This window comes from Centroberyx affinis, unplaced genomic scaffold, assembly GCF_046629955.1.
Source record: "Centroberyx affinis isolate AG114_WGS23_722 - 3 ecotype Tasmania unplaced genomic scaffold, CSIRO-AGI_Caff_v1 ptg002965l_1, whole genome shotgun sequence".
NCBI classification, from domain to species: domain Eukaryota; kingdom Metazoa; phylum Chordata; class Actinopteri; order Beryciformes; family Berycidae; genus Centroberyx; species Centroberyx affinis.
The window spans coordinates 269,320-391,331 of NW_027281077.1; the positions used below are offsets into that span (position 1 = coordinate 269,320).

At 42.1% G+C, this 122,012-nt stretch overlaps 6 protein-coding genes across 8 annotated transcripts; 4 read left to right on the forward strand and 2 right to left on the reverse strand.

Moving 5' to 3' along the window:
• Positions 1 to 27,798: 27,798 nt before the first annotated feature.
• On the reverse strand, positions 27,799 to 40,360 carry LOC139658795 (tyrosine-protein kinase FRK-like). Its single transcript, XM_071536964.1, has 8 exons — positions 39,716 to 40,360; positions 36,809 to 36,930; positions 34,510 to 34,673; positions 33,700 to 33,868; positions 33,066 to 33,224; positions 31,191 to 31,372; positions 30,068 to 30,233; positions 27,799 to 29,367 (listed from the first exon to the last, which is right to left on the reverse strand). The coding sequence occupies exons 1-8, from the start codon at positions 40,093 to 40,095 to the stop codon at positions 29,159 to 29,161; spliced, it is 1,551 nt and encodes a 516-aa protein (XP_071393065.1). The 5' UTR covers positions 40,096 to 40,360; the 3' UTR covers positions 27,799 to 29,158.
• Positions 40,361 to 41,382: 1,022 nt separating this feature from the next.
• On the forward strand, positions 41,383 to 87,950 carry LOC139658796 (5'-nucleotidase domain-containing protein 1-like). The gene is made up of 12 exons (XM_071536965.1): positions 41,383 to 41,739; positions 42,564 to 42,655; positions 43,163 to 43,234; positions 43,380 to 43,489; positions 43,680 to 43,759; positions 43,857 to 43,938; positions 70,582 to 70,756; positions 73,147 to 73,244; positions 78,060 to 78,181; positions 83,577 to 83,750; positions 85,927 to 86,095; positions 87,674 to 87,950. The coding sequence occupies exons 1-12, from the start codon at positions 41,647 to 41,649 to the stop codon at positions 87,784 to 87,786; spliced, it is 1,380 nt and encodes a 459-aa protein (XP_071393066.1). The 5' UTR covers positions 41,383 to 41,646; the 3' UTR covers positions 87,787 to 87,950.
• LOC139658794 (collagen alpha-1(X) chain-like) lies at positions 44,061 to 51,167 on the reverse strand. The gene is made up of 3 exons (XM_071536963.1): positions 51,011 to 51,167; positions 50,199 to 50,331; positions 44,061 to 46,554 (listed from the first exon to the last, which is right to left on the reverse strand). The coding sequence occupies exons 2-3, from the start codon at positions 50,314 to 50,316 to the stop codon at positions 44,699 to 44,701; spliced, it is 1,974 nt and encodes a 657-aa protein (XP_071393064.1). The 5' UTR covers positions 50,317 to 50,331; positions 51,011 to 51,167; the 3' UTR covers positions 44,061 to 44,698.
• A 3,046-nt stretch (positions 87,951 to 90,996) lies between the features above and the next one.
• Positions 90,997 to 108,334, forward strand: LOC139658793 (dermatan-sulfate epimerase-like). Its single transcript, XM_071536962.1, has 6 exons — positions 90,997 to 91,149; positions 93,054 to 93,516; positions 97,199 to 97,452; positions 103,097 to 103,336; positions 104,805 to 105,012; positions 105,491 to 108,334. Exons 2-6 carry the CDS (start codon positions 93,098 to 93,100, stop codon positions 107,235 to 107,237), a joined length of 2,868 nt encoding a protein of 955 aa, XP_071393063.1. The 5' UTR covers positions 90,997 to 91,149; positions 93,054 to 93,097; the 3' UTR covers positions 107,238 to 108,334.
• Positions 108,335 to 109,827: 1,493 nt separating this feature from the next.
• On the forward strand, positions 109,828 to 113,889 carry LOC139658800 (NADH dehydrogenase [ubiquinone] 1 alpha subcomplex assembly factor 4-like). Of its 3 annotated transcripts, none has more exons than XM_071536968.1 (3): positions 109,828 to 109,978; positions 110,127 to 110,224; positions 112,392 to 113,889. In XM_071536968.1, exons 1-3 carry the CDS (start codon positions 109,828 to 109,830, stop codon positions 112,689 to 112,691), a joined length of 549 nt encoding a protein of 182 aa, XP_071393069.1. In that variant the 3' UTR covers positions 112,692 to 113,889. The 3 variants fall into 3 exon arrangements, with proteins under 3 accessions (XP_071393069.1, XP_071393071.1, XP_071393070.1); XM_071536970.1 differs by having other exon boundaries at positions 112,401 to 113,889; XM_071536969.1 differs by having other exon boundaries at positions 110,130 to 110,224.
• Positions 113,890 to 118,997: 5,108 nt separating this feature from the next.
• LOC139658801 (probable G-protein coupled receptor 63) lies at positions 118,998 to 121,202 on the forward strand. Its single transcript, XM_071536971.1, has one exon. It carries the CDS (start codon positions 118,998 to 119,000, stop codon positions 120,228 to 120,230), a length of 1,233 nt encoding a protein of 410 aa, XP_071393072.1. The 3' UTR covers positions 120,231 to 121,202.
• Positions 121,203 to 122,012: the final 810 nt, after the last annotated feature.

Sequence of the window (122,012 nt, forward strand, 5' to 3'; positions counted from 1 at the left end):
AAGTAAAGTACAAGTACCTCAAAATTGTACTTAAGCACAGTACTTGAGAAATGTACTTAGTTACTTTCCACCACTGGTTCTGTAAATTGCTGAGATGGCTACAAGTTAATACTTTCAGTTTCATTTCAGTGGGATTACAGAAAAAAGGCGATCTAATAATGCCTATCATCAATGCTCGGTAGCAACAGCAGGTACAAAAGCTTTGTGTGTGTTGATGACGTTTGCGCCTGTCAGGAAGACAGATTTTATCACACAGGAGAACAAAGTACACAGACATTTAAATGCATGAAAAAGAAGTTAGCTCTTATAAAAAAGAGAAAAAAAAACAATTGGCAGTTGAAAGCTCCCCACAGTCAATGCATCAGCTCTCTTGCCTTCATAGAATACTTATGGTGGTAATCTTCCTGGCAATCCAAGAGGAACGCTGCAGATGATGGAATAATGCATTATGTTTGGGAGAGGGAGAGAGGAATGGACAGGTCTGCATACATTGACAAGCAGAATGTATGGAGAGGCACCTTAAGGGAGAGCGAGAGCAGAATACAGATGGAGACGAGGTTGTTTATACAGAAGCGCCCGATCGGTTCACCCCCCCCCCCCCCTCCCTCTCACATGGTACTACTACCAAGCCCCATAATTTCCCTGGAAATCAAGGCCGGGCTCAAGGAAATTGATCACATCACTGTTGTTTGCTCATTAGACAGAGGGGGAATTCAGTACAATGTTAACAACCACATCACCTTGCTCCTCTGTTTTTTTAAGACGTGTTTATGCAGCAGACATTTATTTTGGGGGCCGAGTCGGGGGAAGGATGATCCATCACGGGCTGCAGTTAATAAAATTACAGCTCACACCGGCTCGTACATCCCCTTGATTCATCACCTGCTGCCAGCGGGTTCCTGCCACACCCTATCAGTCATGGCTACTGAAAACCTCCAGCCTGAGAGAGCCAGACTTTGGGGAAATCAAAGGAAAAACCAGTAATGGGATTTTGATTAGCAAACGCTTTGCAGCGGCAACGCTTCCCCGCGGTCCGCGTGTGACAGTTCTAAATGAGCGCCCATCTCCCGCCTGGGGCAGCGGCCCGGAGTCGAGCGAGTGACCGGGGAGGCTGAGCTTGGCCGGCTTTCAGCGCCACGGGAGGATTATGGGAAGGCGGGTGAGGAGCGGCGGGCAGACGGAGGCAGCTGCTGCAGCCTGGGGGTGACCTACAGGAGGGAATAGCACATCTGTAATGGCTGACAGGCCAATAAGGGCCCGACGTACCATTATCATCAACAGCGGGAGGACGCATCACTGCAGGACGTCCGCACCGAAATCACACTCAGAGCAAACTGAGTTTCATCTGCCTTAACCAGCAGGGCGACTGCCTTACAGCTGCCGATTGTTTAGCCTATTGGTTTTCTCAGCGTACAAAGCCTCCTTTACGGCAATGTTAAATATACTGCGAACATTATCATAACTAGGCTATTTCATTTGTCAGTGAAATCAACAACAAAGTGCAGCAATTAGCACGAAAATATAGCACCATAAAATTGCTACTCAGTTTTTCCCCTAGACAGTGATGTCTCATGATTTATAGAACAGTTAGATAATAACAGCCAAGGACAAGGGAGTTTTAAAGTACTATAATGGCAACAGCACCATTTGTTATTGGCAATAACGACAGTAATTGTCTCGTATGAAAATGAGACATCTGAATCCGGAGTAAACAACAGAATGATGGAGAGTGGGAGGAGAATTCAGCTCCAGTGAACATAATGATCACCGGTCTGAGATGGGGCACAGCTATCTTATCTCTCTACCTTTAAATATCTGCCTGATGTCTTTTCAGTCCCTTTTTTTTTTTAGCTTAAGAGAACTGATATACCCGTGTCATATTGCATTTCCTTTATTGTGCCTTTATCCAGAAGCCGCTGGACCCTCACAGACATAAAGAAACCTTATTGCGTGCCAAAATCTATGGCCGGATGTTATAAAAAAACACTATTCAAATATTCCATTACCGCAGGGCTGCAATTTATACCGGTATTCTGTGTCAAACTTCATGAATGTCAATAATAAGGAAGAAAGAGAACAAACAGAGAATTTAATATGTGGGATCAAAATTTACCTGACACCAGTATATCTAAGTCTGTTTTTTTATGTTTGCTTTAAAGAAATCATTGCTTGGAACAAACACTCTATAGTGGGATTTTTTTCTGACCAAAATGAAATTGTTTAATTTGGCCATCTAAATATGGGGTATATTTGCATATGTTCTTGAAGGGTTGGACTTGTTGATGGGAAATGAGTCTTTTGAAACTTTTGTAATTGTAACCCATGGCGACCTATAACTCAAAGTATAGGAACATTTCATAAGAAACATTTTACAGCCTGCTGTCTTTTACCATCAATAGTTCAGTCAATCAACCAATCAAAGTTCAGAGAGAGAGAAAAAAATCCAATAAGAAAATCCAATAAATTGCTATGTTAATAAAGTTGGGGCTAGATTGTTTTCAACAGAAGGAAAACAAAATGACTATTATTCATTTGTACACATTATGTTAATTTCAGCTGTGGGAAGACATTGTGATAGCACCGCAACTAAGGCAAATAAATCAGGTCAAACAGCAACAGTTTTTACTGTATCAGCCCCTGGTAAAACCTCCTTCAGTACCGTTGAGCTGGCAGACCCCAGAAAGCGCCAGTATCATCATCTTGAGATATTAGAGAAGAGAGACTATGTTAAAAAACGAGGTGAATGCAGTGGGGAGGAGAAGCAGACGGCCAGGCAGCTCCATTTACAGCCTCATTACTGGGAGTGAGTCTCTGTTGCACTCTCAGGGACGGCTGCAAATGGCACCCAGCCTCTCAACACTCACTGCGCACTGAAGCACGGCCGAGTGCTGAACCGCCAGCGCCGGGACGCGTTGACGTGGAGGAATGATGATGCTTTGTTCTCTCCGCGTGTGAAGTTCTGTTGCCACACAAAATGGAGAAAGAGGGAGGCTCAGTTTATGAGAGCTAAAGGGGTTTTACAAACCCCTGCAGAGCCTTGCCAGGTTGGTTCCTGTACTGCTCCTGATCAGTAACAGTATTCTCCTGCTGAAAGAGAAGAGGAGGCGGGAGGAAGGGGGGGGGGACAGCCACCACAAATCAATATCAGAAAAGCAGATGAATAGATTTCCAATTCAAACACTCCCACTGTAGCTCTGCTAATGACCCGGAGGGCTGTAATTCAAGGTGTCGGACATGGGAATGCACTCTCAGAGGTAGGAGCCGTGATCAAATCATAGCCCAGATGTCCTCCTGTCTCTCTCCCCTCACAATCTTTAGGAGACACTTTAAAGAGCCATTAATCTCAGTCTTGATGACTGTCACTTACTGCAATGACTTCCTTTGTTTTAAAGGCACTGTGGTCTTTTTATTTGCATAAGATTGCATCCGATGAAAGCAGATTGGAGTTTTAAAATACAGAGGCAGAAATAATGTCATTGGATGAGTTAAACCTCAATGTACAGAGCTAATGAACTACAGTTTTGCTCGATAAGTAACATTAGACTGAAGCCCATGAGAAGGCAAGGGACAAGAGAGAAGAAAGCTAATATGAAGCCTAGCACTCTTTTCTAAAATGCAATCTAGCCTAGACCTTCCAGGTTCAAACTAGCCATAATATCCTACAGCTATCTAGGTAAGCTAGTTAGCTAGCCTGACCTTCCAAGATCATGAATGCCATTGTCATGAATTTTTGACCACAGTTTCTTATTTGCAAGTTTGCGAGTTTGCTAGTTAGCTAACTTGCACTCTGAAAAACTGTGGTTCTTTGGCTCCGCCCATTGAGGTTTAACTCAACCAATGAGATTATTTCTGCCTCCAGAGCAGCTCTGCGTCCGAGAAATGTTTGTATAACTAAAACTCCTAAATGTGCCCAATAAAAATGTTACTAAAGGCTGGAATATTTCTATAATAGGTAGAGATTCTCTAGTGCAGGTGACTGTGGGTCAGTTGTGCTGCTGAATAAATAACCCCAAACACTAACCCTGCATCATTTCTTATATTGCAGTTGTAATGCAACAATTGGTATATGTGAATCATCTGCAGTGTTGTTAGAATATGGCTATTGTGATAGAGTGAACTATATTTTGCCTTGACCTGTTTTCTTTTCTAGATGAAGCAACCCATTGTTTGGAGTTCCCCAGTGAAGTAATGTGGATGTTGTTGTCACTGGCTCCCTGCACACCGTGACAACAGTGAAAATAGAGTCGGTTGATTCTCCACCTTGCTAAGCCTCCTATTCAACCTCAGAGAATGAGAAAAGATGTTGAGGAAAAAAAACGGTGTTGCAGCCAGATTCTCTCGTCTCTCAGAGAGGCTCCACTCGACCGAGATTCCCCCAAAATACCTTCTCGACCTCTTTCCCGCCCTCGCTCCTTCCCATCTTTTCCTCTGCCTACTTTTTCGCCATCTGTCTGCTTTGCTCCTGGCCAGCGTTCTCCACTTGACTCCTCCACCTGTTTATCAATCCTCTGCTCTCCAGATCCTGGGCTGCTGAGAGCGAGTAGCTCAAGGTGTTTACGAACCGGGAAGCTGATCTATCTGTAACACAGTGAACCCTAGAGTCTGTAGTGTCTGCACAGCCCATAGTTTATTAATGCAGACGCAGCAAACTAGAAGAATGGAGCTTTATCGTTGTAGCAGAGCTTTGCTGTTGTTGTTTTGTTGTTATTCTTCTTGACTTTTTAATAATTTGTACTTCAAAGATGTTTGAGTTTTTCTGCCAGGTTTTGATTTGCTTGATGTTAAGTAGTTGAGTTATCAGGCTTATTCCCTCACCCTGGGACTTGGGAAATGCTTACAGGAAAAACACATGCACTCACTCACGTCTTTTTGTTGTATTACAAGGTAAAAACTTGCAGAGGTCAAAAAGGCTTGCAGAAACCTCTTTTCTTTTACATGGGTTTGATTCATTGCACAATAGACAAGGACACAGTTGGGTGCAAATTAGTATTCATTCTAAACAGCTAATGTGAGAAATGTGAAAAATATCTGACGGGCTGAAGTGGTATTTGTAATAAAAAATATTTATCCTGCAGGGATATTGTATTGTAACAGAGGGAAATTTAATTTGCCTGGAATGAAATTCAATCCAAAGCCCATTCGAGGCATTTAATCTTGTCATTGTGAAATCCAGCTATATAAAATCAATTAAAGCAACGAAACAGGAATGTCAGCTGTTGCAGGTTCCAGCTTTATTATAACGATACACGTTTAGGATATGTGGATGAAGAATCACTGTTCGTTCCATCTAACGCCTCACATGAAGTAATGCAGTCTATGCGCAAGTTTTGTGTGTACCTTCAATTTGTATTCATTCAAATAGCTCATGATCCTTCAGTGTAATACTTTCCCCCCGAAACTTTCATCATGAGAGAACAAATATTTGTAACCAGCAGAGGGGGCGGTGTGGTGAGGTGATTTACTGATGTCAGGGTGCAGAGACGACACTGAATGTAATCAGAAGACAGGGGGGAATTTATCTTCTGTCTTCTATTGTTACCGTCTCCGCATGAATTGGACAAACCAGACAATCCAGACACACTCCATTTTCCACTTTTCCACTTAAAAACCGCAGGGATTTTCCAGGACCCACACGCTAGAATTCTCTGTTAATGTAACACTAAACATCGCAATCATAATCCATAAACATAAGCCGCTGACCATAAGCGACGGGTTAGTACGCCACACCACTGGAAAGCAAAGGTTTACTGTTGATTTAACACACCTGTACATCCTGTGGCATTTATTATTTATGCAGAGCACAATCATTGCTTGCCAAGAAGCAATCTCTTGAGTATTATTAAATTGGCCCCAGGTAGCATGGCATATTTATTTCCTCGCGGGGTGTGAAGGCTGTCACAGGTAGGGGCTGTTTAGGTTATGATTTAGAGGCATTCCCAGCCACTTGTCACTGACAGCGCTGCGTTGTGTGGCGTTCACTTTGACTGTCTGAAAAGCACCGGCCACTAAAGGACAAACACAATGAACCAAAGCGTTTGGCAGAGAAAACAGTCGGACTTCCCGGTCCATTTGCCGGGGATGGACACCGGCGCTAAAGCAACCTTGACCTTTTCTGTGACATACTCTAATTTGGCCTGAAAGGTAATTGGACAGATGATGGATGTCTTGCTCTTTTATTATGTTGATTCATCCACTGGATCTTAAACTGTCTGTCAAGGTATCTTTTTATAACGCTCCATCATGGGCACTTTGAATGGTAACGATCGTCTTAAATGGCTTTAATCGATGCCTGGAGGAAATAAATTATTGTGAGAGAAGCTATTGAGGTCATATTGTTGGAGACGTTTCTCTGCACTTGCACCTGTGATCAGCATCAAACGAAATTTGGCCTGTCACTGAAACGTGCCCCCATGGATCTCTAAGTCTACTCTCGCAGGAGCTCAAGTTAGTTTACACCATCAAAACAACACCTGAAAATAAAAATGTTTGAATCAGGTCTTTCATTTGGTAACAGCACATCTTTAGGTGCAACTCTTTGGCCCCAACTCCGACCACAGTAATCCTGCGTACAGCTAAAAGCGCCCTGCATTCAATTTCCCATACAGTGATGGGCTCAGCAGCCTAGAGTGGTGATACAACCCCAGAAACTCAATAACAGATGACGGTGTCCAGTTTCCAGTAGTGTGGAAAATGAAGGCTGCCCATGGAAGTGAGAAAAATCCGCTGGCTGTTCCCCTGAGCGTGGGGCGAGTCGGGCCGGGAGGACGCTGCCCGCCGGCGCCTGATAGCCACCGCCGCATTAGCATAGCGACAGGTTCCACAGCGGCTCCGCCTCTCTGTCTCCCCGCTCTGTCTATCTGTCGGTTTGGTTTTTTTTCTGTCTGTCTCTGCCCCCGCCTGCCCTCTGGGAGAGAAGGTGGACGCCTCGCCAAGGTTGGACGGGAGGAGATGGAGCCGGCGGACGTGACCCCTCTACTCTCCCGGGGCGCGACGTTTCTCAACACTGGGGAGGCATCGCAGGAATTTTGAAAGGGAAAATGTCGCCGAGACGCATCGCCCTGCCAGCTGCTATGATGGAGAGTGGGAGCCATGTCTGGGCTAGCAGGCCCTGTTGCCCTCTTTGTGTAAATGAGCTGAATTTATTTCTCTCTGTGACTGACTTACATGTCATGTGGAAGATGGACAGGCATGTGACCCCCCCGGTGCATAAACTCTCCGAAGAGGAAGGAAGGGCAATGTCAGCAAAGAGGAGGGAGAGCAATGTCAAGGGCAACAGCTCTCCTTCATCTTGTCTAGCAGAGTTCAGACACATTATTCAAATTTTTATCCATGATATGCCCGGTAAGACCGAACTGCCCTTCTTGCATGGCGGGCTCAAAGACTTCAAAGAGGATAAATAGGTGGCAGTGTAAGTGTAAGTACAGTGAAACCCATTTACAACTATAGCCACACCGATGAACTCATATGGCTCTCCCTCCCTGACGTTTAACTCATCCGCACATACAGACCAAATGGACTTGGCAGATAGAAGGAATTAATTGTGCATGGAGAATCCCCATCATGGTGCAAGCATGGCCGGTTATGTTCCTTTTTGTCGGCATGGAGTACATGGGCAAAAAAAAAACTAGAATGAGACTGCTTTGTCACGTCTGGGCTGTTTCATAATCAGGCGACAATGAAGCGGACGGGGACAGTTCTCTGTTCTCCGTAGCGGTGGATACGCTCTCCACCCATCTGCCACTTCCAGTTGTCATGTAACACTGCAGTACCTCCCATTAGGTTCCCATGTGTCCATCAAACCAAAATTTGAAGGCAGGGAACCTTGCTTACACCCCCCCAGATGCCTAATTACAGGGGTTTCCATTAACATATGGCACTGTCAGGATTAATTTTTCCCACCTCCACTCTCCACATGCATTAAATTATCGTGTTTTCGCCTGCTCGCAACGGCCATGTTTCATCTTTAACACTGTTTCTGCCCGTGTTCGTGACACAGAGGAGGAGGAGAAGCACCTGTCCTCTCAGCTAGGTCTCTGAGGTCAGATATGGAGGCTGGATGGTCGGTCAGTCATCCAGTAGCTGACACTTACAAGATCTAGCTGCACTCTGGAAGAATGAAAGAACTATTACACAGTCCCTACCTCCTTACTTTAGGAAGAGACTAGTACCTGCAGAGATTATATTAGATTGTATATAAAAAAATGTTGTTGTTCTTTTCAATACATGAGTTCAAAAATACATTTGTAAGGCACTGTGAAATTGAACGCAAGGGCTTGAAAATGAATGTGATAATTATTGAATTTTGCTTTTAAATGAATACTTTACCCAAAAATGAAAATTCAGTCATTATCTACTCACCCCCATACCGATGGAAAGTCGGGTGAAGTTTCCTAGTCCACAACAGTCCTGGAGCTTCACAACAAAACAGCGTTTCAGCATTCTCCTAAACAACCGAAGTTGCTGGGGACTTGTTTTAAAAACTTTAAAAAAAAACAACCGAAAAAAAATATAAAATGGCTCCATACAGCTCGTCCGGCCTAATCCAAGTCTCCGGAAGCCCCTAGATCCCAAGTTGACTTGAAAAGACGTCATTTACACCCTCTTTTTTAGCCGAAATCTTCACTATAGCCGCTGAGCTCAAAGCCGCATTCATGTTAGCACGCACCCCGTCTGAAGTGGGTGCACAAGCTCAAAGGTGTGTACATGCGCCGCTAGACGAGATCAACAAGAACTTGCGATTTCTGCATACCTCCATGTTTACACTGCTACCCAGAAGCTAGAGTCACACACAACAGATAGAGCTCTGCTCACACACAGTGACTCGCTTACCGTTTACTTTTCAAACCTTCAAACAAAGAAGAAAATGTCCGATGACTTCGATATAGAAGAGGAACATAATTTCTTTGCTGAGCCTTATTTGTTTGAGCCAGAATATACAGACAAGGAACTCAGACAGATGGACGAAGCAGCCAGAACAGCAGCTCAACCAGACCCACAGCCAGCAGCGGACTACAGAGAGAGAGCATTGGGAACCTGGTGGTGTAGTTGTAGGAAATGTAAACCAATGCCAACAGAAGAAGAGAGCCTTTGCTGCATTCAATGGGATTTGTTCATGCCACCGATAGAGGATCTTGATATCTCATGGACTAGGTATTTTGCTACATTGCACCATACGTTTTTATATTATTATATAGTCTGGAACTGGTTCAATATGGTAAATGGACTGCATTTATATAGCGCTTTTCTAGTCTACCGACCACTCAAAGCGCTTTACAACAATTCACACACACATTCATACACCGATGGCGGCAAGCTACCACGCAGGGTGCTGGCGCAACCACCGGGAGAAATTTGGGGTTCAGTATCTTGCCCAAGGACACTTCGACATGCGGACAGGAGGCCCGCTCTACCTCCTGAGCCACAGCCGCCCTCTATACTAGTGAACCCTCTATACTAGTGTACTTCGAGCTTGTGCACCCACTTCAGACGGGGTGCGCGCTAACGTGAACGCGGCTTTGAGCTCAGCGTCTACAGTGAAGATTTCGGCTAAAAAAAGGGTGTAAATGACGTCTTTTCAAGTCAACTTGGGATCTCGGGGCTTCCGGAGACTTGGATTACGCCGGACGAACTGTATGGAGCCATTTTATGTTTTTTTTTGGTTGTTTTTTTTACGTTTTAAAATGAGTCCCCAGCAACTTCGGTTGTTTAGGAGAATGCTGCAACGCTGTTTTGCTGTGAAGCTCCAGGACTGTTTGGACTAAGAAACTTTCATTTTTGGGTGAACTATTATTTAAATTATATTTTCAAATTCATTTTTTTCTATTCAGATTGAGCTTTCAATGTGCTCTAAATGGTGCAGACCACCATATTAACATCTATTCCATGTCAAAATGGTTGCCTGCATGGCATTATGTTCAGTATACAGGTCTTCTATTCATTCAGCTGAAATATGCTGGAAACTCTACTCTCAAAAATGTTGTTAAAGACAATGAATGGAATAAAAGTTCTGCTGTAAATTCACATATTCGAACAGCTTCATTCAAAAAGGATATCCACCATTTTGAAAATAAATGTTATTGGATAACAATTGACCTTTGTTCACAAAATGGAAACCTTTTTGGGGATGTAATCGTACTTACTCTAGAACTATTGAGTAATACATTTCAGGCAAAAATCTGATTTCAAAACAGATATAAGCCTGTTGTAATGTGTTTTGGGATGAAACCCTCCATTTATTGAAGGACTTTATCTCAATTTGCACTTGGAAGACTTTTTAGTCCTTACAGAACCTGGGAAACTTTGGTACAGTAAGATTCTCGCTTCAGGAGACAAAATAGAATAGAGCAATATCACTTTGATCTATCATTTAATGCCATCGGGGCTCTGCTTTTGATCAGGCTGTTGTCCTCAGCTTGGTTAGAAATACGCTCCACTATTCCTGTCAAGAGTATTGAGCGTTGCAACAAGTGTTGTTATAATCCTGAGTGAGTAAGAGAGCGTGTGGGGAAAAGAGAAAGAGAGAGAGATAAGTTTGAATAAAATAACAAAGGGAGAGAGAGAAAGAAAGAAAGAAAGAAAGAAAGAAAGAAAGAAAGAAAGAAAGAAAATGTAGGCGACCTCAGATAACTTGGGGCCCAGCGATGATCGACATGCCAGTTGTGTTTTTTGTGTTCAAATGATAAATTGAATGGGATATTTCCCTTTCTGCACTGTCAATTTTCTCTTATACTATCTTACAAAAATGTTTTAATTAACACCACTGTGAGTAACTCACTCTGCCAGCAATTTTTGAGCATATGAAAAATCCCCCTGGCATTTGCATTAGATTATGAAGAAGTGAAGTCAGCAGGCCTTATCGACCCTATAGGACTGTGCCAAATGGACCATCAGTAGCAGTGACTCTCGGAGACTCGAGCCTGCTCATTGTCCGCACAAGCTTCCTGCTAAAAAATAATGCACACCTCAGCTGGCCGACTAATGAGAGAGCACTTTGACTAGCATGGCCAGCGGAGATGAGCAGAGCAGGGCCTGGGACAGCAGGAGCGGCTAGCTGAAGGCTTCATATTAGCCTCTCTAGCCAAAGGCGGTTGTCTCGCTATTGTGATCCTGCAGCTAAGTGTCTGTGTGGGGCAAATCCCAGGCGGTGCCTCTGCCTCCTGTTGCTGCACAAGGATGCAATATAGTCCGGCTTCTCTCCCTCTCTCTCTCTCTCTCTCTCTTTCTCGCTCTCTCATTCTTTCTATATTTCTCTCAATTGAATTCAGTATGGTGTATTGGCATGAATATTGCATAAACAACACTTCCAAAGCGCCTAAATATTCTCATTTGGATCTCGTTCTCGCTCACTGTTTCCGTCTCCCTCTCTCTCTCTCTCCCTCTCTCCCTGTCCCCTCTCTCTCTCTCTCTCTCTCTCTCTCTCTGTCTCACTCCCCCTCTGTCTCTCTCTCTCTCCCTCTCCCTCTCTCTCTCTCTCTCTGAGATGCCAGCCCCCCCCCAGGCTAGTGGCACTAACTGCAGGGCGGCTGGTGCCACTTGGGCAATCTCATTCCTCAGGCAATCAACACTTGACCAGATGGACGTGAGGAGTGGCACTCTGCTCCATCACTACAGATTGGATTCATAATGCTCCATGGCAAAGGGTTGAATTAAGGAAAGCATTGCCACCCTGACGTGACATTTCACTTGATTACTGCATTCATTGTATCCAGCATATCATACAGTTCCTCTACACTTTTCTGGATGTGATTTTTTGTTTTCCATGAGAAATACAATTCCGTGACAACATCTTGTGCTGTTTGTGACCATTAGTCTTACTGCCATAAAAAAAAGACAAAGGTGGAAAGAGGTTAGCTTGCCGGCACTTTCTTTGTAATTCACCGCTGTGAAATTATTGAGTAAATAAGAATACCTTGCAGGCAATCTGCATTCCACTCTTCGAGTAATGAATCATACCCTGAAAGACTGTCTTTTTTTTATTGTCAATAGCCTTTGAGATATGACTATGGGGTGTGAGAATGTTATTTATTCCTGTGGTATTGTCAGTGTTTCTCCCCTCCACCGATCTCCGGCTGAATGGGGCTTGTAAGAAAAGCTTTTTCAGGCAGAACAAAGCAGGGCATTAATCATTCAGAAACGGCTCGCGCTGTCCTCGGGGATCCACCGGGGCTCAATGCAAAATCTGTTAAAAGAAATAGTTTTGGAGACTCTGCCAAAGGTCAAGTAGATGGATTAAGTGATAAAAGTCTGATGAGATAGAAGTCAACCACACAAAGCAATATACCTGGGGTGGAAGCCTTGTCTCCTCGCGACCTTTTCTGAATCCCTCAAGAGGACTGGCACCCAAATGAGCGCAATCCGGTGTGACCTCACCAAGTATCCTGCGACTCCTGGCTTATCGGTGGCAAACTAGATAATCTCTTCGGTCAGTTGATAAGACTTTTGATTCGGCGAGTGTGTTCGAGAGTGTCTAGGAATAACAATCTTCCTCGCGGCCTCCTTCGTCCCACTTCTCTGAAGGATGGCACAGGGCTGCAGGTAGGGTGGAGGAACATTGTGCTCTGAAGATCTCGGGGTGCCTCTTAGCGCCGCGATGAAGGGCCCTTAAAACGCTCCCTCCATCAAGAGCACTCAACGCAGACTCATGGAGTCACCAATTAGAGCAAATCTTTACGTGATGGAACCTTTTTTGGTGTAAGTGGTTTGCGCTACTCCAAAATATGGCACAAAATGTTCACCGCGTTCTCAGGGGTCGAGACAAAATGTCATCCTTTTGTTCGCGCTGAGGAGACAGCACCATTAGCCCGCCAAAGACTCCGAATTTAGGAGAGTTTAGGAGTGTGAGTAACCGCGTGAGGAGAAAGAAGTATGTAAAGTCACAAAAGACATTGACCCTTTCAACAATATTGTGTCAAACCAGTTGATATGGAAAACAAGGCTGCATCTTTTTTGGTCGTGATCCTCAGAGGGATAGGCAAATTCTCTTTCAGCTTATTATCATTCAAGTGTGTCATTGATGACAGTGGATTATCTATTCATCACCTTAAAGGTAAAAGCAACCCTTAAACACCTTAATACTGTTCAAAAAACAGCTATTGCCATTTCTGGGCCAATTTTGGTGTTTGGTTGTGTATTTTTCTTATTCTATAACTGGCCATAACTGGGATAACTGATCAAATGTAGATGATATGATGTCATGTTGAGATATTTCCGTGGAGTTTGATTGCATACATTTCGAAAAACATTAATAGTAAACATCAGGTTTTGTTGTTTTGCACCGAGAAAGGGAGAAATGGATGGAGAAATCCATCGCAGAAGGGGTAGAGAGACCAATTTCTCCACCGACAGTAGTCTCAATAGACCAGAATGCAATGCAGCCACAAGACATGTTGCGTTTTGACTAAGGGACGCATGACTCACCTTTTCCCGATTGGAAAAACTCTCACTCTGCCATCTCTCCACCTACATGCGTAACCCACAGGAAAAAAAGTAAATGACAACACTTCATCACAGTATAATACCTGGAATGCAATGAACATCATAAATTGATGATTTCCAACAATGTAAGATTATCCAAGGATGGATTTTTTTTTTTTTTTTACAGTAATGGGCACCAAGAATGGATCTAAATGTCATTACTGTATCTACAATTAGTTTTGAAGAGGATGGGAGAAGCAACTGGGGCTCGCAGTTACACAGGTAATCTCCATATAGCAAGATGGCTGACTGGTTTTATGATGTCCAAAGGGTTTTTGAGGTTGAATAATCTACAATCTGGGGTTAGACTGGGTATTTTATGCCATAACCATCTGCAATAGAAGCACAAAGATCCTAGAGAGTTCATACACAGTATAGTATAAGGATATATAGCATCGATGTGATTCAGGTCTCGTTTATAAAAGTTCCACAACCCCTGTGAATTTTACTTTTTCTGGTCCTTCTGTCTCCATCTCTGACTATAACAGCATAACAGTGATTTGAATTCTGCACAACACTCCCGGACTCATTTCAGTGTGTGTGGGTGTGCGCGTGTCTGTGTGTGTGTGTGTGTGTGTGTGTGTCTGTGTCTGTGTCTGTGTGTGTGTGTGTGTGTGTGTGTGTGTGTGTGTGTGTGTATGTGTGTGCGTGGGCGCAGACGTGTGCGCGTTCTCTCCCTCAGCGTCTCCGGTTCCCCGACTCTTGTCTGCTAATGAATACTGGTGGAATGAGGAACTCTAATGGAATTACACTTTAATGATGTTTGCTGTTTTTACGACGGTAATTAATTAGATCAGCGCAGTCTCCTTCTCCCCAAAATCTTCCCACACGGAAAGCGTAAGCACCGAACAGCGGCGTCCACGGCCCCCCTGCACATCATAAACAGCGGTAATGGCGTACTCCCTGAACAAGCCTCTCACCCTAAATGAAGGCAAAGCAGAGCGTTTCACTGCAGACCCAACATGGTTTTACCACTTAGACTCCCACTCCTTCAGCCCTGATCAGGGATTCTCCACTGCAACAGTATGGATGTTCATAGACCAATTACCTGATGTCTATATATGCATATTAATTTGAATGTCTATTAACCGCTCCAGTACTTGAGATCTAGCCTGCTTAGTGCCTCCAAAAGCTCCTCTTGAGTATGAGGACGGCACACAAATCTGAATTCAAATGAGCTCGTGCTTATAGCTTTGTGCAACTGCAAAAACCTCATATATCCTCCGCCTCCCACATAAACACACATGCAAATGTGCTAAGTTTTGGGACTGCCCCCACCCACTGAAAATGTTTTATGAAATATGAAAAAATTGCATGCATATGAATGGGAAAAGCAGCCAGTTGTCTTCCAATCCCTGGGATGCTTGTTTCCGATTCCTGTTTACTTACAGTGAAGAGACAGAGAAAAAAAAAAGAGAGAAAGAGAGAGAGAGGAAGAGAGAGACAGACAAACAGAAAGAGAAAGAGAGAGACAGAGAAAGACAGAGAGAGAGAGAGAGATGGCATGGCATGGCAAGGAGATGACATGCAACACGGTTCATGAGTCGAAGTTGAACATCCACCAATGGTACAACAGGCCTACATGCTATTGGTTCAGCACCTTAGTACATAGTATCAGCCTGGATAAGGCTAAAGGAGATATGAGAATGGACTTACAATAGCCTCGCTGTCATATGGGAGGCATCAACTCTTTTCACTTAGACTCCTGTTTTTATCTGTATTAGCCTTTGTCCTCTTTCACTGCACTTTCAAAAAATGCTTTCTAGATAAATTTGACTCGACTTGATTTGATTGGTAGGCTGATCAGATATCACAGAATAAATGTGATAAAAGGATTTGAAGTCTGCCTTGAGAGCTTTATCTGCATTATTTGATATAGTGGCTTTCTTGGCACCGAAACAGATACCAACTGCAGCCGTCCATACAGCGTGAATATATATGCATATTGATTCACGGTCTCCTGTTTTCAATTTGCATTTACAATGCAGCCGTCAAGTAGATGGTCACCCCGGAAAGTGAAATATCTGGCCCTTGTTCACGCAATTGACATTGCAAGCGCTGCGCCAAGGGAAGTGGAAACAAACATTGCAAATGAGTCAGTCACATGGCAAAAACGACCTTGCTTTATGACTTAAGTGCTTCCCGCCTTCTCCTGTCTGATCTGCCAATTCGATCTATCAATCTAATGATGTGGCAAAGGGCCAGGCCAATCAAGCTCAATTACTTTTGCTCTCATTTGTGACTGACAATGAAGCGGCATCATCCCAGCTACCGCTAGTTTAGGAGTGGACAAGCTCGAGTGTCAGGATGTCAGACAACTGGAGATACAACAGTTGGGAAGATAAACATTTTCATTTTCTGCATTTAGCCGACACCTTTATCCAGAGCAACTCACTGAGCCTACTGCAGCCCTTCCTGAGCAAACAGGCAGGGGTTCAGTGTCTTGGCCAAGGACAAATCAACAGGACATATGGGTGTTGATGGACACACACTTGTGACCTCTGACCTTTCAGTTATGGACTGGTCTCTCTAACCACTACGCCACTCTGCTGCCCCAAAAGTAGTTTCATGCTACAGAAATAAACAATCTTTAAAGAGGCAATAAGTATGATTGTTACTGCCTCATAGCACAAATAACAATATTATACAGTATCTGCGGGGGGTTGATTTGGCTGTTGATCATTACCAAAGACTCAATGATTACAGCTGATTTGGAAAAAACACTTCAGAATTTCAAGACCATGCCAGTTCCTCTTGATTACTTTACTGTAACAAAATGAATTATGGCACACTCCCGAAAACCTAGATCCATCCAATGCTGTATCACGGGTTCCCCTCTATCATATCATTTCCCCATATAAATAATTGATGTTTCTTGAGGACTGCTGCCACTTGTCCACTTTCCAAATTATAAGCCATGAGGTAAGGGCTGCTGTCTAATAAAGCTGAAGCGCCTGACAGAATACCAGGGGCCAGATTCACAAAACCTTCTTAAGAAAAAAAATCTTCTCAAGTGCCACTTTTTCTTTAACTTTAGTCTTAAGAAAAGAAAATAGGAAAAAATGCTATTCTCAAATACAGTTCTTATATATTTTCTTAACTTTCTTCTTGTGTGTCTTCCTAAGAAAAAACTTATGAATAAATGGTATTCTTGAAATGAAAGTTCTTAAATTTGTTCTTGATTTTTTTCTTAACTTTAAGACAGCCCTTCACCTGTCTTAAAATTCCTACAGTGAAAAGGTAAGCCTCTAATATCATATATTTAAACAAATTTTAGACAAGTAGGTTATAGTTCAAAGTCTTCATAGGTTCATTTATTGTAAAGCTTTATTTGGTGTAGGGCCAGGTGTCTCATGTTTATTGAAAATAAGATAGCAAATTTTACAGTTAACAACAGCAACCAATGTTTAAATCTTTTCATATACTTCATCAGTTGTAGTTGACCTAAATAGGTTTTTACCCAATTGTTTTGTCAATGGAAGCACTTTGGGTTGCCTCCTAGCCTTCTCTCCTAGCCTCCTAGCCTTGTCTCCCAGCCTCAATGGCAGTAAGCCTAAAGTGTATTAACCATAATTAATTCAGGCCCTATTTTGAGAAGTAGGAAAATGAAAGATATATCGTAAGAAATGAGACTGTTACTAAGAAAATATTGAGGAATTGCACTTAAGAGCCTTCTTAAGAACTCCCTAAATTTTCCTCTTATGTAATTTCTTAAGATCTATCTTAAGAACACACTGGTGAATCCGGCCCCAGGTTTTCTTCTTCTATGGATTCAGTTCCATGGTGTTATTCCGTCTTTGATAACTCTTTCGGAAGACGTTTCTATATTGTGCACATTGTGAATACATTGTTTTCTTGCTTTTATTTGCAACCAAGGTTTCTGATAGATTTTCTTTTATATACAGCCACCAAAGGGCTAATCTGACTGACTGGTCACCTTGATTATTTAATGCTCTCACTCTTTATGCAACACCTAACGCTCCCTCTGATATCTTTATTCTTATACTTTCATCCTCTTCTTCCCCTTTCTCTTTAATCATCCCCTCTCTTTTGTTCTTCTTCCGTTGTCCCTGGACGATGGCCTCATTAGTTTCTGGTGACCCTCCTAATTTGTGTTTGGCTGCTGCAGAGAGCACCCTAAGGCCCCCATCAGCTGGCCAGATCATTAGGGGGAGGCTCCTGCCTTCCTGCCTGCACACATCAAAACATCTCCGCCTCTGTCCTTGAGGAAGGCAAGACAAAGGGAGCATAAGGTTCGATAAATATTGCATTGCACTGTAGGCCTACCTTGAAACAGAGACACACTGAGTTCAGATCTCCAGTGGGGAATAACAGATCTCAGTACTTTGTAAATTGCACTTCAGAAACTGGGAACGTGAATGATTTTGGTCTAATTTGTTGAGCTGTAAAATGTTTGGCTGTATATTATGTAGGCTTCTAGTGTACTGCAATATTCAGCTTTAAAATTTAAATCCGCAAGATTCTTGTTTTCTTTCTGATTAGCACTTTCTTTCTTCTTCTAAACAAATCACTGTTGTAAATGTAAAACGCATCTGTGCGCCAGAGGATTTTTTCCCAGGAAAGACCTATAGGCTACCTGACATGGTGTGTAGAACAGCAGATGTAATAAATGTAGATGTTTTCATTAACTGGCTATAGGTTAAATCAGTGGTTCTCAAAGTGGGGTCCGGGGGGACAAAATCTTATCAAATGGGGGTCCATGGTCTAATTTGTGTCAGTTTAAGGGTCCTTGTTTGAGAACCAGTGGGTTAAATCACCATTGTGTTATATTAATCAGCAATAGACAGAAACAAAACGTAAATTTCTTTATTTGAAAATGTCATGGATCAGTCACAGACACAGAGATGTTTTGTTTTGTAGCTGGGCGATGTCTTCATTACAGTTTTGTCATGCCTCTGCCTCCCCGCCCTGCCCTGGCTGAACATCGGCCACATTTCTGGAGGGGGTCAGAAATGATTTCATGCTTCTTTTGGCTAAGCCCCTGTTCCATCAATTATTTGAAATACATCAAGCTAAGCCTCTTCCAATAGGCAAAAAAAAAAGAAAAAAAAAAAGAGAAACCCTGTTGAAATGTTTAAGCGGTTGTAACAAAAATAAATGAACTTCATTAAAAATGGAAATCTTGCAGAGGATTAGTAAGGGAGGGCTGGTTGACGCCTGTGGGACTTCTCTATGAAAACGCTGCTCAGGATCAACACACAAAATGGTGTCAATGCTGTTAATTGCCCCCAAGTCCCTGTCCCACAGCGTGGCTCTCAGTCGCCTCTCAGCTCCGTCCCACTAATCTGCACACAGTGTTAATCAATGCCACTGTGATTTGCGATTTCTATAACAAGGCAAACTCCATAACTATGTTTGCAAAGAGGATTTAACATTCCCTCCGTTGCTTAATTCACTGGGTGGAGGTCTGGCGATGCATATTTACTTTAGCTTTAGAGTAGCAGTTCTTAAATCTTGTCAGCAATGGACCTAAATTAAGTGAATCAAGTGTTGTTTTGGGACCAAGGTGAATGAAAATATACTCTTGTCAAGTTGGGACCCAGGAGAAACAGACCTGTAGCCCACTTTAGGTCCCATAATTTGAGATTTCCCTCAGAAAATATCTATCTATCTATCTATCTATCTATCTATCTATCTATCTATCTATCTATCTATCCCTTTTTTTCTCTGTCACATAAGCTCTCATACACACACACACACACACACACAAACAGAATTTAATCTAACAATTCCTTTCAAGGCGGTGTAATTTATCAATCGATGTAGGGGATTTCCAATGAACTCTGTTTTGCACACAGCCTCTCCGGGGCCGTAACATTTTCCCAGCATTCTCCCGGTCGTTTCGAAAAATAACTGCCCCGGCACCACGAGTTTCGGGCTCTCATCATGTGCTCCTGCTAAGTAATGCGGGCCAAAGGAGAACAGATGTGCGTGTCACCACATTATCAGGCTGGAGAAAAGGCATGACGAGGCCACTTGTCTGAAAGGAAACCGCTGCAATTTTCAGAAAGTCAAATGATTCATCTGAGCCGGGCGAGCCATTTGTCTGTGTCAGAGTTTATGCGATGCTCCCAAACACTTTGCCTAGCCCCCCAACTTTCCTGTCTCCCATCCTTGAAAGCCAAATCAATCAAGCTTCCCCATGCAGGAAAGTGCCGAAATAAAGAGACAATGAAGTGGAATGAGGAAAAGCAGGATTGATAGCATTAAGAGGATTTAGGACAGGTTGTGAGGAATTTTTCCGGGCTGCAGTTTTGGGGTGGAGTGCACACTCCAGTCCACAATGCTGAATAGGAGGTATGCAGATAAATGAAGTCAAAGCAATGTAATGTATATTCAGGCCCTGGGAAGCAGTAGCTACCGCTGATCTGATGGATGATTGCCTATCTTCATTTCTAAGAGCTAGAGAGACAAAGGTCCACTGCATAATGTAATCGATCATTTAGTTCTCTGCTTCCAGGACGAGGCAGGATCTCAGAGGTGAAGCAAAAAGCCCTGACAAACACAGAATAGAGATTGCTGAATGATTTTTTTTATTTTTTATATATATATATATATATAATCGTGAAGATTACTTGAACTGTCTTGTCCAATCTATTCATATGTGGACGGAGACATACAAGATGGGTTGTTGTCATAAACAGGCTTTCATCTTGGCATATATCTTACTCAGAAGGAACAAGGCTGCAATATTTGATTTGATTTCATCTTTGATCAGGACCTCCACTGGTATCCCTGCATGATACAAAAAAAAAAAATCCACTGCTTATGACAAACAGAGTGTGTTGGTTTATTAAAATTTACAATAGCAGATGATCTGAAAAAATAAAAAAAAAATAAAAAATAACAGGTCTTTTTTAAAGCGGCTGGGCAGGCATCCACTCCCGCCTCTGACAATGTCATGTTCTGCTCATTCAAGCAAAGGAAAAATGAGAGGACATCCAAGTTGAAGGGCACTCTCCTTTTATTCAAAGTGAGAAAGGCCTGTAGCAGATTAGAAAATCCGAGTGCTTTCTTGGCCAGCTTTGCCAATGGTCATGGCAGTCCTTGAACACCATTTGATAGACTTGGACATCTGGGCCAATGTCAGAGAGTACTTGGCAAGGCGGATATTTTATTGTCCAGAGGTGAAAAGGGACATTTCTGGCTGTTGTTCAGGCATTTAATTTCTAGGAGAAACACAAGCATCTGTTGTCAAGTTCATTTTTCAAATTGGTAGAAGCTGATTAGCACTTTATAGAGTTCTAGTGCAGTTAAACCTCTCAGGGATGCTCTGTCGGAGTTTGAGATTCTGCCCAAGAGGTTCTTCAGTGTTTTGTTTCATCAGTCTGATCAATTGCTTTGATGCCTATCGGGAAGGAGTGGGAAATTGGACTTTGAAGTACTAGGGAGCGGGTAAGAAACAGAATTATTTCACATCCATGTCTGAACTTTGGAAAATTTGGGGTTTTAACAACACAAACCTCGGCTACAGTACGTTTGTCTCTATCTTTGTACTAATGGACCTTTATCTGCAGGACTTTTGCCTTTGATCTCATCCAGTTAGCAGCAGACTGCTCCTCAACATGAGTCTCTGACAAAATGGGTGAACCATATGGTGACACAGTGGGATTCTGGGTAATTTAGCCCCCTTCACAACTACTGCTCTGTGTGCAAATGAAGCCTGACAGGAGAGGTGAAGAAACTGGGCTGCGCTCAAACTCTTGTTGTTACTCTAATACGCCCATCAGTGACGAACACTATGGCCCCCAACAAAGCAAACGGAGCCCTGCGGCACTCTGGACATCTGTAAACACATTAAGCATGCCTCTCATTACCGCATGCTACAAGTGAATCACATTAAAGGTTAAATGTGTAATATTTCTGCTTTACTGAAGCATAATATGACTAGTAAATATCAGCAGAGGTTACCGAACAGTAGTGAGTGAAACAAAGTGAACAGACGGCGCACGTGCTGTGGAGATTTCTGCATTCAAAAACACAGGAGCGGGCCGAGGCTGGTGTTTTTGTTGTTGTTTGAAGGCCTTCCTACCACACCAAGGTCCATTCAAAATTTGTTTTTGCCTTACTTATTGGCAAAATATATATAAAATAATATAATTTGACACTTTATTACTAATCGGTAGGGTGTTCTGGTAAATTCGGCATGTATATAATCCTCCAAACAGCTTGAATTTTAACGGACCGGCCCGTTTATGCGCCAGGGAAGTTGTGTTACTTCACACTCAAAATAGCGACTCCTTACCTTAGATATGTTCCAAAAATCCACAGACAACAGGAATCACGGTAATGTCAGGATCCTGATCACAACACGTGTCCATCGAACAAAAAAAATGCACTAATTCGGTAAAACATGAACGTTAATTGTTGTTGATTATGACAGAAGTCCAACCTGCCCGTCATGCTGATGATGGACTCACTCTACGGAGGGAAGAGTGTTGTTGTCATGACAACGCTGAACGATAAGAGGCCAGCATTGGACCAGAAATTACAGACAGACCGTTTAAGATCAAAACTTTTCCATTCCACACATGGTATTGTTTGGCGATTAATGCTCACAACTACTCATTAGTGTCCCAACAATGGAGAACAAGCAAAGCAATGAGTAGAGACAAGACAGACGACCTCTCAGGAGACTTTGATCCTCCAAGCCCCCGGTCTGTTGGGGTACGGCAGCCTGTGGATGGAGCAGGTGGCCATTGTCACACACTGAGGTAACAGCTTAACTCGGGCCCGGGCGAGTGTCACCGGGTCTGGACAAATTACACTCCGCAGCTCAACCCCAATGTCACCGGCCCCATTTAACCAGAATGTCATCCGGAGACATTTTCCCCAAGATGAATCCTATTTTCAAATTCTATTTTCATAAATCTTTAATGACGCGAAGTATTAAATGGGGTAATATAGTTCCAATTAACATGCATAGATTTTAATCTTTAATTGGGGATGTGAGTGAAAGGAACGGATGCTCTAAATGTTTAAATAGAGCGGGATTCTGGGAGGGGTAGGAATTGTGAAAAATCAAATTAGACTTTGGGCTTATTACTTCTATATCTACTTTTGTCAATCAAAGCATGACTCTTTAAGAACTTTGCTGAGCGTGGCTGCTCCATTGTGTTCTGTGTGTCACTGCCACTAAGATGGCACAAGGGGACTGTGTAATGCAGTGTTAATCAAAGTATGATTGAGACATACATGCAGTACATCTTCCATTTAACGGAGGCTCCAGACAGGCTCCAGTCCTCAACTTCAAAACACAGATGCATAGCAGGGACCCGGTTTTTCATTTGCACCCTTTGATCATATTGCCTGTTCTCCTGTGTGCATCCTTGATTTAATTCCAGATGCTCATTTACCCTATGTGAGTAAAGATGATTTAAGAAGGTGTGACTGTCCTTGCCAGTCACCAGGCTGCCCCGCGTCGCTGTAGCACGCTACAGGCCCTGTCCTGTTCTGTGGTGATGACTTTGCCTTAACAAAAAGCAACACCTGCTCTGGCCAATTCTGGCCCCCTACAGAGTTGAGATAATTAAATGTAGAGCCTCTAATGTCAGGTCAGGGCCACTGTGGCTTTGCTAATGAAGGCCAGGATTCTACTAGCAAGGGTCCTCTCCCTTTTCCACGATCATCTAGCAGCCACCGCGGCGAGGCATTTATCGCCGCCGCCCGATCGATGCGTGATGAAGACGTGATGGTTCAGGCCTGGAAAAAAAAGGGGCTCAGGACTCCAGGTAAGGGTCATCCGTCTCTGGGAGGATGCTCCCACACTGGCCCCTCTCCCCGGGCCATTAGGGTTGGAGGGATCAATGCGAGCAGCCTGGGAGGAGTCCATCCATCATGTCACCCACACAGCCGCGCGTTCCTACCCCACCGGAGCTGGCTTCCTGAACCCGGCCTGACCCCGCACCGCAAATATAATTACAGTCTGCCTCTGCCTCCTTACGCTAAATCGACTCTAAGGACATCCTCATCTCCCACCCAGCAGGGTTCCTCACATGTTCACAGGTTGCCTACACAAGGAGAAGTCTAACCGGTGAAGGAGGATTGAACCTTGAAATGTTCTGCATAGTTTGAGGTTCTTTGTCTTCAACACTCAATATGTAATACGCCAATTATTCTTCCTAGAGATGATGTAAATAACTTTTTTGCAAACTTTTTCCTTCAAATTGATAGAAATAATGCAATTTAAATGATCTAACAGCTTTGTTTGCTTTGATTAATTGTCCTCAAGCCTGTTATGAGAGAGTCGGCGGTATAAGCCGCTCAGAGTCATCTCCAGCTCGATCAAATAAGCCATACTGTATCTGCTCAAGTAAACCAGATTAGGTATCGACCCACACATTTGCTGAGTACACATTCGGCGGGAGGGCTGCTGATGGTGAAGCATGATTGGTTCATCATATCCACTGTATGTCAACACCGCCTCTGACTTGTACCGGAATGGATAAGATGAGATGAGACAGGATAAGAGAACGCAAGATGGACATCTATATCAGACTGCAGTTTCAAGAAGGAAAGCTTTAACAATACATACATATTATCGATATATGCACACACCCTTTCTGTCTGTTACTGGACTGTCACTTTTCTGAAAGTGCATTAGAGGCAAGAGCTTCTGTAGATGCTTATTACTTTACAAAAGACTCGTCCACTTCCATCGCTTTTAAGATACAACACTTGTTCTCAAACGCACATTTTGCTCTCTGACTGGGCCCGACACATTTATGTCTCTAAGAAATAGCCTTCCCCCTGCCTTTTTCTCGCTGATAAGGAAAGGCCAGGCTTTTGATTGTTTCTCTTCCCTAGGCGCTTGCCTCTGACGCACAGTGGCATTCACACATAAGATTTTAAGTGACTGATTGATCTCCAGAAAAAAAAACAAAAAAAAAAAACAGCCAGAGTGTGATTTCAAAGACGATCATGTGGGCTGACTACAGCGCTTGAAGCAGTCAAACAAATAGTCTGCTAGCAAAGGTTTGGTTCAGGACTCAGCGATTGCGATCTTTACATGCCAATCATATTCTGTTTGAGAGTGAAGCAGCATAGGTCTAATTGGGCTGGTAGATAATTTGAATTCAAACAGTGACATCAGGGCGAGGGACACTGCTAAATATCAACCAACTAACCTGCAACTGCTTGATTTAGTCAATGGATGTTCCCATCAGACCAAAATTTACCAGTCATTAGCCACATCTAAGAGACATTTCACTGTTGATCATTATTATTTATTTTATTCTATTTTATTTTTATTATTATTATTATTTTATTGTTATTGTTATTGCTTGTATTATCTTTTATTGTTTATCTTTCATTATCTTAACTACCCATCTTTTATTGTTGTCTTATTCAATTAACTTTTGGGGGGTTTTTTTGGTTGTTTTGGTGTGCATTAGTCTCTAAATCCATTTTTAACATCCTATGTTTTGTCAATCACTTGTAAAGCACTTTGAATTGCATTTGATTTGTTTGAAAGGTGCTATATAAAGTTTGATTGATTGATTGATTGAATACATGATAACAAGAGAGGCATTGGGAATTAGCTCTTCACTGTATGTAAATTTCATAGCAATTTTCATTTATACTGTTTGTACTATTGTTCCTTTCAAAAGCCACCCGACAAAACAATTGATTTGCCATGTCGATAACCCCGAATCACCATGAAAGAGGATCTCAACTTCAATACAGTTTTATTGTCTCTCAAATGGCTTTTGTGATAGAGAGGCGTCATAACGCTGACGCAGGACGTGTAAGTCATGCAGTTTGAATTAAAATGTGTATTGAACAGTGCTCCAAATGTGCTCCGCATTCTCTCTGTACCGGGATTTTGTCACAGTCAATCATAGATGCCTGCTAGACAGGAGAGAGAGGAGGAGAAGCACATCCTCAGTCTCCGCGTGTCTCTATGAATGAGGGAATTAACTCTGCACACATAAATATGTTGGCTGGAAAAGGAATTACCCATCCCATTCTAGGCAGCCCATCTTTTTTTTTTTTTTCCAAATCCCCTTTCTCTATGCAAACAAGAGCAATTCATTTGAATAATTCTCACTAAACCTGTCTCATTCACTTGTTTTCCCTTTGAGAAGCAATCACCCGTTGTCTGCTTGTAATTTATGACCACAGGCAAATCTGCTGTGGTTTTACAGGGATGCATTAGAAAACACTCTTGTTATTGTGAAGCATTATGGTAAATGGGGAAAAATACACTTTTTAATGGAAAAAGACAGGTGCTTTCCAAGGTGGATCCTCAGCCTTATGCTTTTCTGAGACACTAAAAAAGAAGATTGATTATTTTGCAGTGCCACTTATGCGTGATGATTCATTATCCAAATTATGCAAATAGTTTATCAGTGGGAAATGTTTTTAAAAAGCTTGTGAATATTCAAGTGGAGTGTCTCCTTTGAATTAAGATACATCAAGAAATGTTCTCATGCTTGTAGTGCTGAAGCCCTCTAAATAACTCTTGATCATTAAGTTATCGAGTCTACTGTATTGGATTTGGTTGGCCTTGCGAGGGCAGATGCATTAGTGGAGCATAATAAATATGGGTGAAAAATACCTCAAATTGCAGCACAGTTCTGTTTTGCATCCCGGCGAGGAATGATTTTAAAAGGCTTTTAGAACAATATCCTGCATTTTCACATTAGAAAACGTTGCTCTGTGCAGTATGCATCATTGGCCCCCCTCTCCTCAACCAGAAAACTTCCAGAAATACAAATTGGATGAGTCTGGACATGACATGCTTGAGTGCTATTGGACAAACACTTGAGCCCACAGGATGCTTGCGGAGGAACAAGAAAACAGACTTACTTTCTCTTCCACACAGGCCCTTTTTACTGGAAGACGGGAAGATAAGTAACACCCCATATGGACGGTTCTTAATGTAACTCAAGTCGTGTGTCTGGAGGGGATTGCGGCAATTCTCTGCAGAACATACAGTCTTAATTTAGCCAACTAAACTGTGAAGCATATCCCCTCGAATATGCATCTAGCAGGGAACGGATCTCAGGGATAAAGGAGAAGAACGGCACAAAAAGTTTCAGACTCAACACAGTATGAACGCCTATAGCGCTTTCCTCCTTGTTCATTATTTAATGAACTGCTTCCCCTTCTACTCTTAATCAAATAAAAAACACTCTGATTCTACAAAATGCTACTTATTCCTATTGAATGTTTAGCTGATGAAGACTGTGATATACGGTTGGTTTGACTACTGTTGACAAAATGCACTTATTGTAAATCGCTTTGGACAAAAGCGTCTGCAAAATGACAATCTAATGTAATGTAATGTATGTAAAGGCTCACATACAGTATTGAGACTGGTTTCACATATTTTATCTGCATCTGAAGAACACAGTATATGCCCGTCATGCCCCAAAACAGACCTATAATCTCCTCCAATTTAATAAAAACTCAAGACACAGGGACAGAAGTGTCGACTGTAAGACAGCGGGTGATTGTCTGTTTACAGACTGAGCTCTAACTGAAAGATATTGGCCGAGATATTCATGAGAAATATCCGTGAGGTCACTTGGGTCATTGTGGCAATAACAGCTTCCTGCCACCCGTTCTCATTTCATTCTGCTCACACCCATCCGTGACAGAGATGATTAAAGGAATACATATGAGCGGGGATTTGAGCGCGGACACTAGAAGCAGCCGTTCAACAATTACAATTACGCTGGCACAAAAGGTTGAGGGTAAAACCGTCATAGATGGCTGGCTTGAGTTTAGGTAAGATTAACTGAATTTTCTGCCTTCCAACTGATTTCAGGAGGAGGGAGGGAGGACATAGGCGGATGAGTGTAAGCAGGAGAGTGTCAGCACCACTGTGTGGCCGGTTTGGGAAGTTACATTTAGGGTCGCCTTGCTAAAATAAAAAAAATAGAGTCCAATGAGTAATACAGGGTAATGTTTTGGTCAGAAATATATACACTACCAGTCAAAAGTTTGGTTTTACCATTTTCCACATTTTAGAATAATTGTAAAGACATCAAAACTATCAAATAACACAAATGGAATTATGAAAGTGACAAATCAAAACTATCTTATATTTTAGATTCTTTAAAGGAGCCGCCCTCTGCCTTGATGGAAAGGCAAAGGCTTTGGAAAGAAATTCATACATGGGCATCAACTTCACTATTTCTATTTGTCTAAGAAACAAATTTCAAGCATGTAAGCATAAGCCTTTAGATCAGAATGGCTTCAAGAGAAAGAAGACCATGGCACATTCAAGCGGGTGTGTCCAAACCTTTGACTGGTAGTGTCAATTCAGCTCAAAATCAATAATTACAACAAAACCATACTAAATAGAATACATTTAATCATCTATGTGCATAAAGGATAATATTCAATTCATGTTAAAAATATGATTATATGAACACATCCAGATTCCAAATAATGGAGGTTACAATGTACACTTCATAAGATTTTGTTCATGACACTAAAAACATTACACAAAACGATCAGAGCTGATAAGCCACCGGGTTCAACCGACTCGGGTTACTGTTGCTGCATTCATCTAGCATCTCAGATTAGGTGTGATGTCTTCTTTTAACGTCATAATTACCGATGAAGGCCAACAGGATCTCAGACCAGCACTGCGGCTTTAAGAGGCCCAAAAAAAATGGAGGGATCTGGGTCAAAACATCATTCAGTCATCGAGCCGTCACAGGTGGCACAGGAGTAGGGCGATCAAACAAAATGCGCTCAATCCATCACTCAACCCACATAAGGCCACTGCGGTTTGTTAAAGCTTCCTTTTCGGATGGATGATTCCACTTCCTGTTGCACCATGTCTGCACCCCACTGTGACAGCAGGTAGAGGTGAATGCACAGTAGATTCAGGTGTAGCGTTACAGTGCAGAAACATCTACTGTATGCTCCAATTTCGTTGGAAAGCGTAATCAGGAATGTGCTGAGGTGGTAGCGCCCACCACTCACTCTCCCCCCTCTCTCTCTCTCTCTCTCTCTCTCTCTCACACACACACACACACACGGTCAGAGTTTCTCAGACAGCGGATAAGCCAAACAGATTGAGCTTGTAAGTGAACATGACTCATGCTCATCCTCCGCAGGTAACTCCCGATAAAAGCTCGACGTCTAACCAGTGGAAAGAATGTCTGCTATGTGGAGTGCGTGCAGAACCGGTTCATCTGGACGGACAGATAGCAGCTTTCCGGCTCATCAGAGAGCAAGCTGTCCTCCGCGGGGGCCTCCTGCCTAGTCAAGTGCGCTTAACGAGTTCGGCTGGAGAGACGGAGTCGCGTCGCTGTCCGCGTCGCCCGCATGAAAGTGCATTCGCTTGGCAAACAAAGCGACAACACGGAGTGTCACAACCAACTGTTTGTTGCTGTAGTAAAACCTTCCCTGCTGCATGTTTGCCTCTCTAAAAACAACAAAGCAACAGTTACACACACAGTGATAATATTCTCCTATCACAAAGTAGATGAAATTCTAACAAATAGATCCTTCACTTGACCACAATTTGATCAGCAAGTTCAAATTAAGTTAAAATCAGCTACTTTATGCTGCATAAACACAGAACTCATATTCATTCAACTTGTATTCATCTTTCACATCAACTGATTTTGTTTCGGTGCTGTAATTGTAGCATAGAGAGTTTTTTTTTCCCTAAATGTCATGCCATGGTCAGTGTACTGCGTTAATAACGGTTGGCGTCGTCGTAGGAGGTCACATCCAGGTCAAAGAAGTCCTCTAGCTTCCACTGCAGGGTCTCAAACGTGGGCCTTTCCTGCTCGTTCTCCTTCCAGCAGTCCATCATGATCTCATACATGACTTTGGGGCAGTGGGGGGGGCAGGACATCCTGTAGCCCGCGGGAACTCTCTGGACCACCTGCACGTTAGTCATGGCTGGAAGAAACAAAGCAACATGATGTGATACGGATCCGAGAAGAAACACTTTTTTTTTTGTATTTAAACATTTGTCTAGTAGGCTCTGAAACCTCAGTTTGACAGGAAGTATTTTAGTCTTAAACATAAACTAGAATATGATGTGATTATGTTATGTACACAATCCCTGCATCGCCTTCCTGCTATGCAAACTCAAGCAGTTCAATATGCAAACCACTTCTATTTGGTAGCCAAATCACAGTTTTTGATTGTAGTTTGAATCCCCTTCCTACTGAAAACCTTCCTCACTTGTATGGTAACAAAACAGAGCTTTCTCTCCTCTTTTGTTAAATCATGAATACATCATTCCACTTTCATTACGCCTCAATAATAACAATAATAAACTTTATTTGTATAGCACCTTTCTTAACAGCGTTACAAAGTGCTTCACAAAGCAAGTACAAAATACAGCAGTAAAACAGAATAAAATAACACAAAAAAGGATCAGAGAACACGATAAAAGTAAAATACAAGGAAAAAGATATAAAAGAGGACATAAAATCAACAGTAAAACCTTCAGGCTTTGACAAAGGCTTTGTTATATGAAAGAAGGTTTTAAGAATACATTTAAAAGACGCCACAGAATTTGCTTGCCTCAAGGTTGCGAGTTTCATTTTCAAATGATTTAGCACAAAGTTGATGAACTGTAAAAAGGTCTTACCTGGGTACGGCATCTGGCCAAAGGTCATGATCTCATACAGCAGAATGCCGAAGGACCAAACGTCAGATTTGATGGTGAACTTGTTGTTGTCGATGGCCTCGGGAGCCGTCCATTTCACAGGGAATTTGGTTCCCTCTTTGGCTTCGTACACATTCTCACTCTCCATCTAAAACCAAGCCAGGCAGAGAATATGGATTTCTACTTGGACGGGATCCCAGTAACACTCTGCTCCAACACTCAGTTCAGTGGCAATCAGCTTTAGTGTAAAGATCTGTACTCTCCCAACATGGCTATAAGCAGGAGAACATTGTGTGTGTGTGCACGTGTGTGTGTGTGTGTGTGTGTGTGTGATGGGGGGAGGGTAGGGGGGTTACAGCATCACTATAGCCAACACAAAACATGTAATATGTCCTTTTTAATCAACTTACTCCAAGGAGTACTGGTAGGAGTTTCACCTGTGTGTTCCAGTATTTATTCAGTTTGTATGGTGCATGCTAATGTCTGAGCACACTGTGTATAATTCATTTAGTGGATGATACAAGCTAGCTTTGCATCATCTCAAAAAGCACCTTGGGGTACTAAACACTTGTGTGTGTTGAGTGTCAACTTACCATCATGTTGTTGCACGATGGTAAGTTGATTAAAAAGCTCATTTGCCAAAAAGTGTGTATTCTTTTAATGATTCATTTTAGTGAACCGTGACGGAGACATCCTCTCCATCCCTCTTGGTACACTACCAGTCAAAAGTTTGGACACACCTGATTGAATGTTCTATGTTTTTCATTCTCTTAAAGCAATTTTGATCTAAAGGCTTATGCTTAAATGTTTGGAATTTGTTTCTCAGACAAATATAAATAGTGAAGTTGATGCCTATGTATGAATTTCTTTCCAAAGCCTTTTGCCTTTCCATCAAGGCAAAGGGCGGCTACTTTAAAGAATCTAAAATATAAGATAGTTCTGATTTGTTTAACACTTTTTTGGTCACTGCATAATTCCATTTGTGTTCTTTCATAGTTTTGAAGTCTTTACTATTATTCAAAAATGTGAAAGAAGAATGCGTGTGTCCAAACTGTTGACTGGTAGTGTATATTTGTGCACTGGCTGTTAAGAGTGAGAAACCCACCATGAAGACCCTGGCAAGGCCGAAGTCCGCCACCTTGCAGATGTTGTTCTCCCCCACCAGCACGTTCCTGGCTGCCAGGTCTCTGTGGATGTAGTTCTGTAGCTCCAGGAAGGCCATGCCTGACGCCACCTGGGCCGCCATCTCAATCTGGTCGGAGATACGCAGCTCGGCGCCCTTGTCCTCTGTAATAAAGCGGAGAGCAACACAATAAGTCAAGGTCCGAGATATGGTAAATGGCAGGGTAAGAAGTTCATTTTCATTTCAGAGGGGTGTTTTTTTGCCCTTTTGATCTGGTTTTTAGGGTAATTTTGGTGCTTTTCGGGGGCAATTTTATTGATCTATGAAATAATAAATTTGCATTGTGTATAGGCAAGTAATTTGTGCCACTAAGATTTGTTTTAACTTCTTTCCCACTGCTGGAAACTGACGACAGGCCTTACAGAGGAGGATAGTGCAGTTTTTCCCTCTTTGACCCCAACCAGTCCATCTCCCACCCATAGATTGTTGAGTTTTTTTTACGATATTGCATGTTGGGGACAGTAGTCACATTCACGCATGAAAATTTGACTCAATGAATAAGGATAGAAATGCAAAAAAGGTAGTCCTTATTTATCGGGGACATTTTTTTTGCCCCCTCATTTTTAATTTCACAGGCATTTTATGAACTTTCAAAAGGAATTTTTGCCCCGGGCTCCCTGTCAATTTCTGACCCTGGCATATGCTGCATTTTCCTTCTGTGCAGTAACAACGAATAAGCCTGAGCGAGAGAGAAAGTGAGGGAGAAATAGCCAGGCAACTGTGTGACTTTGAGCCTAGACTTTTGTCCTGGCCATGAGATGTTGTGCTACAGTAGGAGGGCATGTGGTGAATTATGGGGAGATACTGTCTCAGGGCCGCAGACATCAATTCCACACGACCGCTCCTCAGAGTGACCATCAGTCTGACTGGAAATGACACTGCATCTTTCCCACTACGGCACAGCATCTCTCTCTCTAGGAGGTGAACTCGAGAGACGTCACAGCAATAAACAAGGTCAGATATTGGGAAAATTGAATATCTGGAGTCAAAACATTATCGCCAGTGTTTCTACTATGGAGAATGTCAGCCCGGGGCATCGAGGCATTCCTGTGCTCTTTATGGTTTTACAAACATTGAAAAATCATATTACCGCACCTTACTGGTTTTCTTCTGTCAACCATTACAGATATAATGACCGTGGCTGGTTTGTATACTGGGATTTGTGGCAAGTGATGTATGTAATGATGTTCATGGGGCTTGAATGTGAATACATACACTCCATACCACAACTGCAAACAGATTTCCTCATAAGTTTCCAAACCACACATGCGGGAACACACACACATACACACACACCAACACAGGATGACTCAGATGGCTAATCTGTTGTGAATGAAAGCAATTGCGATTGTTCTCTTCCTCAATGTGGTTTCAACCTTTCATGCCATGCTAGCTGGAGGCGAAGAGATAAAAGTAGCTTAATGAGAGCAAATCTCCTCCTCTCTTTACGTCAGCGGAGAACGAGCAAATTCTCGACCCTGGCAGATCAGTAAGATCTCTATCTGTCTCAGACTTTCATCTCCTATGCTTCTTTAAACATTTATTAAAGCAGAATTATTAAACTAAACGTCTGAAAGAAAGCAAGACCGTAGAGCCCCACTTTGTCCGTGATCCCGTCTAACCATTACGGCACCAAAGTGTAAAAAGTTAAAGATAAACTTGAGCACTTTATCTCGACCCATGCCACAGTTGGTGAGAGTGTTTTCAAAGAACAATGGCAGCAAACGGACTCTGATCCCGTCATAAAGCAGCAGGGACTAACAGGCACTTCTGCAGATCAAAGCGGGTTGCTCTTACTCTGGAGATACTCCAGCAGGCTGCCGTTGTTCATCAGCTCTGTGATGATGTAGATGGGCTCCTCCATGGTGCAGACGGCGTACAGCTGGATCAGTTTCGGGTGCCGCAGCTTCTTCATCATCTGGGCCTCCCTGAGGAAGTCCTGAGGATCCATGGTACCTGGGGAGAGAGGCAGTAAGAGTTAGAATCAGGAGTGTGACTTCAAGTGATAATCTGCGAGATTCTTGTTTTTATTTTTTTATTTTGGTGACATCTTTGGTGCTAAACGCTCACTGTTGTGGTGTTTCTGCACTGCACTTCCCAGATATCACCTGTCAAACAAACAATGGCCACAATACTGTGACGTCTTTTATCTTGGATTTTCTGTTGATGCAGTTTGAGTTTCTGTAGGTGGCGCTCTTTTCTATGGTTGGGGTTCAAAAGCATTTTATCAAATCTGAATCCACTATCGAATCCAAATCATTTCAAATCCCTTCATCCAACATTTCTACATAATTTGTTGGGGGAAAAAAACGACAAAGAAATTTTCACAAAAACACAACGCTTGTTAACTTTTACATGACGCTGCGTTGATAAATGCTCATTCATCACACCTGTGTTGACAGGACCATGCCACACACATATTGCATCTCACCAGGTTTGAGGGTCTTCACTGCCACTGAGGTGGTTTCGTTCCACAGGCCCTCGTACACTTCTCCAAACTGACCGGCCCCCAGCTTCTTCAGCAGCCGGATGGAGTTCCGGTCGATCTCCCAGTGGTCGGCCGTGTTGTAGGACAGACCGTGAGTCTGAGGGGCCTCGATCTGAAGAGCCGGGAACATCATCCATTAGTGAACAACGCAAAACATCCTCACTATATGCATTCAAAAACTACTGAAGTGACAGAATAACATTATATAATTAAGTAATAGTGATCATCAAAACTATATCCATTTTGTTCATGTAGATTTATCTCTGACATTTCTTTGAAACTGTGATTGATGTCTATTTTGGGTAACACTTTAGATTAGGGAACACATATTAGCTATTAACTATGGGCTTTCCTCAATAGTTTAATAATTTCTCTCAATAATGAGTGATACTAGCACCTTATAAGCCCCATACTGAGCAAAGCAGACTAAAAGCCTAATTCATGTGCAACAGCTTCCTTACTGTCTGCTATAAACACTAATTAGGATGCCATTGAGGGAAAACCCAGTTTATGGGCTATACTTGCAGAATATAATAGTGCAGAATAAGGTGCTAATAAGTGGTTTGTAATGACTAATAATGAACCAAAACACGACTAATATGCATGTTAATAAGCAACTTATTAATCGTTAATATGTGTTCCCTAATCTAAAGTGTTACCCTATTTTGCTACAGACAATGGGAAAAGGCAACAATGAAACAAAAAATAATAATCACAGGATCAAACAAATTAAACATAAACATCATATATTACCTTTTTGCATGGTTCACCCAGACGTACACACAGGCCGTCCTCCTGTCTGGAATAATGCTCCACTAGCTCCCCCAGTGTTTCAAAGGTTTTGGTCCTCGACACAAAATAGTGGCCATTGTCCAGTTTTTTCAGTTTGTAATGCTTCACCTTCCCACTGTCCAGCACTGAAAGATAAGGAAACATCCAGAGTTACACTTGAGACTGAAGAATCCTAGAATGATAACATACAGTAAGTTGAGATGATCCATTTCCTCACAGGACAGTAATGTAATCAATCACAGCCTATATGGCATGGTCTTGCATGTCCAGCAAAATGAAAATGGACACAGACACACACAGTCTTGAAATCCTAAATCTGCAAGAACTACAGTAGAGAAAACCCACAATCTCCCAGGTCTTTTGTATCAAGCAGCAGTATCGAGTTTTCTTCCTTTCATCCCTGTAGTCCAGGCATTTTACCCAAAAATGTGGGTCAACCTCTCACAAATTGCAACAAAAACAAACTCAATGGATTTTGTGTCCTCAATATGTTCTGAATGAGAGAAAGTCCTAAGGAATTGTATGAAGGGAAAGTTTTGAAAATCACCTAAATATGATCCTACCAAACCAAACCATGCCCACTTTGAACTCTAACTAGTCTTTCATACTTTAAGCTAGAAACTCCATTCAAACTTTAAACGGGTCACCACTTTTAGTACTTTATTACTCTTATTCAGCTTTTTGATACCTTTTGTACTTTTTGAGAAATCGCATGTCGGTGACCGTACAAGCCTACATTGTTGTGCATGCTAGATTTGACCATGCTGTTATTTCTCTCCTCCCATAGACTTACATTGTAAAAAAAAAAAGGCTAAAAAGGCATTTTGGTAGGATCATATTTAGGTGATTTTCAAAACTTTCCCTTCATACAATTCCTTAGGACTTTCTTTCTCTCATTCAGAACATATTGAGGACACAAAATCCATTGAGTGTGTTTTTGTTGCAATTTGTGGGAGGTCAAGTTACATTATTACTGGACTACTGAGCCTTAAGAGTAATTCATAATTAATATGCTCTGGTCTATAAATACTTACATCATATAAACAGTGAATCAGGTATGCATGTATGGTTGATACATACATACATACAGTACTATGTAAAAGTCTTAGGCATATGTCAAAGAAATCCATAAAGCGAAGATGCTTTCAAAACTAATGAAATGAAAAGTTTCTGAATATCAAAAATTTACAATAAACAGCAGTCTACTGACACACTAATGCAGAAAACAAATAAACATCTAAGACTTCTAAGAAATGTATATAAAAAAATCTAGGGTGCCTAAGACTTTTGCACAGTACTGTACCTGATTCACTCGAACACACACTCAGTGATTGAACCTGGGTATGAAATAGGGCAGGGCGATAATTCAATATCCGTAATAGATTGTCTTTCAGTGGAATAATATCGTGATGATATGGTGATTTTGGGATATTAGTGACACACAATTCTGCTGTCTAAACTGATGATAACAAGCACATTTTATTTAAAAACTCTGACAAAATGAGGTATGGTAGGAATATTATTTGAAAATGTCAGTTTTGTTTGACATTACACCTAAAATTACCATTCGGTTCAATGGGCTGAACATTAATTTGATTATTTAACATGTGATATATATCAATATCAAAAAAATTCTTATGATTGTTGTGATATTGATTTCAACCATATCGCCTAGCCCTAGTGTGAAATCAACCGGTTTTAATGAATGAAGTTGAACATGAAAAAAATGCTGATGGAAAGAGCGAGGGCAAAATGACAGGATAGATTAAAGCGATAAAGAGATAAAAGTTATCACATTGTTTTTTTTATGGGAGCAGAGGTCATTGTTTGTTTAACTTGATGGCCTTGAACCATCAATCACTTCAGTCGACTGAGTGGAAAGAGTGACTCGCTCTGAGCTAAGCAGGGATTGTGCAGGAATGAGGAAATGTGTGTTTTGTGTATCCAGTTCCAGCTCCATATCAGGAACTTGGCACAGAAATACATGGATGACAGGATGCTTAGTAACAGGAGTATACTGTGGAAACAATATTGATCAAGCGGCATAATGCTGTAGTAGCGCTGTAATTTGTTGGCAGTCTGATATGGTTCTTGAATTATCACCTTATCGAGTGGTGGGCATTAATGGAGCAAACGGTGCAAGTCATTCCCTGATTGTAGTTGTATGTCGTTATTATTCTGCTATATGAAAGGTATAAAGTCCACTTGACTGAGTGCATTGGTTTCAGAGGAGAACATTTTAAAGATCCAGTTAGTTTACCTGAGAGGGAGAGCTCTCCTTTCTGACTTTCACAGTTCCTGATGAGGAAGGCGCCATGCTTGTTCCCTCCAGCCAACAAGAGCTTCTCTGCATCAAGTCTCTTGGTGTCAGCAAAGTACCATCTGGAAATCACAATGGAAGGAAAGAAGCATAGCTGGTCAGCCATATGGTCATCTCAGACTATTACAGGTGCCTGATGAAGAGGTTCAGGTTCAGGATTTGAAAACAGTTTCCCTCCACTTAAATTCTACAACCCCTTGGGCTCATGAAAACCTCTCAGACCCAATGGGATAAACTCAAAAATGCACAAAAACAAGGCTGTTTTGTGAATCATTAGTGAAAAAATGCTAGTTCATGTCAACAGGATATGAAACCGAACTCGCAACAGTTACAGTAAGAGTACAGTTTACAGGACATAAATGAGATGGGTTGCATGTGATGTTGACAGTTTATTTTCCCTCTGATCATTTCTAACAAATGTTAATAAGAGGCTGGTGCCAATTCTTAAAAAAAAACAAAAAAAAACACCAGTATTTAAACTTTGTGATTGTGTTCAGATAGGGTGTGATTGGTGATCAATAGGGTAGGATACTACAAGTCCTGAATCTTTCCTTTAAACATGTATTCATACAGTTAGGCCATTTAAAAAAAAAAAATACAAAAAGCATCTTAACAGAGTAACAACTATCCTCAACATTATGAAGTCCTGTGTTGAGAAATCATAGAGTCTGATGCCGGTGAACACCAAAGACTATACTGTCTATAGATTGAGTGATCAATAACTTTGTCTTCAAGTACCAAGTGAGCCATGATGGAGCACAAATGTTGCTTTCTATTTGAAACACTGTAGAAACCTTTACAACATATCTAAGTATTTATTTTTAGGCTTTTAAAATGGTGAAAGGTGTAAGCAGAGATTTAATATTTTCCTGGCTGGCACACTGGTGTTTCCTCATCTCACTGAATCTCAAGAAAGGTGTCTGACAATCTCTTGAGGAATGCGATCATACATTATGTTATCAATCAGATCCTTCTTAATCCAGTCCCAGATCATGTCCATCAAGTTTATGCATGAGTGAAACTGTGGAACGAGTGGCGCTTACACCTGCAGGGACACCGAGACTGTCTGCAACTCTGCAACCATGTGAGGAGAACTGGAAAAACCAGATTACAGCTGAGCAGAAACGGGTTTCATTGGGATGCCAGTAGGCTGTAAATGCATCTCAAACATGGGTTGGACTTGTCGCTGACATGACTTTTCTTTGAAACTGTGATTGATAAAACGAGTAAATCGAGGTTTTTAAAAATAGAAAGCAACATTATGGCAATAGAAAAAATGTCCACGTCCATCATGAGTAGCGAGTGAATAGTTTTCCATCATAGTTTCTAAAAATGTCAATGCCCTTCACAAATTATTAGTCTGGTTGTTGGAAAACCAATCATGTTAAACAATGTCAAGCACTGTGTACAGGTGCAATTGACCTGCAAAACCAGTTTGTTTTCATATCTAACAATTACATGTAGGCTAGTCATAGTATTTTGACACTACATGCAGGTGTGCATGAAATGCCAGATACAGCATATTAATTGCAGCATTGTTGATGTTTTTGAGGCTTTTTCTGTTCCCATCGTGGGAATTATTAACCCATGCCTATACTTCCTGGTCACAGACAATTATTAACTAGTTTAACCCAAGACTTTACCCTGAACTCATTATTCAGCACCAGCAGTGAGACAGAAAAACTCTCACAGTTTTTAAGTATCATGTAATCCTGTGAATCGAAAGCATGACACACTGCGAGTTCACTGCTCAGTCTTTGTCAGACTTCAGACTTGACTACAACCTGTAGTAAAGAGGCATTTCAAAAGTATTTCTAGTCTTAGATTTAAATGGCACAAAAAAATCACAAATTAAAAAGCACTAAATTGGGGAAATACTTTTTTTTAACACAAATGGTCAAAAATGATTTATGGCCATTGAATAGTATCATCAGTAGCCTATACTATCAGTATAGGAGCCTATTAGTAAAGACCTATTAGCAAGCAAGGATATGATCTAAAGAGCCTATAGTAGGCTACACCCAGTTACAAGGGTCTACACTTAGCTAATAATTATCATTAATCCAGCTTCATGAACAATGATCCATTAGCCTAGATTTATGAAAAAGAACTACAATGATCCTATAATACATTTTGGAGGAATAGGCTACTATACAAATATCACAGCAGGGTTCCTACACATTTTCAATTAAAAAAATTCCATACTTTTTCCAGACCTTGATTTGTTTTGAAGATTTTGTCTGGTGTTCAATATGATTTACGCAGATAGACATCTTGCCCCTGCTAACTAGGTCATATCACTGTATAGATGAAGATTGTTCTTCAGAATATGTGAGATGATTGGCAGGGTTCCTAAACGGTTTCCATTTTAAAATTCCACATTTTTCCCAGACCCTATGTTCTTGACTGGATTTGATTTTGGTCGGTATTTGATATAATGCATGCTGACAGCGGCTGGGTAATAAGAGCATCCCTCTATCTGAACATTATTCTTCACATCAGCAAAAACTGTGGACTCAAAGTGGGTCTACAACAACATAAAAGCTAGAATTATGTGTGTATCGGACCTGAACCACAATATTTCCCATACTTTTCCATACATTTTTTTCAAATTCCCAAACTATTCAAGACCTGGAAATGATCAAATTCATTTTGAATACTTTTCCATACTTTCCAGACCTGCGTATGAACCCTGTCACAGGAAAACGTCCCTATAGGAATATTATAGGAATGCCATAGGAGATGAAAATAACACAAAGCACCTGTAACCTCGCTACTACACATCCCTATAGGAATATATTACAGGGATTTTTCATTAGGGTAAGGAGCATCAGCAGGTATACTTACGGCTCTGCAGCAATACTCTCCACAGGTGCCACATAATTGGCAGGGATGTAGCCCTCCTTGGAGGCTGAGACCCCAGTGAGTGCCTTTGCGTACCACCATTCCCCAGCACTTTTATCCAAAGCCTCCAGAGTATCCCCGGCGTTGAAGCTCAGGTCCTCCTCGGTGCGAGCGGCGTAGTCATACAGGGCGATGTAAACATAATTGGGTCTCCCCGCCGGGATCAGAGGTATGGATCTCTTTCTCGGCTCAACAGCACCAGGATTTACAATCACACGAATATCTTTCTCCATATGCCTGGTCCCACTGTCAGGCTGGTCCGGCTTTTTAAAACATGCCAAAACACTCTGGCAACACAAATGGCACTTTTTTCGAATATCCATGGTAGGATTTTCAATCACATTAAATCATTTTGTGAAAACAAAATCTGTCCGTAAATGCCTTGCTCTCGCTCATGATCCACAGTCCACGGAGTGAACTTTTATTTTAATTATCCCGATCGGTCCCGACAGCCAAGTCAGCCGCAGTGGTCTTTGACCTGAGTAGAAATAAAAGGAAAGAAGCACACCCAGCTAATAAAAAAAAAATAGCCTCGGTAGATTTATTGCCCCACCAACTCACAGTTTCCTGGACGAGGCTGGGAGTTTAGAGTTCAGCGCCCCGGTGTTGTGCCAATCAGCTGCACCTGCTGAAGAATGTGGAGCAGCGCACGCTCACCGCCTAGGGAGACGGCAGGTGACGGTAACGTGCCCTCTGGCGGCCATATTGGAAGTCCGCAGCTAAGGGCTAGGAACAGCTGATTGTATTCATAAACTTAGTGTGGTTGGGGAGCCAAAAATCGACAGTTTGTTAAGACTGATACTCCTCAAGCTACAACTCAGTGCTTTGCAGTGGGCAACGGCTACAACTGTAACCTACATTTGTAATCATTCACTTTTAGCTAGCTAGAGCATTAGCCTACTTTACTGTCATCTACCCAGGACTAGCACTGTCGTTTCTTTTTGTTTTTTTAAATATATATTTTCTAGCTCGGTTGTTACATATAGGCTAGCCATTATTTGTGCATGACCTCCAGTGGACTGTAGTTGCCAGCAGTGTCTTTGGGTTGCTAGACTTCTGGTGCAACTGCAAAACTTCCACAGGCAACCTACAGTATGACACAGAGCCTGGAAAGAACAAGGTAGCCTATAATTTAAGTGATAAGGATTATTGCTTTCATAAAAGGTAGCATACCATTCTATTAATATAACCTACTTAAGTTTTACTGTCGGCAACTGTGGCTGCTAAGCAACACTTAACTATGAGAGGTGAATTTCGGTTAGTAGCCTACATTAATATTTAAATTCGTGTTTGTCAGCGGCTTTGAACGTGACTCAGCCAATCAGAGCTGAGGAACAGAGCTGTCAGTTTTCTAAAAGGGCATCACACGGGGTGACATTTTTTTTTTCTTGCTGATAATACTGAAGTGACGAGATCAACCTTTAAATGTTAAAAACTCTTCCCAACATTAGGCTACTAACAGTAATTGTGTGAGAATGAGCGGTTCACCAGTTTCTCTCTGCGCATATGCAGTGTCCGTTACGGTTTCGTTCCATACCCGGAAGCACTGACTGCACGCTCTTGCTCGCAGTCGCCTCTCTGACGCCTTCTCCTGGCATAGCTTAGTTTAACTTCTGCCTCCATATGGGCAACTTATTGACATATTCCATTCAGTGAACTCGGGCGATAGATTCGGGCTTGGGGAAACCTTTTTTTTGTGGAGAACCTTTTCGTAACAGCGACCCACGGGGCTGAACGGAAAGGCAAACAGTTTGGAGGCTGCAGATCCCCGTCGTCATTGACATTGACAGATCAGTTGTGTTGTGCAGGCGTGCGCACGTTGGTGTGTATACAGTCGGCTCCATACAGATTTTTATCTAGTTTCCCCAGCTACAATGAGTGAATACTTCAGCCTTTCGGATTGCGATGTTATTGGCTTCGATTTGGACCACACACTCTGCCGATACCATTTGAAGGAGACCTCCAGGGTGAGTTTGTAGCTCGTCCAGCTAGCTAGAGCAGTTATCACTGGTAATAGATGATTATACTGTCGCCGTAACGATTCGATCGGAAATACATTTGTATGAAATGTAGCACGGGACTGCCGAACAGTTCAGTAGCCAATCATCAATTCTCTCCATAGTCGTGAGGATTGGTACTGTCGTTAGCGGTTGAATGTGGAGATGCATGTGTGCAAGGTGATGCGATGCTCCTGATGCTGCAGTCGCTCTGCGTGACTCACAGGTTTAACGTCGGCGATGATGCCCATACATCTTTGATTCGCATCTAAGGCCTGTTGTTGGCAATGGATAGCTTCTCGTGCTATAATGCATTTGATATCATTAAGACCTACACGCACCACAGACCCGCCTTGATACAAATTACCTGTTTTATGTGACACTCAGTGGCAAAAAAAGACTGCTGCTGGATCGAGCTAATCCTTATGTTATACAGTATATGGCATAACGTAGGCCTGTTTTATCAGGCCTAGTTAATTTATGTGATGATATGGCAAGTTCCCATACATCCCTACTGTCCCTACTGTTGTCAGTGCAGTAGCCCAGGTGTAGGCAAGCATTTACCATGGAGTGCCAGGATTATGCAGATTTTCATTCCAACCAAACACTAAACCATCATATTTCAGTGATTTGCATACCAGCCACAGAAGAGTGTTTGGTTGGAATGAAAACCTTGCATACTCCTGTTCCTACATGGCACATGATTGCCTACCCCTGCAGTAGCCAGTTGCAGTGTTACTGTTGTGTTCGTCCGGACTCCAGTGGCTGACCATTTTTCTTCTTTGTTTTTGCAGTTGATCTATGAGAGCTTCGCCAGGTATCTGGTGGAGCATAAAGGCTATGACAAAGATCTCCTGAACTTAACCCCCGCTACCTGGGATTTCTGGTGAGTCATCAGCAGCAGCTCCCGCTCCCCCAGCTGGAGGAAAAACTAGTGATGTAGTCAAGGGGTAAACACAGGTATACTGAATTCCCATTTCTATTTTTAGGGGTATTCAGAGTTTACTCATTTAAATTATAGCTAAAATATATACAGTACTGGCATGTCACTCCACCAGAACTGCCATTGAAACCATTCTTGAAATCGATCTTGAACCTGGCAGTCAGTAAATAATTAAATACGGTGAACAAACACTTTACAACTCATTACCTAGTGAAACATTTAGCTACAACTCTCTTTGAGGTGGAATGCAATACTGGCACACTGCTTGATCTGGTCTTTTATTAACATTTTATGTGAGCTATAATTTAGCTGCAGTGATTCAGCAAGCAAATGTTGATGTCCAGTGGAATGACTGGTATTGATTTTGCTATGCTGAGAATGGGACAGCAGTCATGATGTGGGTGCCGTAGGGTCGTACTGGCTTTATAACACATGTACTTTTGCATCCAGTTTTAAAGGGCTAGTAGTGGATCTTGAGGATGGAAACCTAGTGAAGTTGGCTGAAGATGGAACTGTCTTAAGGTAGGCTCAGCAGATGATTGCTGCTTTACACATATTTGATTTGCTTCCCAAAATATCTATTTAGAGCTTTTTTCATAGTTGTCATTTTTTCACAGATAGACTTTTAAAGTGGGATAATAGAACAGTTTTATTTTTGCTTGATTAGAGCAACGCATGGAACCAATGACCTCAGCACAGAAGAGATCATCAAACATTATGGTCCAAAAAGGGAGTGGAAGCACTTCAATAGCCTCAATACCTCCTTCACAAGATCTGGTATCCTGTTCTTGTCCAGCTTTATTACTTGACAGCTGTATGCTGTTGGATGTTATATAGGCTAATGCACATTGCCAGGGATTTCATCATGATATAAAAAAAAATATTTATGATGGCAGTTCTTTTCAGTGTCACTGTTATTGGATTTTTTTAAATTTATTTACTTGTGTACTTGTTTTGGTCTTTACAGCAAAATACTATTTCTATGACAACTATTTTGATCTACCTGGGGCTCTTCTCTGTGGAAGAGTTGTGGACATGTTGCACAAGGTAAAATCTAATAATAAATGGTTTCATCAATAACCAGTTTAAATTGTCATGTGAAAAAAAACAACATTTTGAAATGTGTCCTTATGCTTTTGTGCAGCGTGGAAATGAGGTGAATTCGGACTTTTGGAAAGACATGGTTGCTGCTATCGACCACAATTACAACACATCTGCATTCAAAGGTATGCATTTATTCCAAACTAGCACATTTTTGTGATAATTGGGTGAGTTTTTCATGATTGATGTCTACTGTGATTTTTTTTTTCAGTCACAGAAAGGGAAATACACACACTCACAGAAAAACAACAATGTTTTAAATTTTTTGAACTAGAACTTTATTCTTGTTTTGGTCAATAAGTGGTACATTGCTTAACACATCCAATGGGACATTGTTGTTTTGACAAAATGCATTTAGAATTTCTCATCCTGTGTTGTCTTGCTAATCACAGTGCTTTTGAGAATATGCTGATCTTTAATAACATATTTCAATACAACAAGTTTGATTTCTTTTGCATGTATATTACAGGAAAAACTTTTTCAACAACAGACATTAATAAACACAAACACAAATAAAAGATTTGCTGTAAATGTTACAGGCAGTTGTAGAGCACCACATAAGATATCTTCCAATATTGTTTCATGTTTCTTAAAATAGCACTGACACACATGCTGTACTGGGAAAAGGGAACAATTTGAACCATACATTTCTAAATTTCATTCATCTCTTGTATTAATGCCTCTCTCAGTGGACTTCTTTGGCAAATTTTTGTTCTTGCCGTTAATGTAAAAATATGACTGAGGCAGATAGGCTTGTAAAAATTGCAACAAAATTTTCTTTATTCTACAATGACGACAATCTCAATGGCATTTTGTAAACTGGACTATTTCTCTGAGTAGTTCATATGTTTTGTAAGGTTTTGAGGTTTAACTGGATTTGTGAAATCACGTGGAGGCAATCAAGAACCCAGAGAAAGAGCAGTGAACATTGTCTGCTGCAAATATACCATTACTCTCCTCATCAGGCACCTGGACGTAGACTCTGTCATGGGCATGCAGCATAAGGACAGCACTGCCAGACATCTGATCTAGGAAGCCCTTGTTGTACTCATCATAGGAGAACACGACAGGCTCCTCATTTCTGTAGAGGGCCACCAATGCATTGGCACCATTGACATGCATATGGTAGACAAAATAGTAGAGGCCTGGGATCTGGCAGGTAAACACGCCACTGTGGGGGTCATAATGGTTCTCCCCATTGTACAGAACCTGGTTGAATGGAATAGGGGTTCCAGCTGAGGGGTAGGCAGTGGTCAGCACAGCGCTGAAGGCAGACATAGGGGCCTTCATCATCTCATGAGGCATCACAACCTCATGGGACTTGATGGGCATGCTCTTCTCATGGTGGTAGATCATCTCTCCTGGGGGGCCAGGTGGACCAGGAGGACCAGAAGCGCCTGGGAGACCATCCTGACCTCTGGCACCTGGAATTCCAGGTGGACCTTGGGGACCAGAAATTCCTTTAGCTGTCATTCCAGCTGGGCCAGGTGGGCCTGGGTGACCTGTGTGGCCCTTGAGTCCTGGGGGACCGGCTGGACCGGGAGGCCCAACTTGTCCCCTGGCCCCTGGAATTCCATTCTCACCACTTTTTCCTGGTGCTCCATGGGGTCCTGTGTGTCCCTTTGGTCCTGCAAGGCCCATAGCACCTGGGATACCTGGGGCACCAGTGTGGCCCTGTACACCCTTTGCACCTTGAGGACCAGTATGGCCTGTAGCTCCTGAAGGACCTGCTGCCCCAGGGATACCTGGTTTTCCTGAGAAACCCTGAGCTCCCTGGTCACCTTTGGTTCCCTTAGGCCCTGGTACACCTACCATACCAGTGTCGCCTTTAGGTCCCTGTTGGCCTGTCTCACCCTGGAATCCTCTTGCACCTTGTGGACCAGCTGGGCCAATAGGACCAGAAGCACCAGGCTGACCAGTAAAACCAGTGGGGCCTGGCTCTCCCTTCTGACCAGTGGTTCCTGATGTACCTGGGGCTCCTCTGTCACCTGGCATTCCAGGGACACCTGGTTTACCAACACCTGGCATGCCAGGGGAACCAGGCTGACCAGCTGGACCCTGAGGACCTTTAACACCCATAGGTCCAGGCATACCTGGGGTACCATTCTGACCTGGTTTTCCTTGTGCTCCTTGGCCGGGGGCCCCGGGGTGGCCCTTTGGCCCTGGCATACCCGTTGATCCAGGAGCACCATCTCTACCTGGGTTGCCAGACTTACCAGGCTCTCCAGGGTAGCCAGGGGCACCAGACTTACCAACTCCAGGTGAGCCAGGCACACCGGATGGACCCATTGGGCCAACTGGGCCTGATGGTCCTTGAGCCCCAGGAACACCATGTCCTCTCTCTCCCTTGGTGCCAGGAAGACCAGGGATACCAGGATGTCCCTTCAGACCTTGCTCTCCTCTTGGTCCCATTGCTCCAGGGATGCCGTGTGGTCCAGGTTTGCCAGCAGAAGAAATTCCAGCAGGTCCAGGGCTTCCATGAGAACCAGGTGCACCTCTGGGACCCATTGGTCCAGTTGCGCCAGTTGCACCTCTCTCACCAGGAATACCATTGCTACCTGGTTTTCCAGGGCCACCTGGGGTACCAGGTTTACCAACTTGAGAATGGCCAGGGGCTCCTGGAGTTCCAGGTGGGCCTTTTGGTCCAGGATGTCCAACGCCACTCTTCCCGGAAGGTCCAGGTGGACCCATTGGTCCTGGCTCACCTGGGGCACCTGGAATACCTGGCTCACCTGCAACGGCTAGGGAATACATAAATATGGTTACATATGATGCAAGTAACAACCACAGAATTAGAATTCATCATGTCACAGGTTTACATTGTCGGATGGATATTTGATGTTTATGGCTGGTTTTCTTATGTTATTAGTGAACTGTCATTCTATTGTACCAAAGCAGGTTTAATTACTGCACAGTATTCTAAATTATGCTAGAGATGGATTGTAAAAAAGCACATGGATCTAATAGATGTGCCCCATTTTGTATGAGTATTGATAAACTATTCTGTCACGCATCACTTGTTACATTATCGATCAGGTCTTCTTTTTAATCTCATTGAGCGTTGAGGGAACATACATGCATTAATATGAACATTTCTGCTCTATGCAATTACCAGTCTAGCAGCTGGTGCATTGAAAATAATTCTTAGTTCTCCCTAAAGAAAAGAAAAAATGACGCAACATGTTGTCAAAAAAAAAAAGCTTGATTTCACAACATTTTTTCCACATCCTTTTACTCCTTGTGTCTTTTCACCATATGACTCTAAGATGGTTTGTCGGTCCTTGAAATAACCTCAGGGTTGGTATTCTACTCCAGAAGACCACAACCTGATTTAAAACACAGAGGATACTACTCCCTGTGATTATAGGGAGGGTTGTGGGGACAGCACTCCTTTTTCCCAGGGTAGTCTTGACTGCACCAGTGGTCTGAGGGGATGTTCTCACTGAGTTTGTTCCTCTCTGTGGGGACCCAGCAAACCAGCTCCTGTGCATTTCAGTTTAATTTGCCCACACTATACTGTACCCTTTAATTTCCTGGACTGCCCATGGCGGAAAATGTATGGTTTGTGGTCTGCAAGTTGTTGACATCACCTTGAACCATTTTCTAGCACTTAATGTAGAGTTTGTGAACAAGTGATCGGGAGGTCAAATGAGATTATGTATGTCTGCCAAACTGACTTATGATGTCAGGTTTGTTATTTAGGTGTAGGTCATTTATTAACGGCCCTAAGTTTATCCCAAAAGTCAATTTATGGGTAACCCTGTCTCATAAAATCAAAACGTGGGATTGGAGATGTTTTTCATTCTTGAACTGATTGTCAGGAATTTGATATAGTGACTGAAGAAATGTGAATGCAAAAAATAAGTTTTTAATTTAAAAGTCGCTATGGGAAGCTTGCAAAATATATCTACATGTCCTACCAAGGATATGTAAGTATACTCATAATTTATATTGTAGTAATTGTAATAATTAGGAAATTATTTTAAACTGGGACAATAGGGCTTTAAAATTCATGAGGCTTAAAACATATTAGTAACTTTTGCCAGTTTGGCTCCATCAGATTCTTTGCCCCCTATGCCCTGCTACACACATATACATATATTTATACTCAGGAACTGTCTTATATTGAGAGTATAGTGATATTATCAACCGTTTCATTTCATTCTCAAATTTCCTTACTCATCCAGCGGTTTGAATTGGTGACTTTTCATTTCTAACTTCTCTAACCTCAAGGCTGCTGCTGTTCCCAAAGTTATCACTAACGTGCCAAAACTGAATCACAACAGAAATTAATGTATCCTCATATTATCTGCTCGCATAAAGCTCATGTAATTTGTGAACCATGCAGGAAGAGAATTTGTGATGCAATTACTATAAAGTGGCATCACTGTCATCACACATCAAAATTCTCGAAGCATCATCACCAAAGGCAACGAGAAGCATGAGCTGTGAAAGAAACCAAATGCAATAGTGTTTGCTTCTCTTTTGAAATGGTGCTTTGAGAATAAAGTGGATTGACAGGGCTGTCATTTGCAAGCCACATAAGACCGTGCCTGAAACCCCATGGGAGATATTTGTGCCAGAATGGGACTTTTTGGCTGCCAGAAACACCACAGACTGGAGGTGATGATACTGACCATGGTCAGTATGGCAGCCAAACCAGTAGTTGAACCATGACCGAACTGTTTACTCTGCCGGTACTATTATGCTTAGGTACAGTGTAGTATCAATATCCATTCTCAATTCAGCTGCCTACTATAATTTTCTTTTATGTTTAAAAAATAGATCAATAATTTCATTCAGTAGGAAGCTACATTAACTGTGTTGTGCTTTGTTTGTCAAGTGATGGGAATTTACTATCAATTAAAGTGTGAGAGAATTCCTCCACTGTCTGTTGTTTTTGCTTTCAAAGTGTGTGGTGTAATTTTAACACCACAAAGTGGTTTGTTAGGGTGTGCCTGTTGCAATGTGGTAACAACATCTGTTTTGGAGATTTTTCAAATTTAAGCTTTCATTGTTGCCTGCGGAAAATGTTCTATTTTTATGTTGAAGCACATATTAAAACCACATCAAAACCTCTCAAAAACAAAACTACTGAAATTAATTTTCAACCATTGGCTCCAAAAGCAAAATCATTGTTTTGTTGGGAAATGCATTTCAAATTTGGTAAGAGTCACTGACGTATTTGTAGTGTTATATGTCAACTAAGCAATTATACCATGACCACTGCTTTGGGGCTATTTTATGAGGCATGCAAAAGTGACAGTTGCCTTTTTTAACCTTTATTTATCCAGGCAAGGTTTGCTGAGCACAAATGTTCCTTTTCAGCTATGTCCATTCACATTTAGACGGAATATACAAATTCACACGTGGTGGCTGCCCAATACAACCACAATCTTCTACTCTTAGCCAATGAGCAGTTCCACTGGACCTGTTGGGGGGTGAACCTTGATGGTAGTTGGTGAGGGAGGAGTGAGCATTACCGAGTCATTTTTGGCTCTCTCATTTGCAGAACGTCTCTGAGACAGTGGTCTGCTCGGTTGTGTAAGAATGACTCTTACTGAAAGGTCAGAGGAGATGATGATGATCACGACTGTAATCCAGTGTTAATTAAGGAGTTTGCCTTGTTTGTTCGATTCTATAAATGATGCAGAAGGCTGCCATATTCAGCTTGCACAAGGGTCGTAATTTTCAGATCAGTTGAAGTCATAGCCTTAATTAGATTTGACAGTGAAATTATTCAACAGAGTATTGGTGCAGTGAGTCACAGTCACTTGTTCACTCATTTAGGGGAGACTAAGTGATTTGACATCATTTTGCCATAGATGGGTATCTGTGTATAGTGGAGATATAAGCAAATGTAGGCTATTGTTTGATATTGTTGCATTTTTCATTTGTGGTATGCCTTATGTCATCTTTGATTATTGCTGCCCTGCTTTTCAGCATCACCTGTTACAACTCAAGGTCTTAAAGCATATACATAGATAAAAAAACCCACAGGCAGTGTAACTTGAAGTGTCATCTACTACTATTTTGCCCACTTTAGTAAGTCTAAATTTGTTTTAATACTGTGCATCAAAATTAAGGATTATTTAATTGATATACTCTGAAAACAGTTTTACTGTGCAGGCTGCTGCAATTTGAAATATAAAACAGGCTTGACTGGATTTTCTAAACTGCGGATAAATATTTTTGCACTAAAGCATATTTTCTCTATCTATGCTCATTTCACCCAGTGTAATTGAAACCAACCACTCTTCTGTATTTGTATTCATTTTCGCATCTCTCTCATCACTAGAACATTGGGACGGTTATTGAACTACAGAAAATGCAGGTTTTGTGCAAGTTGGAGAACCGTCCATGTGAGAAACAAGATGTAACTTACCATGACTCTTGACGGGGTAGGCGTGCTTGGTTACTTTTGGCACATGGTAGTATCTCTCAGGAGTTGCTTCAGCCAAAGCTAGAAGGACGAGGAGAACGCTTGTTACCCTCAGGTCCATCTTGTGAAGCTCAACCTGTAAAGACAGAATCCATTTACAACAAGAACTCCCTTCTTTATAACACCACCTCTCTCTTTTTCTCTGATGTGAATCATTAACCAAAGGACCATGCAAGATAGTTTCACTGTGGCAAGGCACCTTTGAAGTGCCTTGGCTGCACTTCGGTGCCACTCTACAAGGCCTAGTGCCTCAGCTAATCTAACAGTCAGACTGAGGAGATGGTTACAAAATAAGTATCAGAATGCCAATTCTCAAAAAGGTACCATCCAACCCAGTGACTGTGAAATGTAGCCAAACTAAGGCCCATGACTAAGGCTGCGTTTACACAGAAAGAGAAAATATGATACATATTTTTTTAACTCTGTGATCCAGAGCTGATGCTTTTTGTAGTAGCTCTCATCCAACAAAAGGACACAATCTGCGTCACAGAGGAATAAAAATCTCTTTCAATCATAAATCTGTAAAAATAAATAGAAATTCTCTCCTCATGTATACTCAGCCTTAGCACATGGCTCACAGCACTCATCTACAACCAGTTGTGAGGCTTGCTCTACCCATCTAATGTCAGCCACCAGAAGCGCTCAGCCATTCACCCTCCTCAGTGGGAGAAGAAGGGTTAGGGAAGCCTGGCTGCAGGCAGTGGGACCCATGCACTAACCTGAAAGCAGAGAAGCCAGAGGAAGGCACACCTTACCAGAAGGTTTATGCTCCAAAGAACAGTAAAGTCGGGTGGCTGCTGTCCCGATGCGGTGCTGTTATATCCTTAGGTGTGGAGTCTTGTCTGTCTGAGCGGCAGCTGCTACTTCCCAGGGCATTGGGCTCAAGGTATTTATACCAAGTGGGTCTCCAGCATCATGTAGGGTCTACCTAGTATGGAAGGCCCTCCCTGCTCTGATGTCATCTTTAATGAGGGGTGCCATGTCCTCAGGAGGCTTGTCACTTCAGGATGATAGTCCTTTCACTCAGCTCCTCCCTCTTCTCCCTCTTTCTTTCTTTCTCTGTTTCTCTCTGTCTCTGTCTAAAGCAGCAGCACCAAGGGTATCTTTTTATGAAATTCCCATTGCGTGACATTTTCCTCTTATGTGTTAGTTTCTTGGTTTGTCTTTGTTGGTTTGTGGTCGATAGTTAATCTTGTGGTGTGTTATACAGATCTGAAAAGTTCATAATTTCTACTGTTATGTCATACACTTGACATCTTAATCACTGTGTGTGCACTTTGTGACAGATGACTTGGGATGGCTAAATTGCTTGCCTTAGTTTCCTTCTTTAGCATGGTTTTGCATGTTTTAACTGCTCAAACACAGGTGTTTTTGCAGTATGTTTGTAGTTTCGTTGTCTGAAAAAATACGTTTATTGACTGAGTGGCTACTGAGAGAGTGTATTCCTGGAAAAATAAAGACTGTGTGAGTCTGACAATGTTTTCCTCCAGTCTGAAGACTCTTTACAGGTGAACTTGTGGCCAACCAATGTACATGAACCAGTCTGGTATTTTTATGGGAGGTTCAGGTTAATGCCAAATATCATCCAGGTTTTCAGCAAAACAAAGTTTTTTAATGAATGCAGTTTTTTTTTTAGTTTATTTTTTTATTTTACAGGAATACCACCTTAATTTAAGAATTCACATAGTGTTATGGTCTTATTTTTAATACCTGACATCAGGATGAAATTACAGGATGGGAAGCGGTGAAAATTATTCCGGCTTATTTCTTATTTCTGGCCATGAGAGACAACAGTTATGTTCACTAATTCTGACTCATTTCTAAGCTCACCTTTCTGAGCTTCACTTAAGTAGTGTTCCAATTTAAATTTCACATAGTAAAAACTATCATGATGGCACTGGAGTAACTAAAAAGATCAATATGTTAATCTTTTGTAAACTCACAAACATATGTAGGTTTCTCTCTTCAATTTCTCTCTGTGATTAGTGTGAACTGTCAAGCAGTGTGCTGCAGGGAGCCGCAGTGCAACACTAAAACACCAGGGGGCAGAAGTGAGGTTTTGCTCTTTGCTACCTGTTGCATTTGCTGTTACTGGCTCCATCTTCTGGGTAGCCTAATGGTTAGAGAAACAAGCCTGTGGTCAGAAGGTTGCAGGTTCAAATTCCATGACTTGCTGAGCAAAGTCCCAAAGACCAAACCTAAGCAACGGCCAACTGCACCAGTGGAGACACTCAGCAGCCAAACGTGGATAACTGTAGTTGTACTGGACAGCTCCCAGTTGTGTATGTGTGTGTATATGTAATCCCTTCCCATTTGATTGCCTAGATAAGTGTTTAAAAATCTCTCACAGGTATTTAACACTGAAGCAGTTAATAGTGATATAATCTACACCAGTGGTTCCCAAAGAGGGTTCCAGGGACCCCCAGGGGTCCTTGAGGGAATTCCCAAGGGTCCCCAGAAAAATGACCAACAGTTTGATTTCACTATTATTTCTCTCCCTGGAAGTTGGCACTATGAAAGTATGTATATGGATGGCTCTTTTGCTTATATCTTTGACTCTTCCCCCTAATCTACAGTGAATACAGTTATGTAATTCTGTACCGTGTCATATCTAACAACAAAAAACTTCTCAGATAGGGTTCCATTGGACAAAATCCTAAATGTGGTTCATGGTCTAATGTAGATCTGTTTGTGGGGTCCTTGACATGAAAAAGTTTGGGAACCCTTGATCTACACGATGTGCTGTTACTTTTACGAGGTACAGCAACTTTGTTCTTTAGCATTCAGAAATCAGTCACTGAAATCTCACTTGTCTTTTGAGATAAACACTCGATTGAGGATGTTGCCTGCACCCATAGTTGCTACACACAAGATATCATGTGGGACAGTCACAGCTACTAATATTGGAGCTGGATTACCCACATTCAGTCAAACATACATTGGAATTAATGCCCTCATATTCATCAACCCTATTATTTATATAGTAAAGGTGCAGGCTGCTCAAGTCACAATATAATGGATCTATGGTTTTGGAAAAGCTGTTGTTTTTTGTATCCTTTGGCATAGCATTTAAACTGTCAACGTTGCAACAGGCCACAGAAGAAAACTCACTGAGCCACGGGCATCTTTGGTAAACTCTTTTAGTTAAATGACAGAGTTGTGGGGGGGGGGGGGTGGAGTCAACACTTAACAACTTTGCAAGCTCCAGATACGGCATTGCACCTCACCATGAAAGTGGCTGTGACCGCAGTGTGGCATTGCTAGGCTTTTATTTCACTTGGATCTAGGGTTTTTCTTTTGGTGCGTCAGGATTAATTCCTCCCTATCTAAATTTGGCCACCGTGTCATTTAATGTAAATGGCTACCTACATTTACATCCTGCATCCCGGAAAGTCTCTGTGGTGTATGGCAGAAGACAATCATAGTGCACAGATTTAGAGTATATTGATGCATCAGTATACAGGTATATGATATGGAGTTGCCTGAATTTGCTTTTCAGACCCTTCACGATGACGGGGTGAGTGGTATTTCTGCGAAGAGTCTGATGGAGCTATTGTTTTGCCGCTCAAATCATCGGCCCCACTCCAGACGTGACTTAATGCTCCTTCAATGGATTTAATTACTCTGGTGATGACAGTGGCTGTCGCACAACATGGGGACCGGGGCATCTGTTTTCCACATTATCTTGATTTAAGGTGCAGGCAGAGGTCAAATTTGCATGTGTGAAATATTCTTCTAAAACTTGTCGTCTAAAGTTTTATTTTACACCCTGCTCACTCTGTGAGTGGCTTTGTAGAAAGGGGCCTGTTTCTGGTTTACACAGCATACATGTTTTACATTCATATGGTGTTATTTTGTGCTTTAGTTTTTCTCCATTTTCCTCTTGCTTGTGAATTGACAATACTAGTCATTTTGTTCTGATGTCTTTCCAGTAGGGTCTAGTCACATACTGAATGCATAATCTTTTAGCTGTTGTGCAATACATCATTTTTCCCTGTGAAACTGTTACAATGCAAAATTGATGCAATCGTTACCATAAAGATAATAATACAAGTTTTTACATGAAATGATCTTGCATATTAACATATGAAGGGGAAAAATATACATTTTTCCTATTGTATCCCATTGTATGTTGGAATAATAAAGGTATTTACTACCTACTACCTACGGTATGTATTTACTACTACTACTAAGTTGTAGTGATCACACCTGGGAAGAATATACACTTAATGATAGAAACTTTACTTTGTTTTTATTTGATTTTATGTGATTGCCTACTTAATTTTTAAAAGGTATCAGTCAGAAAGATAGCATGCACACTTTTTTTTTTCTATTTTTGGAGCCTCTTGTCTCCATTTAGTCCCGGTGATTTAAGGATGCTGCCTTAGAGAAAGGAGAAAATAATTGCAGGTTGATGTGACTAAGCCAGCGGGAAGAGTGGAAAACAGGAGCTAAAGATAGAGCATTTCAGCTGGGAAGTGACTGACGCTCAGATTTAACGTTTTAATAAACCGAATATGCCACTAAGAGGCACTTACAGCTTTATGAATGGAAGGATTGAAGTTGGACCTCCAGGCTGAGTGTGGGTGCAATTATAGGGACCCAACACAAAAATCATGGTTGGAAGCTTGACCAACCTGAAGCTAACTATAATCCAGAATAGTAACCAAAACCCTAAACTGCATCCCTCTTGATTTTTTTTGTCATCTTGACAAAAAAAATCTAGCCCAAGTCATTAAGAAATTACTGAAATGTGGCTCTCATGAGAAAGAGGAATTAAGGCCAGAGATGTTGAATTTCTTTCTTTTTTTTTTACCTTTTTAAAATGTTTCCAAATCAGATTTCGCTCTCATTTTAGGCTTTATTTTAGGACTACGTAATGGGTTACTTTGAAGCCAATTATCTTAATCAAAGCTGAGTAAGTGCTGTAATGACCAGTACTTTTCATTTTTACTACGCCTTCCACACCTTCACATAACCAATAGCTTTCACGGGGGTGGTGTTGCAATCTGTCTATTCAAAGCAGAGATTTAGTGCTCTTACACACAAGACAAGACTAGTCTTAATCTTTGTTAATTTGTTGCACATACTCTGTCTTTTATTCTGTTTTGGGTGTATACCACATTTGCTTGTATCTTCCAAGTTTGCAAGCTTATCAGTGGTGTGTTCCTTTAGTGTTATTTTTGCCATTTTACAATGAGAAGTGACACGCTCTCTGACTGAAGGGCCAGTGACCGCTCGTATCCTGTTTGGTCAGTCTGGGATCCAGAACAAGCCTATGTTACACTGTGCATTCGACATGCTTGATGGTAAACATCCCAAACCTTCAGTTAATGGTCACAATAAATCCTTTTTCATCTGCTTCTATGGTTTCTACACTTCTGGTAATGTATCCAAAGTCTATGATGGCATCAGTCTATCACAATGGAATAAGAAGAGTTTAATTTTTACCAGTGCAGAGATTCAGCCGTTATCAGATTCCGGTTTATTTCTATTGTTTGCATCAGAAGTTTGTAGTGTAGTCATAGTGTGTCCCGCCTCTCATTCCTTCCCCTTGTCTCCCAGTGGTTTTGGGTAGAGCAGACGCCTCAGGCCTGCTGCTGACTGACTGTCAGCCTCTTCTTTCTGTAGAGGTGGTGTTGGAGTTAGTGGTGAGCAAGGTGTTGGAAGCCAAACCCAACGTCTTAAACAGCTACGACGATATTATGTTTATGTTTTTCTGAAAGGAGCGTCGGTGTTTACCAAATTACGATGCTCTCAAAATAATTATGGTTGACAGAAACAAAAAAGGAAAGAGCAACGCTGGCATTGAAAATCACAGTCATTCTGGTCCTGCAGATTGGTAAACATCCTAGGCTGACATATTTAAGAGTCATTTGTAAACTTTTTGTTTTTAGTTCAGGCGATTTTGCGGCTTTCAAAAACCAAACCCCCAGAATTGATCCAAATTAAAGCATGACAGAGATTGGTGAGGCTCATGCTGCAGCAGTAGTTATTTTTTGTCCACTCCCTTTTGTATTCTTTTTTTCATTTTGAGACATTTGGAGCCTTAAAGTGAGACACAGGAGAGGAGAGAAAAAATTGGTGGGAATAGATCCTAGATTTAACAAATAGGCCATTTACGAGTATATCATCACTTTATTTTTAAATGCGTCACAATAGAATTGTTTTAACAGTGCTCATAGCAAAGTTGTGTTCAATGCAGCAAATTGCTGCAAATTCTAATTCTGTTAAAATTTATATTGAGTTTGATATTTCCTGCAGAAGCAGGATTTGAATTGGATTCACAGAGGTAAAATTCATTTCACTGAAATTCAAGCAATTCACGTTTACATTTTCCATCATTTTATTCTTCATCTCCAGAGTGTTGTTTAGGTGAATATGTTAATATTTCTAGGTGAAGCTGAGAGGTAGAAGGGTTTACTTCCATTCTCAAACTCCGAATTGGCCCAGACTCATGTATTGTACCCTTAAAGGATAATTGCAGCTATGGTGAAGGTTAAGCCTATTTTCCAGAGTGCCCTCTCTCTATTGTGAAATTCCTGTATTTTTTTTATTTTTTTTATTTCATTTTTTTTGTGGTAACCTGTAGCTAGAGGGATTTCATAGCTGTCCTACAGTTGGATTAGAAACAAACTTTTTTTCATTAGGTCTGACTGATTTTTGCATCCACGCAAGAATAAAACTTGCTTACTTGGCACCTTATTCTAATCCATAGGAACCACTTTCAGGCAGAAAAACTCTTCCTCAGCTGAGTGGCTTGAAATGAGACGGGATGTAACCACAGAGGATGCTAGTGATTGGTGAGAACTGCTGTTTAAGGCGGGGCTTCCAGTATGCACTGTGAGCAAAACTATAAGATTGTGGTGAGAGTTTTGGGTGAAACTGGTCAAGCTAGTCATGCTAGCATTTGGAAAGGTCATTTTTATATTTATATATATATTTTTTTTACATTATATTGTTCCAATAACACTGCTGTGCTGCTACTTCCTACTTCTTTTTTCCAATTTTTCCATTTTTGCCTAACATCATAGATATGACTACTCTTACCCCATTCATCCAAATAGGGCTTTCTGAATGCATGTGTTAGTTCAAAAACATTCAAATGTACTTGGATACAAACTAATTTTCATTCACAAAATGATGGTTTATTAATGTTTTATTAAGAGAGGCCTCGCACAAAGTTTGCTGACACACACATCTCTGTGGTTTTGATATCATTTGGAGTTGAATGGAAGGAAATGGCGTCTAGAGGTAGGGAATTAAGTCACATAATAACTGTTTCTCTGATAATAGCATGTAAAAATCCACAGGAATTTTTGGAAGGCAGAGCAGGCCCGCTGGAAAATGGACTGAACTTTCACTGTGGCCGGAAGTATCCTTTCAACACTGAACTTTCTCATGGCCATAAATAGTTTTCTGGTTATCCAACCTCTTCACCTGTTTATGACTCTTATATTCATTTTCAATTAGCATACTGCCAATGAACCCAAGTCCCAGCATCTGTACAGGAGCTGCAAGATGTCTTTATGGTACTTCTGAAACCAGTGCTTATCAGCCCCGGTGGCCTTCAGCCTAAATATACTGGAATGTGGATTTCCCTCGCTGGGCTGCTCTCCTAGCTCAGGTCTGTTGTTGTTTTTGTCGGTTTTGATTTTATTTTAGGTGTTGGGCTGGGAAAGATCCATGAGCACCATTCTTAGTACGGTGGGAAGAATGCTTAGGGAAGTTCAGAAGCACCCGGCTCTTTTTTTCCCAAAGAAACCCAGTACCCTCAGTGGAAATGAATAAGGAGCGAGTCACGAATAGCATTTATCTTATGAGTGGTATAACTATCTCTGGTTTGATTCTTACCACGGCTCATGTATAGATGGTTGAAATGCGCATACTTATGCATGTAGTAAAAGCTATTATTATACCTATTACAGTGACTTAAATGAGATTTCATATCTTGGTGCAAATGAACTGAATAATGTTTTTTCACTTTTTATTTTAGTCACAAAAATGGCAACATCTGGTCTTGGTCATTAAACATCAGATTTTGATCTATTTTAGTAGCGTTGTTGTTGAATATCTGTAGTGGGTCCATATTTCCTATGTAGCTCTTGGCTAAAGTCACTTAAACTGTTCATATAATGAAAGAACTTCAAAGTTTGTGTTGTTTACAGTAGGTGCTTGAGAGGGAACAGAGTGAGCTTGTGGGGAGATAATGCAAACCTCAGCCACTGCAGGCTTTCAGCAGTGTGAGCATGAAGTACTGGGAGATCTAACGATAGCCTGAAGGTTCCTGCTCTTCCCAAAATAGGCGCCTCGTGCGCCCAACAGTCATTGCTGGACAGTTTTGGGGCCTTGAACCTTACGGTGTTGACACTAACACTGAGCAGTATAATTATTGTGCATAGTGTATAAATCTACTTTAGCTAGAGTTATAGCGGAACCGGTACAGTGATGAAACTGCCTTCTCAATTAATCCACCGTTCGAGGTGAACTTCTGAACTGTGGTCATTTTTCTGGCTGTAGGGCTGAGTTAATGATCTGGGTCATGTGGACTACGACAAATGAGTTGCCAAACTTGGACACTTTCTTCAGTCGATGTGCAGGTCATTAAGTCAACCACCTCTAATTGAGAAGGCCTGAATTATTCCTCCATAATTTGACAAGTAGCTGGTCATTCCCATGGAGGAATACGGCATGACTCAGTGCAGAGTGTTCTGCAGGGGGCTGCCGAACAGAGCTGCAGTGACCACTGGCGAGGCGGCGTTAACCGCCCCTCCTCCACACTGTAATTACTGGGAGAACTTTAAAGCCACATTGTCTTAGTCACAGACATTTGGAAAAGAAAATCAAAATGAATTGCTGGGACTTTGTCTGTGTGGACGACACACATTTGATATGCTGCACACTTTAAGACAGTATCTCAAAACATGGCGTGATCTCTGATCAACCTGAGCAACACATAGTGATGAGGAAAAGATCGAAGAATTGAATTCTTGTGTAATTGAACTTAGCTAGTAGATTTAAAGCTACTGAAGTTGGTTTTGTTGCCAGAAATGCTAACCACAGAAACAAGTATAAGATTATTTTACTGCCAACAAGCAATATGCACATGTGCAGCTTGGCTGTTACAGTTTGAAGTTACTGAATGTGTCATTTTATCTCAGTTTTACTGCCTGGATGGGAGGGGCAACAGAAGAAAAGTAATGCTTAATTTCGACCGTAAAACAGGGGACAGTCTTGGTAACGGGACATGTGCATTGGTTTTGATGGTAATCCTGCAAATCTAAAATAAGACAGGTTTTAAGTCAGCAGTTTCATTTCAAACATGGTATTAAGATGCAAAAATACCAGAATGCAGTCATCAAACCCACCACGTCCGTGACCGCTCATTTACCTCAGTGTCCACTGCTAAATTGACTGCAAAATTTGTTTTCAACTCCACGTAGAATAATTCTTCTTCGCTTCCTATGTCTGATAGGCTCGCCACTTTTTGGATGCGATGCAAAGTCTCCTTCAGTGGTGGGGAAACCACAGAGCTGTGGTTAACTTGGCTTTGTGTTTTGCTTCTCCTCCTGCCCTCTTCTCAACAGTAAAATCCCTTTGCAATCTCCCAAATAGAGTATGTGGAGGGACAAGTTTTTCTGAGATGAGCCAAATCCAATCCTGCTGGGCTTCAAGCCACGACTGCCAAACTGCAATCCTATAGTGGAGTTTTGTCAAATCCCTGTCTTACCCCTCTTTTTTTCCCTCTTTTTTTAGACAACTTATCAGTCAGCAGTCTGCCATACTCTTATATTGCTCTTATAATCTGCACTTCTATCATCCAACTCATTGTTAAATTACTTTGAAACTTGCATCTCCATGATGACTTTATTTCTATGATGGTAGATTTTTTTTATACATGTTGACACGCACTAATGGTTTAAATGTAGTTGTCATGAAGTGAGCATGTACATGTGCTACTTGTATGTTGACATAGCAACTGTATCCGTGTTTTTACAGCTTCATAAAGATTCAAGTTAGACTATGAAGTCATCGGTGCCACAAGCCGTTGTTCTAAATTAGTCTGGAAAGTCGAGTTAATTTGATGTCTATGTTTACATTTAAAATGTGCCTACACCACTGGCTTTGAAAAAACTCTCTATTGAAGAGAAATGTGTGTAGAGGGAAGGATGGAGGATGATCGACATATATTCGTGACAGTATAAAAAATACCACCGGATATCATTTTTAGGCATAAATGATGTTCTAGCTGCTCGGTGCTGCATTCCCTTCTATACGGTACTTTTCATTGTCATCACTCATCGCCAGTCGCCGAGTGAGTCAAGCATCAGGACCAATTTCTTTTTCCATCAAATCGATTGACCAGGGGAATCCAGCTGTGATTCTTCATTGATTATGTATTAAATCAATCTACGTCAGCCATGAAGGAGCAATGTAGAGGAAAGCAGATTGATTAAGCTTTTAAGAAGGATTTTTAAGCTGTGAGACATGGATTATCCCAAAAGTAGTACATCTCAATATTAGGAGGGCTTTGTACACTATGCGTCTATGTGAAGACAGGGGAGAGGACTAGCTGGTTGTCTTGCTGGTTGGTGATTCGGTGCTGCTGTCAACGTGCCTCATGTTGTGTTCAGGAAAGGCACAGTTTACCTTCACCCCGCCTGTCTCTTCTTCCTGTCTCTGAGGAAGTGTCAACAACAGAAACACACAAGAGAGGGTGAAAATGCAAGCTCTCCTCTGCGATGATCAGCACCAATCTATTTCCATAGCGAAGATAAGTTATTTGGAATTTCAGTTAGCCTTTAGCCCTTAGTCAGCCTCTTACTGCATCACGAGAAATGTATGCTTACGTATATAAGACGTCATCCTTCAGGGTGGGAATGTACACTGTTATGTCTGACGTTCTAAATTATGTCCGAGCTGTGTTTGTGCTTTGATCTGTGTTGTGTTTGCTGTCAGATAAGCTAAGCTTCTGTTTTGCATGCAACAATAACAGTCCAAGTACATACTGCACCATACCAAATAAACGAGAAAACTGTTTAAGAGGTGGCCTTACCCCTAATGGTTTGGTAGGTTGAGTAAGTTCAGGCTTATTCTTGAGGGATGGGGCAGTCTTTGATCAAAAACTGTAGACATCGCAACGATTGACTGGCATGCAACCATAATAAATCGCTGGGGTGCAACATTTCAAAGTTAGAATTTCGGTCTTCAGAGTTAGGAACGTCATGGGTTCCTGCGCTTGAAAGAAACAATTTCTCCCCATTTCTGTCACATGTGGAAGTGCTGTCATCACTAGTAAAGTTTGATGTCTGGCATGCACAAGTCTGTACACTCTGGTTAGCTGTGGCTGCTCTCACAGCACCTGGTTTGATGATAAGTGAGTCAGTTACTCTTCTGATGTCACATAAATTACGAAATATATAAATAGTATTTTTTGTTGGTCCTTTTTCTCCCCCATGTGATGAAATGGTGGGTGGGTGATGTGATATCTCAGACACCACTGGTCTGATTTTGATGATACTTGGAGGGATGAAGCATCTTTGCATTGTGTTCCATAGTTTGAAAAAAATATATACACTTATTAGCCTAAGGGGGGCGCTATAACAAAAGGTCAACATTTTGAATTCAAATCCTGACATCTCAGACACCACTAATCTGACTTTGATGAAACTTAGAGGAATGATGCATGTTGGCACTGTGTTCTGGTGTTTAAAAAAAATACATTGATTGGCCTGATGGGAACACTAAAAGGAAAACTTGAACTCCTACCTACACCATACATCCGATTGATATGAAACTTGCCACACAAATCAAGCTATCCTTACAAATTACACTAATTGGCCTGATGGGGGCGCTATAGTCGAAAATAGAAATTCAGACTAAGGCCATATCTACTACATCATCGCTCTAATTTTGCTGAAACTTGGAGGGATGATACATCACGTTATTGAATGGCTGAAGGAGTGCATCATTCGTGGAGGACGACATGTTTACTTGTTTGAAAGTGCCTTCCAGTGCCATGACTGCATGCATCTTCAGTATGGGTGGCCCCAGTAGCAAATGATCCCCCATCACTGGCAGTGGTTGTACCATGTTCAACCTATTGAGCTACACAGAACCACAAAAAAAATCATTTCTTTCAGACTGAAATACAACAGAAGTAATCTTCTCTCCCTGTTGCGAAGTCATAAAAAGTATAATCATGATCTGTAAGACCCAGCTGTGCACAGATGTTGGTAACACTTGGAGTCTGATGAAAGCTGTTGTCAACAAAGACTGTATTTAATGTGCTTGTATTCTGACCAGCTGCGGTTGCTATTCCTACTTAATAAGCCTTTAATAGCCCACTCCTACAATTATTGTGGGTGTAAACAATGCAATGAATTTGTGAGGTGGTTGCCATGTTGAGCAATAGCATGGCAACATATAAAAACATCGCTTTCTACTGTATATAAGGATCCATGCCAACTCTGCTATCCATACAAAGACCTGGACTCATGCAGTTATTAGGCTGTGTGAATTATTATGTTTATTCCCATTGTCCTTGATTCAGAAGGGGACAACGTGCATTTCATCATCCCCTCTGTTCCTGTTTTTAGTTAAAATGGCGTCCTTTATGTCTGGAAATTGACCTTTCAGGTTGTGAAGTATGGAAGATAAATTCCTTATATCCCACATGCATTGTCTGCCAAGACTCCTGTGTAGATAAAGATAACTCGCAGTCTCCTTTGAGCCCAGCATGCTCCCGGTGGCAGATGGTAAGCTATTGTTTATGGAGATTGCACCTTGAGACAGGAGGATCATTCATCATTGTAAGTGCCATAAGCCCCCTATGATTAAAAAGAACCTGGCTGGACTTGCTAGGGTTTTACACTTTTAGCTTTCGGTGCTTTCACCATTGTTCCTCTGTGAGTCAGCAGAATTCAGCCAAGTTGGTAACAATTTAAGAAGTTGCAGTCAAATGCATTTAAGAGGAAGGGCAATTTAACTTTGATGCCTGAAATGTAATGCTGTATTAAACCTCTTTAAAACTTCATGCTAGGGCAATTCTTATCAGCTTTTTCATATTTTGGACAGTGCTGTGCACCTAATGTGGTTTGATACTGGAGATAGGAGGTAGCATTCTTTTACCCTGTGTGTGGAATTCAAGATGAGATCCTCCTGAGATCAGACCTTGAAATACGGATACACCCAATTCTTATTCTCTTAAGATATCTCAGCTAAATATAGCCGTGGTTTTATGTAATGACAGATTGCAATGTCCCTCACGTTTGCTCTAGGGGGAGAGTGACTATGCAACTGGCGTCAGTGTCCCCCACAGAGATCTGCACATGGGTGTCCCAAAACCACTGGTCCTTTCTCCTGAACTGCTATTGTTCTTTCTCTGTCCCCTTCAGTATCATATTTGTGCATAGTAGGAAAGTAGGTGGATGTTTTTACCTTTTTGGAAATAGAAATCATTCAGACAGAACCCATTATTAGTGAATTAATGAGAAGTTTAGGGTCCCAATCATGTCAGTCTCTCCTAATAATATCTTGGTCAAGCTAAGACAGCAATACAGTACAGCAGTTCAAAAAGAAATCAAGTGTGTCCATCTTAATGAGCGAAGGCTTATTTTGTTTCCTTGCAACGTTTTTGATTTGAATCTGGCTCAAAACCTTTTTCACATGCCGTACCCCGTCCTCTTGCATATTTGCTGTCACTTTCCACTATGTGCTATCACAGACAATAGGAAAAAAAATGAAATTATATGTATATGAAAATGTCATAATTTATACATAAAAATGTCATCGTTTATATGATTATATATACTGTACATTATTTAGATGCTATAGGACAATGCTATGAAAAGATTTAATTGGGCTCGGGGTTTTATTGAACCATAACATTATTGTTATAGTGGGTCCCAAATTAAGATTCTCCTTGTCTGTCACTGACCAAAGAGATGGGGGAAAAAAAAGCGCCATAAGGGACACGATGCAGCAATTTGAGGTCAGGCTGCTAAAAATGGCAAGTCCACAGACGACATGGCTGAGGTTGCTGTTTTTCACAGGGTTCAAACAGGTGCAGCAAAAAATAGCCCAAACTGAGCCGAGTTTGTCTGGATGCCTTTTTAAGAGAAAACACTTCAGATTATAGCTTTCCTTTAAAGATCCTCTCCATGCGCTTTATACACATAAAGGGATGCTGTTGTCATTTTGCTCATTAACTGCAATCAGGAAATGGATAAATGCATAGCTTTGTGTATTTTTGTTTTGATAGCTATATATCTTCCCTGCTGATTAACTGGGCGATAAAGAAAATGAACGTGCATCTAAATCCTTTTCCCCCATCACTTTTGGTGCGGCTGTTTGTGAAACGGTCCCGTGCTCTGCCCTAATTTGCACTGCAACTGTTGATTTGTGTATCCTGTCGGGGCGCTTTGATGTGTGAGGCAGATTGGGCTGCTGGTCGTGGTTCTCTCTGATGCCGGGCAGCTCTCCAGCCATCCAGGCCCAGCCTCCATACTGCCGTGCCCAGGGAGTCCTAAGGGCAGTTCAATCCCCTATTCACAGCCAAAGCCTGCAGAGACACACACACACACACTCACACGGTAGTGAGTTGGCATTGGCAAATGTCAGAGCAGGGATTAAAATATCCTCTCCTCTGTGGGACTTGTGGATTGATCACGCATTCCCATGTCCCAAAATGCACCACAGTGTCAGCCTGGCCACTGTGCAGCCGGCCCTGCTGCCAGACAGAGGGCATAAGAGACACCGGATTACAGGACAGCATTCATGCCAATAGGGATGTTGTCTTTGAGAGGTTACAGTGGGTTCCTCTCAGGGTTGCAGTCACTTTTGAGTCGCTCCAACAAAATAAACTAAAAACTGTTTACACAGTTAAAGGAAAAATCCACCCTAAAAAACACTAAAGACAAACATAGACAGCATGATGTCACATTGAGATATTTCCAACACAGCTACAATGGAGTTTGATAGCAAAAAAAAAAAGTTCAACAACCATACCGGGAGAAATCCTTCATAGAAGAGGCAGAGAGACCAATTTCTCCACTGACAGTACCTTCAATAGACCACAATGCAATGCAGCCAGAATGCAATGCAGCCAGAAGATATGTTGTGTTTTGAGTAAGAGGCGCATTTTTTTCTCAACTGGAAAAAAACTCACTTGCTCCAACTAAGATATCACTATTGCTCCCTCCACCTACATGTATACCCCGCAGCTGAAAGCAACACGTTCAAGACTGTTGTTTTTGGATTGTCGAAAGGCATTGTGGGAGATGTAGGAAATCACTAATAGAAGTAGAGGAGGAAGGTTGAGGGGAACTGGGTTCACCAATGAAGTAAATTACAACATTTCATCACAAAATAACTCCTAGAATACAGTGAACATCACAGATTGATGATATCTAACAGTGTATCTGAGGATGGATTTTTCCTTTAAGATGCAACCTTCATTCTCAGTGTGTTTACCGATTCAATATTTTGTGAAAGTGAATAGACCCCAACCCGGGCCTCTGTTTCAGCTGTAAGCTTGTGACATGTCGGGAGAATAATCTTCAGGCAACACAGCTGAATAAATCGTCTTCCGCTGCTACGTATCTCTGCAGTGGGTGGTTCGTTCGAATTTAACACGAAGGATGGCGGCAAGGTCAATTATCGTTTTTCCTCTCGCACACATAGCCGACATGGGGGAGGCATTTGTTAATTTGTGCTAGCAGGGGAGTTGCCTTCCTCCTCCTCCCCTCCCTCAGTTGACCCCCCTGAATGTGTGTAATGAGGCAGGCCTGCGTTTCTGCTGATGGGTCCCAGAGGAGGAACGGCCCAGAAATAAAGGGCCAGAAGTTGACTGTCGTGCCCGACCTTGCTTTTCTGTTTAACTGAAGGTGAAATGGTCTGTGGGAAATAAAAAACAGCAACACTTCCACGGAAATGGTTGAAAATCAGAACCAGATGTTTCCAAAATAATACCTCCGGTCCTCCCATTCTTTGGACGTTTCCAAAGGTGTGACTTTTGGAATAATTAGCATTCTTGTTAGTTCGCTATTCCTCCGTAATTCTAAACTGGATCCTGTTCTCCATGCTTGTGGTTGTTTTTCTTTGCATTTGTCGTCACCTCCTGGTTAGAAAGCCATATTGTCTTCTTGCAGTGGTTGTACATGAGGAAGCTTTTTCCTACCTCAAGCTAGTCCAGCATTGTACCACAGGAGGGCAGCATGCTCAAACCTTTCACAGACTCAACACAGGACTTTCATAACTTAATTGTGTGCAGTAGGTTGAGTTCTATCTTTTAGCACAGTTAAAGAAGAACACTTTGAGTTCATCATCCATATTACTTAGGGTCATGCACAAGAAATGCCTCAATGTACCTATATATATACTCTTGTAGTACTGTGTATTTTGTTGTTATTTAGCATTCAACCTAGACTAGACTCTGTGCCTGTAATTCTTAACCTCAGATGAGGTGATCTCCAGCTCCAGACAGAAGGCAAGGAGAGGAGACCACCCGTCTCTCTGTAGCCTGTCTGTCCCTCTGGCTGTGTTCACACTGCAGGTCTTCATGCTCAGTTCCAAATTGCTGCTCATATCTGACTTATTTAGATGACTGTTCACACCTATTCTAGGATGTAACCCATATCTGATACCAATATGAACCGACAGCCTTGTTGATAAGACGCGGGTGCGCTTAGTAATAACAAAAGATGTCACGTCCGTTTCTATGCTTGTCCGATTGTTTCAAACACATTTTTATTACAGCATGTGCCTTCGAGTTGTGGTTTTTGTTTTTTCTAGGAGTTTTAGCCTTAATTTTGCAGCTAACAGTGGAGAGAGACAGGAACGTTTGGGAGAGAGAGGGGATGACATGCAACAAAGATCCTTTGCTGAATTCAAACCCAAGACGTTGTGGTTACCAGCCGAGCCACCAAGACGCTCTGTGCCTTCGAGTTTTGACTGAATCGAGGCGTCTCCCCAAATACCGATCAAGTCTTGTTGTCCTCCGTGTTAAAGCTTGCTCAGCCAAGGTGAATTATGTAGGATTTTCTTATTGTCATGGCAACATTGACAAATTCCAGTGCATGTGTGTGAGTCGCATGTAGGTCGCAGCCTGGAGATCCAATTTTGTTGCATATATCCACGTGGTCCAGATTTGGAATTGAAAAAATGCAACTCCATGCTGCTTTTTGCTGTTCACACTGGTTAGATAACATCAGATCTGTGTCACGTGAAGGGAAATTCATCACAATTGGGACCCTTTCAGCGGCAGTGTGAACGTAGCTGACTCTGACTCTCTGTCGCTCTGTGGGCACAGTGATGCTCCTGAGAGGCCGGTGGTCTCTGCCAGGGTAAACACCTCGGCTCATGAATACACGCCACTCATCTGCACCCTGCCCTGTTTTCCTAAGCCCTCTTTTCTCCTGCTTGTGAAAGAAGCAACGCCACTTCTCACATATTGGGCACATTCTTCAGCTCGAGCGCAAATAAGATGTACAGGTAGCCCCATTTTTCTGCTTTGATAAGCTTGCACGTATCTCAGGGTTTCATTTGAATCTCGGTCCACGCTCCTCATCATTAGCCTGCCAGTCATAAAGTAATCATATCGCAGAAGAGAAGGTAATGCTTTTCTTTCCATCTCACCAGGCGTACAAAAAATTGGTCTTATTTCCTGTAATTACAAACTCTCAAGATACCATTTTATCACAGCATTTCCTCATAATTACCAGGAAAAATTCTTGGCTAAATTACACATTTCTTCACACAGTATCACATGGAAGTACCATTCTAATGTCGCCAATCAGCATCAAGTGCCTTTATTCCTTACAAGTTATGTTTTATTCATGTTTTTTTTGTATTCATGAGGCCTTACTGAGAACATTAGGTCAAGAGTTACATGCTATGACGGACTTGGAGTGTGTAACAGAGATGTGAGCGACGCCATATTTAGCTCCATACAGTCTGATTCACTGTTTAAGCGCTGTGTGAGGCTCGGGCTGACAGGATGTATCGAAGAGCAGCTGGGGGGCCTTTGAAGAGAAGGCAGCCCAACCACAGTGACTCTGAAGTGGGGAACATGACCCTGAGGTCCCCCTTACCCCCTATAGATGCCACTGGTGAGGTTAAGCGGTACAAAATAAAAACTTGGAAAAAACACATCAGCAGGGCAAATACTGGTCCCTGGCTCATATAGGCCCATCCAAACCATGATTTTTTAATGAATTTTTAGATGGTCTCTGAACCAAATTTGAACATTACTGCTGTATTTTTCTTAGCGTGCGATGATGTTGGGATGTAAACCTCTAAACCTCCTTTATTTGGCTTTTTCCTCTGTCAGCAGAACGTTAAAGAATCAACATCTTGGTAATGCTGATAAGCATAAAGCATCTGCAATGAGCGTCTCCTTCTCTGTGAAGACAATAACGGAAATATACACTAGTCCATATAAAGAAATTATCCAACCACACACTGTGAGACTTTGCTGACAATATACTTGCATCTTTAGGTTCGCTTATAAAAGGTTCGCTCAGGTTCGCTTTAGGATGCAGCCCAAAGCCTACATAGGCATCAACTTCACTATTTATATTTGTCTAAAAAACAAATTTCAAGCACTTGAGCAGAGTTGAGGCATGCAGTATATTGATGTTTGAAAAAAAAAAAATCAAATGTATGTCACCATGCACCATACAGCCCAGAGAATAGATGATATATCTAAGTTGCACTGATACCCCTTTTCGACCAAGGCAGTTCGAGGGCCGGTTCGGAGCCGGTGCCTAATCTCGAACCAGTTCTTCGCGTTTCGACAGCCAACGAACCGGCTCTCGGCCAGGAAAACTGGTTCCAGAGTGGCACCAACACTTTGCTGGTCTAGAATAAAGAACCGCTTACGTCAGGGGCTGGGGGCGAGATTATCGTGACCAACCAAAACCAACAAGACCAAGAGGACCGCCATTGTTAAAAAACCAGAGCTTCATGGACATGGACGTGAAATCTAAGCAGCAGTGGTCCGTGGAGAAGACAAACTGTCTCCTTGCATTGTGGTCCTCGACAGAGATTCAGAATAAACTCGAGGGAGCTTCAAGAACGAAACCGGTGTTTGAACAAATACAGCGCGAGAGGGCTGCAGCGGGGTACGACAGAAGCACTGAGCAAATAAACAACAAACTAAAGAAACTGAAAAAGGATTACAGGCCCCAAAAGAAGGACCTCGGGCAAAGCGGCAATGGTAAAGAGACGTAGTCCGCCATTTTGGTTGTTGTGCTTGAAGTTGGCGCTAGTGTTGCTGGGAAAGCGGAGATGTAAGCAAACCGGTTCTTAGGTTTGCAAGTTGAACCAACTGTGAACCAGCACCCGCACCAGCCCAGCACCAGCACTAGGTTCCAGTTGGTGGAAAGGGGGCATGAGCAGTGTGAGTGAGCAGACCAAATAGTGCAGCATGGTTTTAATGAAAACCATTTAATGGCGTTCTGTGTTTTTTGACGCTGCCAGCATGAAACAGTGTATTCATCCACCTACGCCTGTCCACCATATGAACCGCTGCTCATGGAAAAGTCTTACGGCTGGTCATTGATCACCCTTGGCTCACTCCCTATACGTTTTGTTTTCAAAAAGAGAGAAATGGAAGCATGTGTCCTTTGATGTCTTCTAACCTAACCCATTGCTTATTATTCTTTGGAGGAAGGAAGGTTTTATGGGATTCTGTGAGGAAGCTAATCTGATGCTATTGGGCTTTTTTCACTAGATCCATCTGAAGCTCTGGACTGTGTTAAAGCCCCAACCTGAAATTTCAGAATGGGACTTGATGATGAAACACTGCCACCACATCACATTATTTAATTTGTGTGTTGTGATTTGTCTTCTGTTGAATACATTTATTGATATTTCACAGATAAACACGTCTTAAATGTTTCATGAAGGTGTAAAAAGATAATTTTCTTGGGTGTTTGCAGTCAATAATGGTGTGTGAGAGTTGAAAATAAGCTTATTTTCCACATATGTCAAATTCCTCAGGAATCCATGTGCATATTCCTAAAATTGATGTAGTGGAGGATTCATTGTCTATCTTTCATGTAACCCTGATGAAGTCTTTCTGCAGAAACACTTCTTCTGTACCAAAAAAAATGTGTTTTTAGACTATCCATTGGCCTCTAAGAATAGCTGACCTTGTTCTTCCTTTCTGCCTTTTTCTGGTTCATGCACTTTGGTTGTAAGACGAGGTAGCGACAGTTTCGTTTTCCATGGAAATATGTTATGAATTGGGGCTTTAAGATTCAAGGAAGCCCTACATGACATCTTTGTGTGTGTGTGTGTGGTTGTTTGTGTCTCTCCACAGAGGACGCAGGGACATACTTCCCGAGTCTGAAGAGGGACCCGGGCCAGTACCTGCAGCCCTGCTCCGACTCCGTCAAGACCTGGCTGCGCAGCATGAAGAACGCCGGGAAGGTTCTCCTCCTCATCACCAGCTCCCACAGCGACTACTGCAGGCTTATCTGCGACCACATCCTGGGGTGAGCCTGACCAGACCAGACCAGACCACAGACCACCCCACCCCTACCATCCCTCTCCAGACCAGGTCCCAGTTTGCAGATCTTACCATAACAGTCCCCAAAGGATTTATAACCTGGCAGTCAGGGGAAAGTTTTTGCTCAAGACAGCTCAGGCAGCGGTTACTGTCCAGTCCAGCCCAGCCCGGCATTTTTGGTTTTCCCCCAACTCCCAACATTCCTTACAGCTCTCACATGCCATCAGTCATTCCTTGAGCCAACTCTGGTTCACATGTCCGCCTTGAGTTACCATCACCATCGCACACATACGCTATACACCACTCATACCCTCAGCACCCACTCTGCACAGTTAGTTGTTATTTCCTACCAGCCCAGCATAAACACTAAGCACTTCATTTTCTAGGTTTAAGTGTGCGGAAGTGATTTTTGTCTTTGCATGCTTTCTATAGTTTCGCAGTGGCCAGCTCTTTGGCTTTGTGCTGACCCAGAAGAAAGGGCTTTCTGCATAACTGCCCTCCCCCTCTTTGCAGTGTACACTCTGTGGTTTAGGCTTATTATTCTAGCGTAAGCCCTGTTATACACTCGATCAAGCAGTAGGAGTACCTTGGAAAAATGTTTCAGTGCAGGATTACTGTGCTATAACAACACACACACACACACACACACAAGCATGAACATTCACACACACACAAACACTCCCCGTTCTCACTGAAGTCTGTTATCTTACACTGCACGTATTCATATCACCCGTTCAGGCGGTCTGCTTTTCTCACTGCTCACGCTAAGGGCGGCCTGTTCTCGGTCGTAGAGCAGAAACAGAAGGGGGCTAGTGGTGAGCCGTTTGCTCTGGATGCCAGTTCGTCTCGTGGGACCTCTGCGGCGCAGGCTTTCCCCCCTTCACCATTTCCTGTTACACAGCGAGCAGCCTGGTCACTCTGTTGTTCCGCCCCCCTTTCCCCTGCTCCCCTACTGTTTCACTGGCCTCCCCTCCCCTCCTCTCTCTGTGACCTCTAACACCGCAGCATGTGCCACCTCCCAAGGAGACAAGTCATAACCCAGCTGTGTGTGTGTGTATATGTGTGTGTGTGTGTGTGTGTGTGTGTGTGTGTACACCATGTTCAAATCACTGTTTTACAAGGTCAGAGGATGCAGATTTATGTTGTGATAGCTACAAGAGGAAATCAGGCAGGCTTCATCTTGCCGCCAGGTGGTTTGGGGATAAGTGTACTTTGTTCTCGGAAAGGGATTGGCCTCCTCCTGATGGGCTGTTTTTTAAAAGTCTATCATAACGCCAAAAGGTTTTGTGTTTATCTCTTTTACATCCGCCCTCAGGCAAACGCTCATTATTCAATCCATGCAGCACCGCACAGAAATCATGTCTCATCACTTCACTGTTGCAAAGGCACTTTGTTGTGAAACACCGCTCCTGTTTACCCTCGCCTGAGTCACTTGGTGCCTCCTTTCCAGAGAAGCTCATTCTTCCTCTCTCATGACGTGGTCCCCCCCCAGCTGTTAGGCTGGACTTGTTCCCCTTCTTCTCAGATCAGAGCCTGTGCTTCTCTTAGGCGCTGTCAGTTAGCTGAGCGGGCTGGAGGCCAGTGACAGTCAGCTGTCAGAAGTAACACAACAAGGCCAGAGCCGTCTGACGGGCCGCTGCCAGCCAACACCCACCGGCTCCTCCAGGGACGCCGCTGTTATAACTTGGCAGGCTCAGACACGGGCGTTCATTATCGGGAGTGCTGCATAATTTATCGATTTATTACTTGCCGTTAAGTCCCTTGCTGTGTTGGTTTGTCTGAAGTGATGACAACCAAGACGAGCCCAGAGGAGCATCTCCAAAGCTGCTGGGATTAGCTTGGATCTACAGTAAAGCAAAGGGATGATATCATGATGTGTTTCTAGGCAGTAAAGCTCTTACCCAATATGGACATACACTCTTTCAAACTGTCAAATCGTCATTTTGATTAGTTTGCATGTTTAAAGTTTCCAGTAAGGGATTCTTCCTGTTTCATGGGACTAACTTTTGCTTCTCACCAAGTATGGTAGTAGCATACAGATTCTCCCTACACAGGACAGCAGTGCAAGGTCTCCCTGCAGACATGACCCAGCTATAGATATGTTCGGTCGCCTACATGATGTTAGAGAACACGCTGCCTCCCTAGCTAGCCTTCTGTGGGTGTACTGCCCTCTCAAAGTGTTTACGTTATTAGGCTGAGCATTTCCCTTCATAGCGTTGTATGTGCACACTGTTTATGGTCCATGTTTTCCATCAGTATTACAGGCTTCACTGAGGTATTTTTGGTTGTGTAACACCAGTCCATTTGGATGCTGTCCAAGCGTTGTCCTTAACACACAGCCTGAGCACCTAACACACAGATTTATGGTCATTACAGGAAGGACTTTGAGGAGCTTTTTGACGTCATCATCACAAATGCCCTGAAGCCGGGTTTCTTCTCCTTGGTGCCCCAGCAGCGGCCCTTCAGGACCCTTGGTGAGTGTTTTTCCTGCCCTCCTCCTCCTCCTGTCCCACTGCCTAGTCAAGCATCAACAGCAGCACCACACTGCACAGTAGTACACTTCACTCAGCCCACATCAAAGAAATAATTTTAGAGCCTGAGGGTTACCACCCCAGTAGAACGATTAGTGTAAACCACATGATGGAGATTATCAACTCTTGTATTGCCTGTATTGCTTTTAAGGATGGAGGATTGGAGGAAATCGGAGGTCAGTTTCCCCAAATCCTGCATTTCACATCTCCTATAAAACTACTGTGAAGATTTATAGCAGCTGTTGGAGTTGTTGTCAGTGAGGTGAAAGTCATCTTGCCAGTATTTTATTTGCTCAGATCCACGTGATTGCCAATCCACACAAATCCCTATTCCCCTCCCAGTCTGTTTAGCCCTTATATTAGCACAGGCGTCTGATATTGGATCCTAATGATGAAGGTGTGCACTGGCAGTAGCAGCCTGCAGGAATGCTCCCCTCATCTGGACTGTCTTCCCTCCAGCAATAACACTGGTGGGATGCATTATGTGTGAAGACACGATGATCCACTCACTAAAATATTCTCTTCTTTCTTTCTCTCTCTCGCTCCTTCTGAGTTTCGCCACGCTGGCAGAAATAGCATCAGCATCTGCTCTTCCCCTGGCCCCTGCAGAGATATTGGCCACTCCTTTTTTGTTTTTGGAGACAATACTTGTTTTTCACACTTCTAAATTCTTCTGAGTGATATGACACTGTTAGCTGATAAAGTTCACTCATTAGGCTTTGACACTTTGATTTGAGACTGCTGATTAAACACTTTCTAGGCACACTCAGCTTGTAATTTTGTTGTCGCTTTGGTACTTTGTATTAGGTATTAAATATTGGAACTACATCAAGTACAGATCCTGTACAGTGCCATGGTGCATTTGTATTGATGACATATAAACCTAATTAATTGTCAGGTTATTTGAGCATAATCTCAGCCTGAACCATTAGTAAACGTCGCTTATAACATATTATATTACAATTTGATTTATTATGAAATGTAAGTAAGTGGTGTCTTACAATCATTTCTCACAAAGATTTAGCTATGTGTCTATCACCATACATCACGGTATTGCAGCAGTCCATACAGACATCATTAATACTCATTCCCATGCAAGAAGAAGGTTATGAAAGTTATGTGAGAAATTGCAGAAGATGTAAACATTTATAATCTAGGATACATTTTCACACTAATAGAACTTTTACTTCCTTTTATTAATTAGGTGCTAATCAATAAAGAACAGACATGATTTGTTGAAAATGATACTTCCCACACTGTGACCAAGTTTGATATCATACAGATATAGAGGAGTGAAGCGTCACACCCTGCCTGACCTGATTTTGCCTCCTGAAGCCCAGCGAGCCGTGGTAAAAACAGTATTAAGATGTGCTGTGCTTGCCAAGTATCAGAGGAAAGTGTTCTATGAATCAATCCTTAGCTCCGGGCTCCAGACGGTACAGCGTCATTTGTTCAGATGATGCCAGGGCTCTTTAAATATTTACCTCATCAATACAGCCTCACTTTGATTACAGTGAAAACGACCATAGGACATCTTCAAAGGTGCCTGGTCATCTTAGTAGCACAGTTTGCAGTTTTGTGAGCTTACTTAGACCACATACCTCCCATTCCTCTTTCTCTCCAAGTCCAGTGTCCTCACAGCTGTTACCATATGTATGTGTGTGTGTGTGTGTGTGTGTGTGTGCACTCACACGTGTGCAGATGCTCAGCCCCGTTCTTTCACTCCCTTCTGTCACAATATTTATAGCATATTTAACCTTACTGTGAACCTGCAATGGCCTATACTCTGTAAAGTGCCGGCGTTTTCACAAATGAGAGTGGAGGCTTTCTTTTCCCCCGCTGCTGGTCTTAAGCACCGTTCAGTTCAGCCTAAAGACCACTCTCAACTCTTCCTGTCCACAAGAAAATTACCCACTTCAGAGAGCGTGGGCTGTTGATCCCTTAGATAATGGCCAGGCACAAGATGGCATCATGTATGAATGCCATTCAGTAGTCCAACAAAAATACAAAAAAATCGTACATGTATGCATTTATGAGGGAAGTCATACTTAGCAGCAATGAAGTTAACTAAAGCCTTCAAGTGATGGCACTCTAAACTGTTTTTGCAACTGATGCTGTAGCTATTTTGCAACATTTTTCTATTCAGTGGAATGTTTTTGGGGCTTTCCTGATGTTATTGTATGAGTAATGGTGTTGTGCAATTAAAGCACAGATTCCGGCGACTCTGTGTCTTATCTAGATGCTCGACATGCCCCCTGAAATATGCTGTTAGTTAGTATTGAAAAGCAGCACTATCAAGCAGACAGTCCCATTTCAAAAAGAAAGACCAAATACAGACACACACACTTCTCCCGTCTTTCTCCAGCGAGCTCAAAAACTAAAATCATACAAGTTCCTGGGTGCTATCGTCTCCAAGGATCTCAAGTGGGAAGAAAACGATTCCTCTATCTCTGAAACATCTTAGGAGAGGATGTTCTGGCAGCTTAAGAAATTCAACCAGCCATAGACAGTTATGGTTCTGCACAGCCATCAGTGAATTCAGCCTCTACTGTATAACTCTCCCCTGGCTGAGAACAGCATTAATCCAGGCCAACTGAAGTGCCTCATCCGGTCAGTGGAGAGGATCATCGACTGCATCCTGTCGAACATCTAGAACATTTGTTATTTAAGGGCAAGTCGACAGGCAGGGAAGACCAGCTCTACTTTTTATACCTTCTGACAGCTGTGGCTGATCAAATCAACACACCAGAAAGAAAGTTTCTTCCCCTGACTGATGCCCCTCAACAGAAAACCTCTCCTTTCACACTAAATCTGTGGCCTACTCTGCATATGCAATGCCTTCAGAAAGTATTCAACCCTCTTGACTTGTTTTGCATTTTTGTGGTGTTGCAGCCTGAATTCGAAATAAATTAAAATTAGATTTTTTTTGTTAACAATCTACACTAAGTACTCTATAAATTAATGTAATAATAAATGTTTTTGCTAATATATTGAAGATGAAATGGAGAATGGGTTTGACTGATAATGGGTTTTTGAAGTCCGATACCAGTATTTTTGTGTTGAAACTGCTGAAAGCCAATATTGTGTGATATTCAGTATTTTTAAATTTGACTATTTTCAAGCCAAAACATTTTCAAGGATTCAGTGTTTCCTCCGGAATTGTATCCTTGTCAGGGTGGAAAAGCCTCTGAAAAAGCATTTAGACCATCATGGGACAATAAAACTCTCCACTGAAACCCAGACTAATGAAATTCTTTTAGTGTTAGCAGCTCTTTAATCCAGGGTGAAGCACCACACCTATTCAATGACTTTATTTTACAATGGCCTTATTCCAGTGTATTAACCTGTATATTAACCTATGGAAAAGTACAAAATATTACTGTTTAGGTATAAATCTCCCTAATGCGTAATGTACTTACAACAGTGTGACAGCATTGATTTAATGAAGCCATTTGAATCGTGTGTTACCCTGTTGCAGAATATTTTTATGTAGCTGTGGTCAGAGAGGAATGTCCAACATATCGCAAATAGATGACACTGACTGACTGATATCTGATATTTAATAAAAGGCCGATATTGGTCTTACCATAATACTTTTTAAATACATTAGCAAAACCTTCCACTTTGTCATTATGGGGTAGTTTGTGTAGATTGTTGACACAAAAATCTCAAATTAGTCAATTTTGAATCAGGCTGTAAGACCACAAAGTGTGGAAAAAGTTGAATACTTTGCCAAAAAATAATATATGTGTAAAAAGAATGTAAAAAAGAATGTATTTACATATATATGTTGTAGTGTAACAGATATAAATCTGAATACATGTATAATATATATTTCATATAGTATGTATATTAATATTTGTATATTTTAGATAGAGAATACTGTCTGCACCAGCCAGAAGGTTAAATTGCTCATACGGCAGCTCCTGAATAAACTGCACTCTGATTCTCATTCTGACTGCAGGTTTAAACACTCAGTTTGTTTGTTTGTTTTGGGTTTTTTTCCCTGAGCAAACATGAAACACGTACCTAATGACTGGAAAAACCTAGGTCATTATTCATGAACTGTGATTGCCTCCATGAGGTAATTGTCACTCCCTTTTTTTTTTTTTTTTTTTTTACACGGCTGAGTGGGACTGTTACACTTGTACCAGACAAGGTTCAGACATTTTAGGAGTGAAAATGCATGGAGGCTTTGGAGGAGTTCCTGGCTGACACGTGGTCTGTAGTGCGGTAGGACTGAGACCAGAGGGGCAAGGCTGAATCTAAACGGGCCGGTCGCCACTTCTCTGGTTTCACTCAGAGCCTGGTTTTCCCCTCTATGGCTGCACTGATGTAATGGCTGCTGTAATATGTATCAGCAACAGAGCTTTGTGGGGGGAAAAAAATTAAATAAATAAATCTATGTCCAGAGACCACATGCTGAAACGCAAATAAACACACTGAGCGGAAGTAGCTCTGATTAGGCCCTTTTCCCATTTCACTGTGACTTTTCCCCTACATAAGAATGCGGTCTATCATAAACTCATTATTCACATTATTAAAGCCCAGCTTCTCCTGTCATGTTTTCTTGTGGCTCTGCTGGTGAGTGCTGTGGTGGTGAGGTTGAGCCGGGGAGGGTTTTGTGCTGGAGAGTGTGCGGTCATGTCTGCTCTTGTCTTCTATAGCAGCAGCTGGCTGTTTTGGTAGAGCTGCGGTGACCCGTGTGGTTTGATTCTCTTCTTCTTCTCCTTCTTCTTCTTCTTCTTCATCCTGCAGTGAACGATGTGGAGGAGAGCGAGGGGCTGCCGTCGCTGGACAAGCCCGGCTGGTACTCCCAGGGCAACTGGCCGCACCTCCATGAGCTGCTCAAGACCATGACCGGGAAACCAGATCCCAAGGTACGGCAACAAGCTCGTATATTACAGGGCTGAGCGGTTGTCAAACGTCTGCCTCTGGAAGATTTTAGGCTCGCTTTGAGGTTGACTCAAGCTCCCGTCTTTGGCAGACGTATAAAGGAATGAGAGCTTCATGATAAATCATCTGAGGGAGATTCACACCGGTGTGATGGAGGGGGGGGGAGCGTGGCCCTTGGCACGGCTGTGGACAGGGCTGCTGTGTGCCAGCGTGCTGAGTTCACTGATAAACAAGTCAAACAGTGCAGCCACTGCCCTCATACCATCTTATCAAGTACAATGCAGCCCATTCTTAGAGCCATTTTCTGCACAAATGAAAGACTTTTTTTTTTTTTCTCTCCGGTTTGGTAGAAAACTTTCCTCTCTAAAATAAAGGTTGGGTTTTCTCTTGTTTTCTCTGTGAGTAACAGTAGATACACGCAGAATTCAGATACTTCATACCTTGGTAAGAATAACCTGGATAATCTTGTACTCCAATTACGAGAAACCGGGTTAAGATGGCTGGCTAACTCCTGTTTTCAAACGGTTTACTATGTAAATCTCTTACTAACATCTTTCACTTTTGGTTACTCCATGCATTTAAACATTGTCACTGCGATTTTGACCTGAATCTCCCCACATGAAAAGTTTAGAAATGTGTTCACCCCCTTTTTCAGAGGCTGGGTTCTAAAAGTAAATTTCCCATTCATTTTCCCCATAGATATTTCATAAAATCCTGATATTAAAGAGTTTTAAGCTTTGAACCAAATAAAATATCTACCAGTTGAATCATGAGCTTATAACAATAGATTCAGAAAAAATATATGAAACATGAAAAAAGGAACTGCATCAAAGAAAAACAGGGTTATAAAGCCTTTATTTCATTGACCTGTTCAAAGAACAGATTAAAAACTTACAACAACACATTTCCAACACATTTCAGCATTGGCCTTCCTCAGGAAGCACAAAGTTTGTTGGTTGTTGCTTTGTGCTTCCTGAGGAAGGCCAACCAATCACTCTCTACAATAAAGGAATAAAGGCTTTTAACCTTTTCTATGAAGAGTGCTTTGGAAGATGGAATTAGCTATTCATCCTATATAGCATTGCAAATTATGTTATCTATTCCTTTCCCTCGTTTTCAACAGTGATACTAAATAATATAATAGTGATTACTGTTTTGTAATGGTTTTCACCCCTGTGAGCACTCTTCTCGTCCCTAAAAGAAGACATCATGTCTGACAGTAAAACCATGGTTGAGGGACATTAATCACTGATAAAGTGATTACTTCACTCTGGTCTTGCCTAACTTTGGAGCGGGTAACGTCTGGTAACAGCTACATCTCCGAGAACTCGCTAAAGCATGCGGGCAGTGTACTATTTCACAAGGAACTAAGGAATAAAGGAAGGAAACATTTATCAGTAAGCATGCTCAGGCACGGGAAGAGCAGCTTCAGCCCACCCCGGGTCCACCCAGGGCTGCTCGTCATCGTCCACGTCCTCAGCTCCTCTCTCTCTCCCTCCACCCGCCCGTCCCGCTCCGACTCGGGGCTCAATGCCCCCTCTGTTCCCCGGCCACGTGGAGAAAGCTCTCGCGGAATGCAGTGTCAACCTGCACTTACGGCCGCTTTAAGCGCTCCTCCGGGTGACCTGAGGCACTCTGTGTTTTGAGTTCTCTCCACTTTCACCTGACAGGACTTAATGCAGGTGGCTGAATGGAGGCTTTCAGGGAAGGTTACAATCCCCTCTCAGCACGGTGCTGGAACAGCTGGGGTCACGGCTGGGGTGACGGGACATGATCATACACATTCAGTGGCTCAAATATGGCTGGTCGGGAAAATACTTGTGCCATGTTTCATTAGTATGACGGGAGGTGGAATTCAGTGTGTTATCACAGTTCGTGACTGAAATGTGAAATTCTTTTAGTAAGCCAATGTAAAGCAACCGAGGATATTGAACTTCCTCTGAGAGTCACAGTCATTTTGATAGAGTAAGCTCTTTCCACTCTGCCTTTTCTGTCCTCCCTGTTGCACTGGTTTATATTGGCTGACATTACAGAGAGAGAGAGAGAGAGAGTGAAATGAGTTGCTCTCAAAAGGTTATTCTCAAAAGTTCCTTCGGATGCTTTTGTGCTAGAATCTTACTTTTCTTAAAACAAGTACAAAATCTGCCAAGGGTGTGATATAATTTCACTTGTTTCCAATGCAAATCACTTTGTTGCAAGAATTTTCTTGATACTAGTAGGGTTATCTGGCTCATTCTGCCTTGTTTCAAGATTGACATCTGTCTCTAGAAAATGCCTGAAAACATGTGAAACTGCATCGATAACAAGTGGAATTATTTCATCCTATTGGTAGAATTTTAACTTGTTTTAAGATAAATTCGATTTTAAGACTGAAAATGAGGCTAAATGATGGACATTTTTGCAGTGTTATCTGGCTGGCCTTTCTCTTCAGATGTGTGATCAGCCCCCTCCTCTCTATGTGCCCCAGGCCCCACACAGTGTGGAGCACAATGGATTCATTAAGGTCCCCCTGCATGCCTGCAGCTCTGTTTACCTGGGGCTGGCTTTAGCCTAAACTGCTGCTCTGAGTGATGGAGTGATGAACAGGCGGTGATCCCCAGGAACACGCTGCAAAAAATGTCCATCTTAACATGGTATTTAATTTAATATTGAGTCTATATTTCTTAAAACAAGTGAGACACTATGCCAGTGAAATCAGGAAAGATGCCAATGTGGTAATGAGATAAATACACTTTATTATAATGCAAATGAACTTGTTTTAAGATTTGGAGTGAAAGTGGAGTGAACCTCATTCAAGATATTGGCATTTGTTCCAATCAAATTCTCGAGACTAGTAAAACTGCTTTGGAAACAAGTGAAATTATCTGACCCCATTTGCAATTTTTCTTAATTGCTTAAAAGAAGAGCTTAAGATTTAAATATTAGATTCAATGACTTGATGTTTTTGGCAGTGCAGGGACTATTATATCATGCAAGAAGTTCAGCTGTCTGGGCAGAGCATGACTGGTGGATAGAGCCACAAAAAGTCGATGGTTTTACCAAAATCCACATTTCAGCTGCACTAGTTTTTTTGGAATATACAATAACTTGTTTACTTTGACATGATTTCTGGTGTACTTAAGATACCACAAAATAAGAGATGCATAGTCACTGCTAGGATTATTCAAGGAGCTTATCAAGCAGTCAAAGGAAGCGAGAATCACACTTATCTGTCAACACATCAATAATTCTTACAATTACCAAACCAGTTGTCAATAGCAGGAAAGTCAGTAAAGTTTTAGTTTGAGAAGTTAAGTTCACGAATGCAGAAATATCTGGAATAGAACATCTATTGCTAAATACATTGGTTCTACAGTGTATTATATCAAAGCATTATGGTTATAGTGTAGTTGATTTTTTTTTATTTAGTTAACAGCGTTGCTAGACAGCCATAACTTCTGCATTGTCTTTGCGTTGGCCAACACTGGCAGGAGCTGTGAGGCTGAACAAGAAGCTTCTGATCACATGAAAGGCTTGTTGTACAAAGCCAACACAAGCTGCACAGTGGCACAGTGCAATGTCTTGTTTAGGCAACAAGAAAACACATGCATTTAGAAACAATGAGCAGTGTCATCTTGTGTGCATTTGCTTTGAGGAGACAGAGCACGATCACATAATGACTTGTTGGAGAAGGGATGAGAAGAGCAGAGAAGTGTCTGCCCAACAATGCCAGGCCCGGCTAATTTGACTGCAGCCTGTAATCTTACTCGCTTCATTGTGCTTTGCCACATGCAGAGCTCAGTCTGGTCCAGGCTAATGAAACTGTGTCTATCCCCATGAAAGCTCCTCTGTAATATGTAGCCTCTGTGCTGGAATTCTTGGCCCCTGTAAATATTTATCATACTGATCCCCTGACTCTGGCAGCAGAGGCCGCTGAACAATGATAGGTGCAGTGCGCAGCAGTGCTTTTTGGGTACGAGTACAGCTGTGGCCAGTTCTGGGAAAGTGGTGGAAATGCGATGCCTGAAGCCCTTCCCCACAGGCCCACCTCGCAGCCCCGACTGCCCAGGCTGTTTGTTTATGTGTGGAGGGCCTGGCCATAGACACAGCAAAAGGTCTGTTAGGGGGAGGGACTGAAGTGACCTAGCCAACTGCAGGAATGCCTTACAGCACCTCCTCTTTATGGCCGTCTGCCTCATGTGGAGAAGTGTGATGTAGTTATACCTCAGCACACACAATGTCTTCATCCCCATTTGCAATGTATAGAAAGGTATCTTGGAGATATACATAGTTCAAGACCCTTTTTTTTTTGGAAAATGCCAACAGTAGTCAACAGTAGTCAAACCAACTGTATATCACAGTCTTCATCTGCTAAGCTTTTAATAATAAAAATAAGCAGCATTTATAGAATCAGACTCTTTGTATAACCATGCTGTTAATGTTGCTAGACACCTTCTGATCATCTTCAGCCCACCTATGCACAAGTTACATAATTAGGAGAGAGAGGCGAGAGAGGTTTATGTGTTTTAAGCTGCATTTTTTTTTTCATGTCAGACACCAGAAAAGTAGTTGTAATGGCAATGACAATGCATTTCAATAGATGATTATTTTATACCTAGATGCATTTCTGTTTCTAAAATCTGCATTTCTGCATCTTAAATCTGCATTTCTGCATCTAAAATCTAAATTTCTGCATCTTAAAATCTCAATTTCTGCATCTAAAAACTGCATTTCTGCATCTAAAAACTGCATTTCTGCATCTAAAATCTGCATTTCTGCATCTAAAAACTGCATCTAAACCCCTAAAACTGCATTTTAAATTGTGCAATATATCTTGTGACTTGTCCTCTGGTCTTTTACTTTTGCAGCCTCTTAAGGCTGGAAAGCCTTTTTCCTGTGTTCACTGTGTCAGCGGACTTCTGTGTTTTGTCATTTTAATCTCTGACATTTCCCATTCTTCAATCCATTTTCTCTCTCATTTGAAGGGAACAGAAACAAATGGTTGTTGAAATGGGATTTAAAGCTTGGAGCAGCCGTTGGTTTTGGAATGGTTTTGGAATGCTGCTCAGTAAAGCCTGTCTCAACTTGCTTTTCTTTCCAGACGTGGAGGACAAAAGAGATGTGATGGTCAAAGACGCTGTGATGAGTTTTGCAGACTCATCGTGTCTGGTCTAGTTCACCCTCGAGGGCCATAAGACATATGCCAGCTTTACTGAGTTTGACAACTGCAGAGTGCTCTGTAGGGAAGGATTCAGCTAAATGGCAACTTTATCACACCACTTACACTAACTGCACAAATAAAACAGTCCGTCACTCCCAACAGATAAACCTCATTGATGGTGTGGCTGTTCAGATTACGCACGCCGCTCTCTGACTCATGTCTTACTCATACCCCTCCAGGTAGTGTATTTCGGGGATAGCATGCGGTCGGACATGTTCCCTGCTACAAGCTTTGGGAAGTGGGAGACCGTGATGATTGTGGAGGAAATGGAGGGAGAGGGCGTCCAGAGGAGCGATGCAGCAAAGTCCAACGAGGCCCAAGTGGAGCCGCTGGAGAAAAAGGGAAAGTTTGAGGTAAGTTCACTGGAGCAGCTGTTTCCGTTTAGCAACTCGCCCACCATCCCCCCCAACTCTACAAGCCTCTCTCCCCATCCCTTGGCCTGCTGCCACCATATACCCTTTGCTGAATGTATGTGTGTGCGATTCTTCGCATGCGTATACATGAGCCTGTGCGTCACTATGTGTGCGCGCGTGTATGCGTTGGCTCCCGGAAAGCATTGTGGGAAGGCTTTTGGCAATTACAACCTAGTAAGTACGCTGTGGTAGTTTCATATCATTACACTTTCACTTCTAATGGAGAAACCTGTAAAATTAGGCATGTAGAGACAGGTTTATGTTAGACATGTGTTGAAAGCCAGTGTGTGCAACACGTCAGGGCATGTGACCTATAGACAGGAAGGAAACGATAAGGAAATGCTCTCAGCAAGGATATAATATTGCCCAGCGCTGCCCAGATCTGGCTCCGTTGAAAGCTCTGGGTTTTGCACAGTTGCCCCTCTGTGAGGATATCAAGCAGGATGTTGTGCTCCAGACAGACAAAAAGAGATGAGTCAGCACATCTGTTGGCAAGATAGATCGAGACCATGACTATTCCTCCTTTTTTTCCACAAAGGAGAGTTGGCAGTCCAAGTGTGTTGTAGTTTTTTTTTGCTTTGGATAGTTACAGCGAAGAGAGGCGGGAATGTGGGTGGCAACAGAATAGCATGATCCCCGATGTGAAACTAAGCAATCACATGTAGACAGTATGTAAATTAGAAGATTGAGAACAACACTATTGACCTAGATGAAACCTAGATGGTAATAAGATGGATGAAAGTTTCATTACGCTCTTCCTCTTCCTCTGGCTCTTCCTTTTTGTTTATTTTATTATCTCAAGTTTATATCCTCTTTCCATGCTGAAAATACCTAATATGACTTGTGGTTCAGTATGAAACTAATGCTGCCAGGCTTCAGTTCCCATATACAGTACTGTGCAAAAGTCTTAGGCACCCTAGATTTTTTATATACATTTCTTATAAGTCTTAGATGTTTATTGTTTTCTGCATTAGTGTGTAAGTAGACTGCTGATTATTGTAATTTTTTGATATTCAGAAACTTTTCATGTCATTAGTTTTGAAAGCATCTTCGCTTTATGGATATCTTTGACATATGCCAAAGACAGTTGCACAGTACTGTATGTACTCAAAATACTGCAGAGTGCTTTGGATTTCTACCAAAATGTACGTAATATGTATGTAACATGAATGGTGTGAAGGTAGGCAGAGAGATATTTCAGGATGCTTATCTTAACGCATCTTCAGTATCTGTCAGTTTCCTGACAACAAGGTTAATCTCTGTCATCTGTGGTGAATGAAGTCACAGTGCAGAGTACATTTTCTCCCCTCCTTCACAAATACTTTAGGCAATATTACTTTGTTCAGGTTTTCAAATACCTTTTGGAACATGATGTTCTGCGATATTCTGTACAAATCTCCATAGAAATATGATGCCTAATTCAAGATTTCATTTATTGTCATTGTACAAGTACAACGGAATTGCAATCGCAGCTCCCTGAGTTTGATGCATAACAAACTAAACCATAATCAAGTATATAAAGTAAAATAAAATAAATAAAAACTGAGTGCAAAGAAAAATGTGCAAAATGTGTTGTCGAAAAACTCCCAAAGAGTAGTCAGTTACAAACTTAAGAGCAGTTAAGTAAGAACCTTCACATCACCTTTTCATCAGCTTTTAAATATACTGTATTTATTCATTAAGTTTATTTTTTATTTTAACATTTTACGGTGATATTGGCAGGCATTGCACAATAAATGCATTTATCTTTCAGCTCGCTTGTTTTGTAGCTTATCACATCCTTTGTTTTAAAACACCACATCCTGTTTTCAAGATGTTATCAGCTCATTACTTTCTATCTATAAAATATATATCGACGTAGCAGTAATGATGTTGTGTAATGATGTTGAGTAATGGGGTCAGGGATTTCTTGGAAATATCATTGATTGCACTTCTGAAAATAACTCTCAAAGCTTTTTGGGTTAAAGCCAGTTGGACGTCGCCCCATACTTCCCCTGTGAGTTGTGTTCATGGTAGAATTCCCACCTCCTCTTATCAGGTCTGCACTTGCCTGAAAATGAATCTCTAACCCATAGTTATTACACAGTCTGTTTTTGTGTGTCGACTCCTCCAACAGGACCAGGGCATGAAGACACCCTCTGCTGTGTCCAAGCAGTGGGGCTCCTACTTTGTTGACGTACACAAAAGTGGAGGAGGGGACGAGGAGAGCCAGAAGCTGACCTGGTGTTGCCACAGCATTCACAAATACAGCACCATGGCCATCCCTAGTGTTGAGCACATAGCAGGTACGTGGGAAAGGACATTGGGCACACATGCAAGTTGGACAAAATTGCAGACACTGTAATGGATCTGCAAAGGTTGGACAGAGATGGGGGGAAAAAACGTCTCGAGTGCCTCCAAAGGCAAAGTTCAAATGGTTTCCAGTCTATGATTTTAATATTTGTAGTGGATAACAGCCAACTAGTGTTTCCCTTACATTCATTCAGCAGTGGTGGGCCAACACAGCAAGGAAAATACCACTACTGCTTGAGAAAATATTAAATACACTTTCTACTTACTTAATATTAGCATTGTGACAGTATAGCAGAAAGGTCTGGGTGAAGTCATAGTCAAAGTGCGAGAAATGGTGGAAACAAAAAAACAAAAACAAAAAAACATAAAGCACATTTGTATTTCTTCAACCAGTCACAGTCCATGGTGGCACCCAGTGTATTGGTTCCCACATGGCACACAGAATGTGACTAATCAAGTACAGGGAAAAACAGGATCAGGATCGAATCAAGATGCGGGAACCAATCGGAACTTGACTATTCACCAGTGAAAAATCTCTCTTCCCACATGAAGCGTCCTTGGTGCCAGACTATTTTAACAGAAACATGCATTAGCACCAAAACAGGGACTGGACCAGAGACAGATGTGGAACCAAAGTCAAAAAACCCCAGACCACCACTGCTACAAAACACTTACAGGGAAAATGGTGCCAATCTCATGCGCCATTTAACTGAAAAGTGCTGTTTCTTCTTCCTTATTAAAACAATTTGTTTCTTTGTACTCCATTTCTTCTTTTTTGGAAGGTTTGGTTTGGCAGAGATGTAAAAAAAAAAAGTGAGAGGGATGGTTGTGACTCGGGACGTGGCATTGCAATCCCTACTCAGAATTAAAGGTGCTATGTGTGGCATTTTTAAACATCAATATATCATTGTCAAATTAATTGTGATACCTTAAGTAATTACCGTAAACAAATGAGACCATGGTCGTGATGACTGGCAGCATCTATCTCACGCCAGTGGTGTTGTTAGTGCTAGTGTTTCTCAAAATTAAAACCTCATTACCCATAAAACCCTTTGCAAAAAGGATGATTCTACTTGTACCCCCTCTGCATGCGTTTGTTTTCTTTACTGAAGAGGATAAAAATGTTGGAAGTGATTTTTTTTTCAACCGGCACGTAACCACAAGTTGGCAGCTCCAAATGGCAGCAAGAGATATCTGTTTGTAAAAATTTAAGGACTTAAATACCTAGAAATTGTGTAACGTAATGTCAGTAAACTGCACACATCACGCTCATGTTTACCAACCTGGCCGGTCAGTGATGCTTTATACCAAAAGATATCATAGGGACGAGAGAGGAAAAAGATCTAATGTTGGTAAGAGTGCTCACTCCCTGCTGTTTAGAAGAAAGTTTGTATTTCAGTCTTCAACTGAATAATGAATAATTGCATTTGTAAATTTGCTGTATACACGAACACATTCAAAACAGTTTTGCAGTTTTTGTTCAGCAGTGCATTAAACTTAGAGGCGGTCTGCACATGTACCGGATAACTTGCAGCTGACTTTCCTGATTGATTCCACTCTCCCCTCTGCAGATCTCCCTCTGGACTACAAGTTCCCCAGGTTTTCTCCCGACAAGCCTTGCACCACGGGCTACTACCCCAGGCCCCCGGATTCTCTGCTGAAGAGGTGCCAGAGTCTGTCGTAAGAAGTCCTCCCTTACCCTCTGCCTCAGGAGAGGAATGTGCCTCCATTTTGCCTGTAGTTCCCCACCTGACCCGTCCCATCTGTGGAGCACAGGAACCATACACTCCCATTCAGAGAAACCATGTGAATGTAAGCCACAGTATCTCTCTGTAATACGCCTACATTTGAACGTCGTTTCGTGGTTTATTGTGCTGTACACGTGGAAATATGACTCGCCAAAATAAGTGTGCGTGTGAGTGTCAGCATACAGTAATAATAAGAGATGTAGTGTTCATATTGTTTCATGTGAAATCCCACCCCTAACCCCCTTATTTTGTACTATAGAGATCTAACCAGTTGAAGCCAGTTGAATTTAAAAACATAAGTCCATTGTGCAGCATAGGTTTCTTGTTTGAAGATCATAACTATGAATACTAGGGAACTTTTCCCAATAAAGTGAACACTTTACTGTCTCTTTATCCCTGAAGTGATTACCTCAAGAACGTGATCTAACTGGAACCTGACTTGTCACAGGAGTGTTTGTCCCTGTAGAACAAAAATCCCTTGGATTCAGTGTGTCAGTATTTGTAAACACTTATGTATTATTACACTGTTATTGTGCATTATCAGGTTTTTTTTGTTTTGTTTTTTTAGTTTTACTGTATGCATTTTAGTAACTTGAACATGACGTGTACGGTCTAATGTTTCCCCTGTGTCAATTTTGTGGAAGGTGTTTTTCAGGTTATTGTTGCTGAAGAAATGGCACAATCCTATCCTTTGTGTTGGCAATTAATCCTAAAATTTGGGAAACACTTAATAATGGATGATGAAGACTATGCTAGATGTTCTCTGTATTATTTTGGTGCAACAGTGACATGTGCTCTTTGAGTGATTGTGTAAAAATGTGGAATACTTATGCTTCATATGCAGTACCAGTTTGAGATATGCTTTAACCGACTTCTGAATGGTTAATTAGTCGGTGTGCATAGACAAGTTGTGCCATAATATTAAGAAGTCCAATGTCTTACAAATGAAAAGCTAATATTTTGACATTAAGCAGCGAAGAGCGGATAACATGGATGTGAGACCTTGGTCGTCCAAAGTGAATTATTACTTTTGCTGTGTGTGCAGGTGTTTTATGCACACAGCTGTAGTGATTGTACTCCTCTTTTCTCATCTGACTGACCCAGAAAATTTGACATGCACATTTGCCTTATGTTGAATTCATTTGTGGTCTTAAGTTCTTGAAAACACAGGGAAAGATCAATTATGTGTGTTGAAGTACTGTGAATGAAATAAAATGTTCTACAATTTTGTTACATAAGGTATCTTTGATTTTTCTTTCTGCAACTCACAGCGGACTATATGCAGACAAACTGAACATCCAAATGACAGCTTGTCATTACAGTGTTTGGTTGGTGACACTGTTTAGACACTCTGCCCTCACTCAGCATCAGAGGCGCAGTCAAGACCACCATAGTCGAGTCCAAGTCAAATACAAGACCTTAAGTTCAAGTTAAAACCAGGACTGAAGTAGGTAAAGACCCGGTCCAGACTGAGACCATAACAAATCAAGTCATATTCGAGACCAAGACCAAAATAAGCAATAAACACTGCACATCTTTCCACATATAAAAAAATATATGATTAAGGAAGTTCTATAGCATGAACAGAGATGTAGATCTATCTGCAAATCCACGCTACCTGTCCACTTAGAGCATCCACCAAATTGGTTTCTCTAGGATTCACTGTTTCTGAGGTACAGATCATTTTAGGGCAGAAAAAGAAGAAGAATCCTAACAGAAACAGTAGGGTTTCAGCTCCATTGGCTTGCAAACTTAGTTACAATAATTTTAGGTAGGTGGGAAAAAGTCAAGTCAACCTCCAAATCCTTTAGTTGCTTTCACTCAACGCTAACACATCCAGTAGAAGCTGAAGATTGTGGCTACTATAGTCTCATGTTAACATTAATACTTCTTTGCTAAGACTAAGCTTTTAGAAAGACAAGACAGTTTACTGTGTCACTGTAACCTAAATTTAGAAACAAATTAGCTTTTCAGACCATTCACCTCTACTTCTACCATTACTGAATTGACCTATACCCACACCACAGCTACATATTTTCAAATATCTCTCTTTGTCTAGCCTGGTTGTCCAGTTGCTCCAGTTCTGGACCATCCATGATGGTGCCAGACTTGGTTGCTAGGAGATTTGTGACGCAATTTCAAAGCCTGGGGCCAGTTGCATAAAGATAGACCTACTTAAATGTGACCTTAAGTCAAACTTGCTATAGACACTTATATTTACCCGTTCCTACAACTTATTGATTGTTGTAGATCTCTAATGTGTTGTTTCTGTCTCATTCTCTTCTTCAGGTCTTTCCAAAAAACAGAGATTTGCCGTCTTTTATTAAACAGCTTCAGTATTTAAACTTCCTACTCACAGTTAGGCCGACTCGTTGCCATAACAACAAAGTTCTTAACTGAAGGGGCCAGTTGCATAAAGCTAGTTTAAGACAAGTCTAAGCCTAGACCGGTCTTGGATTATCAGGTTGGAATAGTCTAATTAAGACTGTCTGTTACTTAAATATTACAACTGACTTATTTTGAGATAGGAATGTTAGCCACCTTGCCCCCGGCTAATCTTGAGTTAAGAATTTTGTTGTTATGGCAACGAGTGGGCCTAACTGTCAGAGTGAAGATGCCAAATCTTTGGTTTTTGGAAAGAGTCTGAAGAAGAGAGCGAGTCTTAGAAACAACCCATTAGAGATCTACAACAACCCAGAAGTAGTAGGAACAGGTAAATATAAATGTCTATAGCAGGTTTGACTTTAAGTCACATTTAAATCTAAGACCAGGTCTATCTTTATGCAACTGGCCCGTCGTAATATTTAACGTTAAGTAGCCTAACAGACAGTCTTAATTAGCCTAGTCCAACCTGAGAATCTAAGACCAGTCTAAGGCTTAGACTAGTCTTGAACTAGCTTTATGTAACTGGCCCCTGGACCAATACCAGTCCAAGTCAAATTAGGCAGCAGACAACACCAAAAAAAGTGGTCTCCGTACCGAGATCGCACTCGAGCAGATCATCCCTGCTCCGCATTGTGTTTTGCAGCCTGTACCTGGAGGTTTGTGGGAGGAGGGCAGACACTTAATTCATTAGTTCTCCTTTAAGCCACTTTCTTTCCCCTGCTGCCCCTCCTCATTCTCCAGCATGACGCTCCCTCCTCACTCACAGATCCTTTCTCTGCGCAGTGTAACTTTGCTTCGCTCCTAAAACAACTTTACAGCCATCGATTAATATTCCGAAAATTACTGTTGTTTGCAGGCAAGAAATGACTCGCGAGACGACTGGAATACGCTTTCGTGATTACCGCTTCTGACAGGTAAAGTAAACCGCTTTTGCCTTCATTGCTCCAAGTCTTTCGTGCTCGACTGGAACAAGGCTACTTTTGTGCGCATGATTTTGGGTTATCGATACCATCGATCATTGATAGTGCTGTAAAAGCAGCTTTACTAATTGGGGGGGATTGTAAAACTTTCACAACCATATTCTGTGATGTGTAGTTTTTCATCAGCCTACATGGCCTGATGAAGGAATGTTAGAATAAACTTTGAAATTGTAAATCTAGTCAGATATCCAAGATACTGCGCCTGGAGCAGATGAGTAAGGCATCAGCAGCAGTAGGTGCACTGGAGCCAGGAATGACTTTTGTGGGTATAACCATAACATTTGACACCCCCTGCTATTTTAGTTATCCATTACCTTCTTCTTACAACCATGGATCAGTGTTGAATAGCAGTCATATATTTAATTCAATAGCACTTTGCTTTATGAACTAGGTAGGCCCTCGGTAGGTAATAACTGCTGTTAATCTGGGGCTCCAGGGAGGGTAGAAGTGGCGATTTATGTTTACATTGTTTCTGGCTTTTTACTATTTCTACAATGAGATCAAAATCGCAGATGGCTGACTTGTTCATGCTCCCACAACCCTAACGAAAAGTAATGCTATAGGCCTACACATATCACAGCAAAACTACAAGGCCCTTTAGGAATATTACAATGATACCATATAGGAGATAAAAAATATCCTTAAGGTCACTATAAAGTCACCATTGAGTGCCACAGACACAATATAAATCTCTAAGGGGAAATTTAGGGAAATAAAGCAAATTAGTTATGGAGCACTCTACTTCTGGTTATAGACTTCCTCTATAAAAATGGGTCTGAGGCTACTGACAGTCACAGCTTCGCTGTGATGAATTAGCCCTTGGTTGTCTTGACCTCTTCTTGGCCACATGCTCCACCGTCCTCATGTGCACCGCAGAGGAATGTGACGCCTCATAAGGTCAAATGTCAGGATTAACCTGGCCCATCAGGAGAAATGTTTTTATGTTTTCTAATGGGAGGACACAGCACATTGAGCTCGTGTTTGTTTATTTAACGTGGAAAAAGGGCAACAAAATACATGTACACTCAGGACAGCTCACGCCATAAGAATGGCCTGCAGTCTAGACGTCTTTTAAATCACTACCAAATGGTTTTCCACCAGGCCATTGCCAAGAGCTCCACTAAGGTCATGGAATTTACTCTCATGTTCAGAGGGGAGATGATGGCCAACTCTGTCTTTCTGTAAAGCGCAGCACTTTGGTTTAAAGCTTGTGTCTAACAGCCCAGTAGACCAGAGTAATGTTACTTCAGTAACGGGCCATTTATGACCTCCAGGGCGCTGAGGCCTGCTTGTCTGGACATCTGGGTGTGCATGGCTAGACTTGTCTGACACTACCAATTTGGGAAAAAAAGCATGTACATTGAATAGTCGGAAACACAGTGGCCAGAGTTGTGATACAACCTCCAGATTAGACCGCTAAGTGGATAAGTGCATACATAAGAATATACAGTAAGTGAGGATTTAAGGGCGAAAGGGTATAATATTTTAAATGCACATTACTTGGTGACTAGGGATTTTAGAAGAAATGTGAACTATAAAGAAGAATTTACCTGCCGACCTTTCCTGCTGAGTTAAATCTGTATAAATCAGCCTGGCAATAGCTTGTATGTATATTTAGACAACAAAGGCCTCCCTGCGTGTGGGGGCAGTTTTGAGATTGGTAATAGTTCCTAGTTGTGCTGCTCAATATCTGCCTAGAACAGTAGGGAAAGCCAGAATGATCAGGAATACAGCTGTATCTAATTATTCGAGGAATGCGGGGCCTTTGTAAGAAAACGCTGCGCAGAATATGGGCAGGCTTTCTCAAAGTCTTTTCTTCCCCCCGCTCTCCTTTTCAGCTGAGCTCCTTCGGCGATGCCACGGACCCCTCTCTGATGTGACGATGAGAACCTACACCCGCGGGGCCCCCACAGTCTTCTTCATAAGTCTGCTGTGGCCCCTGCTGGCCCCGGCGGCGGGCGAAGCGGACCCCAGTGGAGGAATCCCCTTCATGGGAGGGAACTACGATGGCCATCCCATGCTGTACTTCAGCCAGGGGGATGTGGAGGAGCTGCAGGCCGCCGCCACCGGGACTCACCGGGACATGGCCCGGCGGATCCGCGAGGCCGGGGAGACCATGCTGGAGCACCCCGAGGAGTACCTGCCCCCCTGGAGCCCCGCCGAGTTCAGCGCCCGCTGGAACGAGGTGTACGGAAACAACCTGGGCGTGCTGTCCATGTTCTGCCTGCTGTACCCCCACAGGGCCGGGGCGCTGGACCTGGCCAGAGACTACATGGAGAGGATGGCGGCTCAGCCTAGTTGGTAGATTTTCTGTCTTTGTTCCTCTCATTATTTATACATCCGTCCCCTGTTGCATATAGGTTTCATAGAAGATTCTGTTGACTGAAAATCCATGAGAAAAGAATCAGTTTTACTGCTCACACTCTACTTTAGAAAACTGAACCAGCCCCCTCTTAGGATTTCCTTTCTTTTTGTTTCTGTTTTTCTCATTACAGGGAATAACAGAAAACTGTTTAGAGAGATGGTGCCTGATATCTGTGATCCTCCATGTGTATCCACTGGATATTAATACTAATTCCTCCCCCTCAGAGGATTATAGTCAATCCCTCCCTCCAGTGTATTCTCATTTTTCTCCGTGGGCAGAGCTGGGGTGCAGATGCATTGTGGTCCGATAAGTCTGTGGTCCAGGAAATATGTTTAGCAGCTGTTTGAATTCATTGCTGAACATGCCCCCGTTCAAAGGAAATGAAATGTTCAGATGTGAGCTGAACGGCCCGCTGCAGCGTGATGGAGCGCGTTGGGTTGAGACTGCAGCTCAGCTGAGCGGGGAGGGATCCCAGACGACTCCCACAGCTCGTCTCAGTTCAGTCCCACACTATCCTGCCTCCTAGTCTCGCAGCAGGGCCCAGTGTTTAAGTTATGTAACAGAGAAGCTTTGCGTGTCCCGTTGCCATCAGCGATGCATTGCTGTGACGCTCTACCTGCTACACACACAGCGTGCCAACTCCATAGCGTTCTGATTATCCATTGCCCTAATTTCATCAGCTATTCTCAACCCATTAAGCATAAACAATATGCGTTCATAATATAAATATAATCTGGCAGGTTATTTAACATTTAGCTAGGTACCATAAAACTGAAAATACTAGATGTATATTGCACTTGGCTATTAAATGGGTGGACATCAAATTTATTTTACATTAACCAAAAATCACTAGAAACAGTCTATTTGAATTTAAGCATTTCTTGGTATTTACATGTAGGATATATGCTAAATAATTTTATAGTATGCCACTAGAAACAACACACCTGGTGCACCTATCATTATATTGCATTTTAAATGTGTGTACAGATTCACATTCGTACCAGCCGTCTCGACTTCCTCGATCACAGTCTAAAACTGCACTCTGTTTCTCAAGCTGAGTGTGAGTGTGAGAGGAGGTCGCTGACACAAGGAGCAAAACAATGAATTGTTGCTGCTAATTTTGTGGTTGTGGCGCTCTGTGCTTTGAGGCTTTTCTCTCAGTTTAGCTCAAGGATAAAGGTCACATCTCATTCATTTATGATTTCACAACAAGAAATATAGATTTCCTTTCCAAATTTCAAACGGAATAGGGTGTAAAGAGAAGGGAATAGAGTACTGTTTGACTGGATTTGTGGTATCCTCAAACACTACTGCTTAATTGCAATGCGAGAATAAATGCAGTGCTGCTCAAAACAAACGCTCCAATTCTACAGATTTTTTTTAACCTATAGCTTTCTATGCTGACCACCAATGAAGTGTTTAGAAATTGTCCAACAAAGAATGCCAGATTTTAGATTAGAAAAAGCAGGATTCTGTAGGCACCAGTAGCAAAATAAAACCTAACAGCTTTACAATGCGTTCACACTGCGAGCAACACCATCAACACCAGTCACCAGAAGTCCATTCATTTCCTGTTGATTCCTATTCATTTCCTGTGTGATCAACAGGCTTGTCGGCCGGGAAAAGTTGGCCACGGCAAGAACTTTTCACAGTTATCAGCCGTCAACAGCGTGCTCGATTCTTTCTCTACCGATGTGATTTCGATCTATGAACAAAACACCTGGCAAGTGCAACATGGATGACAAGTTGATTACAGCCAATGAAGGCTTCTCAGTTCTCTTCTTTTATTCAAAAATGCTGGGGTCGATGCTAACCATAACAGTCATTTTATTATGTTTTTTCTGTTTATTTTCAATTAATCCAACCTAATTATCACTTGCCAGCATGCTATAATAACCTCTTAAAATTATGTAACTTCAGGACAGGCAGTGCCAGAGCAGTTTGTAGCTGCCCAGACCCACTACACAGATGCAGTCAAGCCTCTTGCACCGCTCACAGTTGGTCCTAGTTTTCTCAATTCTCAGTTGGCAAGTCATAAGACAGAATTGTCTGTGTCCTAATCTTGGACTGAACATAATAACCACACGTGGACAGGAGATTGTGTTAATCTTTGATGAACTGAATCTCCAGGTACCAAATTATTGCTGTTTTTGGCAGAACGGTGAGACAATCCCCTCTCTTGCAGGTACACCCAACACCCCTTCCCCCATGTGGAGAGGGAGGGGAGTCCAGCAGGTTAATCCTTTTCGTTTTGCTCCACGGCTGCTGTGCTCCCTTCAGCCATTGAACAGGGGAAAGGGGATTTTCCACAGGCTCCTTTTCTAGGGTTTTTAGACGGTGCGGTATTAGCGCAATTCGCAGGACGTTTTTTCACAATATCGGTGCCCGTGCCGCAGCTGAGAAACGACAAGCCACCAAGCATGTGTTTTCACATCTCAAGAACACGCTGCGAGTTTTCTCTTTGGCCGCACTTTTATTATGGTCGCCGAACCTCACACACAGTGGCTCCAGGAACCAGTCAGCTGTGGTATCCATGACCTTCAATTATGTCTCCGACAACTCGTGGAAGCGAACCATATTCTGACGGGGAAACTCCAGCTTGTGGCATACTGGTCCCTGGTTTTTTACACAGTCCGTGTGTAAACATACAGAAGTGAGACTCTGTGTGCTTTGGCATAATTCAATAAACAGTGCAGCAGTGACATGGAATTATTCCTGTTACCGTCTTCCTTTTGCAGCACTTAACTAGATTGAACCAAAAATGTGTACAGTTTACCTTTTTTTAATAGACACATTGCAAGATATGGATTCCCTTTCATCCCTTTGGTTGTTTCATAACCATGTTTAAAAGGAATTAATTTCAAATGAAGCTCAGCAGCCTCTTGACACATGGAAATGATGCATTAGCAACATCAAATGGAAGAACCTGCCCCAAGGGATAGCAGTGTGTCTTTGATATATCATGTGTGTAATTAAGTGTTTTAAGAGTTTTCAAGGGCAGCTGTTAGTTGGAGGGGATGTTAAGGTCTATGTGGAAGTGTAGCTTATTGATTTCAGTAGATTTGTGTGTATATCACAGCATGATCTACTGAGTGAGATCACAGCAGTTTATAACACGAGTTTGGATTCATCACCACATCTGAGGTCCATTTTTTCTGTAATTAGAGTGTGTGGAATAATTAAAGAACACCTTTAACTGTTTTACAACAATAAAGATTTGCGCTCTTAAAAATGCACGGAAGTCAGCATTCTCAGATGCTAGCTACTGTTAAAGAGGAGGGAATTTGCACATGCTACACTTTTATTTGGCTCTTTACACGGTAGTGTAGACGTAGATGTAATTGCTGTGTAAAATGCTACTTAGCAGCTTTGTTTTTGCTTTCAAAGTGAATAGACATTTTAAGGCTAATTAAGAGGCTTGGCAAAGGAAAAGACTTGCTGTTCATGACATTTTCCTGGATTTCATTTAAAGGGTGAAACTTTTCACAGCTGTATTTTGCCACGTTGTTCAAAGCATATTTTCCTCTCAGTTATTAAAATCTCACTATTTACCAAATTCCCTAAACTCATTTGTCTGCTCGTCTTGCCTTCAGCCGTTTGTTGCTGTCTGTTTTGCAGGTTGGTCAAAGACGCCCCCTGGGATGAAGTTCCTTTGGCGCACTCTCTGGTCGGGTTCGCCACCGCTTACGACTTCCTGTACGAGTACTTGAGCAAGGGGCAGCAGGAGCGCTTCCTCCAGGCGATCGGCAACGCCTCGCGGCTGATGTACGAGAAGTCCTACGTGCGCGGCTGGGGCTTCCAGTACCTGCACAACCACCAGCCCACCAACTGTGTGGCTCTGCTGACAGGCAGCCTGGTGTACATGACCCAAGGTGATTATCACTGATGCATGTGGTTATAATCTATGTCTCCTGAGTTTATGTAAACAGCAATACATTAATAGATCAATACTATGGCCATGGTTTCACTGAGGTCTTACATCTAGGGTTAGACCGATAAATTGGTTGACGATATTAGCCTAAAAATCTGATATCTGCCCGTTTGTCATCCACCTCTGATATGATGGAGGTTTCTCTCTGACCTCACCCAATCAGAGAAATGATTCCAGTGTGGTGTAGGAGTATTTTATACAACCAGTTTAAGAGTTAGGAATAAAGCCAGGAAAGAAATCTGCCTCACTCTGCATTAAGGAGCTGCAACACATCTAAAAGAATTTCATTCGTAGGGTTTTCACTGGAGAGTTTTAGCGTCACATGGTCCAAAAGCTGTTTCACAGGCTTTTCCCACTCTGCCAAGAATAAAATTCTGGAGGGAAACACTGAATACTTGTGATTTTTCTGAAGGTTTTTGGCATGAAAATTATCACATTTAAAGATACTGAATATAAGCTCAAAACACTGGCTATGGGCAGCTTCAATCCAAACATATTTATCATTATTGGCCTTGAAAAACCCATGTTGGTCAAATCCTGCTTAGAATTGTGAGACTGATTTCCAGGTTAGGGTTAGGACAATATTTACTGTTGGTCTAGTTTGAGAGTTTTGAGAGTAGTGCCCCTTTGATGATGAGAGTCACGTAATTTAAATATAAATATAAAATGCCATTTTTTGTTAAAATACGTGGGTTTAAGTTTAATTATTCCACAAAATCAGCTCTTAAACCCTGTGTATTATTAGCTTACTGGCAGCTATAACTTGCTTCATACTGTAGAAGTATTAGTTGTTACTTATTAGTTTGTTTTGAGTGAATGGATAATTCACAAAAGTAATTTTTTTGTTCCCATGGTGAGACTTAGCAGGCTTTATTCGTTTATGCGAAACTTTATTGACTGGAATTTCAGTTCAGCCAGCCTGAGGTTAGATACCATAGCTGCACTGCATCCTTTGTAATTGTTTTTCCAGCCGAGAAGCTCCACATGATTCTGTAGCATTCTGAAGTTTAGGTATTTGACTGCCATACTGTAGGCAACAATGATTATTTCCTGCGTATTCACTCTGATTCTTTCTGTTCAGCCTCAATATCCTGGACTAAATATTTTGTGTTGTGGAGAAAGGCCACTGGAAGGTGAATGCCTATTGTTCCCAGCAGGCCTACAGTGCAGCTTGGTTTGCTTACAGGGATTTGATTCCTGGTACAAAAGATCCAGTCCTGATGTGAACTAAATGACAGCTGGCTTACAGAGATCACTGTGGTCACGGTGGTTTTAGTTTGAGGCTTTTTTTGTAGAGGGTAACCAGGGGTGCGAAGAGGAGGGGCTGTGCAGACTCAGGAGTTACAGCACACCCTCTCTTTTGGTTCACTTCAACTTGTTTGTTTCAAGCCAAGGAAAAGAGTTTTTTTCTCCAGCTTGGCTTATTAACACGTCTGTTACCTGGGAGAAGGAGTTTTGCTTGGCCACCGCTTGTGTTTTTTTTCACAGATTATATTTGTTAAAAGTGTGCTTTTTACAGCAGACATCATGCAGGAGTGATCGTTTTATACTTAGCACTTAATTAGGGTGACAAAAATCGCTTCTTAATAGATTTCTAACATGATTTATGTGCAATGATCAAAAAAAGCTCATTCCTGCTGGTCCAGTTAGCAGCCTTACTCAGGCATGTCTCCTAACATTGTGCAGAGGCCGGACTGCATTCCATTTTCCTATATTTATCATTCATTTCCTGTGCAAAAGTATGACATTACATGCAAATATTATTCTGTCAAGATGGCTGTGAATAGATGGACATTTGCCAGCAATGCGCTGCCAGAAATGAAGAACAAACTCTGGCTCCATTTCAGAACTATCTCTTCTTCAGCAGTTATCTTCCGCAGGATTTACATTGCTGACATTTAAGACTCAGCACCATAACCCTAACCCTAACCCTCTCATATTAGTTAGTAGTGTTGTGTTTTCTCAGAGGAGGTTTTGGCAGATTTTTTTGTGCTTTAAAATAACACTCTCATGCTCTTAAAGTCACAAACCATCAAGAAGTGTTGGTCCATAGGGGAAGCGCTGTACGGAGATAGTGAGTTAGATCGCTGGATAAGAGGACAGCAAGCAACTTAGAGGATAAGTGCATTCCAGATGCAGGTGTCTGCATGTTGGTGCCTGGAAGCTCAACGCTTAATTGGACAGAATTGTGTGCAGTTTACCCGGAGTTCATCTGTAGTTAACCCCGACTCTCCTATCTGTCGCGTCCTCCCCGCCTGCCACCAACACTGTAGCAATGTCTGCCAAACCGATGCATGCAGTGTATTGTTGTTTCGTACTCGTATGGATTCTACTGAATGTAGAATCATACTGTTGACTTGTGTATTTGTCCTGAAAACAGCTTGGGCGTTTACTACACAAGAGGCAGATTAGGTTGGAATCACTGGAGATGCTATTAAGACACTTGTAAAGTCAATTTATGATAATGGAAGGCTCACTTATTCCACAATTACAGTGCAGTCGGACAGTAAAAAAAAAAAAAATACAAATTTGACACAGCTTGTGCTCTTACTGTGGTGAGACTTGCCTCACCTGACCTGATATATTGGTCAGATTGTTGGATTTGGTTTCACCGCAACAAAATAAATATTGTAAATAGAGAGAAGACCATTGCCCCAGCTCCCTATTTCTCACAGTATTAGTAGTCTTTATATTATTGCTTCTAATTTAAAGGGGCATTAAGTAACTTATGACTTTTATCTACCTCTTTTGGTGACCAAGGATTTTGGTGCAACAATATCAACAGGTCTTTGACACAGTGTATGGTGGCCTGTAAATGACAGAAACCACAACGTCCTGGGTCCAAATCTGGCCAGGGACCTTTGTTGCACGTCATCTCTGCCGACTTACTGTATGAAATAATAGAACCCCCCCCCTCTCTCTGTCTCTCTCTCTCCAGTCTTTCCTGGCTCTATGAACTATCTAAAGGCAAAAAAGGCCAAAAAAGCATATTTGAGAAATAAGAGAAACTTTGTTCCAAAACAGAGAATACAGGCCAGAAAGTGACTTCTGCAAGCCAGAAATTGCAGCACTTGGTGAAGTAATCGTTGCGTCACTGGTATTGATCAATAACTCTATCAACTGTCCCGCAGATATACGGTGTGGTTACAGTCTAATCACACTGTAATTACCATAAAGACAGAGTTTTTAACATGGGGAAATTGGGTTGCTGCAGCAGCAAAAGTAATTAGCATTCAGCAGGGAGGAAAAGGACAATAGAATATAAGCAATATAATTTTAAGATTTATTGTGATAACTAAGAACTTTCCTAATAGTGTCATTTCTGGTCCATTGGAATTTAGTAATCCACATCATATCAAAATGACCATTGTAACAACTAAGAAAGTAGCTTGGAAAATGTTGGTATCCATTTTAACCCCATCCACTCAACAAATGTTTTTGGAGATAGTGGCCAGCATTTGATAATACTTATGGAGATTAAACATTCATTAAATATTGTTGAGTAATATATGAAAATTACTAGAAATAATTAGGGACGGTTTAGTAATTTATTTACATGATCATTGCGATTCAACAGTGGTGTTATATTTTGATCTGCGAACAAACCGATGGGGCAGAAGGCGAGTCAAACAGTGCCTTGACCTTTCACATTCCTCTGGACTGCAGGCTCACGGTGCTCTGAAGAGTTAACTGGCAGGCTCAGTTCGCAGCACTCAAAGTGTGGGAGACTAATGTGTGCTGATGGGGCTCTGGGTCTCCAGACTCAGCACCCGGGCTAACAGCATGGGAGACAGCCGGCCTAAGCCCTCAGCACGACAGCAGCATTATCCCCTCTGCTAGTCATTAGGCAAACTAGCCACATTATTAGAACAGAGGAAATTAGACCTGAGACTGTAGTGTTATTGTGCTGTACATGTTTGTGATGTAGGTTGTCTGGTATGTGCTCTCCTTTTAATGTGGGCTAAAGTGGTAATCTTTGAGATCCTTGTTTTTTGGGGGGATTTGGGACATCCTTGGTGCTAAGTGCTCATTGCTGTGGTGTTTTTGCACTGGAGTTTCTGTTTGAGTTTCTGTAGGTTGGCGCTCTTTTCTTTGTCTGTTCAGCCATGGTGGCTCATCACTGCTCATGCTAACTACCCAGATCTTCTTCTATTGATTCCAAACAAACTCCTGCTGCATTTGTCCAATAAATTGGTATAGCTGTAGCAAGGATCTAACTTCATTTGTTTAATTGCTCGTATAGTAGCATTACTTGTGAGGAAAGTGACTGAACAGTGCGCTGCTCAGACGTGTGGAAGTGGAGCGCGAGCGCCGGTGAAGCGCAGTTTGGGTAAATGTGGTCTTTGTGTGCCAGGAGTTCCTGTTTGATGGTAAATACCTGCTCTGTGTAGGCCACCGGTCCCCAAGCCCAAACCAAACAGCGGCGTGGACAGCTCCGATAGGCGGACCCAGCCGACTGGGCGGGTGCCAGGCAGCCACCACCGATGGCCCCGGGATTCCTCAATGAACTGTGGCTGGAGTGTTTATGTGGTCACTTGTTCTCATAGTAAACTCTATGTGTGTGATCCAGTGAGAGAGCGAGAGAGAGAGAGAGAGAGAGAGGGAGAGAGGGAGCATACATGGTGTTAGTGCGCTACAGTGTCATATTTTCCATACCCGCAACTAAATGTTGTGTGTGGAAAGAGTTGCTAAAGGTTTCTTTAGGTAACGGACCAAGAACACGTTGTGTGCTGTTATGCTGTTTTTCATTAATTATATGAAGAATAAACATGAGTGACATAACACATACACATAAAGATAGATCAGCTGAGGCAGGTTGGGTCGTAATGCAAGGTTTCTTTCACTCTTAGTCCTGGTGTGAGCATATTCTAAATAAGCTAAGCACTTACAAGGCCCCTGCTTGCAAAGAGGATTACGGCTAGCCCTCCCTATTCATGCAAAGCGATAAAAAATCTATTTTTGCTTTGGCATGTTGCTGTAGGTTATTTGTCTGCAACTTTTGTGTTTGTCATGACTGCTTTCTTGGCCAGGTCTCTTTTGAAAAACAGGATTTTCATGTCAATGGGGACTACCTGGCTAAAGTTAAAGCTAAAGCTGCATTACGCAAGATTTTTATGTAAAACTACCCTTGTAATGAGCCTAAATCACAAAACAGGGCTGCAGTAGAGAAGTGTGTCAAATCTACCCAAATTGAGACCTCATAGATTTCCCCAAACTCAATTCTGGTGTTGAGTAAGGACATTTCTCAGCCCACAGAAAGTGATAAATCAAAACTTATAGCCAAATCCAGTGTCTCACCTAAACAGCAACAAGCGAGTGCTCTGTCCAGAGAAAGGTGGACTCATGAACATTAGATCTTTTGCCTTTCTCGTCCCATTGGTATAAAGTGATCATAGACCGGCCAGTTTGGTAAACATGAGCGTGCTGTGTGCAGTTTACTGCCGTCACATTACAGGATTTCTGGGTATCAAAGAGCTGCCAATGTGCAAAGTTGCCTGCTGTAGCTTCAAAATAAACTGTGGTGAGACCGGGGATCTCGGACTGCATTTAGCATCTGAAACCAAACCAACCCTCCTCTGTTCCAGGTTACCTTCAGGAGGCCTACCTGTGGACCAAGCAGGTCCTTGCCATCATGGAGAAGTCCATGGTCCTTCTGCAGGACGTGACAGACGGCTCGCTGTATGAAGGAGTGGCCTACGGGACTTACACCACCCGCTCTCTGTTCCAGTACATGTTCCTGGTGCAGCGCCACTTCGCCATCGGCCACTTCGACCACCCATGGCTCCTGAAACACTTCGCCTTCCTGTACAGGACTATCCTGCCTGGTAAGTGTCATCTGCCGTGACCAAACACTCTCATTTCCCTTCCAGAAGCTGTGAAATTTATATGTTACAAAGTGATACATTTTTGATTGAAATGGATATATTTAGGCAGCCAAATACAGACTGAGTCAACAATCTGTGCGCAAGTGTTTACTTAGCTATGAATGGCTGACACATCTGGCTAGCCCCTAGCATGTTCTATGCCAAAGTTACCCAATGGATGTATTAGATTAGGCATGAAAATATCCTCGGGCACCACACTGGAGAGTAGCTTCTCCTGTGACCTGATGTGGGGTATGCATGCGTGCAGTTATTACCTTCCTGGATGCCTTTCAAAGCTGCGCTGAGACCAGCAGGGATCCGAGCCTTTCCTCTCCTGGCTGTCCTGGAAGGCTTGTCTGAAGGTCAGGGGGAGGGCAGCGGTGGAGGAGGGGCCCCTCAGGTCAGGCTCGGACATTTCACAGCCCCCTGCCAACAGTTTCTGTATTGTGGCTGGGCGGCACTGCTGCATTCAGAAAGCACCTCTAATTACATCGGCCAGGAGAGCCTCGGATCCGGAGCCACAATGGCAGCTTTCTCCCCCTGGACAGGAAGACAAGGCCAGATTATCCTAAACCGCCCCCTTTGCAGCCCGGATGGTTGCTCTCCTCTCACTGCCTGTGTGTGTGTGTGTGTATGTGTGTGTACAGTTGACGGGAAGTGTATGGCAATAAAAATGCAACTGCAACTAACAAAATAGCTCTGGGCCTGTTCTGAATATTAGTAACACTGATAATATCAACTAGGTCATTGCCAATAACCTAGTTTAACCTAAAATAATATTATCTCAAACCCTGAAATAATTGCCTTGGAGCAATTATTTGCTCAATGTTTAGTCATGCTCACAGCTACGGTGGTGTAATGAGACACTCCTTACAACAAGAAACCACAAGCATGTGGAGTTGCAGCATGTGGAGTTGCAGCATGTGGAGTTGCAGCATGTGGAGTTGCAGCATGTACGCGTGTTCTGATTTTGGTTATCACTGTTATTTTGAGTTCCTGTGGTTAGATATTTACTATAGCTCATTTTTAACACCCATCTCCCCACCAAACTGCAAGTTTGTATTTTAGATATTTACAGTTAACAAAATGAATGTCAACAGTTTGTGTTTAGGATGGGACTGAGCGCTGTGAGCTGCTGCTTTCAGACAGTTAATGTTGGGGGCATGATTCACTTATTTCACTTTTGTGTAGGATTTTACACAGAATCCAAGCATTATTTAAAGTAATAAACTATAAATAAACCAAACTATTCAAACCCCAATCAGTACCTCAACATGTCAGCTGTCAAGTCATATTTACCCAACATTTATGATAATAATGTCAAGTACTTATGCATGAAATCCATATGAATGGCCACTATTGAAGTTGTGCTCTCTCTGTGTTTGAACTGTAAAATAATCTACATGTCTCTCTGACCCTCCCCTACCAGGGTTTCAGAGGACTGTGGCCATTGCTGATTCCAACTACAACTGGTTCTACGGTCCGGAGAGCCAGCTGGTCTTCCTGGACCGCTATGTGATGCGTAACGGCAGCGGAAACTGGCTGGCAGATCTGATTCATCAAAACAGGGTGACAGACGGGCCAGGACAGGCTGGCAAAGGACAGCGATGGTGCACACTCCACACAGAGTTCATCTGGTGAGTCGCTGAATGTGGCCTCATGCCAGAAATATCTGCAGTCTTTTTGTACTGAGTGCAGGTTATTATTGAAAGGAAAAATCCACAAAACACTTTAACACTGTTAAAAACAGCTATTGGTCATGCACCTTGGATTTTGTTGTTTGGTGATGTATATTTTTTATTCCCATGGATAACTGGGAAAACGTAGACGATGTGTCCTCTCTGGGGGTTTCAAAAGGCATTCTGGGAAATGTAGGAAATCACTAACTCAAGTAGATGGAGATAAGGCAGGTTGAGGAAATGCGGGTACACCAAAAAAGTAAATTACAACACTTCATCACAAAATAACTCCTGAAATGCATTTAAAAATTGACGATACATAGCAGTGTAAATGTATCTCAGGGTGGATTTTTCTTTAAGTTTTAATTCTATTTCAATGTATTTGTGATCTGATTAACTGTATTTCTGATCTCTATCCTATTATCATGTTCTGCAGGTTTGACCCGGGCCTGATCCCCAAGCCTCCCTCAGATTTTGGAACATCCCAACTCCACCACTTTGAGGACTGGGGAGTGGTCACCTACGGCAGTGCTTTACCCGCAGGCACCAACCGCACCTTCCTCTCCTTCAAGTCGGGGAAGTTGGGAGGACGCGCCATTTTCGATATCGTCCACAGGAACAAGTACAAAGACTGGATCAAAGGGTGGAGGAACTTTAACGCCGGGCACGAGCACCCTGACCAGAACACTTTCACCTTTGCGCCCAATGGTGTCCCCTTCATCACCGAGGCACTGTATGGACCCAAATACACTTTCTTGAACAATGCGGTGTTGTTTGGCCCGGCTGTCTCAGGGAGCTGCTTTAAGCCATGGGCTGGCCAGGTCACAGAAGCCTGTGACTCCAAGTGGTTGAAGTACAAGGCGGGACTGGCAGCTGATACCCAGGGAAGGGTAGAGGCCGCCATGGAGAGGCAGGGGATGGTGTTCATCCGTGGGGAGGGACAGTCCGCTTACAACCCCGACCTGAAGATCAGGAGCTTCCAGAGGAACCTGCTCCTGCTTCATCCCCAGCTCCTGGTCCTGGTGGATCACATACACCTGGATCCAGACAGCCCGACCAGGGCAATGAGCGCTTTCTTCCACAACACGGACCTGCCGTTCCAGGACACAAAGGTAGACGGTGTGCATGGAGCGTTTGTGTTGCGTGGTGAGAACATGTATAAGATGTTCTGGATGGACGACACAGGCTTCAGTGACAAAGGGGTGGTGGGGTACTGGAATTACCCTCGTGGGTATCCATATAATGGCTCTAACTATGTGAATGTGACAATGCCACTAAGGTACCCTCACACCAGGGTGGCCTACATTTTCTATGGACCAGGGGTGGATGTGCAGAGTTTCAGCCTGCGTGGCGACGACCAGAGAGTGGATATTTACCTGGCCACCAAGGAACACACCTACACCATCTACCTGCTGACTGGAGAGGTCACCAGCAAGCCCCTGTTTGCCATGGTGCTGTTGGACCACAAGAAGATCGTATTCGAGAAGGTGGCGGCTGCTGTGGACAGCTCGCCGGAGGAGGTAGAGGAGTATGTCAACGTGGTGGAGGACAACCTCCAGCACGCCAAGCCCGTCTTCCAGCAGATGGAGAGACACATCCTGGGACGGGTTCTCAACACTGCCAGCTTCCGCAAGACTGCAGAGCGCCTCCTCCAGTTCTCCGACAAGAAGAAGACGGAGGAGATCATTGAGAAAATGTTTGCTATGTCTAAGAAACAGGGCAAGGGGAAAGGGGGGAAGAAGATGAACCTTGGGGAGAAGCTCTCTGAGAGCCTGCCTGACATTTTTGCACAGATTGAGGTGAGTGACAAGAAGGAGAGGCAGAGGACTTCGAAGCGTATACTTGAGGACAGTCCAGAGGAGGGAGAGGGGGACTCGCGGGCCTTTATGGATTATGCAGACGGCCGAAAAAACAGAAAGGGGGGCTTTGTTAAGGGCCGCAAATTCAAGGAGGTTCACATGGTGGCCACCGCTGGGAGCGAGGGTCAGTCCAGCACGGCCTCCTACATAAGACTCTTTCTCATCCTGAACATAGCCACCTTCTTCTTGCTCCTGGCTGTGTTACTGACTCGCTTCCAGAGGGGGCGAAGCCTGCACACCCAGAGGTGTTTCTATGCCATCCTTCTCATCGACAGTTTCATCTTACTGTACCTCTACTCGTCCTGCTCTCACACACAGTGTTAACATCATCGGTGTGTGTGAGGGAGGGATCGTCCGTCGACAGATCTACTGACCTGTTGTTCACGATGGATGAAACGCACCCCACACACCTCAGTCTGAGCCAAATCTACCTAATGGGTGTTCAGGAAAAGAATTGATTCCAAATAGGAATTGATAAATCGCCAAGATTTAAACCAGACCACCTCTGACGTAATAAGCTTCTGTGGAGCTGTAGATTTGAGTCTGTGTGAAGTTTGTCCTGTACAGTATTGAGAAGTCCGGCCTTGTATCGAAGATCTCAAGGTTAGCCACTAAAAATGCAGTCATCACCGTCTGTACTTGAGATTTGTCATGTCTACATAGTTCTTAGGAATACATATACATGTATATATGTGAAAACAAGATATATTTTTGTGGTCTTATTTTTTACCAATTTGTAATTAAACTTACTACACGCATAGCTGTGCATTGTCATTGTGTGTTTGTGTCTAGTGACTGTGGGAACTGACATTTAGGTCAGATGTGTTGCCCATAAAGGTATGCAATAGGTTTATGTCTGTCAACAGTCATTCAGTAGTCATACTGGATACATGTTTGTCAAAGACATTGTATTTTGTATGTTTATCATCGGCGACATGCGCTGTACCTTGTTTTAGTGAACACCAGTGCTAGAATAACATTGGAAAGGAATTACTATTGGAATCGGGGCTGCGTTCAGAAAAATTGTGCGAAAATCTGTTATCACATGATTGGGTACATTGAAAATATCCATCCATTCCCTTACCTTGGCAGCAGGGATGCGGCTATTTCCACCTTCCTGTTCAGTCTTTCACTTACAGGTAATAACAGCAGCTGTAACAGAGATACATTTCTGAACACTGAAGGGTTTTACTTAGTCATTCACAATATTAGTGAGTCCATAAACCATGATTCAGAGTTTCATAGTACGCATCTGCTGAAAAGTCAACACAGTCTAGACACACATGACTCCTCGCCCTCCAAGTCTCACATGCATCAACACGCCTCTCGGCTGTCTTATAAACGAGTGTTGCTAAATCCACCGGGTCCCCATCGAGATAAGTGAACATCTGATGGAAGTGATAACCAATACATCAAAACATTCCCACGGGAAAGAATGAGTCAGAGACCATTACTGTATTTTGTCGAATAAACTCATTTTCACAGCAGTTTGGTGTTTGATTTTCATATCTTGAAAAGAAAAAGTTGAATCTTTTCTACCTCATTTATTTTCCCAGCCCCTCACCTTTACCATGATCATCTATTGTCAGGGCACTGTGGTTTTGATCCTTGCACTTTTTATTTGCTTGTAATATCAGTGATGTAGGTATTGATGTTTACAGAAGACTAACTTCTGCTAAACATCTATCTGCTAAATATAAACACAAATTCAGGGTTCCCACGGGCCTTGAAAATTCTTGAAAGTGTGTGAATTTGAGAAAAATAAGGCCTTAAAAGTTTCTTTTGTTTGTTTGTTTTTAATGAATGGCTGGCCTTGAACGTTGTTGATTTATTCTTAGGAAAACCCCATGAGGGATATTTGCTTTGATATAGCAGCAGTTTAAAAATGAATGATTTCACCATGATTTCTTGACTTGAGTAAAAGCAAAAAGACTCTATGGTGTCTAATTTTCCCCGATATCATGCCTTGCCCCCAAAACATGCCAGTTCTGAATCCTTGAATTACTGAAAAGTGCTTGAATTTGAAAACCCTGCAATATGCGTAACTCTCTTGTGTAACTGAGAAGCATCAAAACAGAACTTTTGTTCACACAGTTAAGTAACCTATGGGTGAAGTGACTGTCTTTCCATTTCTCTCTTCAGAAAAAACGCTGTGGGTTATTTTGTCCTGATTGAGCAGATAATCACTACCAGATGTGCTCCATAGTGTTCACTTATATAAACGGTGACTTGGCTGAAGATGTCTAGCTACTATAGACAGATTTACTTGCATGGAAGGAACTAATCAGCATGTTTTCTTCATCTTTGTAACAAATGCAGTCTCACCGAGCCAAACACCGAGTCTCCATTTGTGTTTAGTCATGTTAAATTTAAGCCAGACTGATGATAACTAGCTACAACACGAGGCTCATAGAAACTGACCAAAGACCTTCCATGTTAAGGCTACTTCTTTCCCCTACCACTAACGTTAACCTACTACTACTACTAGCCTACTATTAGCCTACTACTACTACTACTACTACTACCCTACTACAACTACTACTTCTTCTTCGTCTTCTTCTTCTTCTTCTTCTCTGTGTTTATTGGCAAACCAATTTCAAGGTGCATATCGGATCGCCACCCACTAAACCGGAGTGTGTAGATTCTAACACATTTCTGTGAGTCTATCTTTACAAAACGAACAAACAAAAAATAAAAAGTAAGTGTTAAGGCCTCCCTAAGGATAACAGCATATGAAATGCTGCCATCTGCTGGCCGCACAGCTGCTCTTCATCTTACTTTGATGCGTTACATCATCTTCCAACCACGTAGTGTCGCTGTTAGTTTCCATGGTTGCGTTTCCGTTCGTCGGTGAACCTTCTCGCTCGCCGTCGAAATTTTGAATAACCTTTATTGCTCGCCGACTTTTTGTAACATGTCAAACATGGGGGCACGAGTTGCGCGTATGTTCAGGAATTTTAACCTGGAAAACCGGGCACTCCGGGAAATCTCCAAGGAGAAGCCGACAGTAGCCCCTCGACACACGGGCAGCACCCCGGCGTCCGTCCGCAGCTCTGAACCTGAAGGTGAGTCTGAAACTGCCTCATCTTCTTCAACTTGTGTAACAGTCATGTCGGGGTCATCCCAGGTTGGTTCACAGACTTGGACGCACAGTTTTAGCTTGTCAACAAATCCTCAAGAGCGTATTTTTTTTTTTTTTTTTTTGTCTTTTAGTAGCAGATTCAACGGATTCAATCCATCAGAGAAACGACCCGCTCCTGACGCTGCTGAAGTCGGTGTATGTGGAGTCGAAAGATCCAGCAGCATCAGAGGTCAGACTCAGATAATGGCTTGGTTTCCTATTGTTTTCTTTCTTTATAGGTTTGATATGGATGGGTCATGCACAGGAGGACAAACCTGAACTCATTCAGATAGAACAGCTATCAAACTATCCAACAGTGATACCAAATGCAGCGAAGCTTCGTGCACACGCCCTATAGGACCTGATGTAACCGGGGGTGTTTGCCATTATACAAGATCTAGTGTGAGACGAATCGAGGATAAACACCTTACATGACCATCTCTAATGCCAGAAGTCCTTGATGCTGATGACTGACCCAGATGACTGAGTAATAGTCACATTTTATATTGTTATTGTATTGTATTCCTCTGTTCACTCCCTTCCCCATGATTTATACTAATTAAATTTGACTGCCTGGACATGACAAATCAATATAAGTCAATCAATGGGTTTGTGCAGACTTGTACTTCCCAATTAGGCCAGACTATGAGCTTTATGTCTAGTTCAGTGACTCTCAACCTTTTTCATATCAAGGACCCTAATTTAGTCCACATTAGAGCCACAGACCCCCATATGATGAGATTTTGTCTCTCAAACCCAAATCTAAGAATATTTTTATTGTCAGATATGATTTTGTCCAGAATTCCATGACTGACTGTATTGTAGGTAGAGAGATAACAGAAAAACTATGATCAAAACAGTCATTCTTCTACATTCTCTAATTGTGTTAACTTCTTGTAAATGAAATAATGATGAAGTTCAACAATTCATCAGTTTTCTGGGGACCCCCTGGAACCCGCTAAAGGACCCCTGGTGGTCCCCGGACCCCACGTTGAGAATCACTGGTCCAGTTCACCTGTACTGAATGTGTATGATTCCTTATCAAGTCATCAAGCACACTCCATAAACATTTCTTTTTAGAATGAATTGCTTTTTCTAGAGCAAAGGTTTTTTTGGGTTTTTTTTTTTAAACATGTCCCTTTCTTTCCCAATACACTTATAAATGTAGCTAACTTTCAAACTGTTTGAAACTGACTCTTCACTGCTTGATAGAAAAACATGAGTTATACTTTGTTGTAGATATAGTTAGGCTGTGGAGTGTTACAGGTTAATGTAGCATATTGTAAGTTTTTCCTGATAGTTTATTATTATTAAGAAACCGCATGCTCACTTGTGCATGCTAAAGTCAAACTGATTGTTCATCTTTCCAAACAATATTAACTTCTGACAGCCTTGGTGTGTTTGTGACTGCATATGTGGGAGGAAATTGAAAAGTTGAGTGGCAGTGTGTCTAAGGTTCTTTATTAATGTGGTAATCTGGGAGATAATTTTTTTGTTTTTAATTTTATTTTGGCAACATCTTTGGTGCTAAGCAGTTATTGCTGTGGTGTTTCTGCACTGCACTTTCCATAGATCACCTGTCAATCAAACAGTGTGGGCGGGACTGTGACGTCTTTTTCCTTTGATTTTCTGTTGATGCAGTTTGAGTTTCTGTAGGTGGCGCTTTGTTCTTTGTCTGTTCAGCCATGTTGGCTATCACTGCTCATGCTAACTACCTATAACTACCTAGTTCCAATATTTATTCCAAACAAACTACTGATGCTGCTGAAACATAAACTATTACTTTAATAGTCTGTGACATTTTCACACTAATAAAAATAGGTATCATATCAACTAGATCTGGTAGACAGAAGAGGGAACATGCTAGGGCTGGGCAATATATCGATATTATATCGATATCGTGATATGAGACTAGATATCGTCTTAGATTTTGGATATCGTAATATCGTGATATGGCATAAGTGTTGTCTTTTCCTGGTTTTAAAGGCTGCATTACAGTAAAGTGATGTAACTTTCTGAACTTACCAGACTGTTCTAGCTGTTCTATTATTTGCCTTTACCCACTTAGTCATTATATCCACATTACTGATGATTATTTATCAGAAATCTCATTGTGTAAATATTTTGTGAAAGCACCAATAGTCATCCCTACAATACTGTCGCAATATTGATATTGAGGTATTTGGTCAAAAATATTGTGATATTTGATTTTGTCCATATCGCCCAGCCCTAGAACATGCTCCTCAAATGTAGCTTGTGTTATCTTGCCAAATACTCTCTCTCCAATTAAGTATTTATGTACCAAAGTAGTTTCTTAAATATTGTAGACTCATTTCTCATGTTTGATCTTCACACAGACACCAAAGCCGGTGGAGAAAGAAGAGGAGCGCAGGCCGCTGAAGTTCAGCCTGCCCGGCGACCCGTACGGCCTGGTGGAGATCACAGACGTCCCCAAAGGAAAGCTCTCCCTGGTCGAGGCTCTGAAGGCCCTCAACAGCCACAAGCGTGAACCTCAGACCTGGACGCCCGAGAAGATCTCACAGGAGTATTCCCTGGACTTGAAAGACACTAAAGCTCTAGTCGACTTCTTCGTCCCCTTTGACGTTAAAATCATTCCGCCCAAGACTGGCGGCACAAAGCAGATAAAGGCTTCTTAGGACGATGCTCTGGGCTAACGGCAGACATCAGCCAAATATCATCTGATTTATTTATTTATGTGAATAGATTTCAATGGGAGTGTGATTCAAGGTTCCATTTTGAAACAGCTCAGGCATAAAAGGAAATAGGCTATCGTATCTGTATTTGTCTAAATGAAGGTGTAGACAATATTTCAAACTATACATAGCCATTTTTGTTCAACATGATCAGTGAAGCAGTATTGATGTGAAGCTGTTAACCTCCAGTATGTTGTTAATTTAATCATTAATGTAGCTGGGCAATCTCTGTATGCGTTATTTGTTATGGTTGTATGTCAGATCTCTGTTGCAATCCATTTTGATTTGGATATTTGCCGTTTGTGTGACAGTTTGTATCTGCCAGCCTGACAGCATACAGGGCCTCTTGGGAAACACAATGCCTGCTGGTTGAAATGACAGAAAATGTCATATAACAGAGGGGGGAAAATGTTCCAGGGTGGAGTCTTTGTGATTTATGTCCTCTAGTCCATCCAATTATTATACAAGGACATGTTTGCTTCCTGCACAAAGCAGAAGCTAGGACTTTACTGAATGCAAAATGGGACTGAAAAAAGCTGAAGTGGTGACACAAGCCAACTTGATGTCAGTTGCTCGGTGTTTATTCTCGAGGTTACTGATCCTCCTCAAAGCTGTTTTTTTTTTTTTTTAGTTTAGGACACCTTTTTTCAAATGCATCATCTTACAGATACGAATGCAGATGTTGCTCTAATTTTAAATAATCTGACCATTTCTAATTTCCCCAAAGATTGATTTACTTCTAAGAGGGATATCACATACCAATGAGAAGATATACAGTATACTGAGTTCCTCTATCATTTCACTGGGTGTCATCAGTCGTCACATTGGGCAACAATATAGGCGTGCTGTTATAATGCAATTATTGTGGAATGAAAAATACATGAACAGTGGTGTAATACTTCATTCATTAATGATTAATTCAGAGCTGTGGGTCAGAAAGAAACACCCAATGCACTAATTTAAATGATTTCACAAGGCTGAAATGCCTGGAGCCTTCACATTCTGACAGCACCACGAACTTAAAGGAGCAAATCTAAATAACAAGAAGTTAACTTTTTTTTTTGGATGGTAAGAAATATGTTATGGCAGTTATGGCACTTGCACCAGTTCGCTGCATATACGCACAATTTTCTTTTTTAAATAAAATACTTTATTTTGACTTTATTGAGTGTTTCACATTATTTCAGTTGTTTGTGCGTTCCTATATGTCCTGAAGGATGTGATGTGTCAGAGTGAGAGGTTGTGCTGTTTTCAATGTTTTGCAGTTCTTGTGATGGTGAGTAAACATGTAGATTGAGATGAAGCCTTCACATGCATCTCATTTTAGTCAACCAAGATTCCTAAATGCTGCATTTGTGTTGCTGAACTGTAACAGGTTTAGTATTACCTAAACACATGAAAGACACTTTTTGCTATTTAGACTTAATTATTACAGTGAAGGAGACTGAAGAAGCACAATAAATATCGGCTAACAATAGATTAACATCATGTATCATTATATGCTTCTTGTTTCCCATACAGAAAAATGGATTTTACATATAGATATGTTTCAAAAAGTGTATTTGTACATGTAAATTACCTTCAGTGGAAATGATTTGGGGTGGCCAAAATACTTTTTGGGTATACTTGAAGATATACAGTATGTTGTTAACAGTGCATTGGGAGAAAAATAAATCAAAATATATTTCCAATGCATGTCATTTTACATGTATAAATACATTTTAGCCTGTTCTGGTATAATTTGAAACCTATCTCTAAACGTATTCTCGTTTAGATGTTTATTGAATTGTTTGTTTATTTATTTATTCTTCTTTCTAGTATGGGTTTAGTTGACCAGGATTCCATTAATTGAATTGATATTGCCTAAACATACATGAAACACAGTAATTAACCTTTTACCACCGAGGTTACAGTTTTACAGTGACTTTGTATTAACTGGCTACATTTTAACCTTTTGATTTTTCTCCCCCCCGCACGTGCCCAAATAGAACGCTTCCTCCAAATAAACCACGCCCCCTTTACCCAGGTAGCTGTTTCCATTGGACAACGCTGTAAATGGGAGTACCCCTAAAAAAAAGTCCACTTTTGACCATGCCACTGGCTTTTGTGGGTGTCAGTTAACATCGACTACAGAGCTGCGTCAAGCTAGCTAGAGAGAGGCTGAATCGTACCGGAAGCTGTGCTATTTTGCCTTAAAAATAAAAGCATAAAATTAGTCACTTTTGAAAAAGAAAACATGGGGCGTATGGAAAGACAGAAATCTTATCAAAATAGTCACTGGAAACATTGCATTAGACACAGAGTGAAGCTTAGCTGTAAAAACTAAATAAATACATGTATTTTGTTGCTTGGCGTTTTATGATGAGAGAGTGCCTCGGAAAGAATGGCTGAGTAAAATGAAAATGTTTGGTGGACAAATATGAAACTTATAAGGATGCCTATCGTTTAAAATACGTCTATTTAAACACATAACGATAGCAAAATTGTTCCTAAAGACTATAGAATTGAGCTCCAGTGTCAAGTCAGCCAAAATTTCACTTCTGTACCTTGTATTGATCAGAGGCATTTTATTTTGAAAGTCCTAACAGGAAGTTGTATTTGTTCACCGTGGCTGCCTTGACGCTGGTACCCGACAGCGAGTGTAGTTTGTAACAGTGTAGTAATAATTGGGCTACATAGATTGCCTGGTACATTTCGCACTGGAGGATGGGCTCAGGCTGCCCACATCTCACAGCTGTAGGAAGGAAAGAGTGAAAAAGTGGCCTGGCGAAACGACAGACTTCATTAATCTACATAAAACCGCCGAATCGGTGCTATTTTTTTCCTCGCTCCCCTGGAAACAAAGCGAGAGTGATCCGAGACTGAACCAAATGCGGATTTCACTTTACGGTTTTCAGTTGTGTAGGAGGAGGAGGAGGAGGGGGCATCGCCGGTTGTCGCACTGTTGTTGAAATACATATATGTTTTAAATTTTGATCAAGCAGCACCGGGCCTACTCTTCTTTTTTTCCTGGTAGGATTAACGTATGATTTTAGCTACATGTCTTGACTACAAAGAGGAGAAAGCGTTTTGGGCGGCGAGATGCACCATTTGGAGGACTGAGCTACACCACTTCAACCGCTCCTGGGCTTCAACATGGGAGAATGAAGCAGGTAATATCAAAGGGAAACCATTTGAAACCAACGAGGGGCGGTCGACAGTAGAAATTAAATGCTTAAATGCACAAATATCATATATATTTGCTAAAACGCGAATTTTACACGTATTTGTGGCTCCTAGCTTAAAAACACCCACTGTTGTCGTCGTCCACAGAGATGTAAACTCTCCATGGACTCTCTCTCCATTGAAGCCCACTGGTTGTCGTCTCAACCATTTTGTTGGCAAAACAACACAATTGTCAAGGCTCTACATGTTATTGAAAATGTCATACGAAAAGGGACAGTGAGCTGCTGGAGTTGGCCTAAATTGCACTTCACTTGAGGTTAATGAAGTAAAGGCCTGCTTGAATGAGGTGTAATTTTATTTGGCATTGATTTTCTCAACATTTGGGCCAGATTTCAGGACACTGCACACACTTAGGTTTGTGTTATAAAGTTGTATAGATGCTCGGATGTGTTTTATGTCTTCCTTTGATTGAAGATTAATCTGAATTTCTATTCCAGAGACAACATAGCATCCACATCTGTCAATGGTCACTTCTTGTAGGTTACAAGAAAATATTGTATTGATTTAAAAGGTGAAGGTGGATGCTTTGAATATCTGCTAGATTACATTTCTATTTACGAGGTCACCATATTAAACAGGTCAAATTTCAGCAAAAAGTGCACAAAAAACCCTCATCTGAATATTTTAACACGAATATAGGCTTGGTGTCACAGAAACAATACCAAGTCTCAGATTAAGACATTTATTTCATCGAAGATCTTAACTGAAATTAAGTTCGTCGTCTACCCATGTCTGCAAATCTGGCCTGTAGTATTAGCCAGATTTCATTTTAGATGTATTATATTGTAGTAATATATCTTTCCCTACAGATTTTCTTATATGTGTCCATCTATTTGCAGGATCTGACGTAACTATCCATCAGATACTGTGTTAGTAAATAAACAAAAATGATAGGCAATATAAAGAGATAAAGGAACAGATGTTGACATTTTTGTCCACATATTGACCATCACCATCCATCACAGACACATTATCACAGTTTAACCAAGTTTGAAATACCACTGAAATAGATCAGGTACATTTGGACAGGTTGTTTTTGCCATAAACCAGTAAACCGGGTTGTAACCAACAACACTGACTTACAGACTAGGCTGCCACTGAGCCTCTTTAGTGCCAAGTGCCAGTTTCAGGGATACAAGATGCGGATAAAAGGCTCCCAACCTATTTCTCTCTGAAATTTTCCATCACATGATTGTGTTGCCACATATTTGAACACTTCCCAGTCTTTAAGAACCCTAAGTGCCCGATCATCCGTTTTACTGCAGGTTGATTGCTCGGAGGTTGAAGAGGCTATTTTAACGTTTCTAGGTCACTCTGCCCGAGAGAAATGGAAACAGATGTGTCTTTACCTTCCTCGTCGAGGTAGACTGCCCCACAATGCATATTTGGTGTACAGGTCCATGCCCTTGAGACGGCATCCTCTACAAAATGTGACATGTAGGGATATAAAGGGAACGGAGCAGCAGGAAGTAGACCAAGATTAAGACGCTTTCTTATTTGCTCTCATTCACTAGGTCTTCATTGTTATGAAGCTGTGGGTAATTGCAGCAGACAATGCGCTTGTCATCACCATATGAATAAACCACAGTCTTCCCAGTTTCACTGCCTGTTTATCTCCTTAATACAGCCCTTTCTTTCCTCACTGTCTCGGTGACAATAATATGTTTATTTCTCTGCTATCTGTTTAATGACTACTTATCCATGTATCTGAATAGCAGCCAACCTGTGTTTTAATTAGCATGGCTACATGAAAGGTCGACTTGGGCTACATTTTAATGCCTGCGCAGGGCTTATAATTGTCTGTAATTGTATTTGCTTAATTTTCACGCCCACATATGACTAAAAATAGAAATGAAAATGCTTCATTTGTGTGGAAATGTACTTTGGAGAGATCATTTTCTACAGAATGGTCAGCACATTTGTTATTTGCCATTTGCCGCTCAGCCATTGTAAATGATACCGGCCAGTCTGAAATAACAGTGCCCAATGTTTATACAAGTGATAAGGGTTTTTATTGCGATATTGACTTGTACCCAGTTGAACGCTGGCTGCTGCTTACTGGCAAGGTTCAAGAGAAACCACTTTAACGTGATTTGTTATCACATCATGGGCAGAGAGCTGGGTTCAGTTTTGTTTTTGTGCATTTGAATTGACATTTAGCCACAGTGACTTAGACGTAGAACATTTATTCCAACATGCAGTGTATTGCTGTGTCTTTGGACAAGTCTTGGAATAAATTGCTTTAGGTTTTAACCTTAATCACAACACCATAATTATACCAGTCATGCTTTGATACACGTAAAATTAACATACCGGGGACTAAATTGAATAAATGGTGATTAGTGTGGGCAGCAGCTTGTATGTTTATCGGAAATAGCTACAATGCAAATTCAAACACTTTGAAACACTTTTATCCTCCAAGCACTGTTCTCTCTCATGTCACTACTAATCATTGTTCAGAGAGAATTACATCATTATATGCATCACCCATTCTGCTTGAACCATCTGCGAGGTAAAAACTGAAGTGACGTTTAACTTTTCAGAAGGGGGCCTCTTTTTATGTTGGAGAGAGAGAGAGATTGCGGCAATGTGGATTTAATTGGGGAAGTGAAGGCACAGACATTTCTGCCGTTCCCTCCCATCTAACCCTGAGTGGATTACAGGCTCGCTGTCTCCTTCATTACAACTCTGAGGGGAATTTGATGGAAAGGATATTGTCTTAATCGCTTTTGATCTCCTTTCAAAAACGCCCATCCATAGAGGCAGTGATTTGTCAGCTTTTGTTTGGGCGGCGACAGGAAATATAATTAAAACCATTGGAGCAATATCATGTGATAATGAGAATAAACCCACCATTTGACGTACATTTTGCTTTACTTGCATTCATTAAGTTTGTGTGTATTTCTTAGGGTCTCGCAGCCACGGAGATGTCGGCGTGTTCGGTCGAGCTGGGAGTATCCGCATCCACGGCATCATGTTCAGCGTGAGATCACCAGCGACGATGCCCGCTCACCCTGGGGAAGAATGGTTCGCTCCACTGTTGCTCCCCGTTCAGAGGCAGGGGACACTAACGCCAGCCTCTGCTGCCTCGTTACGGGGCTGCTGAAGCTTTCCGAGAGGCCGGCGATGGAGAACATCTCCATGGCGAACGCCTCCCACGGCTCCCGGGTGCCTCCAGAGCCAGCCGCGCCGACAGCGGAGGCCCGGGAGAGTGCGCAGGGCGTCGGCCTGCCTCTCCAGGTCTTCTTCAGCGTCGTCATGATCGCCATCCTGCTGGTGGCGCTCCTGGGCAACGTGGTGGTGTGCCTGATGGTCTACCAGAGATCCGCCATGCGCTCCGCCATCAACATCCTGCTGGCCAGCCTGGCGTTCGCGGACATGATGCTGGCCATCCTGAACATGCCCTTCGCCCTGGTTACCGTGGTTACCACCCACTGGATCTTCGGCGACGTCTTCTGTCGAGCGTCGGCCATGCTCTTCTGGTTCTTTGTGATCGAGGGTGTGGCTATACTGCTTATAATAAGCATAGATCGTTTTCTTATCATTGTCCAGAAACAAGACAAGCTGAGCCCTCGCAGAGCCAAAGTGCTCATCGTGGTCACTTGGGGACTCTCGTTTATTTTCTCTTTCCCGCTGGCCGTCGGTTACCCTTCCCTCCAGATCCCCTCCAGAGCCCCTCAGTGTGTATTCGGCTACAGCAGCGAGCCGGGCTACCACGCCTACGTACTGATCATAATGCTAGTCTTCTTCTTCATCCCCTTCATGGTCATGCTGTACACGTTCATGGGGATCCTCAACACCATCCGCCACAACGCCATCCGCATCCACAGCCACCCGGACAGCATCTGTCTGAGCCAGGCCAGCAAGCTGGGCCTGATGAGCCTGCAGCGGCCCTTCCAAATGAACATAGACATGAGCTTCAAGACCCGTGCCTTCACCACCATCCTCATCCTCTTCTCTGTGTTTACGGTGTGCTGGGCGCCCTTCACTGCCTACAGTCTGGTGACTACCTTCAGCAGTGGGTTCTATCATAAAGACAACTTTTTTCAAATCAGCACCTGGCTCCTTTGGTTGTGCTACCTCAAGTCGGCCCTCAACCCTCTCATTTACTACTGGCGGATCAAGAAGTTCCGCGACGCCTGCCTCGATCTGATGCCCAAGTACTTCAAGTTTCTTCCTCAACTGCCAGGCCACACGAAGAGGCGGATACAGCCGAGCGCTGTGTACGTGTGTGGAGAGCACCGCTCTGTGGTTTAAAGGAAAAATCCACCCTAAAACACTTTGACACTGTTAAAAAAAAAAAAAGCAGCTATTGGCGATGTACCTCGCATTTCTGAGCCCATTTTGTTGTTTGGTGTTATACTTTTCTTATTTCCATGGATAATTGACCAAATATAGACAACAATATTTCCAGTGCAGCTACAAAAGAAGTTGATAACAGAATTTATCTAAAACATCAACGGTAAACATCAAGTTTTGGTGTCAGTCCCTCAGAATCAAAGAGCGAGGGCTTTCTTTCTAGAGCTGCCATTTTGCACCGACATGCAACAATCACACAAGGAGAAATCCATTGTAGAAGAGGCAGAGAGACCAATTTCTCCACCAACAGTAGCCCCGATAGACCAGAATGCAATGCAACTGCAAGACATTTGCATTTTGAGTAAGGAGTGTAACTCTCACTTTTTCTCGACTGGAAAAACTCGCCCTCTTGCTCTTACTATTGCTGTTGCTCTCTCCACCTACACATGTAACCCACAGCTGAATGGAAGTAGTTCACTGCCATTCTCTACTTCTGGGAACTGTAGAAAATCACTAGCTGAAGTAGAAGTAGGCGACAGTGGGTACACCAAAAAAGTCAATTGCAACACTTCATCACAAAATAATACCTGGGATGCATTTAATTGATGAATCATAACAGTGTAAGAGGACCCAAGGGTGGATTTTTCCTTTAATCCTGGACTGAGAGGACAGATACCTTCTTCACTGCCACTGGGTTTTGTTTGACCATAATTCCAGTCTTCTCTTGCCACTGAAATCATAAGTCGTGGGAAACGACAGTGTGTTTTTAGCCGCGTAGAATTTGTTTTACAAGGCATGTAAATTAACAGCTTAAATGGAATTTGAATATGGTCAGAAAATGGCCGCAACACATTTGAACGTGTATTTCTATTTAAATGTTTTGGATGTGCCTATTGATTAGTCTATTTGCCAGTCAGAATGCTGCTATATCTGGTGAAAATGTGCAATTTCAGTGTACTGTACTTCTGTTGAATGTAATAAAAAATTAGACATTTCTTACGTTGTTAACACTGTCTTAAGTGTTCTTTGTTTTGTTTTTTGTTGTGGCTCGATCCTTCATTTTTTATATCAGGTCATGGTGTTAAGAGACGTACCTGCTTTTAACAATTGACTGACGATTGGTGCAGTAATTGTGTCGGCTAGTTAAGTGGATGATATATACTGAACACAAATATACAAATATAAACCCAACACTTTTGTTTTTGCTCCCATTTTTCATGAGTTGAAATAAAAGATCTGAAGACATTTTCTATGCACACAAAAGGCTAATTTCTCTCAAATTTTGTTCACAAATTTGTTCAAATCCGTGTTATTGAGCACTTCTCCTTTGCCAAGATAATCCATCCAGCTGACAGGTGTGGCATATCAAGATGCTGATTATTGCACAGGTGTGCCTTGGGCTGGTCACAATAAAAAGCCACTCTAAAATGTGCAGTTTTATCACACAACACAATGCCACAGATGTCACAAGTTTTGACTGCAGGAATGTCCACCAGAGCTCATGTTGCAGCATGATAATGCACGGCCCCATGTTGCAAGGATCTGTACACAATTCCTGGAAGCTGAAAACATCCCAGTTCTTGCATGGCCTGCATACTCACCAGACATGTCACCCATTGAGCATGTTTGGGATGCTCTGGATCAGCGTGTACAACAGCGTGTTCCACTTCCTGCCGATATCCAGCAACTTCACACAGCCATTGAAGAGAAGTGGACCAACATCCCACAGGCCACAATCAA

Excerpts from the sequence above, each read along its gene's own strand:
- LOC139658795 (XM_071536964.1), bottom strand. The coding sequence starts at position 40,095 with ATGGATATTCGAAAAAAGTGCCATTTGTGTTGCCAGAGTGTTTTGGCA. Across the intron at positions 33,869-34,509 it reads TGGGTGAACCATGCAAAAAG|ATCGAGGCCCCTCAGACTCA; the intron begins GTAATATATGAT and ends CCGGCTCTTCAG. Across the intron at positions 33,225-33,699 it reads AGTGAAGACCCTCAAACCTG|GTACCATGGATCCTCAGGAC; the intron begins GTGAGATGCAAT and ends CTCTCTCCCCAG.
- LOC139658796 (XM_071536965.1), top strand. The coding sequence starts at position 41,647 with ATGAGTGAATACTTCAGCCTTTCGGATTGCGATGTTATTGGCTTCGAT. Across the intron at positions 78,182-83,576 it reads CCGGGAAACCAGATCCCAAG|GTAGTGTATTTCGGGGATAG; the intron begins GTACGGCAACAA and ends ATACCCCTCCAG. Across the intron at positions 83,751-85,926 it reads AGAAAAAGGGAAAGTTTGAG|GACCAGGGCATGAAGACACC; the intron begins GTAAGTTCACTG and ends CTCCTCCAACAG.
- LOC139658794 (XM_071536963.1), bottom strand. The coding sequence starts at position 50,316 with ATGGACCTGAGGGTAACAAGCGTTCTCCTCGTCCTTCTAGCTTTGGCT. Across the intron at positions 46,555-50,198 it reads CTACCCCGTCAAGAGTCATG|CCGTTGCAGGTGAGCCAGGT; the intron begins GTAAGTTACATC and ends TGTATTCCCTAG.
- LOC139658793 (XM_071536962.1), top strand. The coding sequence starts at position 93,098 with ATGAGAACCTACACCCGCGGGGCCCCCACAGTCTTCTTCATAAGTCTG. Across the intron at positions 97,453-103,096 it reads CCTGGTGTACATGACCCAAG|GTTACCTTCAGGAGGCCTAC; the intron begins GTGATTATCACT and ends CCTCTGTTCCAG. Across the intron at positions 103,337-104,804 it reads GTACAGGACTATCCTGCCTG|GGTTTCAGAGGACTGTGGCC; the intron begins GTAAGTGTCATC and ends CTCCCCTACCAG.
- LOC139658800 (XM_071536968.1), top strand. The coding sequence starts at position 109,828 with ATGTCAAACATGGGGGCACGAGTTGCGCGTATGTTCAGGAATTTTAAC. Across the intron at positions 109,979-110,126 it reads CCGCAGCTCTGAACCTGAAG|TAGCAGATTCAACGGATTCA; the intron begins GTGAGTCTGAAA and ends TTTGTCTTTTAG. Across the intron at positions 110,225-112,391 it reads AAGATCCAGCAGCATCAGAG|ACACCAAAGCCGGTGGAGAA; the intron begins GTCAGACTCAGA and ends ATCTTCACACAG.
- LOC139658801 (XM_071536971.1), top strand. The coding sequence starts at position 118,998 with ATGGTTCGCTCCACTGTTGCTCCCCGTTCAGAGGCAGGGGACACTAAC.